At 55.6% G+C, this 121,896-nt stretch overlaps 4 protein-coding genes and 1 long non-coding RNA gene across 5 annotated transcripts in view; 3 read left to right on the top strand and 2 right to left on the bottom strand.

The window, feature by feature from the left end:
* TNFRSF18 (TNF receptor superfamily member 18) overlaps positions 1–7,003 on the top strand; it is an 11,008-nt gene extending 4,005 nt beyond the window's left edge. Inside the window, exons 6-7 of the mRNA XM_077788238.1 lie at positions 592–748; positions 6,986–7,003. Of these exons, the coding sequence (XP_077644364.1) occupies positions 592–731 (140 nt within the window). The 3' untranslated portion in view covers positions 732–748; positions 6,986–7,003. The remainder of the gene's footprint in view (positions 1–591; positions 749–6,985) is intronic.
* Positions 7,004–18,190: 11,187 nt separating this feature from the next.
* On the bottom strand, positions 18,191–29,786 carry C24H1orf159 (chromosome 24 C1orf159 homolog). The gene is made up of 9 exons (XM_077788092.1): positions 29,722–29,786; positions 28,214–28,298; positions 26,234–26,324; positions 25,175–25,244; positions 24,113–24,199; positions 23,013–23,147; positions 22,598–22,623; positions 22,204–22,234; positions 18,191–18,341 (listed from the first exon to the last, which is right to left on the bottom strand). Exons 3-9 carry the CDS (start codon positions 26,303–26,305, stop codon positions 18,268–18,270), a joined length of 495 nt encoding a protein of 164 aa, XP_077644218.1. The 5' UTR covers positions 26,306–26,324; positions 28,214–28,298; positions 29,722–29,786; the 3' UTR covers positions 18,191–18,267.
* Positions 29,787–36,969: 7,183 nt separating this feature from the next.
* Positions 36,970–38,032, top strand: RNF223 (ring finger protein 223). The gene is made up of 2 exons (XM_021537810.2): positions 36,970–37,010; positions 37,273–38,032. Exons 1-2 carry the CDS (start codon positions 36,970–36,972, stop codon positions 38,030–38,032), a joined length of 801 nt encoding a protein of 266 aa, XP_021393485.2.
* Positions 38,033–40,044: 2,012 nt separating this feature from the next.
* On the bottom strand, positions 40,045–111,990 carry AGRN (agrin; the record flags this gene model as incomplete). The annotated part of the gene is made up of 38 exons (XM_077788093.1): positions 40,045–42,436; positions 43,089–43,192; positions 43,628–43,852; positions 46,498–46,585; positions 46,954–47,143; positions 48,205–48,321; positions 49,087–49,098; positions 50,858–50,969; positions 52,048–52,212; positions 52,787–52,883; positions 53,119–53,253; positions 53,623–53,852; positions 54,254–54,469; positions 55,050–55,257; positions 56,411–56,941; positions 58,186–58,305; positions 58,949–59,063; positions 59,957–60,084; positions 61,091–61,225; positions 61,808–62,215; positions 62,789–62,894; positions 63,154–63,278; positions 64,485–64,628; positions 65,582–65,746; positions 67,517–67,630; positions 68,347–68,452; positions 69,045–69,190; positions 71,629–71,829; positions 73,679–73,873; positions 76,269–76,490; positions 81,942–82,148; positions 82,990–83,214; positions 84,067–84,288; positions 85,074–85,289; positions 88,758–88,805; positions 97,205–97,225; positions 109,065–109,326; positions 111,817–111,990. Coding segments are annotated over 38 exons (6,393 nt in total), but the record flags the coding sequence as incomplete, so codon positions are not given.
* A 1,892-nt stretch (positions 111,991–113,882) lies between these two features.
* Positions 113,883–117,090, top strand: LOC116184405 (uncharacterized). Its single transcript, XR_013341141.1, has 2 exons — positions 113,883–113,963; positions 116,806–117,090. It is a non-coding gene; the product is annotated as an uncharacterized LOC116184405 (long non-coding RNA).
* Positions 117,091–121,896: the final 4,806 nt, after the last annotated feature.

Consider the following 121,896-nt stretch of genomic DNA (forward strand, 5'->3'; position numbering starts at 1 on the left):
GGGCGGGAGAAACCTGGGCATGGCTGGCATAAAAAACCCGGGATTGGATGGGAGAAACACGGCAGCTGGGCGGGAGAAACCTGGGCATGGACGGGATACAATCCGGCAATGGCTGGGGAAAAATCCGAGATTGGTTGGGAAAAATCTCGGAGTGGGTGGGATAAAATCTGGGAGTGGATGGGATAAAATCTGGGAGTGGATGGGATAAAATCTGGGAATGATGGGATGAAGTCTGGGAATGATGGGATAAAATCTGAGTGGGATAAAGGAGGGGATCGGTGGGATCAATCCGGATTTCCTGCGGGATTTGGGGCAGGTTCCTGGGATCACATCCCGGCCCACATTCCTGGCCCAGGGCAGGGTGCAGTGGGATTTGGGATGGAATTCCTGGAATGGCTTTCCCAGAGTGGTTCTGGACCCCTGGAATTATCCTTGGAGCTCGCTGGAATGGTGGGAATTGGGATGGGGCAGAACGGGATCATCCCTAAATCCCACAGCCTGGGGTGGGGGGGGGAAGGGGGGTTTCCCCACCCTCTGACTGGAATTCCCGGAATTCCCGGCTGAGTTTTCCTGAGTTTTCCTCATTCCCAGACGCCGATCCCGACCCCACGTTCCTGCGGCCCCAGGGGGAGGAATCCTACAGCATCCAATTCCCGGAGGAGGAGCACGGTGACAAATCCCAGGAAAAGCTTTCCATCCTCTCCCTGAAAATCTATAGCGAGCTCCGATAGCGGCTCCGGGATCGCCGGTAATGCGGGGCTGGAATTCCCAAAAAACCACGGATGGGGCGGCGGCGTTCCTCCCGAGGAACGCCCCTGGATTTGGTTTTCTCTAAACAAAGCTGGGATTTCGGGATAAATCCTGCTGGTGTAGCTGCAGGAGGACGGGAGCAGGGATTTCCTGGGATATCCTGATTTCCAGGAGTGGGAGTGGTGAGCACAACTCCTGAATTCCCACATTTCCTGAATTTCCCACAGCTCCTGATTTCCCACATTTTCTTTTCCCAGAGCTCCTGAATTCCCAAATCTCCAGATTTCCCACATTCCTGCTTTTCCCACATTTGCTTTTCCTCAGCTCCTTTTCCCACATTCCTGCTTTCCCCACATCTCCTTTTCCCAGATTTCCTGTTTTTCCCACGTTTCCTTTTCCCACATTTGCTTTTCCCATGTTCCTGCTTTTCCCACATTCCTGCTTTTCCCTGGATTTTCCAGCAGCCCCACTTGGGTCATTCCCGACCCCATCCCAGCCTCTCCCAGCCCCATTCCTGCTCCCACCCCAAGATTCCCTTGGGAAGCTCCTGCTGTGCCAGCAGGGATTTTCCTTCCGAGGAAAATCGGGGGAAAAAGGGAGGGAAGCTCATCCAGGGAATGCTCAGAGCTCTGGGAAAATGAAGGGAATGGGCAAAAATCCTGGAGAAGGCTCTGAGGTGGGATTTGGGCATTTCTGATCCCTCTGGGGCCCTTCCTGCTTCAGATATTCCAAGATTTTTAATGGAATTCCAGCAGGTTTGGCAAGTTTTTTGGGCTGACCTCCTGTGGAGATGGCAGTGCCAACATCTTATTGATAATTATGGATAATTGTGGATAATCCAGGACGGCTGCTCCTGGAAATCTGTAGAAATTCCCGGAATTTCAGAGTAATTGCCCATGGATTTCAACCTCTCCTGGATGATCCCTGGATTTTGGGCTGGGAGTTCTGGGAATGTTCCCCTGGACAACGACTGGGAAAGGAAAAAAAGGGAATAATAAAATCCTGGTTTTGGGGAATTGAAATTCCTCCCTCCAGGAGCAGAGATCCGGATCTGGGAATGGGAAAAACACCCCAAAAAAAGCCACGGAATTCCACCAAAGCTCGGCTTTATTCCACCCAAAGCTGGGCTCAATTTCCACCCAAATCTCAGCTTTATTTCCATCTAAAGATCAGCTTTACTTCCAACCAAAAGATGGGCCCCAATTCCAGGGAATTATGGGGGGGATGGGCCCAATTCCAGGGATTTATGGCCTTGTTCCAGTCCAATTCCCAGAATTCCTCCCCCATTTCCTCCTGGGCCTCCTGGAGTAGTCACTCATTAACACCAAGCCTTAATTAATCACCGAGTTTTAATTAATCCCCACTCTGCTCCCTCCTTTTCCTGGGAATTTCATCCTCCCAGGCTCGCTCCAGGCAGATGTGGGGCAGCTCCTCCCGAGCTCTCCACATTGGGGGAATTCTTTTAGAATTATCATTTTAATTTGGGATATTTTTAAGGATGAGCCATTTTTAGTTTTAAGTACGGAGCAATTAATTCCATTTTCCCTTGATTATCCACTGGCTTTAGCAGGGAAAGGGGTTGAAGTTTTCCAGGGATGAGGGAAAAGAATTCCAGACTGGTTTGGGTTGGGAGGGATTTGGAAAATCCTTTAATTCCCAACATTTTTGGGGCGCTAGACCCAGCTTAATTTGGAATTTGGAGTGAGGGAAGGGAAAAGCTCATGGGGCTGGGATTTAATCCCAGATTTAATCCCAGAACAAATCCTTGGAATGCCACAGAAAGTTCTGGGCTCCAGAATGTGGGAACTGCCAGAAAGGAGCCAAAATCTGGGACTGGGGGGAATTTTGGCATGGCAAATGGGAATCAGGAGGAATTTGGGGATGGAAAATGGGAATCAGAAGGAATTTTGGGATGGAAATTCCCAGGGAATATTTTGATTCCAGTTCCAATTTTCCCTGGCTGGGCCCTCCTCATTGTCCCCAAATCCATCTGTACCCTGTGGAAAATCCCAGAAATTCTGGAAAAAGCCCTGGATTTGGGATGGGAAAAACCCTGAAATTGGGATGGGAAAATTCTGGATTTGGGACGTTAGACCCAGTCTAATACCCAGCATCGCCTCCACCAATTCCCAGGGAATATTTTGATTTTAATTCCGATTTTCCCTGGCTGGGCCCTCCCCGTTGTCCCCAGCTCCATCCTTACCCTGTGGAAAATGCCGGCAAATCCCAGAGAATCCCGGCCTGGCTGGAATTTCGGGCCGGAGCGGTTTGGATCACCCTTTAAACATCGTTACCAGACAGTGTTAGAGTAGAGGCAGCAAATCCAGCACTGTCTAGTAAGATGCCCACAGAGGACCAGCGAGTCCGGCAGCGGCGGGAATCGGCAATTCCGGGCTCTTCGCGGGGCCGGAATTCCAGGAAAAACCCAAATTCCCCGGGAATTTGCCACGGGTACACAAAAAAAACAGGCTCTGGGGAAGGAGGGATTGAAATCGTGGCGGGTTTGGGGGGAACAGAGCATAAAAAGGGATTTAGTTGAGGTTTAAAGTGGAAATAAGGGCTTGAGGCAGGACAAGAAGAGGAATGGGAGGTTAAAACTGGTTTAGGAGAGCTTGAAACAGAGAGGTCAAGCCTGGTTTAAGGCAGATTTAAAAAAGAAATAGGAGGTTAAATCTGACTTAATACGGGTCTACAAGAGAAAGTGAAAGTTAAGCCTGATTTAATACCGATTTAAAAAAGAAATCTGAGGTCAAGCCTGATTTAGCAAGGGGTTAAGACAGGTCTAAATGAGAACCAGGAGGTTCAACCTTACTTAAGAAAAATCAGAAAGAGACAGATGAGGTTAAACTTGGCTTAATAGAGCTCTAAAAGAGAAGGATGAAAGGAAGCCTGCTCTAATACACATCCAGAATGAAACCTGAAGTTAGGCTGGTTTAAGGCATGAAGAGAAACAGGAGGTTAAGCCTGATTTAAGACATGAAAGCCTGACTTAACACAAACGACCAAGGCAATCCCATTCCAATCAAATCTTCCCTGGGAATTCCCGGTGCGTAAAAGGCACAAAACCCCATTTTTGGGACAGAATTCCCGCATTTCCCTCGCTCCCAAAGCCTCTTCCCATGGGATATTATCGGATTTTTGGGACGATTTTTGCATTTTTTGCTGCACCCCACCCGCAGGCTTTTTCCTAAACCGGGCTTATCCCAGGCGGGGATTTCCTCCGTGAGAACTCGGATTTCCCAATGTTAAACCCGGCCTGGAGCTCAGAGCTCGGGCGTTGATCCGGGCTCACCTCGGCGGTGCAAGGCGGGGTTGCTTAGGCGGGTTTAGGCGGGTTTAGCCCGGGTTTAGTTTAGCCTGGGTTTAGGTGGGTTTAGGCCAGGTTTAGCCTGGGTTTAGGCGGGTTTAGCCCGGGTTTAGTTTAGCCCGGGTTTAGGTGGGTTTAGGCCGGGTTTAGCCTGGGTTTAGGCGGGTTTAGCCCGGGTTTAGCTGGGTTTAGCCCGGGTTTAGGCGGGTTTAGGCCGGGTTTAGGTGGGTTTAGCCCGGGTTTAGCCGGGTTTAGGCCGGGCTTGGGCGGGCGGGGAGGCTGCGGGCGCGGCGCTCGGGAAGAGCCTTCATCATCATTACCAGGCAGTATTAGAGCGGCGTGGATCATCCAATGCTGCCCAGTAAGATGCTGAGGACATCTCAGCACGGCCCAAATTCGGAATCTTTTCGACCAAAAAACAAAAAAATTTGGGGAAAAATCCAGCCCGGAATGGTTTTCTGTCGGGTTTTGGTGCGAAATGTGGAAAAATCAGCCCCGAATTCCGTGGTCTGCTTCCAAAAGGATTCCGGAAGGTTTAAACGCAGCTGCGTTAAGCGGGGCCCAGCTCTGGTGTCTGTGGGTTATGGCTGAAAATAATAGAATAAAAAAAAATAAAATAGATTAATGTGATAAAAATAGAAGAATAAATAAAAATAATAGAGTAGAACTAATGATATAAAACAAGAATAAATTTAGTAGTGATAGGAACAAATAATTGGCAATTAAAATATTAATAATGACAAGAAAAAATATAATGATACTGAATAATAATAATGAATAATAATAATAATGAAAATAATACTAACACTAATCTATTTCCAAAAATACATAGAATATTTAAATGTGATAAAAAAATAAAATAGAATAAAAAATGATAGAGTAAAAATAATGTGATAAAAAATAAAATAAGAATAAATGTAGTAGTAACAGTAACGTTACCAGGAAATTCCTCTAAAATTCAGGAGAAACCAGGAAATTTGTCCAAGATTCTGGAGAAACCAGGAAATTTCTCTAAAATTCAATAAATTTCTCCAAGATTCAGGAAAAGCCAGGAAATTTCTCCAAAATTCAGGAGAAACCAGGAAATTCCTCTAAAATTCAGGAGAAACCAGGAAATTCCTTGAAAATTCAGGAGAAACCAGGAAATGTGTCCAAAATTCGGGAGAAACCAGGAGATTTCTCCAAGGTTCAGGGAAAACCAGGAAATTTCTCTAAAATTCAGGAGAAACCAGGAGATTTCTCCAAGATTCAGGAAATTCCTCGAAAATTCAGGGAAAACCAGGAAATTCCTGTAAAATTCAGGAGAAACCAGGAAATTCCTCCAAGATTCTGGAGAAACCAGGAAATTCCTCCAAGATTCTGGAGAAACCAGGAAATTTCTCCAAGATTCTGGAGAAACCAGGAAATTTCTCTAAAATTCAATAAATTTCTCCAAGATTCAGGAAATGCCAGGAAATTTGTCCAAAATTCAGGAGAAACCAGGAGATTTCTCCAAGGTTCAGGGAAAACCAGGAAATTTCTCCAAAATTCAGGAGAAACCAGGAGATTTCTCCAAGATTCAGGAAATTCCTCGAAAATTCAGGGAAAACCAGGAAATTCCTGTAAAATTCAGGAGAAACCAGGAAATTCCTCCAAGATTCTGGAGAAACCAGGAAATTTCTCCAAGATTCTGGAGAAACCAGGAAATTTCTCTAAAATTCAATAAATTTCTCCAAGATTCAGGAAATGACAGGAAATTTCTCCAAAATTCAGGAGAAAGCAGGAAAATTCTCCAAAGTTCAGGAGAAACCAGGAAATTTCTCCAAGATTCAGGGAAAACCAGGAAATTCCTGTAAAATTCAGGAAAACTCAAAGCTGAGGAGAAGCCGATCCTGGTTGGCTCCAGCAGGGGATTCCAGCTGGGAATCTTTGGGTTTTCCAGGAGAAGGCAGGGAAGGCCGAGGTGCGGAAGGGCTGCGGAGCCCAACCCAAAATGGCTCCCGGCTCCTCCCGCCGCAGCCGGAATTCTCTGCGGCTCCGCTCGGATCCGAGCGCAATTCCCAACTTTTCCTCTGCTGCCCGAATCGCCAGTCCCATCCCCTCCGAGCCCAGGAGCTCGGCTGGGACGAGGGAGAACGAGCCCGGGGCTCCAGGAGGGGCAGACGAGCTCATTAAAGCGCTGCGTAATTAAAGAGCTCATTAAAACGTGGCACTCGTTACTCGAGCCGGGATTGGAATCCTCCCTCTGAGTCCAAAAATGGGAATTCCTGCCTGAAATCCAAATATTCCAAAATACTCCAAGCGTTGGAAGAGCGCCCTTCCATTTCATGCTCCTTTGATAGAAATTTTACTGGGATATGAATTGAATTTTAATGGGATTTTCCCAATATTCCTTTCTTTCAGGGGCAGCAGCAAACCCGAATCGTGACTTTAACTCCCAAAACTGGGGAATCCTCCCTAAAATCCAAATATTCCAAAATCCAAAGATATTGGAAGAACCCCCTTCAATTCTGTCCCTGTTTTATATAAATTTTGTTGGGATTGAAATGGGATTTTCCCAATATTCCTGTTTCTTCAGAGCCAGCAGCAAACTCGAATTGCGCCTTTAACTCCCAAAACTGGGAGATCCTGCCTTAAACCCAAAGATGCCGAAATCCAGGAATATTGGAAGAACTTCCTTCAATTCCACGCTGGTTTCCTATGGATTTTATTGGGATTTTAATGAGATTATCCCAATATTCTTTTTTTTTTTTCAGAGTCAGCAGCAAACCCAGATTTTGAATCCTCACTCTAAGTCGAAAACTGGGGAATCCTCCCTTAAACCCAAAGATTCCGAAATCCAGGAATATTGGAAGAACCTCCTTCAATTCCGCGCTGGTTTCCTGGATTGTATTGGGATTTTATTGGGATATTAATGGGATTTTCCCAATAGCTCTTTTTTTTTTTCAGAGCGAGCAGCAAACCCAGATTTTGAATCCTCACTCTTCATCGAAAACTGGGAAACCCTCCCTTACAGCCAAGGATTCCAAAATCCAGGAATATTGGAAGAGCCTTCTTCAGTCCCGCGCTGGTTCCCTATGGATTTTACTGGGATTTGAATGGGATTTCCCTTTGTCCCCACCTCTCCCTGACACCTGGCTGCCGGCAGCTTTTCCCCCTCGTCTCCCTCCTCCTCCTCCTCCTCCTCCTGGCCCTGGATCTGCTCGGAGCTGCCCTGACTGGTTGGACTGGTTGTAAAATGAACGTTTGGATTCATGCGCTGCCCTCCCCTCCCCCAGCGCACACAAAACCTGATCTGTCCAACAAAACCCTCTCCAATCCACCCAGGGGGAGAAGGAGGAAGAGAAAAAAGGGCGGAATCCCGGAGAAAGTGGAGCGGAGAGAGGGAATATCCATGGAAAAAGTGGGGAAAGCCCTCCAAGGAGTTGTTCTCGTGCGCCGTCAATCCCATTTTTTCTCCCTACCCGCTCTACCTGGATACTTTGGATCTTACCAGGACCAGCACGAAATCCAGGGAAAAACTTCAGTGCTGGGAGCTTCTCCCAAATCCAGCTCGGCCTCCAGGTGGGGAAGGAGTTTCGGGAGGATGAGGAGCCCAGGAGAGTTTTCCTCTTCCGCGTGCCGGAAAAGGCGACCTTGGGTTTCTCGAGGAACCGGGAGCCGGAGCCAACGGTGACAAAACCTCAGGCAGACCTGGAAAAACAACACGGCTACACCTCGTTAGGCAGCTGAAACGGAGCTTAAGAAACCAATAAACCCAGCTTTCAATGGGACACAAGCAGGCCCGGGAGGGCTGGGCAGCCGGGCGCTCGCGGGAGCTGCGTGTTGGAGCTGGAATCGAGGAGGGATGGTTGGGGAGCGAGGCCAAGGCTCGTCTTACGTGGAGCCTGGGCCCTCCCCGCGCAGGTGCACCGGCGCCAGCCAATCCCGCGCCCGCGGCCGACAGGTGTGTCCTGCCCGGGGAGCGGCGCCCGGCCTAACAAAGGGCGGCTGGTCCCCGCTGCGGGCGTGGAACGCACCTTGGGGACCCGGGGTCACCCCGGGGTGGGGACGGAGCTCCCGCCGGCCCGGGCTGCTCCCAGTGGCCTTGGGCACCTCCAGATCTGCAGCTGGAGACCTTGCCGCCCTCAATTTCCTCCTGATTTCTCATGTAATCCCACCCTCATTTTCTTCCCAATTTCCTCCCGATTTCTCATGTAATCCCACCCTCATTTTCTTCCCAATTTCCTCCCGATTTCTCATGTAATACCACCCTCATTTTCTTCCCAATTTCCTCCTGATTTCTCATGTAATCCCATCCTCATCCCACACCAAACCATTCCCTGGAAGGGACATTGGAGATCCAGGGACAGCCCAGGATGTGGGGAGGGACCTTCCACCACCTCAGGGTGCTCCAAACTGGCCTTGGGCACTTCCAGGAATGGGGCAGCCACGGATTCTCTGGCCACAGCCTCGCTGCCCTCAGTTAGCTCCCAATTTCCTCCCAGTTTCTCATGTAATCCCACCCTCATTTTCTTCCCAATTTCCTCCCAGTTTCTCATGTAATCCCAGCCTCATTCCACACCAAACCATTCCCTGGAAGGGACGTTGGGGACCCAGGGACAGCCTGGGCTGTGGGGGGCACCTTCCACCACCTCAGGGTGCACCAAACCGGCCATGGACACTTCCAGATTCTCAGGCTGAGGCCTCACTGGCCTCGCAAGGAACAATTTCATCCCAATTTCCCACCTAAACCTGCCCTCATTGCACACCAAACCATTCCCACTATTTTATTCCTAGTCCCCAGTGCCTCTCCTGGAGCCTCTTCAGGCTCTGAGCTCTCCCCCTCCTCCTGCACCCCTTAAACTTTCCCAAATCCTCTCCAAAGCCTCGCTGCCCTCACAAGGAACAATTTCCTCCCAATTTCCCCCCAGTTTCCTTCGAATATTCCATCTAAACCTGACCTTGTCCACACCAAACCTTTCCCACTGTGTTATTCCTTGTCCCAATCCTTCTCCTGAAGCTCTTTTAGGCCCTGGAAGGGCTCTGAGCTCTCCCTGTCCTCATACACCCCCTCAGCTTTGCCAAATCCACCCTCAAAAGGAACAATTTCCTCCCAGTTTCCCTCCTAATCCTGACTTTACCCAGCCCAAACCTGTTCCCTGTCTCCTGTCCCTCCATCCCGTGTCCCAAATCCCTCTGAGCTCTCCCCATTTCAAATAAAAACATTGAAGAGGGTGTAAAGGAAAAAAAAAATTAAAACGAAAGCATTTAAAAGAAAATAATTGCTAAAAGTGAGAAGTGTGGCTTCCTAAATATCCTTTCAAAACCGGGGATTGGCCCCTTTCAAAGCGGTGCTGGAGAACTCCCCTGGGTGCTGTGAGCATCAAACCAAAACACCTAATGTTTTCTCCTTGTTTTGCAGGAAGCAGGCTCGGGTTTCCCAGGGCAGCTGCACTGCCGACTCCAATTATCCCATTAATTATCCCCAAATTCCCAGCAGAGCCGAGCTGTGCTCACAAGCGGCCCCGAGATCCCCTGGGAAGCTCGGGCTGGGTTGGAGAGGTTGGAGCAGCAGCAGCGGAGCCGGAGCTGCTCCTGCTCCGCTCCCGGGATGAGCTGGATCCAGGGATTGTAGGGAACGAGCGCCCGGGGCCTGTGGGGCCTGTGGGGCCTGTGGGGCCTGTGGGGTCCTGTGGGGTCATCTCTGAGTGCCCCGATCCTGTGGGGCCTGTGGGGTCCTGTGGGGTCATCTGTGTGTGCCCCGATCCTGTGGGGTCATCTCTGAGTGCCCCGATCCTGTGGGGTCATCTGTGTGTGCCCCAATCCTGTGGGGTCATTCTGAGTGCCCCAGTCCTGTGGGGTCATCTCTGAGTGCCCCAGTCCTGTGGGGTCATCTGTGTGTGCCCCAGTCCTGTGGGGTCATTCTGAGTGCCCAGGGCCTGTGGGGGCCTGGGGTGGCTTGGGCAGGACATTCCCACAGAACGCTCCTCAAGAACATTCCCAGAGAATGTTCCCAGAGAACTCCTAGAGAATGTTCCTAGAGAACATTGCCATGGAACGTTCCCAGAGAACGTTCCTAGAAAACATTCCCACAGAATGTCCTCACAGAATATTCCCAGAGAACATTCCCACAGAACGTTCCAGAGAATGTTCCTAGGGAACACACCCAGAGAACGCTCCCAGTGAACGTTCTTAGAGGACATTCCCACAGAATGTTCCTAGAGAATGTTCTCAGAGAGCATTCCCAGAGAACATTCCCACAGAACATCCTCAGAGAGCATTCCCAGAGAACATTCCCACAGAACATCCTCACAGAACATTCCCAGAGAACATTCCCACAGAACGTCCTCACAGAACATTCCCAGAGAACATTCCCACAGAACATTCCCACACACTGTCCTCACAGAACATTCCCAGAGAACATTCCCACAGACTGTCCTCACAGAACATTCCCAGAGAACATTCCTGGAGAACATTCCCACAGAATGTCCTCACAGAACATTCCCACAGAACATTCCTGGAGAACATTCCCACAGAATGTCCTCAAAGAACATTCCCACAGAACGTCCTCACAGAACATTCCCACAGAACATTCCTGGAGAACATTCCCAAAGAATGTTCCCATTTGGTGATAATCCAAATATTCCTAACCCCATCAACCCCACAGAACATTCCCATTGGAGAATAATCCCAAATTTTCTCCATCCTCCAGGAAATCCCGGAATTCTGATCCAAGGTCCCAGATCTCTTTCCCAGCAGCTCCATAAAGGGATTTATTTCCTCCAGCTCATCCTCCTTTGGATCATCTCCTTTGGAGAAACCTCAAAATCTTTGGGAAAAACCTCAACATGTTTTGAAAAATCCTCAAAAGCTTTGGAAAAACTTCAAAATCTTCGGGAAAAACCTCAAAATCTTTGGGAAAAACCTAAATGTTTGGAAAAAAATTAAATATTTCATATTTGTTCTGGTTCTCTCTCCACAGAGGGCCTCAGCTGTGTTTGCCAGGGCACGAGGGACAGGGGAGATGATCCCAAACCTCGGGAAGCGCCGAGGAATCCCAGGATGGAATCGGGATCCCGTTAATCAGCCCCAGCAAGCACAGGAAATCAGAGCCCTTAAACTGAGCTTAATTCCTGGTTCTGATCAAAACCCAGATCAATCAAATGATTGCTTGGGGAAATAAATAAATCAAAGAATGATTGCTTGGGGAAATAAATAAATCAAAGAATGATTGCTCAGGGCCTTTAATTCAGCTTTTAAAACAGCCTGGGCGCAGCACAGCATTGTGAAAATCCAGCTTCAAAATTGACCTTAAAACCTCAGACTCGGTTTAAAAACCCTTCCTTAGACTCAGAATTTTGAGAAGCCAATTTAAAAACCAATCCTTGAGACCTTGGGCTCAGAATTTTGAGAACTCAAGTTAAAGCCTTGGGCTCAGCACAGGATTTTGAGAACCCAGTGTAAAAACTGGGATCAACAAGGCAGAATTTTGAGACTCCGGCTCAAACCCCTGGATTCAGCAGAGTTTAAAACCGATTTAAACCTTGATTTAAAGCTTGATTTAAAGCTTGATTTAAAGCTTGATTTAAACCATGATTTAAACCGTGATTTAAAGCTTGATTTAAACCTTGATTTAAACCATGATTTAAACCGTGATTTAAAGCTTGATTTAAAGCTTGATTTAAACCATGATTTAAACCTTGATTTAAAGCTTGATTTAAACCGTGATTTAAAGCTTGATTTAAAGCTTGATTTAAACCTTGGCCGCTGCTGGCTCCGCGTCCCCTCCCTGGCAGGAATTCAGGAATTCCGGCCGTTCCTGCCCTTTCCTCCTGCCACTCCTCCCGGCAGGACAAAGGGGACTGAAAAAGAAGAGGAAAAAAGGAGAACAAAATTAAATAAATAAAAAGAACAAAGGCTTTCATCTGCAGAGCAGGAAGAGCTCACAGCTAAAGCCCGGGGCTGCCAGGAGCCGGGCTGAGCTCAGGATTGTTCTCAGCCCATCCCGGGGCTTTTGGGCCAACCTTTCCCGGGTTTTCTTTGTCCTGGAGCACCTGGGTGCAGCAAAAATTCAAATTTAGTCCCAGATTTGTTTCCAGGCCATCCTTTCCCGGGTTTTCTTTGTCCTGGAGCACCTGGGTGCAGCAAAAATTCAAATTTAATCCCAGATTTGTTTCCAGGCCATCCTTTCCCGGGTTTTCTTTGTCCTGGAGCACCTGGGTGCAGCAAAAATTCAAATTTAATCCCAGATTGGATTCCAGGCCATCCTTTCCCTGCCTTTGTCCCCTCCTGGGGCAGTTGGAGAGGAACAAAACCCCAAATTTAATCTCAGATTGGTTTCCAGCCCATCCCAGGTTTTCCAGGTCATTTCCCTGCTTTTCTTTGTCCTGGGGCAGCTGAGTGGAGCAAAAATCCAAATTTAATCCCAGATTTGTTTCCAGGCCATCCTTTCCCTGCCTTTGTCTGCTCCTGGAGCAGCTGGAGAGGAACAAAAATCCAAATTTAGTCCCAGGCCTCCCATGGCTTCTCTGGGAATACCCAGGGAAGGATTTCTCCCACATTTGTGACCCAAACGGGCACAAGGATTGGAGCAGCCACGGATTCTCTGGGAATGCCATCCCAGGGCAGGATTGCTCCCGAATTTCTGAGCCCTGGCATTCAGGGATGAGGATTTCTCCCGGATTCCCAACTCCTGATACCCAGGGACATGGATTTTCTGGGAATGCCACCCCAGGGAATATCTCAGGGATGAGGATTTCTCCCGGATTCCCAACTCCTGATACCCAGGGATGTGGATTTTCTGGGAATGCCACCCCAGGGATTTCTCAGGGCAGGATTTCTCCCGGATTCCCAACTCCTGATACCCAGGGATGTGGATTTTCTGGGAATGCCATCCCAGGGCGGATCTGTCCCCAGTTCCCCGGCCCGGCCATCGCGTGCCAGCCCAGCCCGGCTTCCCCCGGGCGCGGCGCCCGCGGAGCCGGAAGCGCCTGGGCTCAGGTGTGCCAGGCGTGCCCAAGTGTGCTCAGGTGTGCCCAGGTGTGCCCAGGTGTGCCAGGCGTGCCCAAGTGTGCTCAGGTGTGCCCAGGTGTGCCCAGGTGTGCCGGGTGTGCCCAGGTGTGCCAGGTGTGCCCAGGTGTGCCAGGTGTGCCAGGTGTGCCCAGGTGTGCCCAGGTATGCTCAGGTGTGCCGGGTGTGCCCAGGTGTGCCAGGTGTGCCCAGGTGTGCCCAGGTGTGCCCAGGTGTGCCAGGTGTGCCAGGTGTGTCCAGGTGTGCCCAGGTGTGCTCAGGTGTGCCGGGTGTGCCAGGTGTGCCAGGTGTGCCAGGTGTGCCTAGGTGTGCCAGGCGTGCCAGGTGTGCCAGGCGTGCCAGCTCTGAGTCACCTCCCCATCCCACAGCCCGAAGGGGCCCCGGAGAAGCCCAGACCGGGCAGGAAATGGTTAAAGCGGAGCTTCCAGCGGAGCAATTCCCGGTGAAATCCAGCCCGGAACCAAACCCACGGCCCGGCCCTTTGGATCGCGAGGGTGAAAGCCCCGGAAAACATCCCAAATCCACCGCGGACCTCGGGAAACGCGCAGGGGAGGCCGGTAACGCCACCCGTTCAAGAATAACATCGGGATTCTAACCACAACGCTGCATTCTAGGCAGAAAACCGGGATTTCAGTCCTAAACCCATCCTTTCTAATCCTAAAATCCTCGTTTCAAACATGAAACCACAGGGTAGTTTTAATGCTAATGTCATCCTTTTAGTCCTAAAATCATCATTTTAATCACAAATCCATCATTTTAATCCTGAACCATGGGGTGGGTTTGATCCTAAACTCATCCTTTTAATCCTAAACTCATCCTTTTAATCCTGAAATCACGGGATGGTTTTGATCCTCAAGTAATAATTTTAATCCTAAAATCATGATTTTAATAATTAATCATAATTTTAATCAAAAATTCATTGCTTTAATCCTAAAATCATCGTTTTAATCCTAAAGCCACAACACATCCCAAAAATTCCCAAAAAATGGGGGAAAAGGGACTGATCCCTTTATTTTCCAGTGGGAATTCCCTTCCTGCACCCACGGCTGGGAATTCCCAGGAATTGGCAGAAAATCGGGAAAAATCTCTTTTAAACCACTTTAATCAACACCTCAAGACGTTCCCCTGTTAAAATCCACCTCGAAATCCGGGATTTTATTTTATCTTTTTTGCTCCTAAATGGCCTAAAATGAATCCCAACCTGAGAATCCCTCAGAAAAATAAATAAAAAAATTAAAAAATAATAAAAAAATAAATCCTTCCTTTGGAGAGGATAAAGTCCAACACTTACTTGTGGCGCCCGCTCCTCTTTGTCCTTTACACTCCAAGAAAAATTAGGATTTTTTTTATCCTTTTTGCTCCTAAACACCCTAAAAAAATAAATCCCAATCCAAGAATCCCTCAGGAAAACCCAAAACTAAAATTGAAGGGTTCCTCTGGGGAGGCTGGAGGCGCCGTTCCCTGCTCTCCGTCCTCCCCGCTCCGGAAAATCGGGATCCGAGGGCAGGAGAGGCCGAGGGCTGGTCCCGATGGAGGCAAAGGGGGATGGATTTGGGAATTTCTGCCCCTTTCCTGCGGCTGGAATCTCGGATTTGGGAATTTCTGCCCCTTTCCTGCGGCTGGAATCTCGGATTTGGGAATTTCTGCCCCTTTCCTGCGGCTGGAATCTCGGATTTGGGAATTTCTGCCCCTTACCTGCGGCTGGAATCTCGGATTTGGGAATTTCTGCCCCTTACCTGCGGCTGGAATCTCGGCCTGGCGCGGCCGGAGCTGCCAGGCAGGAATTCCGGAATTCCACTCGGAATAATTTTTAACTTGGGCTCCGCTGAGGAGAAGCTCCCGGCTCTGCTTGGTTGGGTTTGGCCTTTATTTCCTGGCACCGGGGTTCTTGATTTATTTTTATTTTATTCAGGGGGAAATTCTTCTTTTTTATCCCATAAATTGGGTTTGGTCTTTATTTCCTGGCACTGGGGGTTTATTTATTTTTATTTTATTCAGGGGGTAATGGGAGAAATTCTTATTTTTTATCCCATAAATTTGGTTTGGTATTTATTTCCTGGCACAGCAGTTTTTACTTATTTATTTTTATTTTATTCAGGGGGAAATGGGAGAAATTCTTATTTTTTATCCCATAAATTGGGTTTGGCCTTTATTTCCTGTCACTGGGGTTTTTATTTATTTATTTTTATTTTATTCAGGGGGGAAATGAGGGAAATTCTTATGTTTTATCCCATAAATTCCCAGTTTCCAGGGGATGAGGGGAAAGGATTGGAAGAATTTTCCTGGAAAATTGAGGAGATAACAGAGTGAAACTTCAGGAAGTTTCTGCTTGGTTTTAAAATACAAATTATTTTCCTGGCTTGTGGTTGAAGCAGCGCAATCCCCACAGAAGGGCTGAAAGAATTCCCAATTCTGACCAGTGAAATTGGGGAAAACACCATTTATTGTGATTTTTGCCTCTTAGAGGGTTGAAATTCAGACACATTCTCCTCACAAATTGGGAAAATTCACCTTAAAATAAAAAGGAAATATTCAAAAATGCAGGCAAAGGAAAAGGCCCAAATCCCCTCAGAGGCTGAAATAAAAATAATTCTGAGCACTGAAATTGGTAAAAACACAATTTATTGTGATTTTTATGTTTTTACATCTTTAGGAGTTGAAATTCAGGCACTTTCCCCTCACAAACTGGGAAAATTCACCTTAAAATAAAAAGGAAATATTTAAAAATGCAGGCCAAGGAAAAGGCCCAAATCCCCTTGGAGGTGCTGAAATAAAAATAATTCACAATTCTGAGCACTGAAATTGGTAAAAACACAATTTATTGTGATTTTTATGCTTTTTACATCTTTGGGGGCTGAAATTCAGGCACTTTCCCCTCACAAACTGGGAGAATTCACCTTAAATCAAAAGGAAATTTCAAAGAAATCCATGAAATAAAAAGGAAATTTTCCAAAGATATCCATGGAATTAAAAGGAAATCCAAGAAATTGAAAGAAATCCATGAAATTCCAAAGAAATCCATGAAATAAAAATGATATTCCAAGGAAATCGCAAAGAAATCCATGAAATTAAAAGGAAAACCATGAAATTTAAAAGAAATCGAAAGAAATCCATGGAATTAAAGGAAATCCACGGAATGAAAAAGAAACTCCAAGGAAATCCAGGAAATAAAGTGGAAATTCCAAAGAAATCCACGGACTGATGAAAAGGAAAAATTGGATTTCTAGGGGATATTTTCCTTCTGGGATGAGGAATCCTGAGCAAAACCCCCCCAGAAAATCCAAATATTCCTCCCGAAGTTGGAAGATTCTCTGCCCCATCCCCGGTTTTTAGGCTCAAGCTCCCCCCGGGTAAGAAATGGGTTTATTTTGATTTCTTTTGGTTTCTGTTGTTTATTCCCACCCCAAATCCCAGCAGACGAATTCCTGGATTTGCGTGTGGCGGAGCCAGCTGAGCCCCATACACATCCCCTGTTGTGCTGCTGGGAAAATCCAATTTCTCTTTTGTTTTTCCTCTCGGCACCTGGGAGCCGCCGAGCACCTGCGCAATTAAAGCTTCATTAAATCCCAAGTTTTTAATTGCCTCTGGGTCCTTGGAGCAGGAAAAGCGGCTGGAAAAAAGCCTTGGGTGGGGGGAGGACGCAGCGAAAATTCTGTGGGTTTAACTCACTTCTACTGGGTTTTATTCTTTTATAATTTTATTTATTGCTATTTTACATCCTTGCCGTGGTGAACGTGGGGATCGCCAAGCTGGGAGTGGCCGTCCTCAATAATGAACGGGAAATTGGGAATAAATACGGATATTGCAGAGAAAAAGGGAAAAATATTGAAAATTTAAAAAATCAGGACATTCCAGAGAAAAGGGGAATAATAATAATAAATAATCATCATCATCATCATCAGAGAAAAATGGAAGAATAATTAAAACAAAATAATATTAATCAGGGAATTAATATTAATCCTGGGAAAAGCACGGGAAAAGCTCCGTTCCCTGCACCAAAATCTGGGATTTCTGATCCAAAGGTAAAATCCCAGATTTCTGATCTGTGGAAAAAATCCGGGATTTGCTGATCCAGGGCCAAAATTCCTGAGATTTCTGATCCAAAGGCCAAATCCCAGGATTGCTTTTCCCAGGATCAGCAGCTCGGGAGAATTCCCGGGAAAAGCGCCGGAAAAGCTCCATGCCCTGGGCCAAAACCCGGGATTGCTGATCCAGGGCAAAAATCTGGAATTTCTGATCCAGGGCAAAAATCTGGGATTTCTGATCCAGGGGCAAAATCCTGGGATTTACTGATCCAGGGCAAAAATCCTGGGATTTACTGATCCAGGGCAAAAATCTGGGATTTCTGATCCAGGGGCAAAATCCTGGGATTTCTGATCCAGAGGCAATGAATGACCTGGTTTTTTCCAGGAATTCCGTGGGATGATCCACCTGTTCCCAGGAATTATTGGAATTCTGGCTCCCAGCTCCACTTCCCTGGAATCTCCTTGACTTTGACTCCCCCCAGTGGCTCCAGGGATTTCCCAGCTACAAGGAATTCCAGGGATGAAATGAAAAAAATCCATGGAAGGAACAAGAAATCTAGGAAATAAAAATTTTAAAAATAAATTAAATTGGGTGGAATTAAAGGAAATATGCGGAATTAAAAGGAAATCCGTGGAGATGAAAAGGAATGAAAAGGAAATCCATGGAATTAACAGGAAATCCATGAAATAAAAAAGAAATTAAAAAGAAATCCATGAAGTTCAAAGGAAATCCGGGGAATTCCAAGGAAATCCATCGAATCCAAAGGAAATCCATGGAATAAAAAAGAAATTCCAAGGAAATCCATGGAATTCCAAGGAAATCAGCCCAAAATCCTCCCTGGGAATTGCAGTGGGAATTTCCCCAAGGCCCAGCCCAGATCCCAGATCTGATCCCAGTGGGAAAAGGGAATTGAAGCCTGGCTGTAGCTGCTCGCTGTAAACACCTTCATTAATGCCAGCTAATTGCCTGCTCCTAATTAAAGCTCTCTGGAGCTCCGGGCTTTTCCACCAGGACATCTCCCTCAGGGGCAGCCCAGCTTTGGAACTGCAGCTTTCCCAACTTTTTTCCCGTTTTATTTCCTAAGCAAAGCCCAAAAAAAGCAGAAAAGGCAAAAAGGCAAAGTTTCGATCTCTTTATTTTGGCACTTTTTGCAAAGACACAAATCCAGGCAATGCTGGGGTTAAACTCGAGGTTTAAAACTGAGTTTTACTGAGCTGAGCCCAGAGCTCTGGGGAGGGAACCGGGTGGTGGGAAGGAAGGAGAAACCCTGAAAATTCCAAATTGAACCCATAAAAGCAAGGTCAACTCCGAGCCCAAACTAACCCACAGAACCCAACCCCGAACCCAAAACTAAACCCACAAAACCAAAACTAAACCCAAAACTAAACCCACAAAACCCAAAACTAAACCCACAAAACCCAAAATTAAACCCAAAACTAAACCCATAAAACCCAAAATTAAACCCAACCCAAAACCCAAAACTAAACCCACAAAACCCAAAACTAAACCCACAAAACCCAAAATTAAACCCAAAACTAAACCCATAAAACCCAAAATTAAACCCCAAACCCAAAATTAAACCCATAAAACCCAAAACTAAACCCCAAACCCAAAACTAAACCCACAGAACCCAAAACTAAACCCAAAACTAAACCCATAAAACCCAAAATTAAACCCAAAACTAAACCCATAAAACCCAAACCCCAACCCCAACCCCAAAACTAATCCACAAAACCAAAACTAAACCCAAAACTAAACCCACTAAACCCAAAACTAAACCCAAAACTAAACCCACAAAACCCAAAACTAAACCCACAAAACCAAAACTAAACCCAAAACTAAACCCATAAAACCCAAAACTAAACCCAACCCCAAACCCAAAACTAAACCCACAAAACCAAAACTAAACCCAAAACTAAACCCATAAAACCCAAAATTAAACCCACAAAACCCAAAATTAAACCCACAAAACCCAAAACTAAACCCATAAAACCCAAACCCCAACCCCAAACCCAAAACTAAACCCACAAAACCAAAACTAAACCCACAAAACCCAACCCCAAACCCAAAACTAAACCCATAAAACCAAAACTAAACCCCAAACCCAAAATTAAACCCACAAAACCCAAAATTAAACCCAAAACTAAACCCACAAAACCCAAAATTAAACCCATAAAACCAAAACCAAACCCACGAAATTCAACACAAAACCCCAAATTAAACCCAAACTTCTCTAAACCCCCAAACCTCAACCCCATAAATCCCAAAATTAAACCCACAAAACTTAAACCCAAAACCAAACCCATAAAACCCAACCTTAGCCCCAAACCCATTTTTAGATTTTTAATTCTACAAATCCCATTTTTCGACAATCACAACAAATCCCAGACGAGAAGAGCCGGAAAAAGGAGCTGATCCTTCAATAAATTAAATTTTCAGCAATTTGGCAGGACAGGAATTCCCAGCTCCAGAGCTAAAATTCCTTGGAATTATTTGCATAGTTCCTCCTTTTTTTGTTTTTTTTTCCCCTTTGGAATTCAGAAAATCTTCAGGAGATCGAAGCAAATCCGGCTGCCCCAAAATTCCCAGAAAAAATGGGATTATTCCATGGGATAAATGGATTTCTGCCCATCCTGGATTCTCCTCTCAGAGGGTTTGGAGCAGATCCAGGTTTGTGCTCATCTTTCCGTAAAAGATACTGGAAAAAGCTGGAATTCCAGGGGGAAAGAGGAATTCCAGGGATTTGGGATGGATTTGGGATCCAGGAGGAAAAGCTGGAATTCCAGGGGGTGCCAATGACTTTTCCATGGATTTGGGACCCTCCGGCTGCAGGAAAAGTGGCAGCAGGGAGACCCAGCCAGGAAAAAATTCCTTTTCCAACTGTTTGAAATTCCCAAAATCACTCCAGTAGGATCAAGCTCCAGGGGAGAAGTTGCCTGGAATTTGGGAATGCCTCTGGAGCTTGAATTCCAGGGATTTCCCAAAGCCAAAATCCCATTTTCCACTGGCAGGAGTTGTCCCGATCCCTGTGGCTCATCCCAAAAATCCCAAAAGCAGGAATTCCCAATTCCACCAGGAATGGATTATCCCCTGGAGAATCCCGAATCCAAGGACTGAGCTGGAAAAATTCCCAAGAAATCCCAAAAAAACCCCAAGCTTTGGGATCAGGCCTGGATTATCCCAAAACGCTCCCAGCGGGATCTGGGATTTGCTTCCAAAGGATGCTGCATCTTCATTGTTGAAATAATTCATTATTCATCGTTAATCAGCATGATTAGCATTATTAATTAGGATAATTGATTAGCTTGATTAATTAGCATAATTAATTGCTGTCCCAGCTTAAAGCAGTGGAGCCTGAGAGGATCCCTTTGCCAGCCCGGAATGGATCCACATCCCAAATCCCAGGATTTTGGAGTCACATCCCAAGGAAAGTCCCCAAATCCCTCAGGAATTCTCCCCAAACAGGAAAAATCCCCCAAATCCCTCAGGAATTATCTTCAAAGAGGGAAAATCCCCCAAATTCCTTAAGGATTCTCCCCACAAGTCCCAAAATCCCTCAGGAATTCTCCCCAAACAGGAAAAATCCCACAAATTCCTTAAGGATTCTCCCCACAAGTCCCAAAATCCCTCAGGAATTCTCCCCAACACCAAAAATCCCCCAAATCCCTCAGGAATTCTCCCCAAACAGGAAAAATCCCCCAAATCCATTAGGAATCCTCCGGATTTCCAGGGATTGGGATTTCCCAGGATTGGGATTTCCCAAGATCAGGATTTTCTGGGATCAGGATCTCCCAGGATCTCCCGGGGCTGGGATGTCCCAGGGTTGGGATTTCCAGGGTCGGGATTTTCGGGGTTTCCAGGGTCGGGATTTTCGGGATTTCCAGGGTTGGGATTTCCAGGGTCGGGATTTTCGGGGTTTCCAGGGTCGGGATTTTCGGGATTTCCAGGGTCGGGATTTTCGGGGTTTCCAGGGTCGGGATTTCCAGGGTCGGGATTTTCGGGGTTTCCAGGGTTGGGATTTTCGGGGTTTTTGGGGTTTCCAGGGTCGGGATTTTCGGGATCTCCGGGATCTCCGGCCGGGCTCAGACGTTGCTGACCCGGCTCTCGGCCGGGCCCTGCGAGCGCTCGCGGCGGACGTAGCGCGGCTTCCGCACTGCGGGAACACATCCCAAAAAATTCCAGGGATGGGATTGGAGAGGGAATTCCCGAAGGGAGGAGGAGGCGGGATGTGGGACTGGGGAGCAGCGGGGGCTGGGGTTGGGTTTGGTGGTTTTTCACCCCAAACCCAAAATGAACCCCACAAAACCAAAACCCAGCCACAAAACCGAGCCTAAATCCCCAAATCCCAACCCCAAAGTCAACCCACTAAACCCAAAGTCAACCCACTAAACCCAAAACTAAACCCACTAAACCCAAACTAAACCCACTAAACTAAACCCCAAAGCCACTAAACCCAAACTAAACCCACCTAACCCAAACTAAACCCACTAAACCCAAACTCAACCCACTAAACCCAAACTCAACCCACCTAACCCAAACTCAACCCACCTAACCCAAACTCAACCCACTAAACTAAACCCCAAAGCCACTAAACCCAAACTCAACCCACCTAACCCAAACTCAACCCACTAAACTAAACCCCAAAGCCACTAAACCCAAACTCAACCCACTAAACCCAAACTCAACCCACTAAACTAAACCCCAAAGCCACTAAACCCAAACTAAACCCACTAAACCCAAACTAAACCCACTAAACCCAAACTCAACCCACTAAACCCAAACTCAACCCACTAAACCCAAACTCAACCCACTAAACTAAACCCCAAAGCCACAAAACCCAAACTAAACCCACTAAACCCAAACTCAACCCACTAAACCCAAACTCAACCCACTAAACCCAAACTCAACCCACTAAACTAAACCCCAAAGCCACAAAACCCAAACTAAACCCACTAAACCCAAACTCAACCCACTAAACCCAAACTCAACCCACAAACCGAACCCCCAAACCCAAACGAAACCCACAAATCCCAAGCCCAACCCCACTAAACCCGAGCTCCTGCCCCTTTTCCCGGGAATTTTTGGGAATTCCGGTGATTTTTGGGACATTCCAGGGGAAATTTCCTCACCTGAAGAAGCAGGAGGAGGGATCATGGATGCCTGGGGGGCAGGAGAAGAGGAAGGTCAAAAAACCCCCATTTTTAACACATTTTCCTTTAAAAAATCAGGAATTTTTAAAATTCCAATAATATTCCTGTAAAAACACCCAATTTTTAACAGATTTTCCTTTAAAAAATCAGGAATTTTTAAAATTCCAATAATATTCCCGTAAAAAAAACCAACTATTTTAAACAGATTTTCCTTAGAAAATTCAGGAATTTTTTAGGATTCCTATAGTTTTTCATTGTGTACATATTTCTTCCTTGGAAAAATAACTAATTAAATGAAATTCTTGTTAATTAAATGAAATTTTTGTTAATTAAATTGGAGGTTCTCATTCATTTAAAAGCAGAATTCACTCACTGTTTCACTAGGCTGCAGAACAGATGCTAAAAGAGAAGAAAAAAGAATTAACATCATTTTAATAAATTTGAATTATTTCAATTATTATATTTTAATTTTATTTTAATAACTATATTTTAATTATTTTAATTAATTTGTCCATGGAGGGATTGATTTTCTTGGTAAAAAAGGAATTTTCTCCCAAAATCCAACCAAAATATTCAAAAATCCCATCTGGAGAATTTGTTGGGTGTGGGACTCTCAAAACTGGAGAATTTTGGGCAAAAAAATGGGAATTTGCTCCACAGAATGGGAATTTTTGAGCTCAAAATGGGAATTTTTGAGCCCAAAATTTGGGTTTTGCAGGAACAATCCCCATTTCAATCAATTAGCAGAGCGGAGTTAATTAAGGAAGGCGTCGTTAGCGGATTGTTACCTTTGTTGCCCCTGTAGAAAACCTTTGGGAGTTTGTTGGCTCGTTTGAGGTAGAAGAAAGAAGCCACTGAGAGGATCAGGACCAAACTGAGGAGAAACGTCCCCAAAATCAGCGAAGCCGCGACCTCGGGGCCCCCTGGAAAGCCAAAGGGGCAAAAAAGAGAAAAATCTCTTTTCACCAGGGGCTAAATTCATGTATTTCTATTTTTATGCATTTTTTAATATTTTATATATTTTTTATATTTTTATTTATTTTTAAAATATTTTTATTTATTTTTTATTTTTTATATTTTTATATTATTTTTATATTTATATATTGTTTATATATTCGATGCCAACAAATTGATAAAAAATATTACAATTAATTCAAATAAAAGTGTTCCAAAATCTCCATTTTTTGCTGCATTTTTGAGGCGTTTTCACAGTAATTGATACCAATTAATTTATACCAATTATTACAATTCATTCCATTTTTGAGGAGTTTTGCACTAATTTATACCATTGTATTGATACAAACGATTACAATTAATTCCATTTTAGAGGCAATTTTTTGCACTAATTAATGCCAATAAATTGACACAAATTATCACAATTAATTCCATTTTTGAGGCGATTTTCGCACTGGTTAATACCAATGAATTGATTGCACTTAATTCCATTTTTGAGGTGATTTTTGCACTAGTTAATACCAATAAATTGATTGCACTTAATTCCATTTTTGAGGCGATTTTTGGACTGATTGATGCCAATAAATTTACATAAATTATCACAATTAATTCCATTTTTGAGGCGATTTTTGCTGTATTTGATACCAATAAATTTATACAAATTATTACAATTAATTCAAACAAAAAGAATTCAAAAATCTCCATATTTTTGCTGCATTTTGGAAGAGTTTTTACAGGAATTAATACCAGTTAATCGATAAAAATTATCGCACTTAATTCCATTTTGGAGGCGATTTTCGCACTGGTTAATACCAATGAATCGATCGCACTTAATTCCATTTTGGAGGCGATTTTCGCGCTAATGAATCCCAGCCCCAGATCCCCCAATTAGTCGCCAGCAGTAATTAATGAGGGGAAGGGGCTGGGGCCCCACCGCAGGCGCCGAGGGGCCCCAGGCTCTGGTTCCGGCACCGGGCGCAGCCGGCGCCGCTCCCGTCCTCCATCCAGCGCCGCTCGCAGCCTGAAAAAACACGGAAAAGGCTCCCAGGGCTTCCCGACAATCCCGGGATTTCATAGGGAAGACCCACGGAATTCCCGATTTCCTGACAATCCCGGGATTTTATAGGGAAGACCCATGGAATTCCTGATTTCCACCCAGTTCCCAGAGTTCAGAGGGGAAAACCCATAGAATTCCCGAATTCCAGCCAATTCCCAGATTTTACATGGGAAAACCCATGGAATTCCTGATTTCCTGAGAATTCCAAGAGTTCAGAGGAGAAAACCCATGGAATTCCTGATTTCCTCACAATTCCTGGATTTTACATGGGAAAACCCATGGAATTCCTGATTTCCTCACAATTCCTGGATTTTATATGGGAAAACCCATGGAAATTCCTGATTTCCAGCCAATTCCCGGATTTTACATGGGAAAACCCACGGAATTCCTGATTTCCGGCTCATTCCCAGAGTTCAGAGGGGAAAGCCCATGGAATTCCCAATTTCCACCCAATTCCCAGAGTTCAGAGGGCAAAACCCATGGAATTCCCGAATTCCAGCCAATTCCCAGATTTTACACGGGAAAACCCATGGAATTCCTGATTTTCACCCAATTCCCGGAATTCAGAGGGGAAAACCCACAGAATTCCCGAATTCCAGCCAATTCCTGGATTTTACAGGGGAAAGAAAAGCAGGAATTCCCTTTCTGGGGCTACAAACAGCACCTGGGTGCTCTTTGCCCATGCTGAAGGGGTTTTATTCCAAATTTTATTCCAAATTTCATCCCAAATTTTTATTCCCAAATTCTTATTCCCAAAATCTCATTCCTAGTGTTCACTCCCAATGTTCATCCCCAAATTTCATCCCCAGATTTCATCTCCAGATTTCATCCCCAGATTTCATCCCCAGATTTCGCTCCCAGATTTCGCTCCCAGATTTCACCCCCAGCTAATTCCCGGGAGAAAGGGCGCTCGCATCCCGGGATTTCCCGCATTCCCACCTGGGCCGCAGTGCGGGCAGGAGCCGTTGGGGTCCGGCCTCCCCTCGCAGCATCCCGGGGCTCCCGGCACCTGCGGGACATTCCCGAATCCCCGAATTCCGACCGCGCCCGCACTGGGACAAATCCCAAGATCCAGAACTCGATCCCAGGGCTCCCAGATCCCCGGGAATCCCCGGGAATCCCCGGGAATCCCCCGGGAATCCCCCGGGAACCACCCGGGAATCCCCCGGGAATCCCGCTGCATCCTGCTCTGGCAGGGAGCAAATTCCCTGTGGTTGTGGGCTTGGTTCAGTTCAAAAATCCCGTTCACTCCTGGAAATCCTTTTAATCTCAGAAATCCTTTTTATCTTAGAAATCCTTTTTATCTTAGAAATCCTTTTTATCTTAGAAATCCGTTTCATTTCTATAAATCCATTTTACTCTTATAAATCCATTTTGTTTTTAGAAATCCAGTTGACTTTTAGAAATCCAGTTGACTTTTAGAAATCCATTTTTATCTGAGAAATCAATTTTACTTTTACTTTTAGAAATCCATTTTACTTTTAGAAATCCATTTTACTTTTACAAATCCATTTTACTTTTAGAAATCCAGCTCACTTCTAGAAATCCAGCTCACTTCTAGAAATCCATTTTATTTCTATAAATCTTTTACTTTTATAAATCCATTTTACTTCTATAAATCCATTTGACTTTTATTTTCTAAATAAAAATACAGAAAATGTCTGATTAAAAAAAAACTAGTGTAAAAAAATATAGTAATGATAAAAAAATTTAAAGAAAATAAAAAAATAAAAGAAAAAAAGAAAAAAAGAAAAAAAGAAAGAAAAAAAGAAAAAAGAAAAAAGAAAAAAAGAAAAAAAGAAAAAAAGAAAAGAAAAAAGAAAAAAAGAAAAAAAGAAAATTTTAAAAAATAAAGAATATTTTAAAAAATAAAATTAAAATTTTAAAATTTTAAAAATAAAATAAAAATAAAAGAAATAAAAATTTTAAAAATAAACATTAAAAATAAAAATAAAACCTGAAAATAAATTAAATAAAATTAAAATCCGGAGCACCCACTGAGTTTTCCGGGGATTTTCCAGCCACTTCAGCCACAAGCCGGCCCAGGAGCAGCACAAAGGACACCTCCATGCCCAGGGAAATCGGGGATCTGCAGAAAATTTGGGAATAAATTCCAGTTATTTATTGGTGACACCAGAATTGGCTGCCCTTTGGTAAAGAGGTTCAGGGGGAAAAGGAGAGGAGTCAGAAAACACAGATGAGGATTATTGACTATAAAATAGAATACAATTAAATTATTCAGATTTTTGTCAACACCTTATTCAAAGAGGAACAAAACACAGATGAGGATTATTGATGATAAAATAGAATAAAATTAAATTATTCAGATTTTTGTCAACACCTTATTCAAAGAGGAACAAAACACAGATGAGGATTATTGATGATGAAATTGAAAACTGAGAGAAGAATGGAAGGGCTTTAAAAGCTGAAATGATAAAACTGAGGAGAAAAGTTGAAATTCTAAAGCAGAGAGGAAAATAAAAGAGTTTTAAAAGCTGAAATGATAAAACTGAGATATGAAAGGGTTTTAAACATTGATAATTCAACATTTCCACACTCAACTGTGCCTGAATGAGAAGACAGAAAATCCCTGAGGATTTCCCTGCCAGCTCAGCCTGGCAAAGGCAGATTTGGGAATTCCAGCCAGGATTTCACCTTTGGAGCAAATCCCAAATTTCCACCAGCTGGGATCTCCAGGGAATGAAATCCCTGAGGAATTCTGAATTCCCTGAGGAATTTGCCTCTTTTGCTGCTCAAAAGCAACACCAACAGCTCCGGGCCTTCCTCCCCCTGCTGCAGGCAAAATATTTTCATTATTTCACTGTTTCCTTTTTTCCTGCTGCATTCTCAGCATTTTTCTCACTGAAAATGTTGCTGGAAATTGGGAATTCCTTCCGCAGCTGGAAAAGGAGGAAAGTGGAGAGAAATTGTCCCTGGAATTCAGGTGGTGCCACCATTCCCTGGGTTTGGAACCGCATCACACCCAAAAGCTGCTTCATAAAATAAGGGACAAGGCTGAGAGCAGAGAGGGTTGGGAAAGCAAAATGATAAAAATGAGGAGAAAAGTTGGAATGATAAATCTGAGAGAGGAATTAAAGGGTTTTAAAAGATGAAATTATAAAACCGAGAGTGGAATGAAAGGGTTTTACAAGCTGAAATAATGAAGCTGAGGGAAGAATGGAAGGGTTTTAAAAGCTGAAATGATAAAATTGAGGAGAAAATTTGAAATTATGAATATGAGAGAAGAATAAAAGGGTTTTAAAAGCTGAAATGATAAAGCTGAGAGGAATTAAAGGGTTTTAGACATTGAAATTATAAAACTGAGAGAAAAATAAAAGCGTTTCAAAAGCTGAAATGATAAAACAGAAGAATGAAAGGGTATTAGACATTGAAATGATAAAACTGAGAGCAGAATGAAAGGGTTTTAAAAGCTGAAATGATAAAACTGAGAGAAGAATGTACGGGTTTTAGCCATGGCAATGATAAAGCAGAGCAGAATGAACAGTGCAAGAGCTGCAGAGCAGAATGAACAGTGCAAGAGCTGCAGAGCAGAAGGAGCAGTTTAAAAGCTGCAGAGCAGAATGAACAATTTAAAAGCTGCAGAGCAGAAGGAGCAGTTTAAAGCTGCAGAGCAGAAGGAACAATTTAAAAGCTGCAGAGCAGAAGGAGCAGTTTAAAGCTGCAGAGCAGAATGAAGTTTAAAGCTGCAGAGCAGAAGGAACAGTTTAGAAGCTGCAGAGCAGAATGAAGTTTAGAAGCTGCAGAGCAGAAGGAACAGTTTAAAGCTGCAGAGCAGAAGGAGCAGTTTAGAAGCTGCAGAGCAGAATGAAGTTTAAAGCTGCAGAGCAGAAGGAGCAGTTTAGAAGCTGCAGAGCAGAATGAAGTTTAGAAGCTGCAGAGTTTAGAAGCTGCAGAGCAGAATGAAGTTTAAAGCTGCAGAGCAGAAGGAGCACTGCAAGAGCTGCAGGTGCCACTCACCTGCGGGCTGCCAGGAGCCCTGTGCACCTCGCCCAGCTCAGCCAACACCTGCGGCTCGTGCTCCGCTGCTCATGGCACCAGGAACCTGCCGTGGCACACACAGAGTTGCAGAAAACAAACTTGGAGCAGCCCCGGCTGGACTCGTTTTTCCAGCCCCAGCGCCGGGGTTGTGCACAGCTGGGTTTCACCACGGGCACCCTAAGCCCGGCTTTGCTGCAGGGGCTGCCCAGCCTGCCTTTGTATTTAGGGCTGGGACACCTCCTGCTCCCGCAGCCCTGCTGCAGCAGGAAAACCAGGAGAGGTGAAGATTCCACAGGGAAAAGCGGTTTGGGAATGGGAGATGAATATTCCATAGAGGAAAAATGGTTTGGGAATGGGAGATGAATATTCCAGAGGTGAAAAGCAGTTTGGGAATGGGAGATGAATATTCCACAGGGGAAAAGCAGTTTGGGAAGGGGAGATGAATATTCCAGAGGTGAAAAGCAGTTTGGGAATGGGAGATGAATATTCCAGAGGAAATAGCGGTTTGGGAATGGGAGATGAATATTCCAGAGGGAAAAGCGGTTTGGAAATGGGACAAAGGAACGGGCTGGGCCACCCAGCCCTGTCCAGCCTGGCTTTGGGCATCCCGGGGATGGGATATCCATGGGATAACCAGTGCCAGGATCCCTCCCAGGGAGGGATTTCATCCCAAAATCCATCCTAAAGCCGCTCCGTGTGGCTTGGAATGAATCCCCCTCGTCCTGTCACTCCATCCTTTGGAAATATTCCGGTTCCTGTAGCTCGGGAAGGTCACGGAGAGGTCGCCCCGAAGGTTCCCCTCTCCAAGCTCAACAATCCCAATGTTTCTATGGCCAATTTGGGGTTTTTTCACCCCTAAATCCGTATTACTTGGATGTGCATTTGGGGGGAAGCTTAGCCAGGAAAAACAAGCCAAAACAACATCACCAAATACCCGCGACCTCAATAACCTCAGCTTGGCGAAAAATTGTCTCCAACCGAGTTCAATTATTAGGAAATAAAAGTTTCACGGGGGGGGATAAGAAGGAGAGGATTCCTTTCCAAACGCAGCAAGAACCAGCTGGCCCCAAATTCGCTGGGCAAGGAGAAGGAACAAGGGGCGACTTTTAATCCCAAAACCAAACGCTGCGACCCGCCCGGTGTCGATTTCCCCGCGGAACGCGGTGACTCCATCGGGAACCGCTGCCCACCGCCAACAATGGAGCCCCACCCAGGGCTCGCCGCTCCCCCCGGGGCTCGCCGCCCCTTCCCCCTCCCGTTTCTTCCTCCTCCTCCTCCTCCTCCTCACCTGGGAGCTCACCTGAGCATCCCCCGGGCACCGCCGGGGTTCCCGTTCGTACCCCCCGCCCGCCACCGGCGCCCAGCCCGCTGCGCCCCGCGGCACCTTGGGAGCTGTAGTCCCGCGGCCGCCGCCCGCCTCGCCGCTTCGCCTAGCGTCCGCTCCTCCGCAAACTACAAATCCCATCAGCTCCCGCGGCGCGCCCCACCTGTTCCCCCCACTCCCCGCAGGTAAACGCGCTCTCTCAGCCTGTTCCGCGCGGCCCCGCGGCGCCTGCTGGGAAAGCGAGTCCCGCGCTGCCGGCGGGGCGCGGGGGCGTTGCGCTCTGCGCACTACAACTCCCGGCGCACCCCGCGCGCGCGCCGCCGCCATTTTGGGCGTTGCCTGGCAACGCTGACGCGGCGGGGCCGAGGCCTGGGCGCCCCAAAAATCCCGGGAATTGATTTTAATGTGGTTTATTCCCTTAAAATTCTCCTTTTAATGTGGTTTATTTCCTCTAAAAATCTTATTTTAATGTGGTTTATTCACTCTAAAAATCTCCTTTTAATGTGGTTTATTCACTCTAAAAATCTCCTTTTAATGAGGTTTATTTCCGCTAAAAATCTCCTTTTAATGTGGTTTATTGCCCTTAAAAATATCATTTTAACGTGGCTTATTTCCCCTTAAAATCTCCTTTTAATGTGGCTTATTTCCCCCTAAAAATCTTATTTGAATGTGCCTTATTTCACCTAAAAATCTTATTTTAATGTGGTTTATTCCTTCCAAAATCTCCTTTTAATGTGGCTTATTTCCCCTTAAAATCTCCTTTTAATGTGGTTTATTCCCTTTAAAAATCTCCTTTTAATTAATTTTTTTTTTTTTTAGAGCACTAATCCATTGAAATTCGACTTTTCCAAGCTCCCGATTTCCCTCAGGGAAATAAGCAGGAATGGGGAATCCATGGATGCTGGAAAAGCAGGAATGGGGAATCCATGGCTGTCAGGAAAAGCAGGAATGGGGATCAGCAGGAATGGCTGTCAGGATCCCATGGATCGGGAAAATCAGGAATTCTGCCGGCAGGGGCCGCAGGGTTCGCTCAGGTCGGGAAAAGCCGAGAGGAGGAGCGGGGGGCCCCGGAGAATCCCGGAGGGATTCCCGGTCCCGGTCCCGGAGGGATTCCCGAGGCATTCCCGGAGGGATTCCCGGTCCCGGTCCCGGAGGGATTCCCGGTCCCGGTCCCGGTCCCATTCCCGGGGTGGTTCCCGAGTCATTCCCGGCTCATTCCCGGCTCATTCCCGGGCGGTGAGCGCGGAGGGAAGTGAATCATTCCAGCGGGATTGCAGCGGGCCAGGCACGGGCCAGGCACGGGGCAGTGACAGAGCCCGGAGCTGGGAAGCGGGAGAGAGCGGGATAAAAATCCCGAGTACATCCCGTGGATTAATTATCACCTCATTAACGTCTCGGGCTGCTCCTGCCTCAGTGTTCCTCACTGCGCTCCCATTTATTTCCTGCTCATTCTTCGTTTCTCATTTCTTTCTTATTTGTGGCTTATTTATTTCGTATTCCTTTCTTATTTCTTTCTTAAGTATTTCCTATTTATTTCTTATTTTCCAGCAGGTCCTGCCTCCACGCTCGCTAGCTCCTGGAATCCAGGGAAAACCCACTGGAAATGTCCCGGGAAAACCCACTGAGCTCTCCACTCTTAGCAGCTTTTCCCGAGACAATTCCAGCTCTTTGTGCCGGGAATTCCCGGAATTCCCACTCCAGGCTGGAAACAGGGAATGGTTCCCAGCCTTGTGCTCCTCCTGGCTCCAGGAATTCCTGGGAATTCCCACCCCAGGCTGGGAATGGTTCCCAAACTTTTCTCCTCCCGGCTCCAGAGAAACAATTCCCAGCTCTGTCCCTGCAGCACTCCCGGAACTCCTGGAATTCCCAGGAATTCCATCAGGGAACAGGATGGAAAAGGAGAGGAAAATCTAAAAAAATTTAAAAGTCCCTTTTTAAAAATTTTAAAAAATTTTAAGTCCCTTTAAAAAATGGAATTTCCCAGGCTGGAAAAGAGGGATAAGTTATGGAAATGGATGGGAAAAGGCTGAAATTCATTAAAAAACCCTCAAAAATAGAATTTCCCAGGCTGGAAAAGAGGGCTCCGCGGCAGAAGGGCTGGAAAAGGAGCAGCAAATGGGAATTCCGGGGCCGGGCGGGTCCCGCAGCGCTCGGGCCGTGATTCAGCGGATGGGGCCGGGCGGGCGGAGCAGGAAAAGGCACCCGCGGCACGCAGGGATAAAATCCCGACCCACCGGAGAGGGCTGGGATAAAACTCACCGGAGCGGGCTGGGATAAAATCCCGACCCACCGGAGCCGGCTGGGATAAAACTCACCGGAGCGGGCTGGGATAAAATTCCAACCCACCGGAGCGGGCTGGGATAAAATCCCGACCCACCGGAGCGGGCTGGGATAAAACTCTCCTGAGCCGGCTGGGATAAAATCCCGACCCACCGGAGCCGGCTGGGATAAAACTCTCCTGAGCCGGCTGGGATAAAATCCCAACCCACCGGAGCGGGCTGGGATAAAATTCCAACCCACCGGAGCGGGCTGGGATAAAATTCCAACTCTCCTGAGCCGGCTGGGATAAAATCCCGACCCACCGGAGCCGGGCTGGGGTTGCCAGGTATTTCTGAAGGATTTCTGGTGGATTTTTAAGGGATTTTTGGAGGATTTCTGGTGGATTTCCCGATTTCTGGAAGATTTTTGGAGGATTTTTAGAGGATTTCTGGTGGATTTCCAGATTTCTGGAGGATTTTTGGAGGATTTCTGTGGATCTCCGGGTTTTTGGAGGATTTCTGGTGGGTTTCCAGATTTTTGGAGGATTTCTGTGGATTCCTGGAGTATTTCCGGGCACTGGGAGAGCAGGAGATGGTTTTGCACCGCTGACAGCACCTGGACAGGTATTTATGGGATGGGGGCTGGAATTCCACCGAGGGATCGCTGGGAACTGGGAATGGGGAATGGGGAATTGGGAACGGGGAATGGGGAACTGGGAATGGGGAACTGGGAATTGGGAATGGGGAACTGGGAACTGGGAATTGGGACTGGGGAACTGGGAATGGAGAACTGGGAATGGGGAATGGGGAACTGGGAATGGAGAACTGGGAATGGGGAACTGGGAATGGGGAATGGAGAACTGGGAATGGGGAACTGGGAATGGGGAACTGGGAACAGGGAATGGAGAACTGGGAATGGGGAACTGGGGAACTGGGAATGGAGAACTGGGAATGGGGAACTGGGAATTGGGACTGGGGAACTGGGAATAGGGAATGGGGAACTGGGAATTGGGACTGGGGAACTGGGAATGGAGAACTGGGAATGGGGAATGGGGAATTGGGAATGGGGAACTGGGGCTGGGATTGTTGGAACTGGGATTGTTGGAACTGGGATCACTGGGACTGTTGGAACTGGGATCACTGGGACTGGGACTGTTGGGACTGGTATTGTTGGAACAGGACAAGTCCAAATCCCAAATCCCAATTCACCAAATCCCAATTCACCAAATCCCAGTTCACCAAATCCCAAATCCCAGTTCACCAAATCCCAAATCCCAGCCCGGACGTGCCCCTCTCAGTTCTGCTTTCACGGTGCAGAAAGATCCCTGGAATTTACAAAAACCTGGAATTCCTCTCCTGGATGGCTTCATTGCTTCCCAAAGCTCCTGGAATATCCCAGTCAAATTCTGGGAAAAGGAGAGGCTCGGGATTGAAAAAAAATCAGAAAATCCAACAAAAAAGCCCCTAAAAACAAAATAATTCTGTTAAAAATGAGGAGGGGGAGGTGGAGGAATTTAAAATCATCTTCAGCTTGAGCCAAATCCCTGCGGATCCCCAAAGCCCAAAAATCAAAATATCAAACAAAAATTAAGCCAAATAAAGGATAAAATTAAGCAAAAATCTCAATTTAATCAACCCAAGGATGCCACGGTGGCATTTAGAAAATTGGAAAATTTGAATTTTTATTTAAAAGCGAATTTTGGGGTAAGTGTGGAGCTGAATTTGGGATTTTGCCGGGCCGGAGCTGACACAGGCCAGGCCAGGAAAGAGCTCCTAGGTTTTCATAATTAACAATTCATAATTCATCATTTCATCATTAATAATTTCGTAATTCATCATTAATTTCATAATTGTGCAATAAGAACCTGGGCAAGCCGAGGCTTCTCCCTTTCCCAGCTGCTCAGAATTCCTGAAAATCCCTGGAAGACTCCCAGGAAAAATGGCATTGAGGGGATGGGGAAAAAAGGGAATATTCAGGCAAAAAACCAAGATAAAAAAGGAAAAATTCCCTCAGGCTCTCCTCCCCTTTGTGCTGGTTCGGGCTTGGATTTGGGATTTATCTGTAAGCAGGAAAAAAATGTTAAAAATTGATTAAAATCCATTAAAACTCGTGGAAAATACACAAAATTTAACCCCAGCAGGTTAGAGCTGCACCCTAACAAAAAAATTCCATATTTAAATGAAGAGGAGCCCAAAAAAAGAGAAGTTCTGGAGGGGGATACAGAATAAATAAATATATCAAAATGGAAAAGAGATTTTATAGAAATATATTAACTATAACTATAAATAGAGTTCTAAATATAAATATAGAGCTAAATATAAATAGATATAAACATAAATATAGATATAAATAGATAGAGAGAAATGAATATAAATACAAATATAAATACAGATCTAGAAAAATAAATAAATATAAATATAGATCTAGAAAATATAAATATAAATATAAATATAAATATAAATATAAATATAAATATAAATATAAATATAAATATAAATATAAATATAAATATAAATATAAATATATTATAACAGAAAAGGAGATCATAAACTACATAAATAATAGAAATAATTACAAATAATGCCATTACTATAAATTATAAATGCTAATACTCATAAATAATTCCATATAAATAATGAAGTTTTTTTTCCCCTTGTGGAACGCGGGGAATAATTGACCTCCCTTAATTAAGCTCGGGTTTAATTGCGGGGCCAGCTGTAATTACCGGAAGCAGCTGATCTCGGTGACACATCCCGGAAAAATCCCCCGGAGCCGGCCCCGGGAATTTCCGGGAATTTCCGGGAATTTCCGGGAATTTCCGGCTGCTCGGGACAGGAATTGGGGCTGGGGACAGGTGGAGCCTGAAATAATCCGAATTTTGGGGCTCTGAGGGGGGTGAAGCTCAAAATTCGGGTCTGGATTTGGCTGGAGAGAAAAATAATCTGAATTTTGGGGATTTGAAGAAGAATTAAACTCCAAATTTGGCTCTCGATGCAGGTGATGCCTGAAATAATCCGAATTTTGGGGATTCCAAGGGGGACGAAGCTCAAAATTCGGGTCTGGATGCGGCTGGAGATAAAATAATCGGAATTTTGGGGGATGCTGGGGGGGCTTCAGGGACAGGAGCTGAAATTCTGGCTCTGGATGCAGACGCTGCCTAAAATAACCCAAATTTGGGGGTTTTGAGAAGGATGAAGCTCAACATTTGTCTCTGGGTGCAGGTGATGCCTGAAAAAATCCAAATTTTGGGGGTTCCAGGCCCAGCAGCTTTTCCCTCTCCCGACCCAGCCCAAGCTGCAGCTCCAGGTGGAGAATTCCTGACTTTACCCAGGAAAATCCTGAATTTCCTCCCGAGAATTCCTGACTTTCACCAGGAAAATCCTGAATTTCCTCCCGAGAATTCCTGACTTTCCCCAGGAAAATTCTGAATTTCCTCCCGAGAATTCCTGACTTTCCCCAGGAAAATTCTGAATTTCCTCCCGAGAATTCCTGACTTTCCCCAGGAAAATCCTGAATTTCCTCCCGAGAATTCCTGACTCTCCCCAGGAAAATTCTGAATTTCCTCCCGAGAATTCCTGACTTTCCCCAGGAAAATCCTGAATTTCCTCCCGAGAATTCCTGACTTTCAGCAGGAAAATCCTGAATTTCCTCCCGAGAATTCCTGACTTTCCCCAGGAAAATCCTGAATTTCCTCCCTCCCTTCCGTGGTTTTCCCGGAATTCTGGGCCCAAATCCCCAAAAAAGCTTTTTCCCCATTTTCTGTCTCTTAGGCCCGGCTCAAGCTCCCTAAAGTCGGGATTAGCGATTCCCATGGAATTCTCTGCTCGGGATTAGCCATTCCCATGGAATTCTCTGCTCTGCTCCCGCCTCCCCGTGCCCGGGGTACGTTGGATTTTTTGTGAATTTTCTGCCCAAAAAAGGAGGAATTTTGGGGGAATTTTGCTCCTGTCCCTGCAGCTCCAGCCGGGAAAGGTTTGGGGGATCCCTGAGGGTTTTTTGGGATCATTGATGGGATTTTTTGGGGTTGGCCAAAAGTTGAGGAATGAGGAGGATAAAATAAATAAATAAAATTAAATTAAAAGCAGGTGATTCTGAATAAATAAAAATAAAATAAGAAAAAGAATAAAATAACAAAATGATAAAGTAAAATAAAATAATAAAAGAAGATAATGAAAGTAAAATTGAATAAAATGAAATAAAATAGGATAAAATAAAAAATAGAACAGAATATAGAATAAAATAAAATAAATTAGAATATAATAGAATAAATGAAAATGGAATGGAATAGAATAGAATAGAATGGGATAGAATAGAATAGAATATGAGAGTAGAATAGAACAGAACGGAATAGGATAGGATAAAATAAAAGAAAATGAATGGAATGGAATGGAATGGAATGGAATGGAATGGAATAGAATAGAATAGAATAGAATAGAATAGAATAGAATAGAATAGAATAGAATAGAATAGAATAGAATAGAATGAATAGGATATAGGATATAGGATATAGGATATAGGATATAGGATAAAATAAAATCAAATGAATAGAATAGGATAGGATATAGGATATAGGATATAGGATATAGGATATAGGATATTGGATATAGGATATAGGATCTAGGATCTAGGATGTAGGATGTAGGATATAGGATGTAGGATATAGGATGTAGGATGTAGGATGTAGGATGTAGGATCTAGGATGTAGGATATAGGATGTAGGATGTAGGATGTAGGATCTAGGATATAGGATATAGGATGTAGGATGTAGGATATAGGATGTAGGATCTAGGATGTAGGATGTAGGATGTAGGATCTAGGATGTAGGATGTAGGATGTAGGATCTAGGATGTAGGATGTAGGATCTAGGATCTAGGATATAGGATGTAGGATATCGGATGTAGGATCTAGGATATAGGATGTAGGATGTAGGATATCGGATATCGGATATCGGATCTAGGATATAGGATATAGGATGTAGGATGTAGGATCTAGGATATAGGATATAGGATATCGGATCTAGGATGTAGGATGTAGGATGTAGGATGTAGGATGTAGGATGTAGGATCTAGGATGTAGGATGTAGGATGTAGGATCTAGGATATAGGATGTAGGATGTAGGATATAGGATATAGGATGTAGGATGTAGGATGCGATGAACAGAACCGGGCAGAGCAAGGCCGGGATCGCCGCGCAGTCACTCCGCGCTTTCTCTCGCAGACGCTCCCCGAGCCCGGGGCTCCATCGCCATGTCCTGCTTCCCGCAGCTGCGGCGCTCCCGCCCCGCGGAGCGCCCGGCCAGCCCCGCCGCCGCCTCCCCGCCGCCCGGGAGCCCCGCTTCGGGGTCCGGGAGCCCCGCTTCGGGGTCCGGGAGCCCCGCTTCGGGCTCCGGGAGCCCCGCTTCGGGGTCCGGGAGCCCCGCATCTCTGCCCGTGAGCCCCGCATCTCTGCCCGTGAGCCCCGCATCTCTGCCCGTGAGCCCCGCATCGCTGTCCCCGAGCCCCGCATCTCTGCCCCCGAGCCCCGCATCGCTGCCCCCGGGCAAGCGCGGCCGCTCGCCGCTGGGCTCGCCGCTGGGCTCGCCGCTGGGCTCGCCGCTGGGCTCGCCCAAGCCCGCCTCGCCGGTGGAGTGCTCCATCTGCTTCACGCCGTACGACAACTCCTTCAAGACGCCGAAGCTGCTGCAGTGCTCGCACGTGTTCTGCCTGGAGTGCGTGGCGCGGCTGGGCGCGGCGCTGGCCGCGGGCCACGAGGCGCTGCCGTGCCCGCTGTGCCGCCAGCCCACCCGGCTGCCCGGCCCGGGCGCGCCCGGGCTGCCCACCAGCCGCCCGCTGCTGGCCACGCTGCCGCCCGAGCTGCAGCGGGAGCGGCAGCTGTGGATGGACGGCACCCGCCTCTGCTGCCGCCGCGCCTCGGCCGACGCCGAGAACCCGGACTCGTGCGACTCCATCGACGTGGCCATGGCCAAGGCCGAGAGCGCCGAGGTGGCCCCGGCGGGGCTGGCGGGGCGCCTGGCGCGCTGCGACGTCTGCGAGGACTGGAAGCGCATCGTGCTGCTCTCGGCGCTGCTCATCATCCTCTTCTGCATCGTCCTGTGGCCCGTGCAGTGCGCGCTGAAAACCGGCAACCTGCGCTGCTTGGCGCGGGCCGGCGGCCGGCCCGAGCTGCCGCTGCCCGCGGCCACCGCGGCCCCGGCCACGCGGCCGCCCTTCCCCTAGCCACGGGGGACGGCGATGGGAGCTGCTGTCCGGCGGGACCTGCGAGAAAATCCCGTTCCGGCACTGCCACAGCCCCTGGATCTGCTCAGGGATAGGGAACAGGGATGGGAGCTGCTGTCCGGCGGGACCTGCGACAAAATCCCGTTCCGGCAGTGCCACAGCCCCTGGATCTGCTCAGGATGAAGAACAGGAGCTGCTGTCCGGCGGGACCTGCGAGAAAATCCCCATTTGTGGCAGTGCCACAGCCCCTGGATCTGCTCAGGGATAGGGAACAGGAGCTGCTGTCCGGCGGGACCTGCGAGAAAATCCCGTTCCGGCAGTGCCAGAGCCTCTGCATCTGCTCAGGGATAGGGAACAGGAGCTGCTGTCCGGCGGGACCTGCGACAAAATCCCCATTTGTGGCAGTGCCAGAGCCTCTGGATCTGCTCAGGATGAAGAACAGGAGCTGCTGTCCGGCGGGACCTGCAACAAAATCCCAGTCCGGCAGTGCCAGAGCCTCTGGATCTGCTCAGGATGAAGAACAGGAGCTGCTGTCCGGCGGGACCTGCGAGAAAATCCCGTTCCGGCAGTGCCACAGCCCCTGGATCTGCTCAGGGATAGGGAACAGCGATGGGAGCTGCTGTCCGGCGGGACCTGCGACAAAATCCCGTTCCGGCAGTGCCAGAGCCTCTGCATCTGCTCAGGGATAGGGAACAGGAGCTGCTGTCCGGCGGGACCTGCAACAAAATCCCCATTTGTGGCAGTGCCACAGCCTCTGGATCTGCTCAGGGATAGGGAACGGCGATGGGAGCTGCTGTCCTGACAGGACCTGGGACAAAATCCCCATTTGTGGCAGTGCCAGAGCCTCTGGATCTGCTCAGGGATAGGGAACAGGGATGGGAGCTGCTGTCCTGACAGGACCTGGGACAAAATCCCAGTCCGGCAGTGCCACAGCCCCTGGATCTGCTCAGGGATAGGGAACAGCGATGGGAGCTGCTGTCCTGACAGGACCTGGGACAAAATCCCGTTCCAGCAGGAGTTCCTGAGTCTGCTCTGGGATGGGGACAAGGGACAGGACAAAAACCTTCCCTGGATCTGCTCCATCCGCAGCGCGGCGGTGCCAAGCAGGAGCCGCTGCATTCCTGGGATTGTGGGCAGGTCGCACATCCCACACACCGCGCTCCCGCGCCTCTGGAATGTCCTTCCCGCGCCTCTGGAATCTTCCCGTGCCCCTGGAATGTCCTTCCCGTGCCTCTGGAATCTTCCCGTGCCTCTGGAATGTCCTTCCCGTGCCTCTGGAATCTTCCCGTGCCTCTGGAATGTCCCCGCGTCCCGCTGCCCGGCTCTCCATGGAATGCAGGGCTGGGAATGCGCCCGGAGCTTCCCAGGATCCCCCGTTCCTCCGGCTCCTGAGGGAATAAAGGGATTCCCACCCCCATCCCGGAGCAGCTCCGGGATTATTCCCGTGAGGAGCTGGGATGGAGAGGGCTGGATGAAGAGATGGGAAACACCAGAATTCCAGAGGCTGGGAAGGGGAAACCCAAATTCCAGAGGTTGGGAAGGGAAAACACCAGAATTCCAGAGGTTGGGAGGGTGAATCCCAAATTCCAGAGGTTGGGAAGGGGAAACACCAGAATTCCAGAGGCTGGGAGGGTGAATCCCAAATTCCAGAGGCTGGGAAGGGGAAACACCAGAATTCCAGAGGCTGGGAGGGTGAATCCCAAATTCCAGAGGCTGGGAAGGGGAAACACCAGAATTCCAGAGGCTGGGAGGGTGAATCCCAAATTCCAGAGGCTGGGAGGTTCCCCGGTGCTGAGGGGATAAGTGGAGACTCCCATGAGCTGAAACCACCGCGGAGGGGGAGGAAAGACACAAAAGTCCTGCAAAACCCTGGGACTGGGGCTGGAATTCCTGGAAAAACCGAATTTAGGAGACTTCACCCTCCTCTGCCCAGCAGACAGCATCAGGAAAAGCAGGATTTTCCTCTATCCTAAGGGAAAAAAAAAAAAAAAGAAAACAAAAAAAGCAGCAGGCCCCTTAAAAACCTCTTTAATAGTTTCCAAACTTTATTTGTGGGTGATTCGACGAAAGACACGAGTTAGTAATGGTTACATCATGCTGCTCCTCTCCTGCCCATCCCAACTCAGCCAGGAATTCACCCTCTCCATGGACAGCTCAGGGGTTTTAAATTAAAAAAAAAAAAACAAAAAAACAAACAAAAAAAAAAAAACAAACAAAAAAAAATCAAATCTAGAAAAAAACCCAACCTCAATGTTTCTCTTTTTTGTTTGTTTGTTTGGGTTTTTTTTTTTGCACATGCTGTGGTAGAAAGGTTGTTAAAAATAAAACCCAGCTGAAGCGTGCTGCTGGAAATTCCAAATGCTCCCCCATGAGGACACGAGTCCTGCTTTAAGGCATTTCCAAGCCCCAGCGAAAGCAGGAGGAGTTTTTAGATTTATTTTTTTCAGTTGTTGGTTTTTTTTGTTTTGTTTTGGTTTTTTTTCTGTTTCTTCAGCAGCTTCCCAGCCCCTCTGGAGCTGGAACATCCAGCCCAGCTGGGAATCCTGCTCCCAAAATATGGACTGGGGGACTCCCAGAGCCCTCCCAGCCCAGCCCAGCTTTTCCCACCAGGAATCCCAATTTGGACCCAGCAGCTCCCAAAAAATGGGAATTTTGGCACCCACAGAACCCCCCAGGCACAGCAGAGCCTTCATCCCACACAGGGCACAGCCCCCCGTGGAAGATTTAACGCCGGGTTTTCCACAGGAATGTCACAGCTTGGGAATATTTATTATTTTTTAAATCAAATAAACAAAATCAAAGCGGATCCGAGTGGTTTTTCCATAGGTTTCCCCTCTTGGTTCCACCTTTGTTCAGAGCTCACCCTGAGAGAAGAAATTTGACCTTTCCTGGCTCAAAAGTTGGTGCCAAAACCCCATTCCAAGGGGTGCCCTGCAAGGTGGGGTGGAAATTTAGGGGGAAAAAGCCAAATTCTGGCACCTGGGGCAGGAATTCCCACCCAGAACCCGGCGGGATCCCGCAGAAGAATTCCCAAAAGTTGTTTTTCCACAGAGAAATTCCAGCTGAGGCCACAAAGCACGAGGAAACCCTTCCACGGAGAAGGAATCCCAACGGGATTTCTCCCAGAGCTGGGATCCATCTCCTCTTCTCCACATTCCAGGAGATCCCAGCCTGCAGCCACACCCCAAAAACTTCAGAACTGGCCTCAAAATTTTGCTTTCCTGGAAGAAAATGCTCCAAATTCTCCCCAAATCCTCCCCAGCCCCACTGCTGCTCCTGCTGGAGCCCTTCCTGCTGCGCTGGCGGCATCCAGAGGAACCTGGAAGACCCAAGAACTGCAAGTCCGAGGTGAAAAATTCCAAATTTTCTTCGTGGGAGTGGCTCAGTGGCAGCTCTGCCTTGCCAGGCTGGGAGCCGGAGGCTGGAGAAGGCCGTGGGGTGTGGAAGGACACACCCAGGAGATCTCTGAGGAGGGAAAAGGGAATTTCCTGGTCCTTTCGGGAGAGGGACAGAATTCCCAGCTCCTGGAGAGGAGCTCCAAGCGATCCCCGGCGCAGGGAGGGGTCAGGACACGTCTGGGATGAAGACAGAACGTGGCAATGAGGTTTCACAGCTGCTCCTGCGCGTGTCCGAGAGGAAGAGGAGGAGGAGAACCGCTGGGAAAATCCATTTTTGCCTCCCCGGCACCTCTGAGTCCAGCAGAGTCCCAAGCGAGCGCGGAGCGGAGCTCGGGCCCGGCTCCGTCCCTGATTTGAGCAGAGCTCGGAGGAGAAAAGCACTTGAGATCCTTACACACATAAATTACAGTGAGAGGAACGGGGGCAGCAGGAATTCGGTGAACGCGGCGCCAGGAGAAGGTTTGGAAGAGCCAGAGCCCGGAGCAGGGCGGGAATTCCCACCCCGTCAATCCGTGAGCGCCTCGCCAGCACTGGCAGCGTTTCCCCCGCACGGGAAAACGGGGTTGTTTTTGGGGACGAACTCCCCAAAAACAGGCAAAAAAGGGGGAAAACGACCCCAGAACGAAGAAGCTTCAAGTATGAAGAAGATGGACGCCGCAGCGGGAGAGTTCTGGTGCCGCTCCTCGGAGCCTCGGCCGAGCTTCGCTGCGCCGCTCGCCGCCCCGAGAACCCGAAAGCAAAAAGGGGTTCCTGACCTCCCCGTCCCCCCCAAAATATAAAAAGCAATAAGTTTACAAAAATAGAAAATAATTACAGCAGTAGGCAGGGGGGAGGGAGGCGCCTGGGCTCTACTGGGCCCCGCAGTGCAGAATGCGCGGGCGGTTGAGCGCGTCCTCCTGCAGGTGCAGCTCCCGGCGGTCCACCAGCACGTCCCGCATGCAGCCCACGAAGGCCGTGCTGAACGCCTTGGGCAGGCGCTGCGGCACGCTCGGCTTGTCCAGCCCGCCTGCGGAGAGAGCGGGGTCAGCGGGGGACGGGACGGGACAGGGGAGGGGATGGGGACAGGGGAGGGGACAGGGACAGAGCAGGGACAGGGACAGGGACAGAGCAGGGACAGGGACAGGGACAGAGCAGGGACAGGGACAGAGCAGCGGACTGGGACAGGGACAGAGCAGGGACAGGGACAGGGCAGGGACAGGGACAGGGCAGGGGACAGGGACAGCTCCCCTGGAAATGACACGGGCTTAGCTGGGGACAGCTCACACAGACTGGGGACTGTCACACACAGCCTGGCCCCAGCACTGCCACGCTGGGACTTGTCCCTGTCCCTCCCTGGAATGGATTTCCCAGGGCAGCCGGCGCTGCCCCATCCCTGGGAGTGCCCCAGGCTGGGCTGGAGCACCTGGGGACACTGGGACGTGTCTGGAGGTGGCACTGGAGGGCACCAAGGTCCCTTCCAGCACCAGCTGGACTGGAATTCCCTCGGGGGACACGGTGCCATGGCAAAGACTGGCACTGCTCCCTCAGTGCCACCACCAGAGACGTTTGTAGGGATTTTCAGTGGTGCTGAAGGGAGGGAGGGACATCCCCAAAATCCACACCCCATTCCAGCTCCGAGCCCTGCTGAGGACACTGGGAATGTCCCTCCCTGCACTCACCCAGCCACAGCGCCCCGTCCGTGTCCAGCTGGGTGGCCCCGAGCGGAGAGGAGCCGGCGATGGGCGCTTCGTTGCCAACCTGCAGGGAGCCTTCCCTCTGCACCCTGCTCCCGGGGAGGGAGGAAGAGCAGGGATTCAGGAACAGCCCAGATGCAGATCCCAGTCCCGATCCCAATCCCAATCCAGCTCCTGCTCCAGCTCCTGCTCCCAATCCCAATCCCAGTCTCAATCTTGATCCAAATCCCAGTCCCAATCCCGATCCCAATCCCCCTGGCGCTGACCTGGAGGCGCGGATGCGCACCCACTGGTTGGTGTTGACGGGCACGCTGGAGCGCAGGGTGAATCCCAACCCAGACCCCGATCCCAATCCCAATGCCGATCCCAATCCCGATCCCGATCCCAATCCCGATCCCAATCCTGATCCCAATCCCAATCCCGATCCCAATCCCGATCCCGATCCCAATCCTGATCCCAATCCCGATCCCAATCCCGATCCCAATCCCAATCCCGATCCCGATCCCGATCCCGCTGGCGCTGACCTGGAGGCGCGGATGCGCACCCACTGGTTGGTGTTGACGGGCACGCTGGAGCGCAGGGTGACGCCCTTGGAGCCCAGGTCGTAGCTGAGCTGCACGCGCCCGTCCACGATGGCCAGGGCGATGTAGTCGGAGCGCTGCAGCCCCTTGCCGCTCCAGAGCAGCAGCCCCTGCGTCGCCTCCGTCCTGATGCTCAGCTCAAAGTGGTTGGACTGCAGCGCCTTCTCACTGCGGGCACAGCCGGGCAGCCCTGCAGCGCCTTCCTCCCCTCCTCCTCATCCTCCTCCCCTCCTCATCCTCCTCCTCATGCTCCCCTTCCTCCCCTCCTCCTCCTCCTCCTCCTCCTCCCCCCGAGCCAGCTGGGACAAACCCCCCGGCCTGTCCCCACCCGCTGGCCTGGAGGGTCTCCGGTTTTGGGATAACTCCATCCCACCGGGCAGCTCAGAGCTGGGATGGTCTCCATCCCATTCCTGGAATTGGGATTCACCCATACGGTCTGTGCCCTAAAGCTGCCAGATGTTGGATAATCTCCATCCCATTCCTGGAATTGGGATTCACCCATATGGTCTGTGCCCTAAAGCTGCCAGATGTTGGATCATCTCCATCCCGTTCTGGGATTCACCCATGGTGGCCTCGGCTGTCCCTGCAGGGTCACTCGGGCTGGTGGCCCTTGGCTGTCCCTGCAGGGTCACTCACCCCGGGGCTGGTGGCCCTTTGCCAATCCCTCAGGGATAAAAAGCCGGGACAGGGACACAGAGGACACAGACATGCCGAGGGACAGGGACACGGGGACACGGCGAGGCACGGGCAGAGCGGGGACAGGCACAGCCTGGACACTCACCTGGGCTCTGAGGGGGAATCCGGCACCTCGGGACTTGGATGGGGAGAAAAGGGGAGCGAGCCATAAGCCAGGGGCAGCCAGGAGACCCTGCCTTCCTCCTCCTCCTCCTCCTCCTCCTCTGCTTTCCTTTTTCCTCCTCCTCTGCTTTCCTTTTTGCTTTCCTTTTTCCTTTCCTTTTTCCTTTCCTTTTTCCTTTCCTTTCCTTTTTCCTTTCCTTTCCTTTCCTTTCCTTTCCTTTCCTTTCCTTTCCTTTCCTTTCCTTTCCTTTCCTTTCCTTTCCTTTCCTTTCCTTTCCTTTCCTTTCCTTTCCTTTCCTTTCCTTTCCTTTCCTTTCCTTTTTCCTTTTTCCTTTTTCCTTTTTCCTTTCCTCACCCTAGAGGAGGAAAAATCACTTTTATGGGCAGCCAAATGCAGCAGCGGGGTGTGGGAGAAGCTCCCTCGAAGGATGGGGCAGCACAGCCCAAACTGGCTGGGAAAAGGCTGGAAAAGGTCTGGGAAAAGGCTGAGAAAAAGCTGGAAAAGGGCTGGGAATGGTGACATTCCCTCTGCAGGGACAGGAGGCAGCAGGAATGTGGCTCAGGAAGGGGGCACAGGGACAACTGTGAGCTCACAATGCTGGAGCTTAGCAGAACGGCTCAGAATAATCCTAGAATTCCTAAAAACCCCTTTCCAGCCCCTCCAAGTCTCCCAAGATTCCCTACAATCCCTTTCCAGCCCCTCCAAGTCTCCCAAGATTCCTACAATCCCTTTCCAGCCCCTCCCGGCGGCGTGGACATGCAGGTGACGGCTCCGCAGCCCCCCATGCGCAGGCACGGCTCAGCCCCACGGCCCTGAGGGCACCCATGAGGTGGGATGGGATGGGGTGGCGTGGGATCCCTCCAAATCCCCCAGATCCCCCCTTCCCACAGCAGGGAATTTTGGGATCCCTTTTAGGGCTTCCCTTCCACGCAGGACAGACCCACGGCAAATCTGAGTTGTGCAGGGATTGGGATTTCTCCCCGTCCTCCTGCCCTGAGCCTTTTCCTGACCCCTCAAACACACGGGAGATGTTTGGAGGGGTTCCCAGTGCCACATCCACGCTGGAAAATCGGGATCAGCACCCCGAGTTTCCATCTCCAACAGCCTCGGGCTGCTGCTGGAGCTGGAAACCGCAGGGGTTTCCTTCCCGGTGCTCATCCTCGTTAAAAGCACGCTTGCAAACGCCCTGAAGCCATGCTGGGGTACAACAGCTGGCTGTGGCACAGGGGACGCAGCTCCTGCCCAGCGCCACGAGCTGCCCTGGGCAGCCGAGCCTTCCTGCCCCCGGAATGGGAAGAGTTTTCCAGGGCTCCATCCCGAGGGGCCCCGGGGCTCCCCCAGCCCTGCCCTGAGCTGCCCTGGGGTTTGGGGTGACAATGGGGACGTGGTGAGGGTGGCGGGGCCGTACTCACGCTGGGATCTCATTGCTCAGGTGGCTTGGAAACAGAGAAACAGCGACGTTGAGAGGGGACAGAGACAGGGGTGGACAGACACAGACACAGAGGACAGACAGACACAAACAGGGACAGACACAGAGGACAGACAGACACACAAACAGGGACAGACACCTGGGGACGGACAGACACACGAACAGGGACAGACACCTGGGGAGGGACAGACAGACACAAACAGGGACAGACACAGAGGACAGACAGACACACAAACAGGGACAGACACAGAGGACAGACAGACACAAACAGGGACAGACACCTGGGGAGGGACAGACAGACAACCAGGGAGGGACACACACCCACGGAATGACAGGCTTAGGGTTAGGATGATGGGAATCCATCCCTGAGATGATGGGAAGCCATCCCTGAGATGATGGGAAGCCATCCCTGAGGTGGAACCCATCCCTGAGGTGGAACCCATCCCTGAGATGATGGGAAGCCATCCCTGAGGTGGAACCCATCCCTGAGATGATGGGAACCCATCCCTGAGATGATGGGAAGCCATCCCTGAGGTGGATCCCATCCCTGCGGTGGATCCCATCCCTGCGGAGCCGGGCCGGTACCTCCTGGTGACGGCGTTGTGGAACTCCAGGAACGTGCGGCCGTCGAAGGCCACGGCCTCGGCGTCCCCCGCTGCCTTCTCGATGATGGCTGCAGGGACATGAGAGATGGACACGGGGGAAAGGGGAGGTGGGAAAAGAGGGGCTGGGAAAGGCCGGGAGCTCCTGGGAGATGGGACAAACCCCCCTGAGCACCACCCCCGACAGGACAGTGGCACGGCCACACCTCCAACCTCCCATGGCCACCTCCAACCTCCCATGGCCACCTCCACCTTTCCTGTGGCACCTCCAGGTTCCCATGGCCACCAGCACCCTCCTGGGCCACCTCCAACTTCCCCACAGCCACCTCCAAGCCCCCATGGCCCCCTCCAACCCCTTGTGTCACCTCCAATCCTCCATGGCCACCTCCAGCCCCTTGGACCACCCCCAGCTCCCCATGGCCACCCCGGTGGCACGCACCCTTCTCGCAGCGGGCGCCCGCGAAGCCGGCGTGGCAGGAGCACTGGTAGGTGGCCATGCTGGGCCGGCAGGCGCCGCCGGGCTGGCACGGGTTGGGCTCCTGGGTGCAGGGGTGCCCCCGGAACGGGACCACCTGCCGGGCCGCCCGCACGTGCTGCTCCCGCAGCACCGGCACGCCGTCCACCGAGACCTGCGGGGCGGCCGCGCCTCAGCCGGAGCCTCCCCCGGCACCGGGAATTCCAGCCGGGGCAGCGCCCCCGGCGCGGCCGGAGGGGTCCCGGGCACGGGGGGCCTGGGGGGGTCTCCAACCCAACCAGGATGGGGTCAACGGAGGGTCCTGCCTCACCCACCTCTGTCCCTGGGACACTGGGCAGTGTCCACGGGGACAGGAGAAGGTGGGATCCCATCCCTAGGATGGTGGGAATCCATCCCTAGGATGGGAATCCACCCCCGAGGTGGGAATATCCATCCCTGAGATGATGGGAACCCATCCCTGTGGTGGGAATCCACCCCTGAGGTGGGATCCCATCCCTAGGGTGGTGGGAATCCATCCCTAGGATGGGAATCCACCCCTGAGGTGGGAATATCCATCCCTGAGATGATGGGAACCCATCCCTGTGGAAGGAATCCCTGAGGTGGGATCCCATCCCTAAGATGATGGGAATCTATTCCGAGCGTCCCCGAACTCCCCTTCTGTCCCCCACTGGTGCCACTGTTCCACCAGCAGGACAGCTCCCAGGTCCATCCCAGGACAGGTGGGACATTGGGCTGGCCAGCAGGACACTGGCCAGGCCAGCAGGACACTGGAGTGACCAGCAGGACTCCGGAGTGACCAGCAGGACGCTGGAGTGACCAGCAGGACGCTGGCCAGGTCAGCAGGACGCTGGAGTGACCAGCAGGACGCTGGAGTGACCAGCAGGACACTGGCCAGGCCAGCAGGACTCCGGAGTGACCAGCAGGACGCTGGAGTGACCAGCAGGACACTGGCCAGGCCAGCAGGACGCTGGAGTGACCAGCAGGACTCTGGAGTGACCAGCAGGATGCTGGAGTGACCAGCAGGACACTGGAGTGACCAGCAGGACGCTGGAGTGACCAGCAGGACGCTGGAGTGACCAGCAGGACACTGGCCAGGCCAGCAGGACATTGGAGTGACCAGCAGGACACTGGCCAGGCCAGCAGGACGCTGGAGTGACCAGCAGGACGCTGGAGTGACCAGCAGGACACTGGCCAGGCCAGCAGGATCTCACCCACCTTCTGCAGAGCCCCCTCGAAGCCGCTGGAGACCGCGGCCGCCCGCGCCAGCCGGGAGAAGTCGGGGGCTCCCCCCAGGTAGAGCGGCTCCTTCAGGTTCAGCACCATGTGGGGCACCTGGGGACATCGAGGGACACGGGGGACACGGGGTCAGCTCCTCGTGCCCCTCCTCGTGGCGCTGCAGTTTGGGCTGCTCGAGGAGAATTGATTGGATTTGGTATTTTATTGATGGTTCTACGGATGGAGCCGCCAGGAAACCTCCTCATGCCGAGGGCGCCAGCTCCGCCTGGGAAAGGTTTTCCCTGGATTGAATTTTGGGGAGAGGCTCTTCCCACAGCCTCAGGCCTGAGGGGGGCTCTGCTTCGGGTGCCCCCCAGAATTGGGGTAAGGCCTGAGGGGGGCTCTGCTTCGGGTGCCCCCCAGAATTGGGGTACCCAGAGCCTGCTGCTCAGTCCCAGCTCGTTCCAGCCTGGCTGCCCAGCCTGGAGGAGCAGGTTCAGCTTTTCTCCTGCTCCCCAGGGCTTGAGGAGGTTCTCCTGCAGCCCACGTGGTGGTTTTGGAGGAGGAGATCCCCTCCTTGCTGTCAGAGCCCCAGGATTCCCGGGAATTCTCCACGCTGGAGCCAGGGCCACAGCAAGGACGGGGTGACATGGATGGCCAGCTAATGTTCCGTGGGATTAACACAAAATAAAATGAGCAGATTGACTGAAATGGCCCCAAAAGAAAAGGTGACAAGTGGCTGGGGATGAAGGACAGGAGAAGGGATGAGGGGCTGGAAACTACAGGGATCCTAAATCGGACGGGGAAGATGAAAAACCCCAAAAGAGGAAGGAGGTGCCGATGGCAGATGAGATGGAGGCGGGGGTCCATACTTATCTGTACCTTACGGGATTTCTGGGATCCAGAAAACAAAGGGAAATCAGAGGGAGAGGGAAAAAAGAGAGAGAAAAGGGACATCAGTGGGCTGGCACCGCGAGGGGCAGGGCTGGCACGGCCCCGCTGCCACCGCGGCGCTGGCAGGAGGGTCGCTGCCCCCGGGGCACTGCCCGGCCCTCAGAGGGGACAGCCAGGGCAGGAAAATCCCGGAAAATCCCGGATTTTGGTCCTGAGGGTTTAGGGACGAGCCTTTCCTGCCTTCTCCTGGGAAGGAGGAGGGAAGGGATCCCGGGAATGCCCAGAGATGCCCGGGAATGCTCAGGAATGTCCGGGGATGCCCAGGAATGCCCGGGAATGCCCGGGAATGCCCGGGAATGCCCGGGAATGTCCAGGGATGCCCAGGGATGCCCGGGAATGCCCAGGAATGCCCGGGAATGCCCGGGAATGCCCAGGGATGCCCGGGAATGTCCAGGAATGCCCGGGAATGCCCGGGAATGCCCAGGAATGCCCGGGAATGCCCGGGAATGCCCAGGAATGTCCGGGGATGCCCAGGAATGCCCAGGAATGCCCGGGAATGCCCAGGGATGCCCGGGAATGCCCGGGAATGCCCAGGGATGCCCGGGAATGTCCAGGGATGCCCGGGAATGCCCAGGGATGCCCGGGAATTCAGGGAGGGCTGCAGAATTCCCACCTGGGAGAGGAGCCGAGGAAGCCCTGAGGCAGCAGCAGGGCTGGGGCTGTCCTGCGCCCTGAGCTCCTCTGCCTGCTGGGGGCTCTTCAGGCTTAATTACAGGGGGGGAATTCCACAAATCCCGAATTCAAAGCCAGAAACCGAGAGATTCCACTGAAATCCAGAGTTTACAGCCCAGGAACTGAGAGATTCCACTCAAATCCAGAATTTAAAGGCAGGAACTGAGAAATTCTACTCAAATCCAGAGTTTAAAGGCAGGAACTGAGAAATTCCACTCAAATCCAGAGTTTAAAGGCAGGAACTGAGAAATTCCACTCAAATCCAGAATTTAAAGGCAGGAACTGAGAAATTCCACTCAAATCCAGAGTTTAAAGGCAGGAACTGAGAAATTCCACTCAAATCCAGAGTTTACAGCCCAGGAACTGAGAAATTCCACTCAAATCCAGAATTTAAAGGCCAGGAACTGAGAAATTCCACTCAAATCCAGAATTTAAAGGCCAGGAACTGAGAAATTCCACTTTTCCACCTTCATCCCGCTTTCCCAGCTGTGAAGCCCAGGAGCCCGAGAGCTCCACTCCTCCCCGCTCCAGCCCAGGATTCCCATCGCAGGCCCAGGAATTCCCCTCGGAGCCGTTTCAATGCCGAGGCCCCGGTTCCCCGCGGGCGCTCGGGGTCCCGCTCAGCGGGGACTCACCGGGGACTCACCGGGACTCACCGGGGACTCACCGGGACTCACCCGGGACTCACCGGGGACTCACCCGGGACTCACCGGGGTCTCACCGGGGACTCACCGGGGACTCACCGGGGTCCCGCCGCTCACCGGGGACTCACTGGGGACTCACCCGGGACTCACCGGGGACTCACCGGGGACTCACCGGGGACTCACCGGGGTCCCGCCGCTCACCGGGGACTCACCGGGGTCTCACCGGAGACTCACCGGGGACTCACCGGGGTCCCGCTCCCAGGGACTCACCGGGGACTCACCGGGGACTCACCGGGGTCTCACCGGGGTCCCGCCGCTCACCGGGGACTCACCGGGGACTCACCGGGGACTCACCGGGGTCCCGCCGCTCACCGGGGACTCACCGGGGACTCGCCGCTCACGGCGGGGCCGCCGCCGACCCTCAGGACGCCCTTGCGGCCGCTGCGCTCCAGCCGGACGCTGACCCACGTGTCCAGCGGCACCGGCTCCCTGCTCCTGGGGAGGGAAAGGGTTAAATCCCCCGGCCCGTCGAAAGCCCGCTCATAAACCTCAAAAGTCATAAAAACCTTAAATCCATTTAAACTCCATCAAAAATCCTTAAAATCTGTAAAAACCTTTAAATCCATTGAAAAATTCATTAAAAATCCTTAAAATCCATAAAAACCTTGAAATCCATTTAAAAAAAACCATTAAAAATCCTCAAAAGCCATAAAAACCTTTAAATCCATTAAAACTCCATTAAAAATCCTTAAAATCCATTTTAAAAAATCCATTAAAAATCCTTAAAATCCATAAAAATCTTAAAATCCATTAAAAAATCCATTAAAAATCAATTTAAAAATCAATTTAAAAATCCATTAAAAACCTCAAAAATAGTAAAAAAAGTCCATTAAAAATCCATTTTAAAAAAAAATCTTAAAATCTGAAAAAAATCCATAAAAACCCCTTAAAATCCATTTAAAATCCATAAAAACTGCAGCCTCGCTCAGCTGAGTGACACGGGACGGTCCCAGTGCCACCAGCACCCTCACCTGGGCACGGCCTGAGTGCCACCGGTGCCACCAGCACCCTCACCTGGGCACAGCCAGAGTGCCACCGGTGCCACCTGAGTGCCACCGGTGCCACCAGTGCCACCAGCACCCTCACCTGGGCACAGCCAGAGTGCCACCGGTGCCACCTGAGTGCCACCGATGCCACCAGCACCCTCACCTGGGCACGGCCAGAGTGCCGGCAGTGCCACCTGAGTGCCAGCTGTGCCCTCACCTGAGCAGTGCTGGCAGTGCCAGCGGTGCCGGGGTCTCACCTGAGCAGGGCGGGCCCCTTGCCCAGGTCGAAGCGGAACTCCAGGTGCCCATGGCTCAGTGCCAGCTGTGCCAGCTGTGCCCTCACCTGAGCAGTGCCGGCAGTGCCAGCTGTGCCAGCGGTGCCAGCGGTGCCGGGGTCTCACCTGAGCAGGGCGGGCCCCTTGCCCAGGTCGAAGTGGAACTCCAGGTGCCCACGGCTCAGTGCCAGCTGTGCCAGCTGTGCCCTCACCTGAGCAGTGCTGGCAGTGCCAGCGGTGCCGGGGTCTCACCTGAGCAGGGCGGGCCCCTTGCCCAGGTCGAAGCGGAACTCCAGGTGCCCGCCGTGCAGTGCCAGGCTGACGAAGTCGCCGCCGCCGTCGCTCCTCTGCCCGTTGTACAGGATCAGCCCCTGCGGGCGCCGCGCCAGCAGCACCAGCTCCAGCGACATCCGATCGCTGCGAGGGGATCGATTATTGGCTATCGATCGGGGGCACTGGCTATTGCTTAGTGATTATTGCTCCTTCATTAGTGATTAGGGGTTATTGCTTATTGGTTAGGGGTTATTGGTTACTGGTTAGAGATTAGGGGTTATTGATTAGTGATTATTGGTTACTGGTTAGTGATTATTGGCTATTAGTTAGTGATTATTGGCTATTGATTAGTGATTAGGGGTTATTAAGTATTGGTTTTTGATTAGTGATTACTGGTCTCTCTGTCCCTTGTCCTTCCATCCCTCCACCCCTGTCCCTCTGTCCCTGTGTCCCTCTGTCCCTTCATCCCTTGTCCCTCTGCCCCTCCACCCCTGTCCCCGTGTCCCTTGTCCCTCTGTCCCTCCGTCCTGTCCCCCTGTCCCCGTGTCCCTCTGTCCCTCCGTCGTGTCCCCGTGTCCCTTGTCCCTCTGTCCCTCCGTCCTGTCCCCCTGTCCCTTGTCCCTCTGTCCCCCCACCCCTGTCCCCGTGTCCCTGTGTCTCTCTGCCCCTCCGTCCCTTGTCCCTCCGTCGTGTCCCCGTGTCCCCGTCCCTGACTCACGGCAGGCCGGGCACGAAGCTCTGCAGCCCCGGGAGCTCCAGGTAGGAGGAGCCGCTGAACTGGGGCAGGAAGGGCACGGCCGGGTCCTGCTCCGACGCTGGGCACACAGCGGGACACGGGCACCCTCAGGGACACCGTGTCCCCAGGCACGGGGGGACAGCGGGGAGGGGACAGGGGGTGGGGATGGCAGGGAGGGGACAGCCAGGTGGGGACAGCCAGGTGGGGACACAATGGGGTCATCCAGGAGGGGACAGCAGGGAGGGGGCAGACAGGTGGGGACAGCCAGGTGGGGACAGCGGGGAGGGGACATCGGGGAGGGGACGGCGTCGCACCTTGCTGGCACAGGTCCCCGTGGCGGCCCAGGGGACAGGCGCACAGGAACCGCCCCCCGGGCAGCACCTGGCAGGTGGCAGAGCCGTGGCACGGCGAGGGCTCGCACGGGTTCCGCTCCAGGGCGCACGTGGGGCCTGCGGGCACAGGCAGCTGGCACCAACCCCCGCGGCCACGCTGGCCCCGCGGGCACCAACAGCGACCCCAGAAACTCCCTCAGAACCCCCCAGAGGGGTGAAAACCCCACCGTGCCCATCACTGTACCCCAAAAACCCCACCGTGCCCATTCCAAACCCCAAAAACCCCACAGTACCCACCCAGTACCCCAAAAACCCCACAATGCCCACCCCAAACCACAAAACCCCTCAGTGCCAACCCCATACCCCAAAAACCCCAGAGTGCCCATTCCAAACCACAAAACCCCACAGTGCCAAACCCCAAACACCCCGTAGTGCCCACCCCAAACCCCTGTGCCACCCCAAACGCCCGCGGTGCCCGCCCCGTACCCGCGTACGCCTCGGGGCACTGGCACTGGAAGGCGTCGGCGTCCCGGGGCCGGCAGGTGCCCCCGTGGTGGCAGGGGTTGGGCTGGCACGGCTCGGTGCCGCACTCGCCCACGGCGCTGCTGTAGAGGACGTCGGCGGCGCCGGGGCGCAGCTCGTGCCCGCGGTTGTTGATGCTCAGCGCCCGCACGCAGCCCCGCAGCCCGCCCGCGACGCCCGTGCGCTCCAGCGCCCTGGGGACAGCGCCACAGGCTGGCACCGTGACGGGCTGCCAGGCTGCCACGGTGCCAGGCTGCCACGGTGCCACAGTGCCATGGTGCCAGGCTGCCATGGTGCCAGTCATGGGGCAGTGCCACCCTTACAGTGCCACGTGCACAGGGGCAGGGCATGCTCAAGGGCAGTGTCACCCTCATGGGGATAGTGCCACACTTACAGTGTCCCCCTCATAGGGACAGTGCGCCCCTCATGGGGACAGTGCCACCCTCATGGGGACAGGGCCACCCTTACAGTGCCCCTCTCATGGGGACAGTGCCACCCTTACAGTGCCACTTTTGCGGGGACAGTGCCACCCCTTCCCAGTCCCCGTGCCCCCTCCCGGTCCCCGTGCCCCCGGCGCTCCCCGTGCCGCACTCACAGCGCCCTGTGCTCCTCGGGCACTCCGCCGATGAAGAGCTCGGTGTCCAGGTTGAGCCCGTCGGTGCCCGGGGGGCTGTGCCCGCTCACGGGGGGCTCCCCGTCCACGGCCAGCGTGCCCGTGCGCCGGTTGCGCGTCACCAGCAGCCGGTGCCAGCGGCCCGGCTCCACCGGCACGCGGCTGGTGACGGTGCCCGTGCCGGAGCCCGTGTCGAACCTGCGGGGAGCTGCCTCAGTCAGTGACCCCGGGGTGCCAGCCGGGCCGTGCCAGGCGGGACCGCGAGCGGCTGGGGAGCCCTCCCTCCTTGTCTCCCTCGCTCCTTCCTCCTCTTCCCCGCTCCTTCCTCCTCCTCTCCTTCTCCCCCTCCTCCTCTTCCTCTCTCCTTCTCCCCCTCCTCCTCTCCCTCCTGGGATGCCAGTTCCCGTCCTGGGCCCCACCGGAGCTCAGTACTGCACCCACACCCCCAAAGAAATAATAAATCCCAACTTTTGTCCCCTTTGAGGCTTTCTGGGATGCCAGTTCCCATCCTGGGCCCCGCCGGAGCTCAGTACCGCACCCACCCCCCCAAAACAAGAATAAATCCCGACTTTTGTCCCCTTTGATGCCTCCTGGGATGCCAGTTCCCGTCCTGGGGCTCACCTGAGCTCAGTATCACACCCACCCCCCGAAAAGCAGAATAAATCCCGACTTTTGTCCCCTTTGATGCCTCCTGGGATGCCAGTTCCCGTCCTGGGCCCCGCCGGAGCTCAGTTCCGCACCCCCCGGGCAGTGCGGCCGTGCCGCCGGCCGCGCTCACCGCAGCTGCACGAGCCCGCCGCGCAGCGCCAGCGCGATGAAGTCCTTGCCGTGGCGCTGCGCGTTGTAGAGCAGCAGCCCCGCGGGCTCCAGTGCGCGGAACTGCAGCGCCACGCGCAGCGTGTGGTACGCCCGCAGCGTCCGCAGCGCCAGCACCGAGCCGCCCCCGAAGCGCGGCACGAAGGGCGCGGGCACGGCCGGCAGCGCGGCTGCGGAGAGACGGGCAGGACGGGGATGGGGGAGGATGGGGATGGGGGAGGATGGGGGAAAACGGGGGAGAATGGGAATGGGGGAGGATGGGAATGGGGGAGAAATGGGAATGGGGCAGAATGGGAATGGGGGGAAAGGGGGAATGGGGGAGAAATGGGAATGGGGGAGAATGGGGAATGGGGGGAAAGGGGGAAAATGGGGAATGGGGGAGAAATGGGAATGGGGAATGGGGGAAAACGGGGGAGAATGGGAATGGGGAATGGGGGAAAACGGGGGAGAATGGGAATGGGGGAAAATGGGAATGGGGGAGAAATGGGAATGGGGGAGAATGGGGGAAAATGGGGAATGGGGGAGAAATGGAGAATGGGGGAGAATGGGAATGGGGAATGGGGGAAAACAGGGGAGAATGGGAATGGGGGAAAATGGGGAATGGGGGAAAATGGGGAATGGGGGAGAAATGGGGAATGGGGGGAAAGGGGGAATGGGGGAGAATGGGGAATGGGGGAGAATGGGGGAAAATGGGGAATGGGGGAATAGGGGAAAATGGGGAATGGGGGAAAATGGGGGAATGGGGGAAAATGGGGGAATGGGTGAAAATGGGGGAATGGGGGAGAAAGGGAATGGGGGAAAATGGGGGAAAATGGGGAATGGGGGAGAATGGGGGGGAAAGAATGGGGAGAGAACGGGGGAAGAGATGGGGAAGAAAGGGGAAAGAGATGGGGGGAAACAGGAGAGAAACAGGAGAGAAACAGGGGGGAAGTGGGGGAGAAACAGGGGAGAAATTGGAAGAAATGGGGGAAAAATGGGGGGGAGTATGGGGGAAAGAATGGGGGGATGGGGGAGAAAGGGGGGCATTACTGATTAATTTTTTTAGCAGTTTACTGGGTTTTTTTAGCAGTTTACTGATTTTTTTTTTTACCAGTTTGGCGATTTTTTTTTAGCAGTTCTGTGGGGTTTTTTTAGCCATTTACTGCTCTTTTTTGTCCCTTTACTGATTTTTTTTAGCAGTTTAGCCCTTTTTCAGCTCTTTGCCATCTCTGGCAGTGCCCCGGCCCCACCTGGCACTGGGGTGGCGGTGCCCCCCTACCCACACCATAGGGTGACACCCGTTTTTAGGCTCCCAGCCCGGGGGTTTTTGGCAGCAGCGCTTACATTTCTCGCAGGTGGTGCCTGCCGTGCCCGCGGGGCAGCTGCAGGTGAAGCCGTGCCCGTCGTCCCGGCAGGTGCCGCCGTGCCGGCACGGCTGCGACGCGCAGGGCGGCGAGGCGGGCGCCGTGCCCGGCGGCTGCGCGGTGGGCAGCGCGGCACGGCTGCTGCTGGTGGTGCCCGCGGGGCTCCTGGCGGTGCCGGCGGTGCCCGCGGGGCTCCTGGTGGTGCCCGCGGGGCTCCTGGCGGTGCCGGCGGTGCCCGCGGGGCTCCTGGTGGTGCCCACAGGGCTCCTGGCGGTGCTGGCGGTGCCCGCGGGGCTCCTGGCGGTGCTGGCGGGCTCACCGGGGCTGCCTACAGTGCTCGTGGGCCGGCCAGGGTGGCCGGCGGTGCCCACAGTGCCCACGGGCTCGCCGGGGCTGCCCACGGGCTGGCCCAGCGCCGCGGTGGCCGCGGGCACCCTGCGGGCACTGCCCGGTGCCGCGGTGGTGCCCGTGGTGGTGGTGACAGTGGTGGTGACGAGCCGGGGGAGCCAGTCTGGAACACAGCGGGGGTTTGGGTCAGCTGGGGTTGGGGTTTGGGTCAGCTGGGGTTGGGATTTGGGTCAGCTGGGATTGGGGTTTGGGTCAGCTGGGGTTGGGGTTTGGGTCAGCTGGGGTTGGGGTTTGGGTCAGCTGGGGTTGGGGTTTGGGTCAGGTGGGATTGGGGTTTGGGTCAGCTGGGGTTGGGGTTTGGGTCAGCTGGGATTGGGGTTTGGGTCAGCTGGGATTGGGGTTTGGGTCAACTGGGATTGGGGTCAGGTGTGGGTTAGCTTTAGGGTCAGGTATGGATTAGGTTTAGGGTCAGGTGTGGGTTAGGTGTGGGTTAGGTTTAGGGTCAGGTGTGGGTTAGGTGTGGGTTAGGTTTAGGGTCAGGTGTGGGTTAAGTGTGGGTTAGGTTTAGGGTTAGGTGTGAGTTAGGTGTGGGTCACGTTTAGGGTTAGGTGTGGGTTAGTTTTAGGGTTAGCTTTAGGGTTAGGTGTGGGTTAGCTTTAGGGTCAGGTATGAGCTAGGTTTAGGGTCAGGTGTGGGTCAGGTTTAGGGTTAGGTGTGGGTTAGCTTTAGGGTTAGCTATGGGCTGGTTTTAGGGTTTGGGTTGGGGTCAGGTGTGGGTGATGAGAGGAGCAGCCGGGGTGGTCACGGAGGAGGGATTTGCAGTCTAAGAGGCCTCAAAGCAGACCCAGTCTGGGATTTTTGGGATATGGCAGCGGGGCCATGCAAAGCAGACACAGTCTGGGTTTTTTGGGATATGGCAGCGGGGCCATGCAAAGCAGACACACTTTGGGGTTTTTTGGGATATGGCAGCGGGGCCATGCAAAGCAGACCCAATTTGGGGATTTTTGGGATATGGCAGCGGGGCCATGCAAAGCAGACCCAGTCTGGGTTTTTTGGGATATGGCAGCAGGGCCATGCAAAGCAGACACACTTGCGGGTTTTTTGGGATATGGCAGCGGGGCTGTGCCTGTGCCAGGCCTCAAAGCAAGCACAAGTTGGGGTTTCCTGCTTTGCCCAGGGCATGGGGAGCCCCTGGAATGGATTTCCCAGACCCCTGGAAGTGCCCAAGCCCCCTCTGGAATTCCCTGCCCACCTCCAGATCCCTTCCAGGTCCCTCCCAACCCCAAATTCCCAAATTCCACCGTTGCTCCTGACCCACCCGGGAAGTTCTGAAGGGTTGGGCAGGAGCAGCAGAGCCCTGCTGGCATTCTGCCCCCCCAGCCCAAAAATCCACGGTTTGGGGCTCACCGAAATCCATGAACTTGATGTGCTCCTGCTGGGGCTTCTTCACCAGGATGGTTTTTCTCCTGGACGCTCGGAGCTGCTTCAGCAGAGCCCCCTGGATGTCAGCGGCCGTGTGGGACGTGGCTGGGGCAGGAGGGAAGCAGCAGTGAGGATCCCAACAGGAATTCCCTTCCCAATTCCCTCCTTTCCCAGGGAAATAATCCTCCTTCCCCAAGGAAAAGAATCCTCCTTTCCCAAGGAAGTAATCCTTTCCAAGAAAAATAATCGTCCTTTACAAGAAAAAGAATCTTCCTTTCCAAGAAAAATAGTTCTCCTTTCCAAGGAAAAGAATCTTCCTTTTCCAAGGAAAATAATTCTCATTTCCCAAGGAAATAACTCTCCTTTCCCAAGGAAAATAATCCCTCAATTCCAAAGGAAAATAAACTTCCATTCCCAAGGAAAAGAACCCTTCCTTCCCAGAGAAATTATCTGCCTTTCCAAGGAAAATAATCTTTCCTTTCCCAAGGAAAATAAACTTCCATTCCCAAGGAAAATAAACTTCCATTCCCAAGGAAAATAATCCCCCTTTCCCAAGGAAAATAACTCTCATTTCCCAAGGAAAATAAACTTCCTTTCCCATGAAAATCCCTCCCAGCTGCGCTCACATGGAAATTCTGCAGGATCAAAGTCCCAACCCCTCTGAATTTTGGGATGGCTCTTCCCTCCTCCTCCCCAGGGATTCCCGGCCAGAATTCCCGCTGGGAATGCCCGGGGAACCCGGCCCTACCCGGGTCGAAGTGGGCCTCCACGATGACCCTGACGGCGCTGCTCTGGCCCAGGTCCCGCACGCGGACGCTCCGGAAATCCCTCCTGACCTCGGAGCCTCGGAACAGCTCGTCCAGCTGGGGGCAGGAAAGGGTTAACAGGAGATCCGGGCACGGGATCCCGCCAGGAGAGATCCGGGATGGGAATTGCCAGGGAGGGATCCAGGCTGGGATTTGCCAGGAAAGGATTCAGGCTGGGAATTGCCAGGGAGGGATCCAGGCTGGGAATTGCCAGGGAAGGATCCAGGCTGGGAATTGCCAGGGAAGGATCCAGGCTGGGAATTGCCAGGGAAGGATCCAGGCTGGGAATTGCCAGGGAGGGATCCAGGCTGGGAATTGCCAGGAGAGATCCAGGCTGGGAATTGCCAGGGAAGGATCCAGGCTGGGAATTGCCAGGGAGGGATCCAGGCTGGGAATTGCCAGGGAGGGATCCAGGCTGGAATTTGCTGCCCAGCCTTGGCACGGTGACAGGGAGGGGACAGGGATGGGCTGGGACAATTCCAGCTGCTCTTTAGGAGAAGAACAGGATCCATAAATGAAGTGGGACAGGGATGGGCTGGGACAATTCCAGCTGCTCTTTAGGAGAAGAACAGGATCCATAAATGAAGTGGGACAGGGATGGGCTGGGACAATTCCAGCTGTTCTTTGGGGGAAGAACAGGATCCATAAATGAAGTGGGACAGGGATGGGCTGGGACAATTCCAGCTGTTCTTTAGGGGAAGAACAGGATCCATAAATGAAGTGGGACAGGGATGGGCTGGGACAATTCCAGCTGTTCTTTAGGAGAAGAACAGGATCCATACACGACCGGGCCAGGGAGCCATGGTCCATTTGTGACCACTCTGGCCATGCCCACGGTGGATCCGTGGAGGGGATCCCATTGCTGAAGCCCAGCTTTGTCCTGTCCCCCGCGGGGCAGCTCTCGGGGCACGGGCAGGGTCCCTCGTGCCAGGGTCCCTCACAGGGCTCACCGCGCTCTCGATGCTCCGCGCCGTCTCCCCGAAGAGCTCGGATTTGGGGTCGGCCATCTCCGGGGTGTAGAACAGCTCCTGGCCCTCCACCTCCTCCAGGATCAGCACTCCTTGGAACACCTTGGTGGCTGCGGGGGGAGGAACACAGGACAAGGCCATGAGCGGGGCAGGGGCGGCGAGGGAGCGCCGGAGCCCCTGGGCAGGGGGGATGGCGGCGTGGGGGTAGTGCCAGTGCCGGGTTAGTCGGGATGGGACGGGCGCAGCCATGGAGGATTAGTGCTGGAGCGGATGGCAAGGACCAGGCTGGAGATGGCAGCTTTTACCAGACGGGTTCCTGCGAGCTCCGGCGCGGAGAGCAGCGCCCCTGCACCGCTGGGTGACAAGAGAGACACGTTAGAGAGGGCACGGGGCACCCGCGGGCACGGGGGGCCGGGGGACGCCTGGCACCGGGCCACCGCGGCCCTGCCAAACCCGCCGGGAGCTGCACCGGGAGTACCAGGGCTGGAGCCTGCCCTGTGATGCCGAGGGTGGAGAATCCTGCTGTGGGAGCCTCTCAGGAGGCTCTTTTGCCTTTGCCTTTTCCATTTCCTTCTCCCTTTTCCCTTTTCCTTTCCATTTTCTGCCCCCTTCTCCTTTTTCCCTTTTCCTTTCCCTTTTGCCTTTTCCTTCTCCCTTTTCCTTTCCCTTCTCCCTTTCTCTCTCCCATTCTGGTTTCTTTTTCCCTCTCCTTTTCCCTTTCCCCTTTCCCTCTCTCTTTTCCCTTTCCCCTTTTCCCTTTCCCCTTTCCCTCTCTTTTTCTCTTTTCCCTTTCCCCTTTCCCTTCCCCTTTCTCTCTCCCGTTCCATTTTCATTTTCCTGTGTCCTCCCACCCGGAGAGATCCCAAATTCCTGACTCCAAAGGGACCCCAAAGCTTCCCAAACCAGCCCCAAACCCACCTGGGGTGTTCTGTGTCATCCTCCCTGAGGGATCCCAAACGCCCAGCCCCATACCCACCGGGGCAGTGCCCCACGCCCAGCCCCACGCCCAGCCCCATACCCACCGGGGCAGTGCCCCACGCCCAGCCCCACGCCCAGCCCCATGCCCAGCCCCACACCCAGCCCCATGCCCAGCCCCACGCCCAGCCCCACACCCACCGGGGCAGTTGCTGCCGTCGCTGTCGGCCGCCGCGGTTCTGCCGTCGGAGCAGCACCCCAGGGCGCTGTTGTAGCACGTGGCCCTCTCGATGGCAGCCGTGGGTGGCACCTGGGCCTCGTCCGGCTCCTCCTCACCTGGGGACAGCCGGGACAGCCAGCGGTGACACCTCTGTGTGTCACCCACTCCAGGGGACAGCCAGCGGTGACACCGCTGTGTGTCACCCACTCCAGGGGACAGCCAGCGGTGACACCGCTGTGTGTCACCCACTCCAGGGAACAGCCAGCGGTGACACCTCTGTGTGTCACCCACTCCAGGGAACAGCCAGTGGTGACACTGCTCCAGGGGACAGCTGGGGACAGCCAGCAGTGACACTGCTGTGTGTCACCCACTCCAGGGGACAGCCAGCAGTGACACTGCTGTGTCACTGGGGACAGCCGGGGACAGCCAGCGGTGGCACCGCTGCATGCCACCCACTCTGCTTGTGGTGACACTCAGGGTGGGGGGGCTGAAACCACCAGGGGACACGCGGTGCCCAGGGGACACTCAGGTGGCACTGCCCAGGGGACACTCGGTGCCCTGGGGACACTCAGTGGCACTGCCCAGGGGACAGTCTGTGCCCAGGGGACACTCTGTGCCCTGGGGACACTCTGTGCCCAGGGGACACGCGGTGCCCAGGGGACACTCAGGTGGCACGCAGAGCCCGGGGTGGCACTCACCGGCTGATCCCGCCCCGCTGGCCTCCTGGTCACCGCTGGTGCCCATGTCCAGGTCCCCGCTGCCCTCGGCGCTGCCAGACTCGCCGGAGCCGGGCTGGCCGGAGCCGGGCCGGCCGGTGGCCGCAGTGGCCGGCAGGTGGGCAGTGGCCGCGGTGGCCGCGGTGGCCGGCGGGCGGGCGGTGGCTCTGTGCGCCCCGTGGGTGACCCAGGGCGCGGTGGCCGGCCGGGCCGTCGTGGTCGCGCGCCGCGTGGAGGGGTGGCCGCGCTCCGGGGGCTCGGCCGGCGGCGAGCCGGTGGCCACCGGGGCCCGCGGGGTGGCCCGAGGGGGCGCGGGCAGCAGCAGCCGGTCCGGGGCCAGCGTGGGCAGCGGCGTGGGGGGCACCGGGGGGCTCGAGGGGCTGACGGGCTCTGGGGAGCAGCACAGGGCACAGGTGAGGAGGGTGGCACCGGGAGGGTGACAAAGACAGGGGAGAGGGACAGGGACCAGGGAGGGGGGACAGGGACCAGGGAGGGGGACAGGGACCAGGGAGGGGGACAGGGACCAGGGAGAGGGGACAGGGAGAGGGGACAGGGACCAGGGAGAGGGGACAGGGACCAGGGAGGGGGACAGGGACCAGGGAGAGGGGACAGGGACCAGGGAGAGGGGACAGGAACCAGGGAGGGGGAACAGGGACCAGGGAGGGGGGACAGGGACCAGGGAGAGGGGACAGGGACCAGCGAGAGGGGACAGAGCCCAGGAAGGGGGACAGAGCCCAGGGAGAGGGACAGGGACCAGGGAGAGGGGACAGGGGATGTCCCAGGGGTGGCAGGGCCAGCCTCGGGATACGGGGCTGGCACTGCCATGGGGACACTCAGTGGCACTGCCAGGGGTGGCACTCACCGTGGCACTGCCCTGGGGACACTGAGTGTCCTTCCCAGGGGTGGCCCTCACCCTGGCACTCCCAGGGGACACTGAGTGTCCTTCCCAGGGGTGGCACTCACCCTGGCACTGCCCCACGTGCTTGACCGTGATGTGCTGGCCCTGCCTGCAGGCGATGGTCCGCAGCTGGCACTGGTCCCCGTAGGTGACACCGTCAGAGCCACACACCTGGGGACACAGGGACAGCAGAGCTGTGCCTCGGGGCCTCCCTGGGTGACACTGGTGCCACACTCCCAACGCTGGCAGCGTTTCTGGGGGGCTCCTCTGGGGCACTGAGGCACCCAGGGGCCATCTGTGACCCGCGTGTCCCCCCTCCCCGGGCTCTGTCCCCCCTCCCTGTGCTCTGTCCCCCCTCCCTGGGCTCTGTCACCATTCCCCAGTCCTTGTCCCCCCTCCCCGGTCCCTGTCCCCCCGGGGGTCCCCAAACCTTGGTGGCATTGCCCTCGGGGCACAGCGGGGACGGGCACTCGCAGTGGGCGCGGCCGTTCAGCTCCACGCACGAGGCGCCGAAATCGCAGCTCAGCTCCTGGCAGGAGCGGGGGGCCGAGGGGTCTGGGGGAGAGGGGGAGGCAGGGAAATGCCAGTCAGAAATCCCAGCCAGGGCAATCCCAGCCAGGGAAATCCCAGTTAGACAGGGAAATCCAAATCCCAGTCAGGGAAATCCCAGTTAGACAGGGAAATCAAAATCCCAGTCAGGGAAATCCCAGTTAGGGAAATCCCAGTCAGGGAGAAAATCCCAAACAGACAGGAGCCAAAATCCCAGAGACAGGAGGCAAAATGCCAAATACAGAGGAGCCAAAATCCCAAATACATGGGAGCCAAAATCCGTTAGGTAAGACCCAAAACCCAGTTATTCAGAAATCAAACCCCCAGTAAACAAGACCCAAAACCCCAAATAAACAAGCCCCAGACCCAAAACAAGCAGGACCCAAAACCCCAAATATGTTGGACCCAAAACCCCAAATAAGCAGGACCCAAAACCTAAATAAACAAGCCCAAACCACAAATAAAAACAAGCCCCCAAACCACAAACAAGTAGAACCTGAAACCCCAAATAAACACAACCCAAACCCCAAACAAACAAGCCCCAAGCCCCAAAGCCCCAAAGCCCCAAATAAACAGGACCCAAACCCTCAAAAACCAGGACCCAAACCCCCAAAAAACCAGCCCCCAACCCCAGACAAACCAGCCCCCAACCCCAGACAAACCAGCCCCAAACCCCAAACAAACCCCAAACCCCAAACAAACCAGCCCCAAACCCCAAAGCCCCAAACCCCAAAAAACCAGCCCCAAACCCGAAACAAACCAGCCCCAAACCCCAAACAAACCCCAAACCCCAAAAAAACAGCCCCAAACCCCAGACAAACCAGACCCAAACCCCAAACAAACCCCAAACCCCAAACAAACCAGCCCCAAACCCCAAAAAACCAGCCCCAAACCCCAAACAAACCAGACCCAAACCCCAAAGCCCCAAACCCCAAAAAACCAGCCCCAAACCCCAAACAAACCAGCCCCAAACTCCAAAGCCCCCAACCCCAAACAAACCAGCCCCAAACCCCAAAAAACCAGCCCCAAACCCCAAACAAACCAGCCCCAAACCCCAAACAAACCCCAAACCCCAAACAAACCAGCCCCAAACCCCAAACAAACCAGCCCCAAACCCCAAACAAACAAACCCCAAACCCCAAAAAACAAACCCCAAACCCCAAAGCCCCCAGCCCCAGCCCAGGCAGCCCCCGCCCACCGCGCAGCGCTCACCGGGCTGGCAGCCGGCGCTGCCCGGGCTGCTGCCCGCGGGGCACCGCGAGCACTTCATGCCCGAGATGCCCGGGCGGCACGAGCACAGCCCCGACATCTGCTCGCAGTCGTCCCGCACCGAGCCCGCGGGGTCGCAGCCGCACGCTGCGGCGGGAGGCGCAGTCGTGGGGAATGGGGAAAATGGGGAGAACAGAGTTATGGGGGAAAATGGGGGAAACAGAGTTATGGGGAATGGGGAAAATGGGGAAAACAGAGTTATGGGGAATGGGGAAAATGGGGAGAACAGAGTTATGGGGGGGAAAATGGGGAAAACAGAGTTATGGGGGAAAATGGGGAAAACAGAGTTATGGGGAATGGGGAAAATGGGGAGAACAGAGTTATGGGGAATGGGGAAAATGGGGAAAACAGAGTTATGGGGGGGGGAAATGGGGGAAAATACAGTTATGGGGTGGGAAAATGGGAAAACCCCGTTATAGGGTGGGAAAGGGGAAGGGGGGTGGTGATGTGCCACCCCTGTCACTCAGGGAAGTGTCCCACCCCTGCCCCACCCTCGGTAGTGTCCCCTCACTGTCCCTGTCCCTCAGGGGTGTCTCCTCACTGTCCTTGTTGCTGTCCCTCAGGGGTGTCCCCTTGCTGTCCCTGTCCCTCATGGGGTGTGTCCCTGTGTCCCCTTGCTGTCCCTGTCACTCAGATGTGTCTCCTCACTGTCCTTGTTGCTGTCACTCAGGGGGTGTGTCCCTTTGTCCCCTCACTGTCCCTCTCACTCAGGGGTGTCCCCTTGCTGTCCTTGTTGCTGTCCCTCAGGGGTGTCCCTAGTTGTCCCTGTCCCTGTCACCCAGGGGACGCATCCCTGGCTGTCCCTGTCCCCAGGGGATGTGTCCCATCACTGTCCCTGGCTGTCCCTGTCCCCGGGGGACGTGTCCGTGTCCCTGTCCCTGGGGGATGTGTCCCATCACTGTCCCTGGCTGTCCCTGTCCCCAGGGGATGTGTCCCATCGCTGTCCCTGGCTGTCCCTGTCCCCGGGGGACGTGTCCCTGTCCCTGTCCCTGGCTGTCCCTGTCCCCGGGGGACGTGTCGTGTCCCCGGGCGCCACTCACGCGTGCAGCCGCTGCGGCCGTCGGTGACGATGCCGCGGAAGTTCCAGAAGCCGGGCTCGCAGCGGTCGCAGCGCAGGCCGCCCACGCCGGGCTTGCAGGAGCACTGCCCCGAGCCCGGCTCGCACGAGCGCCCGTACGAGCCGTGGGGGTTGCACTGGCACGAGCCTGCGGGGACACCCGTGTCACCCCGGTGCCACCCAGTGCCACCCGCTGCCCCCTCCACCAGCCCCAGGGCTTGCAGGACCCCTGCCCCGAGCCCGTACGAGCCGTGGGGGTTGCACTGGCACGAGCCTGCGGGCAGCCATGGGACACTGGTGGCACTGGGTGGCACCCAGGTGACACCCAGGTGACACCCAGTGCCACCCGCTGCCCCCTCCACCAGCCCCAGGGCTTGCAGAGCGCTGGCCCGTGCCCATGGGGGTTGCACTGGCACGAGCCTGGGGGGACACCCCTGTCACCCCGGTGCCACCCAGCTGCTCCCCAGGCTGTCACCAACAGCTCCTCTCCCATTAACATCAAACGGGGAGGAAGCAATTAGAGGGTGATTATTAATTCATTAACGAGCAGCCGAAGATTGGCAGCCAGGCGCTGTCCTTGTCCCAGCGGGAAGGGACACGGAGGGACACGGAGGGACACAGGGGGACATGAAAGGACAGAGACACACAAGGGGACACAGAGGGACTCGAGGGGACACCCATGTCACACTGTCACCCGTGTGTCACCAGCTGCTCCTCTCCATTAACATCAAAGGGGCAGGAAGCAATTAGAGGGAGATTATTAATTCATTAACGAGCAGCTTGATGGAGGGAAGACAGACAGCCAGGCGTCCTTGTCCCAGCAAAGGGGAACAGGGGGACACGGAGGGACACAAAGAGACATGGAGGGACACAGGGGGACACGGGGGGACATTATTCAACTGTTTCCCCCATTATCCGTCTAGTTTTTCCCCCATTATCCAGCTGCTTTCCCCCCATTATCCAGCTGTTTTTTTCCCCCCTTAACCAGCTGTTTTCCCCCCCATTATCCAGCTGTTTTATCCAGCTGTTTTCCCCCCTATTATCCAGCTCTCCCTGCCCAGCAGCCAGGCATTATCCCACCCTGGAGCTGTCTCTCCACCGGCTGATGTTTCCCCCATCAAGCAGCCACAGCCTCAGCTGTTGAGAGCCCTTATAAAAGCTCCTGCTGGCTCGAGTAATTAGTGAATAAATATTAATGAGCCCCTGGCCAGCTCAGCTTCCTGCCCAGGGGTCACCCAGCTGCCACTGGGGCTCTGGAGGGTGACAGGTTTTCCTCCACGGAATATTCCTGTCACCCAGGCAGGTGGAAATCCCTGAGCCCAGCAAGGGGTTGAAGGCACTGAGGATGTGGAGGCGCCTCTGGGGACAGCCAGAAGACCCAAAGTGTCCCCTCCACCCCCCTGGCCTCCTGCATTCCCAAGGAATCGAGGCCTGGGAGCTGCCTCAGGGATTTTGGAAGGACGGGAGGATCACCAGCGGTGGCAGACTGTGGGGCAGGTGGGGTCAGTCCCTTCTCCCGGGGACAGGGGACAGGAGCAGAGGAAAAGCTGCACCAGGGGAGCTTCAGGTTGGACATTTGGGAAGATTTGGTCACAATAAGAGTGGTCAGGTTTGGAATGGGCTGCCCAGGGAAGCAATAGAATCACCATCCCTGGGAAAGCTCATTTGGGGACAGGATTGTGTGGTGACCAACTCGGGAGGGCATTTCCAGCCTGAACACCCCACAGCAATGGAATCACCATCCCTGGGAAAGCTCAAACCCTGGGCATGTGGCATTTGGGGACAGGATTGTGTGGTGACCACCTCGGGAGGGCGTTTCCAGCCTGACCATCGCCCTGTCCCACAGCTGAGGAGCTCCAGCTCCATCTCCCGGGGACAGACCCCACCCAGCCCGCGGTGTCCCCGGGGTGGCACTCACTGGGACAGCCGGCGGCTCCCACGCCCAGCGCCGCGGTGACGTTGTCGGGGCAGCAGCCGTAGACGCTCTGGCTGCAGTGCAGGGCCGGCAGGGCCGGCGGGGTGGTGGCCAGGGCTGCGGGGAGGGCACAGGGACACCAAGGTCACCGTGGCACCCGGGGTCCCGCAGCGCTCCCAGAAATCCCGCTGGAGATGCTGGGAACTGGAGGTGAGGCCCTGGCCAGGGGACAGCAGGGCATGGGACAGCAGGACACGGGGACAGCAGGACACGGGGACAGGGACAGCAGGACACGGGGACAGCAGGGCACGGGACAGCAGGACACGGGGACAGGGACAGCAGGACACGGGGACAGCAGGACATGGGGAAAGGGACAGCAGGGCACGGGGACAGGGACAGCAGGACACGGGGACAAGGACAGCAGGACATGGGGACAGCAGGACACGGGGACAGGGACAGCAGGACATGGGGACAGGGACAGCAGGGCAGGGGACAGGGACAGCAGGACATGGGGACAGCAGGACATGGGGAAAGGGACAGCAGGACACGGGGACAGGGACAGCAGGGCACGGGGACAGGGACAGCAGGACATGGGGACAGCAGGACATGGGGAAAGGGACAGCAGGACACGGGGACAGGGACAGCAGGACACGGGGACAGGAACAGCAGGGCATGGGGACAGCAGGGCACGGGGACAGGGGTGTGGCCCCTGAGAACAATTCCTGCTTATTCCCAGGGAAAGGACACCAGGGACACACCGGGGACACACCGGGGACACACCGGGGACACACCGGGGACACACCGGGGGTGGCCGTGGCCCCCAGGGGACTCACCCCGACAGGCTCCCTGGCCGGTGACAAAGAGCTCCTGGCGTTTCTCACACCGCGTCTTCTTCAGCTGGCACTCGCTGGCGTAGGTGACACCGTCAGAGCCGCAGACCTGCCCGGGGACGGGGGGACAGAGGGGACAGCTCAGGGGACAGCGAGGGGACAGGGGGGACAGCGAGGGGACAGGGGGGACAGCGAGGGGACAGGGGGGACAGCTCAGGGGACAGCGAGGGGACAGTGGGGACAGCTCCAGGACAGCTCAGGGGACAGCGAGGGGACAGTGGGGACAGCAAGGGGACAGGTCAGGGGACAGCGAGGGGACAGGTCAGGCCCTGCTGCCCCAGGAGGGGACACAGGAGGACAGAGCTCGGGACACCTCAGGACAGCTCAGGAGGGGACACGACGGCAGCACAGGCTCAGGGACAGCTCAGGGACAGCTCAGGGACACCTCAGGACAGCTCAGGACAGCTCAAGACAGCTCAGGAGGTGACACGATGGCAGCACGGGCTCAGGGACACCTCAGGACACCTCAGGGACACCTCAGGACAGCTCAGGACACCTCAGGACAGCTCAGGCCAGCTCAGGAGGGGACACGACGGCAGCACGGGCTCAGGGACAGCTCAGGAGAGCTCAGGACAGCTCAGGGACACCTCAGGACAGCTCAGGCCAGCTCAGGAGGGGACACCACGGCAGCACGGGCTCACCGGGGCGCGGGGCGCGGCCGCGCAGCTGAAGTCGCAGACGCAGGGCTCGTCCTCGGCGTCCTCGTCCCACCAGCCCCCGAAGCGCCGGCACCGCTCCTGCTCGCAGTCGCCGCCATCCCCCGAGCCCGAGCCCCCCGAGCCGCACTCTGGGGACAGGGAAACGCGCCGGGCATGTTCGTTCAGCCACAGGGAGAGGGAAAGATTCCTGCCAGGCTGGGCCCGGGAAAGGTCCGGGAGGCGCGGAAACCATCGCCTGTCTCGCCTTCCTGCCACACGGACATCCTGCTCCCTCTCGGGATTTTTCACGGAGGAGCACAGAGAGGAGAAAACAATTCCTATTCCTGCTCCTTGTTTTCCCATGTGCAATGTGTGTGGAGAATTGTTTCCCTGGGGTGATGCTGGGTTGGGTTCTGGTGAGGATTGATTGAGCCTGGTGGCCAATCCAACCCAATCCAATCCAATCCAATCCAACCCAACCCAATCCAATCCAATCCAACCCAATCCAACCCAACCCAATCCAACCCAATCCAATCCAATCCAACCCAATCCAATCCAATCCAATCCAATCCAATGCAATCCAATGCAATCCAATCCAATCCAACCCAATCCAACCCAATCCAATCCAATGCAATCCAATGCAATCCAATCCAATCCAACCCAATCCAATCCAATGCAATCCAATGCAATCCAATCCAATCCAACCCAATCCAATCCAATCCAATCCAATCCAATCCAATGCAATCCAATCCAATCCAATCCAACCCAATCCAATCCAATCCAATCCAACCCAATCCAACCCAACTCAATCCAACCCAACCCAACCCAATCCAATCCAATCTGGGGCTGGGATCTGGATCTGGGGCTGGAATCTGGGGCTGGGATCTGGATCTGGGATCTGGGATCTGGGGCTGGGATCTGGGATCTGGGGCTGGGATCTGGGGCTGGGATCTGGGGCTGGGATCTGGGGCTGGGATCTGGGGCTGGAGCTGGGATCTGGGGCTGGGAGAGCACTGAACGCCCTGGAGCGGGGCAGGATGAGCTGCAGCAGCAGCAGCAGAGCCATGGCTGATTTCAAAGGCTGCTGGAAGGGGACAAGGGCTGGGGGAAGGGGACCTGGCCCTTTTCATGGAGATCAAAGGCTGGGCTCTGGCATCACACACAGAATTATTCAGGAGGAGGGACAGCAACCTGAAACCCCCGAGCAGGGCTGGGATCAAACACCCTGCTCTGCTTTTCCCTCTCTGACATCCTCCCCCCGTGTGCCAGGCAAGCTCAGCTCCCTCCCTGCGCCAGCAGAACCCTCAGCTCCCTCCCTGAGGGGGAAAACTCGGCGGCTTCTTTATTTTTAGGCTCACCAAAAAAGGTAGAACCGACCCCAAAACCTTCCCTGGAGCTCTGCTGAGGCAACAGAGCCGTGGGATGGGCTGGGTTGGAAGGGAACCTAAAAATCCTCCAGTCCCAAATCCCTGCCAGGGGCAGGAGTGGCACTGGGGAGGGAAAATTTACACTGGATGAAGAGACGGGACATGGGGGGTGGGCTTCAGACTGCAATTCAATGAATTTAGGGGGGAAATAGGGAAAAAAGGGAACATTCACACTGGATGCAGAGATGGGACATGGGGGACTGGCTTCAGACTGCAAATCAATGAATTTAGGTGGGAAATAGGGAAAATTTACCACAGGATGCAGACACAGAACAAGGGGGATTGGCTTCAAACTGAAAACCGAGAAATTTAGGTGAGATATGGGGAAAAAAGGGAAAATTTATATTGGATGCAGACACAAGACAAGGGAGAATGGCTTCAAACTAAGAAACTGGGAAGTTAGATGGGATATGGGGAAAAAATTCCTCCCTGTGAAGGTGGGGGGGTCCTGGCACAGGGTGCCCAGATCTCTGGAGGTGCCCAAAGTAGTTTGGCTAGAACTGGAAAAAACTGGGATAGAGGAATGGGGGTTGGAGTTAAAGGGGGCTGGCACAGGACTGGGGGTGCTTTGGGGCATGGAGGGGCAGTGAGGGAAGCGTGGCTGGCACAGGACCTGCTGCTCTGGGGGTTTTGGGGTCTCACAGGGCACAGGAGAGGTGTGGCTGGCACAGGACCCGCTGCTCTGGGGATTTTGGGGTCTCACAGGGCACAGAGGGGCAGCAGAGAAGCATGGCTGGCACAGGTCCTGATGGTCTGCTGGATTTCTGGGGTCTCACAGGGCACAGAGAATTGTGGCTGGCACAGCACCCACTGTTCTATGGGGATTTTGGGGTCTCACAGGGCACAGGGGAGGCGTGGCTGGCACAGCACCCGCTGCTCTGGGGGATTTTGGGGTCTCACAGGGCACAGAGAAGCGTGGCTGGCACAGGTCCTGATGGTCTGTTGGGTTTCTGGGGTCTCACAGGGCACAGAGAATTGTGGCTGGCACAGCACCCACTGTTCTATGGGGATTTTGGGGTCTCACAGGGCACAGAGAAGCGTGGCTGGCACAGCACCCACTGCTCTGTTGGGTTTCTGGGGTCTCACAGGGCACAGCAAGGGAAGCTGCCCTGGCTGCCCGCTCCCTTTGCCCACGCCCTGCAGAAGCAGGACCAACCTACCGTCCTCGCAGGGCCCCGTCCTGGCCACCTGGATGCTCTTCTGCAGCTGGCAGGAGGCCGCGCGCAGCTGGCAGGGGCTGGGGTAGGTGAGGCCGTCGGAGCCGCAGACCGGGGCTGGGGGCTGGCGCTCGCAGCGCGGGCACAGGCACCGCCCGCCCTCGCAGCGCCCGCCGAAGGAGCACGGCGAGCTGCCGCACGAGCCTGGGGCACGGGGACACGGGGGGACATGGGGGACACGGGGGGACACAGGGGGACACGGGGGACACGGGGGACACGGGGGGAGAGGGGGGACACGGGGGACACGGGGGGACATGTCAGCCGCGCCGAGGGGCGCCCGCGCCGCCGGGCTCTGTCACAGAGCCGGGGGCGTTGGCGTTGTCAATGAATTTGTTATCCCTGTGCTATTCCTCATTTAATCCGTGCAACCTGGGTGCCCACCCTGAGCGCTTTGGATTCCCAGCGGCTCCTTCCAGAGGGAGAAAAATCCCATTTCATTGTTTCCTCCGGGAGCAGCCGCCACCTCCAGCTCACCCGTCCTCCCCCCAGCTCTGGGGGAATCTCAGCCCCAGCTGGACAGGTTTGGAGGGGCTCAATCAGCACTGCAGCTCTTGTCCTAAGCAGGGCTTTGGATTCATTGAGGAATGAGCCCAGGCGGGCTGGGGAGTGGGGAGGAAAGCAGGAACAAAGAGGAATGGAGCCCAGGGGACGGAGGGGAGGGAGAGGATCAGACACAGCCCTGCTCTCGCTTCTGCTGCTGCCTGTTAACGCGTTTTTAGCCTAATTCCTGCCTTGGCCCCGTGGACATTAATCCAATTTCTCTGCTTGGCTCAGACAAATAACACAAGGGGGCTCTTCCAGCGAGGGGGAAACCAAACCCGAGCGGCTGGAGAGGCTGGAGAGACCCAATTCCCCGGGGTAAAAGGGAAAACTGCTCGGGCAGGGTGTGCGAGTGATGGAACACAGAGCCACCAAACCCCAGGAGCAGCAGCAGGAGTGGGAGTGGGAGCGGGTGGCACGGCCCGGGGCACACGGGGGACAATGACACAGGGGGGACAATGGCACACGGGGGACAGTGGCACACGGGGGACAATGGCACATGGGGGACAATGGCACACGGGACAGCGGCACATGGGGGACAGTGGCACAGTGGCACACGAGGGACAGTGGCACACGGGGGACAATGGCACAGTGGCACACGAGGGACAATGGCACACGGGGGACAGTGGCACACGGGACAGTGGCACACGGGACAGTGGCACACAGGAAACAATGGCACATGGGGGACAGCGGCACACGGGACAGTGGCACAGGGGACAGTGGCACACGGGGGACAGCGGCACATGGGACAGTGGCACACGGGACAGTGGCACACGGGACAGTGGCACATGGGAGACAATGGCACATGGGAGACAATGGCACACGGGACAGTGGCACACGGGGGACAGTGGCACACGGGGGACAGTGGCACAGGGGACAGCGGCACAGGGGACAGCGGCACAGGGGACAGTGGCACACGGGGGACAGTGGCACACGGGGGACAGTGGCACACGGGGGACAGTGGCACAGGGGACAGCGGCACAGGGGACAGTGGCACACGGGGGACAGTGGCACACGGGGGACAGTGGCACACGGGGGACAGCGGCACAGGGGACAGTGGCACGGGGGACAGTGGCACGGGGGACAGTGGCACACGGGGGACAGTGGCACACGGGGGACAGTGGCACAGGGGACAGTGGCACACAGGACAGTGGCACACGGGGGACAGTGGCACACGGGACAGTGGCACAGGGGACAGCGGCACAGGGGACAGTGGCACAGGGGGGACAGTGGCACACACGGGACAGTGGCACAGGGGACAGTGGCACACGGGGGACAGTGGCACACGGGACAGTGGCACAGGGGACAGCGGCACAGGGGACAGTGGCACAGGGGGGACAATGGCACAGTGGCACAGGGGACAGTGGCACAGGGGACAGTGGCACACGGGGGACAGTGGCACAGGGGACAGTGGCACACGGGACAGTGGCACAGGGGACAGTGGCACACTCACCGCAGGGGCCCTGCGCTGCCACCTGGATGTTTTGCTGCCGGGTGCAGGCCCGCACGTGCAGCTCGCACTCGCTGCCGTAGGTGTTGCCGTCGCTGCCGCAGACGGGCCGCGCCGAGGGCACGCACTCGGTGGGGCACACGCAGCGCCCGCTCTCCGCCTCGCAGATGGCACCGAACCGGCACGTCCCGCAGCGCTCTGCGCAGCAACCCGGAACCGGGTCAGAACGGGTCCGGCACCGCTGCCCAACGGGTCTGGCACCGCTGCCCCACGGGTCCGGCACCGCTGCCCAACGGGTCTGGCACCGCTGCCCAACGGGTCTGGTACCGCTGCCCAACGGGTCCAGCACCGCTGCCCGCCCCGGGGCTGCCCACTCCTCAAACACAGGCTGGTTCTGCCCACTCCCCAAACCCTGGCTCATTCTGCCCTCTCGTTCTGCCCGCTCGTTCTGCCCATTCATTCTGCCCACTCCTCACAGGCTCCTTCTGCCCTCCTCAAACACAAGCTCACTCTGCCCGCTTGTTCTGCCCTCCCCAAACACGGGCTGGTTCTGCCCTCTCGTTCTGCCCTCTCGTTCTGCTCTCCCCAAACACGGGCTGGTTCTGCCCTCTCGTTCTGCCCGCTCATTCTGCCCTCCCCAAACACGGGCTCGTTCTTGGGGCAGCTTCTGCCTCGGCCCCGGCTCCTCTGGCAGCCTCCCCACCTGTCCGTTACTGGATATCGATTATTAGGGAATGTTTAAATAGAGGCTGGGCAAGGTGGAGGCCTTGTGGAGCCCCTGAAGGGGGGAAATGGTGCCTCAGGTTTTGGCTTTTCTGTTTATCAGATTCTGTACTGACACCTCAGGTTTTAGCTTTTCAATTTTACAGATTCTCTACTGATGCCTCAGGTTTTGGCTTTTCAATTTTACAGATTCTCTACTGATACCTCAGGTTTTGGCTTTTCTATTTATCAGATTCTCTACTGATGCCTCAGGTTTTGGCTTTTCCATTTATCAGATTCTATACTGATAGCTCAGGTTTTAGCTTTCCAGTTTTGCAGATTCTGCACTGATAGCTCAGGTTTTAGTTTTTCTATTTATTAGATTCTCTACTGACACCTCAGGTTTTGGTTTTTCTATTTATCAGATTCTCTACTGACGCCTCAGGTTTTCGCTTTTCTATTTTTCAGATTCTCTACTGATACCTCAGGTTTTTTTCTTTTCTATTTACCATACTCTGTACTGATGCCTCACATTTTAGCTTCTCAATTTTTCAGATTCCGTGCTGCCTTCTTGTGTGGGTCTGAGCTCCACATCAAGGTTCACATCAGGTTTTTCTTCTGGGGGCACATAAAATCCTTGATTTTGTACCAAAATCCCCCTCCAGCAGCTCCTGGCTCCTGGGATTCTCTGCTCCATCTCTGCTCCCCACACCTCCCTTCCCTCCTGCCATCACTGCAGCAGGAATTTGGCTCCGAGGTGCTTTTCCTGCTTTTCTCCTGCTCACGGCAGCTGCTGCCTTGGCATGGGGGAGGAGGAGGCACCAACCCCCTGCTCCGCTCCTGCTGCTGGCCTGGAGGTTTTTATCCTGGTTTTTATCCTGGCCTTTATCCTGGCCTGGAGGTTTTTGTTCTGGTTTTTATCCTGATCTGGTGGTTTTTATCCTGGTCTGGTGGTTTTTATCCTGGCCTGGAGGTTTTCATCCCAGCCTGGTGGTTTTCATCCTGGCCTGGTAGTTTTTATCCTGGTTTTCATCCTGGCCTGGAGGTTTTTATCCAGGTTTTTATCCTGGCCTGGATGTGTTTATGGTGGCCTGGAGGTTTTTATTTTAACAACAAAGGAATCCCCCTGCCCAAATCTCACCACAGGCTCCTTTGTCCTTCACCCTGGTGTTCTTTTTTTTGAGGACAAAGGCCAACAACAACAACAACAACAACACAACAAAAAACAACCTCCAGCCCAATCTCATATCAGGGCCCCTTGTTTTCCATCCTGACGTCCCTTTGAGGACACAGCAACCCCCAAAACCACCACCAGCCCAAATTTCACCATAGAACCCCTTGTCCTTCACCCTGACGTCCCTTTGAGGACACAGCGACCCCCAAAACCACCACCAGCCCAAATTTCACCATAGAACCCCTTGTCCTTCACCCTGATGTCCCTTTTGTGGACACAACCAACATCACCACCACCACCACCACAATCCCATCCTGAATCTCACCGCAGGGCCCCTTGTCCTTCACCCCGATGTCCATTTGAGGACACCCCCAGCCCCACGCCACCCCGAATCTCACCGCAGGGCCCCCTGTCCTTCACCCCAATGTCCCTTTGAGGACACCCCCAGCCCCCCCAGCACAATCCCATCCCAAATCTCACCGCAGGGCCCCCTGTCCTTCACCCCGATGTCCCTTTGAGGACACCCCCAGCCCCACCCCATCCCGAATCTCACTGCAGGGCCCCCTGTCCTTCACCCCAGTGTCCCTTTGAGGACACCCCAAACACCCCCAGCACAATCCCATCCCGAATCTCACCGCAGGGCCCCCTGTGCCGGACGCCGATGTCCCTTTGAGGACACCCCAAACACCCCCAGCCCCACGCCACCCCGAGTCTCACCGCAGGGCCCCCTGTGCCGGACGCCGATGTCCCTCTGCAGCAGGCAGGCCATGGCGTGCAGCTCGCAGGGGCTGCCGTAGGTGCGCTGGTCGGTGCCGCAGACGGGGTCGTAGCGGCCCTGGCACTGCTGCTGGCACTCGCACGCCGCCGCCCCGTTCTTCACCACGCACGTGGCGCCGAAGGAGCACTCCACGCTCAGGCAGGGGCTGGGCGCGCCCAGGTCTGCAGAGGGCACAGGAGAGGCGCGGGTGGCGGGCGCCCCGAGCCCCGGCCCCGCCGTGCACGGGCCAGGGATGGGCACGGGAACAGGAGCGGGATTATTGGGATTGGGGTTGGGATTGCCACCTCATCCCCTGGCCAGAAACGGCAGCAGAGCCTCGCACCGAGCTCCCACGGGATGGGAGGGCTCCTTTCCCTGTAGCCACACCCAGGGGTCACGCTGCTCCCCAAAACCTCGTGGGGATCCCCAGGAATCACAGAATCACGAGGTTGGAAGAGGCCTCCAAGATCGTCAAGCCCAACCCATGCCCTAACAACCTCAACCAGAGCACCAAGTCTTCAGCCATCTCCAGTCTTTTTTAAGCACATCCAGAGATGGTGATTCCACCACCTCCCTGGGAAGACAATTCCAGTGCTTTGGTTTTCTTTTGGTGAAATTTTTTTCCTAATGTCCAACCTGCACCTTCCCTGAGGTGGAGAGGAGCTGGCCGGGGAGGTCACACTTGGTTCCAGCACTGCTGAGGCCCCATGCCACCCCCTCCCCAGGGAGCTGCTGTGGGGCAGGATGGGGACATCCCTGTCCTCCCCTCAGCCCAGCCCCCGGGAAGGGACTCCAGGGCTGGGAATTCCCTGGCTGGAAGCAGCACTCCCTCTGGATCCACGAGCCCAGCAGTGACAAAGTGCAGAGAGCAGAGGCCGTGTCCCCCTCCCTGCTGGCAGGGACATCCCGGGGCTCACCCCAGCTCCCAACCAAGAACTCCCCCAGCACCCAGGAGGGAGCGGCCGTGCTGGGGGACAGAGCCAGGAGTGCCCAGTGACCCCGTGGGACAGAGCCAGGAGTGCCCAGTGACCCCGTGGGACAGAGCCAGCACTGCCCAGTGACCCCGTGGGACAAGGGAAGGACAGCAGGGCTGGACAGTGACACGGACACAGGACAAGGACACAGGTGGGGACAGACAGGCAGCCCGGAGGAGACGGAGCGACAGCAGAACAGCACAGCCCTGGCAGCAGGGCAGGGAGCTGGGCAAGGTCCCTGGGGAGCGCCCTGGGCACCGTCCCTGCCCGCAGCACAGTGTGGCCCTGGCACCGTCCCTGCCCACAGCACGGCGCTGGCACCGCTGTGGCACCCCTGTGCCAGGCAGCCTGGGACGGCTGGGTCAGGATCTGCCTGCCCAGGCCCAGCCTAGAGCCAGGGGTCTGCAAAGGACAGGGAGAGGGGACAGCTCGGGCATGGGGACACAGCTCTGTGCCAGCTCGGGCACAGGGACACAGCTCCAGCTCTGTCCCCAGCTCGGGCACAAGGACACAGCTCTGTGCCAGCTCGGGCACGAGGACACAGCTCCAGCTCTGTGCCAAACCAGCTCGGGCACAAGGACACAGCTCTGTGCCAAACCAGCTCGGGCACGAGGACACAGCTCCAGCTCTGTCCCCAGCTCGGGCACAAGGACACAGCTCTGTGCCAAACCAGCTCGGGCACAAGGACACAGCTCCAGCTCTGTGCCAAACCAGCTCGGGCACAAGGACACAGCTCCAGCTCTGTCCCCAGCTCGGGCACGAGGACACAGCTCTGTGCCAAACCAGCTCGGGCACAAGGACACAGCTCCAGCTCTGTCCCCAGCTCGGGCACGAGGACACAGTTCCAGCTCTGTCCCCAGCTTCCCTGCAGCTCTGAGCTCTTCCCAAGGACCAGGAGTTGCTCCCTGGGGTGCTGTCCCCATGTTTGTTTCCCGTTTTTGTCCCCTAGCCACATCCCCCAGCACGGAGGCACCGATTCCAGGGGGAAATTCCCTCTGGACACTTTTCCTGGGCATGAAGCAAAGACAATCCCTGGTTTGAGATCCAGGCTCGGCCTCCTGCCCTGTGGGAGCACAGAGAGAGGCCAGCCTGGAGGAGAACCCGGCCCTGACACTCCCTGTCCATCTCCACTGGAGATGCAGCACCTGCAATTCCCAAATCCCAGCCTGGAATATCCCACACGCAGCCCTGGGCACCTCCAGACATCCAGGGGGGGTTGGCACCCATTTGGCTGTGGCTGGGGGCAATGAGGACCTGCTGAGCTGGGCTTTAACCCAGACCTGCTCTGGGTCCTGCAGGGAGGGAAACTGAGGCACGGGGAGAGCCAAACTCTCTTTGTGCACCTGGGTGATTCCAGGGCGTGATGTGAGCTGGGTCAGGGCTGGGGAAGAGGCACTGAGCCCACCAATCCATGCCTGGGACCCCCAGCACGGCTCCGCAGGGAAACGCTCCCAGGGAAGAGCCTGGGAGAGGAGCTGGGAGCCCTGAGGGGCTCCGGGGCCTGGGCTGGCACAGGGGACGAACAGGACACACAGCACAGCTGGGGCACAGCTGGGGCACAGCTGGGGCGGCACAGCTGGGGCACAGGGGCAGTACAGCTGGGGCACAGCTGGGGCAGCACAGCTGGGGCACAGCTGGGGCAGCACAGCTGGGGCGGCACAGCTGGGGCACAGGGGCAGTACAGCTGGGGCACAGCTGGGGCAGCACAGCTGGGGCACAGCTGGGGCGGCACAGCTGGGGCGGCACAGCTGGGGCGGCACAGCTGGGGCACAGGGGCAGTACAGCTGGGGCACAGCTGGGGTGGCACAGCTGGGGTGGCACAGCTGGGGCGGCACAGCTGGGGCGGCACAGCTGGGGCGGCACAGCGGCAGTACAGCTGGGGCACAGGGGCAGTACAGCTGGGGCACAGCTGGGGTGGCACAGCTGGGGTGGCACAGCTGGGGCAGCCCCGGGCAGGAGCTGGGGAAGCCAGAGGGGCGAGCTGGGAGCAGGAGGAGAGGGGAGATCAGCCCAGAGCGCTGCAGCAGCCCGGGGGCCGGCTGAGGAGCGGGGGGCTCCCAGCACCCACCTCTGCGCCCACTCTCCTTTGCCCGGGGGGCACAGCGAGCATCGGGCAAGGGCAATTTCCACTCCAGCAGGGTTTGGGGCCGGGGGTGGGACAAACCCCAGGGCAAGCTCGCCGTCCCGGGGGCTCCCAGGCCAAACTAGAGAGGTGGGAGCAGTGAGAGCAGCCAGGAGAGCCCTGGCCACCGAGGAGGGGCAGAGGCGAGCTCCCAGCAGAGTCCGGGCAGGGAGCAGGAGGGTGGTGCCAGGACAGAATTCCTTCCTCCACACAGGCAACACTGTAAAACACAAGACACAGACGAAACAGGAAAGAGAGAGAGAAAGAGAGAGGACAGCAGAGAGAAGAGAAGACACATGCAACTACAGACACCTTCCTTCCTTCCCTCCTGGCCACGTCAGCCTCATCCCATCCCTTCTTTCTCAGCTGCAGCACCCAGAAGGATTCAAAAGAAGAAATTTGATGGCGAATGCTTATGAAGAATTATTATTTTACCAATTGAAGTTGCAAAACTTGTTTTTGAATGAAGACCTGAGCTGAGAACAAACAAGCGAGCTGTTAACAGCTAGCTACAAAATCGAAATTCCTGTGTGAGGTGTTTTTCAAATGTTCTTTCAATCACCTTCTTCTCCCTTAATGGCTCGGATGGTTTTGTTTGGCTTTGGCTCCCCGGCTGGCTGCTGGAAAAGGCAGGAGAGCTCGGGGTTTGCCAGGCAGCTGCTTGTGAGGGTTCGGACGCTGCCAAGCCCTTCCAGCTCTGCGCTCCCAGCGCTCCCAGGCACGGAGCAGCTCCCAGCTCCAGCTTCTCCTTGTCCGTGCCGGAGCTGCCGGGGCTAAGGCAATCTGCTCACAGCTCCTGGGGATGGGCTGCGGGCTGCCTGGAGCTGCCGCAGGCACTCCGCCACCCCAGCTTTGGCAAAGCCGGTTCTGCTTCACCCCCGGTTTTCCTGTCCCACCAGGACGCAGCTCCTGGAAGCAGAAGTGTGCCGGGAGGGGATGGAATCGGGGCGAGGGAGGTGGAGACAGGAATGGCAGGTGCACCAGGACACATCCCGCTGTGCCCAGCGGAACACGGTGGGAATGAGGCGTGGCTGACGCTCAGAGCAGCGTGAATTCCCTGCTCATCCCAGAAATTTGGGGATTTTCAGCCTCTCAGGGAGGCACAGGGGAGGGTTTGAAGAGAGCCAGGGCTGCAAAAAATCCCCCCCACCGTGGGATCACAGCCCTTCCCACAGGGAAAACCTGGGGAACTGACTCCCAGCCATCCCCCCACCAGGAGCACGGAGAAACGGGCGCTTAAAAATAACAGCTGTGATTATTCTGAGTGGGATTTTGGGAGCCTGACAGATTCTTTTCCAGCAGCCGGGTCTGGCAGCCTCGAAAGCCTCCAGCAGGAGCACAAAGCCAACAAAACACATCCCCAAGGTGGGATTCTGATTGCCAAGCATTTCAGGAGGCTCAGCCCAGCTGATACCTGATCAAACCTCAGCTCAAAAGAGCAGGACGCAGCTCCAGAGGTGGGAAAACCCAAAGTGAGCCAAAATGAACAATTTGTAACCCAGATCAGCGCAGGGGCTGCTTTAACCCCTCCAGCACCTTACAGCTGGGCACTGCCAGCATCCCAAGGATCCAAAGCCCCATCCCAGCCCATCCTCCTGAGAAAGGTCCACTGGGGAGCTTCTCCTAGAGACGAGACAAAGACACAGTGAGAGCTGCAGACAGGGCACAGAGGGAAGAGATCCCGGCGGAGAGAAGCAGGCAGGCATGGAAAGGAGAGCGGGCAGGGGTGTGGAGACTGGCACTACCCTGGCAGAGCAATGGATGGCGTGGATGGGAGGGAGCGTGGTGGGGAGGAGAGTGACAGACACTTGGCTCCAGCACGGACGGGTGTCCCCGTGTCACACAGCAGACACAGACAGGGCAGGACAGCGACACGGGAGCACAGCAGGGCTGCTGGAGGGACAGAACACGGGGCCGGGAGGCTCCGGGCTGCTGCACGCCGGGCTCAGCCCCGCCTGCCTCCGTGGGCATCCACTCGTGGCCTGGCAGCGTGCCACCCTGCCCGGAGCGCCTGGCAAGGGCCAAGGGGGGTGCGGGATCAGCGTTCCCACAGGACAGGGGACCAGAATCCCTGTGGGATGAGGAGACCAAAATCCCTGTGGGGTGAGGGGACCAAAATCCCTGTGGGGTGAGGAGACCAAAATCCCTGTGGGATGAGGGGACCAGAATCCCTGTGGGATAAGGGGACCAAAATCCCTGTAGGACAGCATCCCCATGGGACAACTTGGGGACCACCATCACTACAAGACAACATCCCTGTGGGACAACTTGGGGACTTCCACTCCTGCAGGACAGGAGGGACCACCATCCATGCAGGACAACTTGGGGACCACCATCCCTACAGGAGAACCTGGGAAACACCACCACTCCCACAGGACAACTTGGGGACCACCATCCCTACAGGAGAACCTGGGGACCACCATCCCTACATGACAACATCCCTGCAGGACAACTTTGGGACCACCCCCCAGGAGAACCTGGGGACCGCCACCCCCCGGCCAGCAGCCCTGGGGCCGCCCACAGTGCGCGGTGCTCACCGCAGGGCCCGCGGTGGCGCACGGCGATGCCGGCCTGCCGCAGGCACTCGGCGCGGCGCCGCTGGCAGTCGCTGCCGTAGGTGCGGCCGTCGCCGCCGCACAGGGGCCGGAAGGCGCCGTCGCAGGAAATGCGCTCGCAGGAGCAGCGCGCGGCCCCGCGCCGGTTCAGGCACACCGCGTTGAACCTGCACTCCTCCCTGCAGCGGTCTGCGGGGGACGGCGGGCACGTTAGATAACGCATTCAATAGTAATAGTAATGATAATAATGATCATTATCATGATAATAATGATAATGATAATGATAATGATAATAATAATAATAATAAGAAGAAGAATAATAAGAATAATAAGAATAAGAATAAGAATAAGTCAATACTCATACATTCAATAATCATAAAAATAACAATATTCTTCAATAATAATTATATATAATGTAATATATAAAAATATAATATATAAAATACTATATATAACATATAATATATATAAAAGATAATATATAATATTAGAAATAAACTATATTATATAGTATATAGTATATAGTATATAATGTATATTATATAATGTATATTATATAATGTATATTATAATATATAATATATATTATCTATTATATATTACATATATTGCACATTCATATATTGATATATTAAAGAATATATTAAAAAGAACACATTGATATAATGCTATTTTTAAAACTACTGCTCTGTTCTGGGCAGCCCCTTTAGGTACTGAGGAGGAGGAGGAGTAGATGATGGAGATGGAGGAGGAGGAGATGATGGAGGAGGAGGAGATGGTGGAGGAGATGGAGAAGATGATGGAGGAGATGGTGGAGGAGGAGGAGGAGATGATGGAGGAGGAGGAGATGGTGGAAGAGGAGCAGGAGGAGATGGAGGAGATGATGGAGATGGTGGAGGAGGAGGAGATGACGGAGGAGATGGAGGAGATGATGGAGGAGATGGAGGAGATGATGGAGATGGTGGAGGAGATGGAGGAGATGATGGAGATGGTGGAGGAGGAGGAGCTGGTGGAGGGGCCCGGCACTCACCCTGCTGCTGGCACTGCCCCGAGCGCACCTTCTGGATGTCGATGCCGCGGATGGCGCCGGCGCGGCCCATGGCGCACTCGCTCTCGTAGGTGACGCCGTCGTCGCCGCAGACGGGGCCGCTGCCCGGGGGACAATCCTCGGGCCGGGGCAGCAGCTCCGCGCGCCGCGTCCGGGGGTCCACCCGGCACACGCGGCCCGGCTCGCTCGGCACGCCCTGGCACGGGTCTGGGCACAGGGGTGGCACGAGTCACCCCTGCCCTCCGGAACCGTCACCCCTGCCCACATCGGGGCGTGCCACACTCTGCTTCCTCCCTGCCTGGCCCCAGGAGCCCCCGAACCTTCCCTTGTCCAAAACCTTCCCTTGTCCCCCGAACCTTCCCTTGCCCCAAAACCTTCCCTTGCCCCCAAACTTTCCCTTGTCCCGCGAACCTTCCCTTGTCCCCCGAACCTTCCCTTGTCCCCCGAACCTTCCCTTGTGCCCCAAACCTTCCCTTGTCCAAAACCTTCCCTTGTCCAAAACCTTCCCTTGCCCCCAAACCTTCCCTTGTCCCCCAAACCTTCCCTTGTCCCCGCAAACCTTCCCTTGTCCCCCAAACCTTCCCTTGCCTCCAAACCTTCCCTTGTCCCCCGAACCTTCCCTTGTCCCCCGAACCTTCCCTTGTCCCCCGAACCTTCCCTTGTCCCCCGAACCTTCCCTTGTGCCCCAAAACCTTCCCTTGCCCCCAAACTTTCCCTTGTCCCCCGAACCTTCCCTTGTCCCCCGAACCTTCCCTTGCCCCCCAAACCTTCCCTTGCCTCCAAACCTTCCCTTGTCCCGCGAACCTTCCCTTGCCTCCAAACCTTCCCTTGTGCCCTGGAAGTCACTCCCTGCCCAAATCAGAATTTCCCAGTCTCTGCTCCTTCCCCTGTGCCCCCAAACCCTCCCCTGCACCCCAGACCCTCCCCTGCGCCCCCAGTCCCTCCCCTGTGCCCCCAGTCCCTCTCATGCACCCCAGTCCCTCCCCTGTTCCCCCAGACCCTCCCCTGCGCCCCCAGTCCCTCCCCTGCGCCCCTCCTGCCCCGGTGACGCCCCCTCACCGCAGGGGCCGTCGAACTGCTTGGCCAGGTCCTGCTGCGTGTCGCAGGCGTGCTTCTGCAGGTGGCACTGGCTGCGGTAGTCGCGGCCGTCGCTGCCGCACACGGGGCTCTCGGCGCCGCTGCACGACGAGGGACACACGCACTTGGCCGCCTGCCCGTCAGGGGAGGGCACGCAGCTGCTGCCAAAGCTGCACGACACCTCTGCACAGGGGTCCTTGGAGCCTGGGCACGGGAGGGACAGGGCACGGGTGAGAGCCTGGCACGGGACGTGTTCCCGTTCCTGTACTGGGAATAACCCCAAACAATCCCCAAATCCATCCCTCCAAATGCCCAATCTGAGGGGACACGGCACAGGTGAGAGCCTGGCACGGGAGGTGTTCCCGTTCCTGTACTGGGAATAACCCAAATATATCCCAGTATCCCCCAAATCCATCCCTCCAAATGCCCAATCTGAGGGGACATGGCACAGGTGAGAGCCTGGCACAGGACGTGTTCCTGTTCCTGTATTGGGAATAACCCAAATATATCCCAGTATCCCCCAAATCCATCCCTCCAAATGCCCCAGTCTGAGGGGACATGGCACAGGTGAGAGCCTGGCACGGGAGGTGTTCCTGTTCCTGTACTGGGAATAACCCCAAACAATCCCCCAAATCCATCCCTCCAAATGCCCAATCTGAGGGGACACGGCACAGGTGAGAGCCTGGCACAGGACGTGTTCCTGTTCCTGTACTGGGAATAACCCAAATATATCCCAGTATCCCCCAAATCCATCCCTCCAAATGCCCAACCCAGCAGCAAAGGATAAGTTTCCATCATTTCCCCAAAATTTCCCCACCATTTCCCCACCATTTCCCCATCATTTCCCCACCATTTCCCCACCATTTCCCCTCCTCATCCCCTCTGCTGGCCCCCAAGGCAGCGCTGCTGGTCCCCGCGGTGCCCCCAGCCCCGTGCCCGCCCCGAGGTGTCCCTGCCCGCCGCGGGGACTCGCCACGTCCCCCACTCACCGCAGGGCCCCTTGCTGACCACCTTGATCCTCCTCTGCTGGTTGCACTGGGCCCTGTCCAGCTCGCACTCGTTGCTGTAGGTGGAGTGGTCGGAGCCGCAGACCGGGGCCACCACCGGGGCACAGGGACCCTTGCGGCACACGCACGAGGCCTGGCCCGGCTCCGCGGGGCTGCGCTCGCACACGGCCCCGAAACCGCAGAGCATGCCCCGGCACCCTGGGGACACGGGGACACACAGGGGACATGGGGACATGGGGACACACAGGGGACACGGGGACACACGGCCCCGAAACCGCAGAGCATGCCCCGGCACCCTGGGGACACGGGGACACACAGGGGACATGGGGACATGGGGACACACAGGGGACATGGGGACACACGGCCCCGAAACCACAGAGCATGCCCCGGCACCCTGGGGACACGGGGACAGCGTGGACATGGGGACACAGAGCCCCAAAGCTGCAGAGCATGCCCCGGCACCCTGGGGACACGGGGACAGCCGTGGGCATGGGGACACGGGGACACACAGGGGACACGGGGACACACGGCCCCGAAACCGCAGAGCATGCCCCGGCACCCTGGGGACATGGGGACAGCCGTGGGCATGGGGACACGGGGACACACAGGGGGCACAGGGACACACATGGCATTCCCCAGCACCCTGGGGACATGGGGACATCCCGTGGGCGTGGGCACACGCAGCCCCAAAGCTTCCCCTAAAATCCAATTCCCCCTCCCCGGGACAGCTCCATCCAGTCCCTGAGGTGTCCCCAGTGCCCCCAGTGCCCCCTCCCAGTGCCCCCAGTGCCCCCTCCCAGTGCCCCCCACAAGTCAGAACCCTCACAACCAGAGCCTGACCTACAACAAAGGGAGAAGAGGAACCCTGAGATCAAACCCCTCATCTACACTTCAGCTCCAGGGTTTGCCTCTGGCTGCCTGGAGACTCAGGAGATAAATCCCATCAATCCCGGGAAATCAAAAGGAAAAGGATTCTCCTCCTCTCCTGCCTGAGCACGGGATAAATCCCAAAAATCCCGGGAAATCAAAAGGAAAAGGATTCTCTGCTCTCACCCCAGCACGAGATAAATCCCATAAATCCCAGGAAATCAAAAGGAAAAGGATTCCCCTCCTCTCCTGCCCGGGATCTAAAGGGATTCACCATTTTTCTGAGGAGCTGGGATGAAGCCTGAACTGTTCCTTCCCTGTCTTTGGGTTTTTTAAAATGTAGATGAGGTGTAAAAATTCCGGGGGAATGGGAATTTCGGGATTCAGCCCGAGGGAAGGGGCTGGGAGTGCGAATGGAGCTGCCTTAGAGGGGAAGCAAAAAGGGAGGAAAAAAGGAGGGAGAAGGGGTGGGAATAAAAGGAGAGGGAAAGGCCGGGGTGAAAAGGGTGCAGGGGAAAAAAGGCAGGGAAAAAGCAGGAAAAAAGCAGGAAAAAAGCAGGAAAAAAGCAGGAAAAAAGCAGGAAAAAAGCAGGAAAAAAGCAGGAAAAAAGCAAGGGGAATAAAGGTGGAGAAAAGAAGAGGGAAGTTGGGAAGAAAGGGTGGGGGAAAAGGCAAGGGGAAAAAAGGTGGAAAGGTGGGGAAAAGGGTAGAAAGGTAGGGAAAAAACCCTTGTGCCCAAAAGGATCAGCAAGAAGGGCAGGGCTGGGCATTAATTAATTCTGGGTGGGTATTAATTAACTCGGGCTGAGCGAGGTGCCCGTTGCCATGGAGAGCAGCTGGGCTGGCGCTGGAGCCCAGCCCTGCTCATCAATATTCAAATTTTCAGCCCTGCCTCATCAATATTCAAATTTTCAGCCCTGCCTCATCAATATTCAATCCTGCCCAACAATATTTGACTATTCAGCCCTGCTCATCAATATTCGAATATGCAGCCCTGCGGCCAAGGGCACCCAGAGCCCCGTTAAACCCAGCCCAAAGCCTGTCCTAAACCTGCCAAACGAAATGCGGATGAAAAATTAAACTCTACAATTTTAATAAAGATTTTTAGGGATGGGCACGTTTATTTATAGCGCTGTGGACGCATGTGGGGACTTACTGCCCTTTAATGGACATGTGCATTTTTGAGAACTTTTGGTTATTTTTTTATTATTTTTACTAATTTCTATATGCATAGAATTTTATAATAGGTTAATGCATATTTATTCTGCTGATTTTACCTTATTCTTAGAGCTAGTTCTACTTGCACTTAGCTTTTGTCAGAAAGTACAGAAAGAACTCTTGGGTTACTCTGCCCCATCCATTTCAAGGTCTAAGGAGCTTTTCTTATCTCTTATTTTTAGTGTGGAAATTTGTATTCTTTTCTTTAGCTGGGCTAAACTAAACAGCACATTCATCAAGCTCAAAGGAGCACCTTTTCCTTAAATTTAAATAAATGTTTATCTTATTAAATTCTCACTCTGTCTCACAAGGGCGCCCAGAACCGCGTCAAACCCAGCCCAGGCACAAAACCAGCCAAACCCACCCCAGCAGCAGCAGGGACCCTCCCTGCGTCCCCTGCCCCCCAAAACCCTCCTGAACCCCCGGGAGGAATTTCCCCCCCAGGAGCCTCGGCAGCCTCCCAGAATTTTGTGCTTTTCCAGGGATTTTTGGAATTCTGGCATCTGGCTGGGCTGGGCTGTTCATATTTTGGAGCCCTGAGCAAGGAGTTCCGCCCACGTGGGGGTTTATTTTTCGCTCGGGATGCCAATTTTAGATTAATCACATTTTATCTCGCACACCCTTCTCTCCCCCACCCCCAGCAGGGGAGGCAAAAATGAAGTTTTTAAAAAAGCAACGAGCAGGTTATTAATTGGCTGCCGGGCTCTTATCTGTGCACGTGGAGCCTACCAGCAAAGGCAGGGGTTTAAAGCTGGCTTTGAAAAGGAACAAAGCTCCTGTGATGGTTTTATCTCAGCCTGGGCTTCCCAGCAGCTCCTGGAGCTGATAAAAACCTCCAGAAAAAAAGAAAAAAACAAAAAAAAACCCCCAAAAAACCCCAAAATTCTCTGTGAAACCAGAGGAAAGGTGGGAGAGTGGGAGAGGCAAGAATGAAAACACAAAAATTCACCTTTTGCAGCCCTGCCCTGCTTCCAGCCAGGAAAATCCCCGGAGAAAAGGAGCCCTGAGGGCACCTGCCCCCCCTGCTCACCCCAACCCTGCACCCCAGGGAGGGACCCCAAATCCCCCAAATCCCCCAAATCCCCCCGGATCAGCGGGGTCAGGAGAGGCTTCCCTGGGGGAAGGGCCAGCCCGGGGGACACTCCTGCTGTCCCTGGGTTTGGGACACTGGGCACTCGCTGTCCCTGGGTTTGGGGACACTCCTGCTGTCCCCAAAGGTGTGGGGACACTGGGCACTCGCTGTCCCCGGGTTTGGGACACTGGGCACTCGCTGTCCCCTGGTTTGGGGACACTGGGCACTCGCTGTCCCCGGGTTTGGGGACACTCCTGCTGTCCCCGGGTTTGGGACACTGGGCACTCGCTGTCCCCGGGTTTGGGGACACTGGGCACTCGCTGTCCCCGGGTTTGGGGACACTCCTGCTGTCCCAGGGTTTGGGGACACTGGGCACTCGCTGTCCCCAGGGTTTGGGACACTGGGCGCTCACTGTCCCCGGGTTTGGGACACTGGGCACTCGCTGTCCCCAGGGTTTGGGGACACTGGGCACTCGCTGTCCCCAGGGTTTGGGGACACTGGGCACTCACCATCCCTCGGCGGCGGCGGCGTCTGCGTGAAGTAACTGTTGGGTTTGTCTGCAAGGAAACAAAAACCGTGGAGCTGTCAGAGGTTCCTCGGGCACAGCCCTGCCCCAGCCCTTTTTTGGGATGGTGTTCATCCCTCCTCGAGCAGGTTTGGCTCCCAGGAGCTCTTGGAGGCAGGAAGGGGAACCAGGATCACCAAAACCTGGTCTGGGATAACCCCAGGAATCAGCAGAGCTGTCACAGGTTCCTCAGGCACAACCCAGCCCTTTTTTGGGATGGTGTCCCTCCCTCTCCTCGGGCACAGCCCTGCCCCAGCCCTTTTTCGGGATGGTGTTCATCCCTCCTCGAGCAGGTTTGGCTCCCAGGAGCTCCTGGAAGAGCCAGGATCACCAAAACCTGGTTTGGGACAGCCCCAGGTAGCGCTGGAGCGTCTCTGGCGCGGGATGTGGGAGCAGCCCCCAGGCCCAGCTCCTGCCCGGCTCCTCGGGACACCCGTGGGACACAGGCTGGACACTCCCGTGCGTGGGACACTCCCTGGACACTCCCGTGTGTCCCCCCTGGACACTCCCGTGTGTTCCCAGGGTTTATTCCCAAGGCCGGGCTGCAGGAGCCGCTGCCCTCCCCACAGGCTCGGGGAGCCCAAGGGCAGGCCGGAGTTTGGGGTGCTCCTCGGGAAGGGGAGCAGCTGTGCCGGTGGCAGGAACAACCTGGATCCACCACCAGGGGTGGGATCCACCGCCAGGGGTGGGATCCACAGCCAGGGCTGGGATCCACAGCCAGGGCTGGGATCCACCGCCAGGGCTGGGATCCACAGCCAGGGCTGGGATCCACAGCCAGGGCTGGGATCCAGTCGCTGCACCCGGGATCAGAGCCAGACCTCGGGGAAATCCTCGTATCCCCCTGATCATCACCTGCACCAGCCCTTCCCAAATCCTCACATCCCTCAGATCACCTCCAGCCCTTCCCAAATCCTCACATCCCCTGGATCACCTCCTGCATCAGCCCTTCCCAAATCCTCACATCCCCTGGATCACCTCCAGCTCTTCCCAAATCCTCACATCCCCTGGATCATCTCCAGTCCTTCCCAAATCATCACATCCCCTCAAACATCACCTCCATCATCCTCACATCCCCCAGATCACCTCCAGCCCTTCCCAAACCCTCCCGTTCCCGGATCCCCGCCCGGATTTGGGACGGGGCGCGCCGGCAGCAGCAGTGCAGCACCAGCAGTGCAGCAGCAGCAGCAGCAGTGCAGCAGCAGGTGGGCGCTGCCCGGCCCACGCAGAGCCGCCCTCGCCGCGCTGCTGCCGCTTCCCTGCCAGGGCACAGCGGGGCAGGGATGTGCCAGGGCCGGGATTGTCCCCGGAGCCCCGGAGCGCGGCCCTGCCCCGCTCGGGGACACCTACAGTTGTTGAGGAAGAGCAGCACGGCGAAGCCCAGCGTGGAGGTGGCCAGCAGGATGAGGCAGATGTTGCAGGGGATCATGAAGTAGCGCACCACCAGGGACACCTTGTGCTGGTACAGCCGGTCCCGCTCCAGGGCTGCCGCGGGGTGCTGGCACGCCGTCATGCTGGGCTCTGGCACCCCGTGGGCCGCCGGCCGCCCGCCTTGGCGGCCGCAGGGCTCACATGGATCCCCGGCCCCGCGGCTCTGGCAGCCTAGCTTGTCCCGCAGGTTCCCATCTCGGCGGGCAGCAGGATGGGGGCACCTTCAGCACCCCGTGCCCGGCGGGGCCATGGCAGAGGCGCGGCCTCGGGGACAGCTCGGGGACACTCAGCCAGCCCCCGAGGTGTCCATGCACGGCTGCCCGTGGAAAGGAAACCAAAATCCCCAGAAGGGAAACCGAAATCCGCAGAAGGGAAACCGAAATCCGCAGAAAGCAATCCAAAATCCACAGAAAGCAATCCAAAATCCCCAGAAGGGAAACCGAAATCCCCAGAAAGCAATCCAAAAACCACAGAAAGCAATCCAAACTCCCAGCAGCACTGAGGGCTCCAAATCTGTGCCTGAGCCCACCCAAGACAAGGACACGCTGGGGTGGGAATGTCACAGCAGGACAGGGACAGCACCAGCACGGAGCACTCCCAGGCTTGGGAATATCGCTGTCCTCTGGGATATCTGCTGAGATCCTCCGGGAAAACCCCTGGGATCCTCTGGGAAAACTGCTGAGATCCTCCAGGAAAACTGCTGAGATCCTCCAGGAAAACTGCTGAGATCCTCTGGGATAACCACTCAGATCCTCTGGGATAACTGCTCAGATCCTCTGGGATAACCGCTCAGATCCTCTGGGATAACCACTCAGAATCCTCCGGGATATCTTCTTGGATCCTCCGGGATATCCTCTCGGATCCACGCCGGCCTCGCTCCGGGCACTCGCAGCTCCCTCCGCTGTCCAGCGGCTGCTCCAGGACACGTCCAGCAGCCTCTGACCCTCCGCAGGTCCTCACAGCCGGAGCAGCCAAAAATTCCGGGAGCAGCCCAAGGATTCCAGGAGAAACCCAAAATTCTGGGAGCAGCCAAGATTCGGGAGCAGCCCAAGGATTCTCAGAGAAGCCCAAAATTCTGAGATCAGCCCTGGGATTGCAGGATCAGTCCAAGGATTCCAGGATCAGCCTCAGGACTCCAGGATCAGCCTCAGGACTCCAGGACCAGCCCCGGGATTGCAGGATCAGCCCCAGGATCAGCCCCGGGATGCCGGGATGCAGCTCAGCCCGAGGCAGATGCTCTCAGCTCCGCTCCAGCACATCCCCGCTCCCGTTGCAGGCTCACCCGGCTCCGCAGCGCCGTGCCGAGCCCCGGGCCGGCGGGAAGGGGCCCGGCTCGGCCCCGGCGGGGCCGGCTGCCCGTGCCCCCCTCACGCCGCTCGGACATGCCGGACCCCGCCGGAGGCTCCGCGGCTCCGCGCCGAGCCCCGCATGGAGCGGCCGGAGGGACGCAGGGAGGGAAGGAGGGAGGGAAGGAGGCTGGGAGGGATGGAGGGAGCGAGGCAGGGATGGAGGGATCGAGGCAGGGATGGAGGGATCGAGGGAGGGAGGCTGGGAGGGATCGAGGCAAGGATGCACAGAAGGATGGAGGGAGGCTGAGAGCGATGAAAGGAGGTTGGGAGGGATGCAGGGACGCTGGGAGGGATGGAGGGAGGCTGGGAGGGATCGGGGCAGGGATGCACGGAGGGATGCAGGGAGGCTGGGAGGGATGAAAGGAGGTTGGGAGGGATGAAAGGAGGCTGGGAGGGATGGAGGGAGGCTGGGAGGGATGAAAGGAGGTTGGGAGGGATGAAAGGAGGCTGGGAGGGATGCAGGAACGCTGGGAGGGATGGAGGGAGGCTGGGAGGGATCGGGGCAGGGATGCACGGAGGGATGCAGGGAGGCTGGGAGGGATGAAAGGAGGTTGGGAGGGATGAAAGGAGGCTGGGAGGGATGCAGGAACGCTGGGAGGGATGGAGGGAGGCTGGGAGGGATCGGGGCAGGGACGGAGGGAGGTGGGTCCCCAGTCCCGGCGCTCTCCGAGAAGCGGCCGCGCAGCAGCAGACAAGGCAGCGGCGGCGCGGATGGAGCCCGGCGCCCGCCCCGGAGCCTCCCCGACCCTCCGCCCGCCCCTCGGCCCGGCCCGGCGGGGAGGGGGCGCGGCGAGACCCTCGGCACAAAGGGGAGCGGGGGCGCAGGGGCGCGGCGCAGACAAAGAGCGCGGCGGGCGGGGGTCGCGCAGGAGCCGCGGCCCCACCCCGAACAGGGCGTGGGGACCCCCAGGACCCCCGGGATGGGCAGGGAGGGCTGGGGGCGGTGGGAGCTCAGCCCCTCCAGCCTCTGCCCCGCTCCTCCGCCGGCATCGCCCACCCGGAGACGCCCGGAGCCACGGGAACCGCAGGGAAAATCCCGGCTGTTATTTTTTTCGGATGTTATCGGCACGGATTTGGCACAGCTTCCCCAAAAGCAGCCGGGAAAAGGAGCAGGGATGGGAGCGCTCCATCGCTGCGGGCTCCCGGCTTTTCCCGCACGGGAAAGGGGCCGCCGGCTCCGGGCACGGATGGCCGAGGGAAACCCGGAGCTCGCCCGGCGCTCCCTCGGGTGAGGCTCTGCCAGGATGGAATTCCGGCACCACACACAGCACGGTCCCTGCTGCCGCTGGAAGGGGCCCCGGGACGCGCTGGCTCCTTCCTCAGCCACCGCAGCCCCGTCTTCCTCGGCACGGAGGGAGGCTGCGAGAAAACCCCGCAGGAGGAAGCTGAGGGGACGACGGAGACCCTGGGCTGAGGTGATCACACAAAAACCTGGGTTATCGCCCAAAAACCTGGGTTATCGCCCAAAAACCTGGGTTATCATCCAACAAACCTGGGTTATCTCCCAAAAACCTGGGTTATCATCCAACAAACCTGGGTTATCACCCCAAAAAACCTGGGTTATCATCCAACAAACTGGGTTATCACCCCAAAAAACTGGGTTATCATCCAACAATCTGGGTTATCACCCCAAAAAAACCCTGGGTTATCACTCCCACGGGGGGACGCTGGGTGGTCCGGGACGGGCACAAGCGGCCCCCCACCCATCCCACAGAGCCCCCCTGCTCCCCTCCGAGGGCTGGGAGCACCCCGAGGTGCGAGTCCCAGAGGAGAAACAGAGAAAGAGGGGGGAAAACCCAAATCAGCCCAGGAGATTGCTGGTCTGGAATCCCGCCTCGCTCCCTGCACCCTTCAGTGTCTCCTGCACCCTTCAGTGCCTTCTGCTGCACCCTTCCCATCCCACCTCCTGCACCCTTCAGTGCCTCCTGCACCCTTCAGTGCCTTCTGCTGCACCCTTCCCATCCCAGCTCCTGCACCCTTCCCATCCCACCTCCTGCACCCTTCAGTGTCTCCTGCACCCTTCAGTGCCTTCTGCTGCACCCTTCCCATCCCATCTTCTGCACCCTTCAGTGCCTCCTGCACCCTTCCCATCACATCTCCTGCACCCTTCCCATCTCCTGCACCCTTCCCATCCCACCTCCTGCACCCTTCAGTGCCTCCTGCACCCTTCCCATCACATCTCCTGCACCCTTCCCATCTCCTGCACCCTTCCCATCCCATCTTCTGCACCCTTCAGTGCCTCCTGCACCCTTCCCATCCCATCTTCTGCACCCTTCAGTGCCTCCTGCACCCTTCAGTGCCTTCTGCTGCACCCTTCCCATCCCAGCCCCTGCACCCTTCCCATCCCATTCTCCTGCACCCTTCCCATCCCATCTCCTGCACCCTTCCCATCCCACCTCCTGCACCCTTCCCATCCCAGCCCCTGCACCCTTCCCATCCCATCTCCTGCACCCTTCAGTGCCTTCTCCTGCATCCTTCACCTCCAGCACCTCCCAGCTAAACCACACGGTAAAAATCCCAAAATTCCATCGACTTCCAGCATAACCACATGGTAAAAATTCTAAAAATCCATCACCTCCCAGCTAAGCCCCATGGTAAAAATCCTAAAATTCCCAGACAAATCACACGGTAAAAATCCTAAAAATCCATCAATTCCCAGATAAATCACATGGTAAAAATCCTAAAAATCCATGAGCTCCCAGCTAAATTACACGGTAAAAATCCTAAAAATCCATCAATTCCCAGATAAATCACACAGTAAAAATCCTAAAAATCCATCAGCTCCCAGCTAAATTACACGGTAAAAATCCATCAATTCCCAGATAAATCACATGGTAAAAATTCTAAAAATCCATCAGCTCCCAGCTAAATCACACAGTAAAAATCCTAAAAATCCATCAATTCCCAGCTAAATCACACGGTAAAAATGCTAAAAATCCACCAGCTCCCAGCTAAACTACATGGTAAAAATCCTAAAAATCCATGATTTCCAGCTGAGCCCCATCCCCTGCCGCGGGAGCAGCAGGACACGGCTCCACCCTTGGGAAGCGACAGCAGCAGCTTCGATTCCTTCCCAGCCCCAAAAACCCCCGAAAAGCCGAGCTGCTGCTCGGGGATGATTGACAGCTGTGGGATGATTGACAGCTGTGGGATGATTGACAGCTGTCAGTCACCCCTGCCTCCCCGCTAATCCTGTTTGGCAGGGAGATAATTGGGATTTGTTGTTTGGGAGCTAACTGGGGGAGGAGGAGGAGGAAGAAAGGAGAAAAAAAGGAGAAGGAGGAGCGAGGAGGAGGAGGAGGAAAAAAGGAGGAGGAAAAAAAGGAGGAGAAGGAGGAAGAGGGAGGAGGAGGAGGAGGAGGAGCCTGCAGGACAGCGACGGTGACAACCCCCGAGGGTGTCCCTGCCCCTCGCCACGAGGGGAGGAGCAGCCGAGGTGGCCGCGCTGCTCCGCGGGCTCGCACCGCCACCTGCCGCCCTTCCCCTCCCCTCCTGCCCTTCCCCTCCCCTTCCCCTCCCCTCCTGCCCTTCCTCACCTCTCCTGCCCTTCCCCTCCCCTCCTGTGCCAGGAATTCCAGAGGGAGCGGAGCCCGGAGCAGCTCCAGAGACCCGCACGGGAGGAGGGGACAAATGGGGACAAACGGGGGGACAAACGGGGGCACAAACGGGGGCACCTTTCCAACCCTTCACCTCCGCAGCCCGCGGGGCTCCAGGGCTGCGCTGGCACAGCGAGGACATTCCCGGGAATCCTGACCCTTTGCCAGCCCTGGGAGAGCCAGGAGCAGCCAGCCCCAGCTCCTGTCCTGGTGCCACCGCGGCGGCATCACCGGGCACCGCTGCCACCACTGGTCCCGTGTCCCGTGTCCCATGTCCCTTGTCCCGTGCCACTTGTCTTGTGCCACTTGTCCCGTGTCCCTTGTCCCGTGCCACTTGTCCCGTGTCCCTTGTCCCGGGCATGTCCAGGCTGCCCTCAGGGGTGTGGTGGCGTGCCAGGGGACACCAGGGAGTGCCAGGGGACACCAGGGAGTGCCAGGGGCGGTGGCAGCAGCTCCTGTGCCAGGCACGGCGGTGACGAGCTCTGGGAGCACGGCCCTGGTGTGGCACCGGGCACGGGGTGGCAGCTGCTGGCACGGTGCCACTGTCCCCAAGGTGCCAGCCAGAGCTGCCAGGGCAGGGCTCTGCCCCCGGGAAGCAGCCGGCATTCCCTGCCTGGCATTCTCTGCCTGGCATTCCCTGATGGGCATTCCCTGATGGGCATTCCCTGCCTGGCATTCCCTGCCGGGCATTCCCTGCCGGGCATTCCCTGCCTGGCATTCCCTGCCGGGCATTCCCTGCCGGGGTGGGAGGCTCAGGGAGCAGCAGCCAGCAGAGGATGCTGTGGGCTTGGAAAAACTTCCCTGTGCTCCTCCCGCAGCCCCAGCTCCCTGTCCCCAGCTCCGTGTCCCCTCGGTGTCCCCAGCTCCGTGTCCCCGGCCAGCTCCGTGTCCCCAGCTCCATGTCCCCTCCCTGTCCCCAGCTCCGTGTCCCCAGCCCGGGGATGAGCACAGCCAGGAAATCCAGATTTATCCGCTCCCTCCACAGCTGGAGCTGCTTCAACGCCCTCAGCTCCCCTGGCAGCGAGGAGCAGCTGAGCTGGCACAGCTCCGTCCTCCCCACACCGCCCAAAAACTGCTCTGGGGTCGGCAGAGATCCTAAAATCCTGGGCTGAGCAGCCAAGGGGGAAGGGGAGCAGTCCCAGCCCCAAACTGGGGCACTCCAGGTTCAATCCCTCCTCCTCAGCTCCTTTGGCAGCCAAGCCCCGTCCAGCCGCGCCCTGGCCACCTCCCGGGATGGGGCAGCTCCCTGGGCACCCCGTGCCAGCGTTTTGCCACCCTCACTGTAAAAATTCCTTTATTCTATCAAACCTAAACCCTCCTCCAGCTTGAACCCACCCCTGCTTCTCCTCGCTTTTCCCCAGAATTTCCCCAGGAATTGCTCCCACCGGGAGCTTCCCAGCCCAGCCAGGAATTCCCTGGATGTGAGCGATGCCCCAGCCCCCGGAGCAGCCCAGTGCTCCCAGTTTGCCCCGGTGCCAGCTCAGGGAGCCCTGCCCGCTGGTGAAGGTGAGAGGCTGAGGATGGAGAGGAAGATGAGCCAAGCACTGTGAGGAGCCCTGAGAGCACAGCTCCACGCACCAGGGTGGGGACAGGACAAGGGGGACAGGGGACAGCTCCAGGGTGGGGACAGCCCCAGGGTGGGGACAGGACAAGGGGACAGCCCCAGGGTGGGGACAGCCCCAGGGTGGGGACAGCCCCAGGGTGGGGACAGCCCCAGGGGCACAGGGGACAGCCCCAGGGGCACAGGGGACAGCCCCCAGGGGGACAGGGGCCAGCCCCAGGGTGGGGACAGCCCCCAGGGGCACAGGGGCCAGCCCCAGGGTGGGGACAGCCCCGAGGTTGGGGACAGCCAGGAGCCCCCAGGCCATGCCCTGCCAGCCGCGGTGGCGGCTCCTCGGGCGCCTCCCACGGCCCCAGCACATCCCCAGGGATGAGGATGGCACTGGCTAAGCCAGGCTGACAGGGATGGAGAAAATGGGAATTTTGGGTTTTTTTGATCGGACAGCCCCACCACTTACCAGCGAGAAGCTTCCTATGTTCTTTAGAAAGCAGGGGAGGAGAAAAAGGAGAGAAGAAATCAGGTTAGAAGCAGGAAACAGGAGCAGCCCCCCCAAGCTTTCCTCCTCCCCAGGGCCCCTCTGCCACGGGGGCACCTCCAGCCCCACCTCCGGCCGGGCTCCCAGCCCAGGGAATTCTGTATCCGAGCCAGGGGAATTCTGTATCCCTGCTCCCAGCCCAGGGAATTCTGTATCCCTGCTCCCAGCCACGGGAATTCTGTATCCCTGCTCCCAGCCACGGGAATTCTGTATCCCAGCCCAGGGAATTCTGTATCCCAGCCCAGGGAATTCTGTATCCCAGCCCAGGGAATTCTGTATCCCTGCTCCCAGCTCAGGGAATTCTGTATCCCTGCTCGCAGCTCAGGGAATTCTGTATCCCTGCTCCCAGCCATGGGAATTCTGTATCCCTGCTCCCAGCCATGGGAATTCTGTATCCCAGCCCAGGGAATTCTGTATCCCTGCTCCCAGCCATGGGAATTCTGTATCCCAGCCATGGGAATTCTGTATCCCTGCTCCCAGCCACAGGAATTCTGTATCCCAGCCATGGGAATTCTGTATCCCTGCCCAGGGAATTCTGTATCCCTGCTCCCAGCCATGGGAATTCTGTATCCCAGCCATGGGAATTCTGTATCCCTGCTCCCAGCCACAGGAATTCTGTATCCCAGCCCAGGGAATTCTGTATCCCTGCTCCCAGCCCAGGGAATTCTGTATCCCTGCTCCCAGCCACGGGAATTCTGTATCCCAGCCCAGGGAATTCTGTATCCCTGCTCCCAGCCATCCAAAGCTCCGGGGTCCCAGGGAGCAGAGCTGGGCGCTTTTCCCACCTGCAGCAGCTCCAGCAAGGGAACCCAAGGCCAAGGATTGGTCACAGATTCTCCTCAGCTCCCCTGGCACGCGAGGGCAGAGCTGGCACAGCTTTGCCCACCTCAAGTCACCCCAAAAATCTGCTCTGGGGTCGGCAGTGAACCTCAGACTCCTGGGTGAGCACAGAACTCGAGGGAGGGAAGCGCCCAGAGCTCCAGAGCCCGCTGGGAAGGAGCCGGGACAGAGGGACAGGGGGACAGAGGGACACTGGCACTGCCACCCGCGCTCCCACGCCAGGCTCGGGCTGAGTGGCCCCAAAAACCTCAGCGAGCCCCCGGGGAGCCCCTGCAGGGCTCATTGCCGTGCCCACCTCGGAGCACGAGGACCGAGCCATGCCCGAGAGGCACCAGGAGCTGCCAGGGCCACGGGCAGCCGGGTCCCGCTGCTCCCGCGGGCAGCAGCAGCAAACCCGGCCCCGAAAATCCGGGGGGAGCACCCCAGGACACCGAAACTGAGCCCAGCATGGCACAGAGCCCCCGGAGCACCCCCAGAGCACCCCCAGAGCACCCCAGGACACCGAAACTGAGCCCAGCACAGCACAGAGCCCCCAGAGCACCCCAGGACACCGAAACTGAGCCCAGCATGGCACAGAGCCCCCAGAGCACCCCAGGACACCGAAACTGAGCCCAGCATGGCACAGAGCCCCCAGAGCACCCCCAGAGCACCCCAGGACACCGAAACTGAGCCCAGCATGGCACAGAGCCCCCAGAGCACCCCCAGAGCACCCCCAGAGCACCCCAGGACACCGAAACTGAGCCCAGCACAGCACAGAGCCCCCAGAGCACCCCAGGACACCGAAACTGAGCCCAGCATGGCACAGAGCCCCCAGAGCACCCCAGGACACCGAAACTGAGCCCAGCACAGCACAGAGCCCCAGGAGCACCCCAGGAGCTGAACCATGAGGAGCTGATCCCCAGGAGCTGATCCACGAGGAGCTGGCACTCGGGGAAATCCTGGGGAATGTCCCAGGCACAGCCAAAAGCTCAGAACTCCCATGAATTCCCTTAAATCCCACGGATTTTCTGCTCCAAGGGACACGGCTCTGGATGGACTTCCCAGCCCTTCCCACACAATCCCATTTATCCCACAGCTCTGGATGGACACTCCAGCCCTTCCCACACAATTCCATTTATCCCACGGCTCTGGATGGACACTCCAGCCCTTCCCACACAATTCCATTTATCCCACAGCTCTGGATGGACACTCCAGCCCTTCCCACACAATTCCATTTATCCCACGGCTCTGGATGGACATCCCAGCCCTTCCCACACAATTCCATTTATCCCACGGCTCTGGATGGACACTCCAGCCCTTCCCACACAATCCCCTCCTTTCAGGCCCTGCAGAAATTCCCCCAGCTTTGCTTTTCCCCTTCACGGAGCTGTGGGGCAGCTGTGAGCACCAGGAGAGGGAGCAGAAGTTTGTTTTAGCACAGATTAAACACAACAAAACCCGAAAGGAGAGCGGGAGGCTCCGATCCAAGGTCGGTGGAACGTTTCCCCGGGCAGGAGGAGCAGGAATCTTCCTGGGAAGGGTGGGAGGATGGAGCTGGGCTGCAACAAAGATTCCTGTCCTGGTTTGAAGCTGCAATTGTGTTTCCTGGGGGTGGGAGACTCCTCAGTCCCTTGATGAACAAAGAACTGATTATCTCAAAAGCAGCAACTTCATCAAGAATTTAAAATTGTCTCACTTGTTTTAGTAGAAATTTAGGGATTCTGGGATTGGGAGCTCGAGATTTTGGGATTGGAGCTGAGATTTTGGGATCAGGACCTTGAGATTTTGGGATTGGAGCTTGTGGTTTTGGGATGGGAGCTGAGATTTGGGATTGGAGCTGAGATTTTGGGATTGGAGCTCAAGGTTTTGGGATTGGAGCTGAGATTTTGGGATTGGAGCTGAGATGATTTTGGGATTGGAGCTGAGATGATTTTGGGATCGGAGCTGAGATGATTTTGGGATTGGAGCTCGGGAGCATCCCCAGAGCCACTGAGGGAGAGGAAGAGGCCGGGGCTGCGCTCCCTCCTCCCTGCCCCAGGATTGGAAGCAGATGTGGAGGAAGTGTCTCATTAGCGGTAATTGCTTCGCCAGGATTTGAGGTTTCCCCTCTGTCACCACCAAAAACACTCCGAGGAGCCGGGACAAGGGGAAAACCCCTCAGGGCAGAGTTTGTGCTGCACAAACGTTTGGGATCGAGGCAGGGAAAGTTTATTCAGCCCGGGCTGGCAGCGGGCTGAGGGATCTGGAAGCATCCCGGAGGATTAAGCTGGAAAAACTCGGCCTAAATCCCACTTTCCTGCCTGGCCGCGGCCAAATGAGGCGTGAAATGGGCTCGGAGGGCAGTCCCTGGCACCGTCCCGGTGAAAAGTCCCGGTGCAAACGGGGAGAACAGGCACGGGACATGCCAGGAGCTCCTTCCCCAAAACTGGGACACGCCAGGAGCTCCTTTCCTACAGCTGGGACACGCCAGGAGCTCTTTCCCCAAAACTGGGACACACCAGGAGCTCCTTTCCCACATCTGGGACACGCCAGGAGCTCCTTTCCTACAGCTGGGACACTCCAGGAGCTCCTTCCCCAAAACTGGGACACACCAGGAGCTCCTTCCCCAAAACTGGGACACACCAGGAGCTCCTTTCCTACAGCTGGGACACGCCAGGAGCTCCTTCCCCACATCTGGGACACACCAGGAGCTCCTTCCCCACATCTGGGACACGCCAGGAACTTCTCCCTCACATCTGGGACACTCCAGGAGCTCCTTCCCCACATCTGGGACACTCCAGGAACTTCTCCCTCACATCTGGGACACTCCAGGAGCTCTTTTCCCACAGCTGGGACACTCCAAGAACTTCTCCCTCACATCTGGGACACGCCAGGAGCTCCTTCCTCACAGCTGGGACACTCCAGGAACTTCTGCCTCACAGCTGGGACACTCCAGGAACTTCTGCCTCACAGCTGGGACACTCCAGGAACTTCTGCCTCACAGCTGGGACACTCCAGGAGCTCCTTCCCCATTTTGGGGCTGCTCCAGGGGCTCCAGGTGTCCCCTGGCCCCAGCACGGGCTGTGTCCCTGTCCCTGTCCCCTGTCCCCATCCGTGTCCCTGTTCCCTCGCTGGCTCTCACAAAGCCGTCTCTGTTTGCCATCTCTGTTTGCCGTCTCTCTCTGTGTTTGCCCTCTCTCTGTCTCTCTCTCCCTGTTTGCCGTGTCTCTCTCTCTCTCTCCCTGTTTGCCGTGTCTCTCTGTCTCTCTCTCTGTCTCTCTCTCCCTGTTTGCCGTGTCTCTCTCTCTCTGTCTCTCTCTCCCTGTTTGCCGTGTCTCTCTCTCTCTGCTCCGGGCCCTCTGCCAGGGCCGGGCTCCTCAGAGCCGCGATTGTGCCGCGGCCGGGCAGCGCTGGGGCACCCGCGGGGGAGAGATCCCGGCCCGGCGTTCCGGCACGGACCCCCGGATCCATCCGGGATCGGCTCCCCGGGGCACTCTGGGCCCACGGCATCAGAGCCATGGGCTTCAGGGCTCCAAAAACCCTTCCCATGCAGGAACTGGGAATGGATTCCCGGCCCGGCGTTCCGGCACGGACCCCCGGATCCATCCGGGATCAGCTCCCCGGGGACTTCTGAGCCCACAGGGTCAGAGCCGTGGGCTTCAGAGCCCCAAAAACCCCGACCCAGCATTCCGGCACGGACCCCCCAGTCCATCCGGGATCGGCTCCCCAGGGAATTCTGTGAGCCCACAGGGTGAGAGCCATGGGCTTCAGGGCCCCAAAATCCCTTCCCAGGGCAGGAACTGGGAATGGATTCCCGGCCCGGCGTTCCGGCACGGACCCCCAGATCCATCCAGGATCAGCTCCCCAGGGAATTCTGAGCCCACAAGGTCAGAGCCATGGGCTTCAGGGCCCCAAAAACCCTTCCCAGGGCAGGAACTGGGAATGGATCCCTGACCAGAATGGATCTCTGTTCCAGCACGGACCCCCCGATCCATCCGGGATCGGCTCCCCAGGGAATTCTGAGCCCACAGGGTCAGAGCCGTGGGCTTCAGGACCCCAAAAACCCTTCCCGGGCAGGAACTGGGAATGGATCCCCGCCCCGGCGTTCCGGCACGGACACCCCCAGATCCCTCCTGCTGCTGGCACAGTTCTGGTGTCGCTAAAACCGAGCGGGATCAGCTCCCACCCGGAATTCTGAGCCCGCATTCCCAGCACGGAGCCTGCCCCGCCCCAGGCAGCGCATCCCGGCTCCCCAAAATCCCTCCTGCCCAGCAGCAGAGCCTTTCCAATTCCCCCCCTTCCCACATGCAAATTCCCTCCGGGAATCCCAGCGGCCTCTCCTTTTCCTGCGCTCTTTACGCCGCTTTAAAGTCGCTTTGCCGCCGTCCTGAATAATTGACGGGAACATGAAAATTTTAAAAGTCTTCCAAGATTCCATTAAAATTCATTCCCTTTCCCTTTGGAGAATTGCCACTGCCAGAGTCCCATGGAGGGCAGCTGCCTCCCTTCCCAGGATTTAACTCCAGAGCGAATTCCCAGGACAGTGGGGTCCTGCAATAACCTAAGGAATAATTATAATAACCAAACAATAATCTAAGGAATAACTGGGGAATAACCTGAGGATTATCCTAAGGAATAGCTGAGGAATAACCTATGGAATAACCTCAGGAATAATCTAAGGAATAACTGAGGAATAAACTCAGGAATAATTGAGAAATAACCCCAGGAATAACTGAGGAATCTCTGCTTCCCAGCCATTCCCAGCCTTTTCCAGCCATTCCCAGCCATTCCCAGCCATTCCCAGCCATTCCCAGGCTCGGGTTTCCCAGGCAGCCTGGAGTTAATTAGTGTCACAGCCCTGGGCAAAGCTCTCCCAATTCACCCCACTTGACCAAGTGACCCTGAGGATTTGGAGCAGGCCCCATAAATCCATAAATCCCAAAGGCACGTGGGCTTTGTTTTCCAGGAGGGAATGACCAGGTTCCCTCTTCCCCTTCCGGCAGCAAGGGGACTCCAGCCTCAGCACCCCGGAGGTGGGAATTTTATACCCAGCAAGGAGGAGAGAGGGGTTTTACCCTGTCCCCTCTGTGTGGAACAGGCAGATCCGAGGAATCCTGCCCCCACCAAGCTCAGGAATCACACGATCCATCCTTGTGCTCCCTGCCCCAATCTCCGTCCCAAAGAGGAGAGGAATGATGTTCTTACCTAAGGAATAATCCACAATCCATCGGTGGGACACAGGGGCAGCACATGGAAAAAAACACAGGGAAAACAGCTGGATCAGACCGGGGGAAAAATCCTGCTCAAAAATCCTGCTGGGGAGAATCCTGCTGGGGAGAATCCTCCTGGGGAAAGAATTCTGCTCAAAAAATCCTGCTGGGGAAAATCCTGCTGGGGAAAAAATCCTGCTCAAAAAATCCTGCTGGGGAAAATCCTCCTGGGGAAAGAATTCTGCTCAGAAAATCCTGCTGGGGAAAATCCTCCTGGGGAAAAAATTCTGCTCAGAAAATCCTGCTGGGGAAAATCCTGCTGGGGAAAAGGCCCCAGCCCTGCCCCAACAGCCCAGCGTGGCTCTGGTGGGTGTGGGCAGGACCCTCACCCCAAAAATGCTGCAGCCCCCTCCCTCTGGAGTAGAGATTCCCCCAAAAAAATTCTCCAGCCCAGCCCCTAGATATTCACCCCAAAAATCACACATTTTCCCCCAGAAATTCACCCCAAAATTCAGCCCCAGAGCAGGGGCTCACCCCAAAATCTGCGGCCCCAGGGGCAGAGGGGCAGCAGGGCTGGGGAAGGGCTCCTGTCCCAAACCACGGAGACTGGGGGGGACTGGGGGGCACTGGGGGCACTGGGGGCACTGGGGGGCACCAGCAGCAGCTGCCCGGGCTCGTGCCAGGGTTGCCAAGGCTGCCGGGCTCTGTTATCCACCAACAGCCTTTGAAGTCAGGGCCCAGGAATGTGCCCGCCGGGGAAGGGGGGAGCAGGTCCCCAAAGCCACCAGAGCCACCCCAGAGTCACCAGAGCCACCCCAGAGTCACCAGGGCCACCCCAGAGCCACCAGAGCCACCAGAGCCACCCCAGAGTCACCAGAGTCACCCCAGGGCCACCCCAGAGCCACCAGAGCCACCCCAGAGTCACCAGAGCCACCCCAGGGCCACCCCAGAGTCACCAGAGCCACCCCAAAGCCACCCCAGAGTCACCAGGGCCACCCCAGAGTCACCAGAGTCACCCCAGAGTCACCAGAGCCACCCCAGAGTCACCCCAGAGTCACCCCAGAGTCACCAGAGCCACCCCAGAGTCACCCCAGAGCCACCCCAGAGTCACCCCAGAGCCACCAGAGTCACCCCAGAGCCACCAGAGCCACCCCAGAGTCACCAGAGCCACCCAGGGCCACCCCAGGGCCACCCCAGAGCCACCCCAGGGCCACCAGAGCCACCCCAGAGTCACCAGAGACACCCGAGCCACCAGAGTCACCCCAGGGCCACCAGAGCCACCCCATGGCCACCAGAGTCACCAGGCTCGGCTCGGAGGGATTGAAATCCCAGCCAGCTCCACCTGCCACTGGCCCAGATTGCTCCAGCCTGGCCTGCTCAGTCTCTGCCCACTTTTTACTCATGTTTTTATCCATTTTAACCCATTTTTTATCCATTTTTTACCCATTTTTTACCCACTTTTTATCCATTTTTTACCCATTTTTAATCTATTTTTACCCATTTTTTATCTATTTTTTACCCATTTTTTACCCACTTTTTATTAATTTTTTACCCATTTTTTATCTATTTTTTACCCATTTTTATCTATTTTTACCCATTTTTTATCTATTTTTACCCATTTTTTGTCTGTTCTCCACCCATTCCAGCCCTCAGATATGATTCTTTCACCCCGGGATGCATTCCAGAGCTTCTCCAAAGGGTTCCCACGCCTGGAATGTCCCAAAATCCTCCCTGGGGATGGTCCCAGCCTGCTGTGCTGCAGCTGAGCGCTGGAATGGGTGGAGAATGGGTAAAAATGGGTAAAAAAATGGGTAAAAATGGGTAAAAAATGGGTAAAAAAGGCTGCAGCTAATCCACTGCTGCTGCAGTGGATTATGCAGGGAATTTGGGCACTTTCCAGGGCTGTGAGGGGAAAATCAGGATTATCCCTGGTGCCCCAATTCCCAGGAATTTGGGGAATTTCCAGGGCTGTGAGGGGAAAATCAGGAATGTCCCACCACCCTCCTAAAGCTCCTCCTCCCTTTCGGGTTCCTCCCTTGCCCAGGCTGGAAAAGCTCCGTGGAAAAGGAGGAGAAAAGTTCCATGGAAAAGGAGGAGCTGGGCAGGAGGGAACCCCAAACCCAAAAACAATTCCAGCAAAAACAATTCCAGCAAAAACAATTCCAGCAAAAACAATTCCAGCAAAAACAATTCCAGCAAAAACAATTCCAGCTGGGATTTCTGCCTGGGAGCGGGGGCTGCCACAGCAGCGCCGAGGGGATCAGCTGGAGGCAGCGGGAGCTTTGGGATGCAGAGTTTAAAGGGAATTTGGCAGGAATGCTCGATCTGGAGCAGGGCAAACCCCTCCCAAACCTCCCGGCAGCTTTTATCCATCACTCCCAAGTGGAAGGATCCTGTTGTGACAGGACATGAAACCCTGAGAGAGTCCCAAAAAATGCTGCACCCCACTCCAGCAGCAGGGAAATTCCAGCTCCTTTTCCCTTCCCTGAGCAAGCCCCGGGGAAGCAGAGCAGGAACCTGGGTCCGTCTGTCCAGGGAAGGAAAAAGAAGGCAGCAGGTCTGGGATGTGTCCTGGATCAAAGTAGCTCTGGGCTAAAACACAGCCCTGCACCAAAAAAGCATCTCTGCACCCAAAAACCAGCCCTGGACCCCAAAAGAGCTCTGGACCTAAAAACCAGCTGTGGACTCAAAAACAGCCCAGGACACAAAAACCAGACCTGGGCACAAAATCAGCTCTGGACCCCAAAACCAGCTCTGGACACGAAAACCAGCTCTGGACCCCAATAAACAGATCTGGACCCAAAATCCAGCTCTGTACCCCAAAACCAGCTCTGAACCCAAAAACAGGACCCAAAACCAGCTCTGGACCCCAATAAACAGATCTGGACCCCAATAAACAGATCTGGACCCAAATCCAGCTCTGGACCCCAATAAACAGATCTGGACCCCAATAAACAGATCTGGACCCCAATAAACAGATCTGGACCCAGCCCAGCCCTGGACCCAGCCCAGCCCTGGACCCAAAACCAGCTCTGGACCCAAATAAACAGATCTGGACCCAGCCCAGCCCTGGACCCAGCCCAGCCCTGGACCCAAAACCAGCTCTGGACCCAAATAAACAGATCTGGACCCAAAACCAGCTCTGGACCCAAATCCAGCTCTGGACCCCAATAAACAGACCTGGACCCAGCCCAGCTCTGGACCCAAAACCAGCTCTGGACCCAAAACTAGCCCTGGACCCAAAACCAGCCCTGGACCCAAAACCAGCTCTGCACCCAAAATCAGCCCTGGACCCGGCCCAGCCCCTGCGCTTCCTGCGGAAGGGGCTGGGAAAATCCAGCCTTTGATGCTCCGAGCGGCTCCAGAGCGGAGCTGGGCCTCGGGAGATAAAAACACCAAAGGAGCCTCGCCACGGGACACATCCGGCCCACGGCCGGGAGAGAATTCCATCGCCATGGAGCCACGGAAAACCCAGGCACGGCCGCTTCCCGCGCCCAGCACGGCCACGAGGCTGGGAAAATCCTCCCGGAAAAGCTGCTCCGGGCAGGGCAGGAGCCTGCCAGCATCCCCCGCACCCCTGGGTGAGCTCTGGCATTCCCTGGAACCGAGGCACCAGTGATAATCCCGATTTTCCCCTCACAGCCCTGGGAACTGCCCGAATTCCCTGGAATTGAGGCACCAATGATAATCCTGATTTTTCCCCTCACAGCCCTGGGAATTCCCCACATTCCCTGGAATTGAGGCACCAATGATAATCCTGATTTTCCTTTCATAGCCCTGGAAAGTGCCCAAATCCCCTGGAGCTCTGGCATTGCCCAAATTCCCGGGAAGAGGTCGGGGCAGGGTGCCAGGGGGAGGCTGCTGTGGATCCCAGGGATGCAGAGCTGGAATTCCAGGCTGGCAGGATTCTGGATCCCATGGATCCAGAGCTGGAATTCCAGGCTGACAGGGCAGGATCCCAGGGATGCAGAGCTGGAATTCCAGGCTGGCAGGGCAGGATCCCAGGGATGCAGAGCTGGAATTCCAGGCTGGCAGGGCAGGATCCCAGGGATGCAGAGCTGGAATTCCAGGCTGGCAGGGCCACAGGAGCCCTCCCAGCCTCCCACTCCCGATGAAAATTCCACAGGAATTTGCTCAGCACGCCCGGGATGTTTGGCATTTCTGCCACAGGGAGGGAGGGAGGCAGGGAAGGGACCCTGGGTTGGGGGACAGGGATGGGGACAGGGACACAGGGCAGGGCGGCCTCTGCAGCACTTCCAAGAGCGTTTTCCATGGAATCCCTGGGAGGATTCCTTCCTTGCCATGGGTGAGGCAGCAGGAAGGGGCCCCGGGGCTGTCCAGTGCTGGATTTTCCCTCTCCCCTCCTTCCTTCCCCTCTGCCACACTCCCCAGCTGCTGGGAGCGAGGTGCTGACGCTGCTCTCGCTATCTCTGATGGAAAACAGAGCAGGAGGAAGGAAGGGAAAGGGGAAAAAAATCACTTTATTGAGGGAAAACCCACACACAAGTGCTGGAGCTGAGCTCCCAGCCCGGAGCTCGGGAATGGCTCCCGGGGGGCAGGGCAGCTCCTCAGGCCGGGATTTGTTGGTTTTTCCAGGAGCCAGCGGGGCTGGAAGAGACCGCAGAGAGCTCGGGGATGTCTGGGACTGCTTGGAAAAACTCGGAGTGCAGAGTGAGCCACCCAAACACACAGGGTGATCCTAAATCCCCTGGCCAGGAGCTGAGAGATCCTAAATCACCTCTCCAGGAGCTGAGAGATCCTAAATCACCTCTCCAGGAGCTGAGAGATCCTAAATCACCTGGCCAGGAGCTGGCAGATCCTAAATCCCCTGGCCAGGAGCTGAGAGATCCTAAATCCCCTGGCCAGGAGCTGGCAGATCCTAAATCCCCTGGCCAGGAGCTGAGAGATCCTAAATCCCCTGGCCAGGAGCTGAGAGATCTTAAATCCCCTGGCCAGGAGCTGAGAGATCCTAAATCACCTCTCCAGGAGCTGAGAGATCCTAAATCACCTCTCCAGGAGCTGGCAGATCCTAAATCACCTCTCCAGGAGCTGAGAGATCCTAAATCACCTGGCCAGGAGCTGAGAGATCTTAAATCACCTGGCCAGGAGCTGGCAGATCCTAAATCACCTGGCCAGGAGCTGCCAGCTCCACCCCAAACACACAGAGCAGGGCAGGGTGATCCTAAATCACCTGTGCACGCACCACTGACCCCGAGGGGCTGTGATGGGAGCTCACAGAGCAACGAGACCAACGCCACAAGATCCTAAATCATCACCTGCCCATCGCCCACCGACCCCAAACGCCACCAGCACCCCGAACACACGGACCAGCAACGACACCCCTCAAACACACAGCCCTGCCCATCCAGGGGCTGGGAACCCACAAAAACCACACGAAACCTCACAAAACCCAGAACACCGACAGAAATCCCTCAAAAGCCCCCGATCACCCTCACCTTCCACGCAGTGCTCCACCTCCTCCAGGCTGCGCATCAGCCTGGAGCTGCACTGCCCATCCAGGGGCTGGAAACCCCACAAAACCCCACAAAAACCCCATAAAAACCTCACAAAACCAAAAAAAAAATCATAAAACCCTCAGAACAGCCTCACCTTCCACGCAGTGCTCCACCTCCTTCAGGCTGCGCATCAGCCTGGAGCTGCACTGCCCATCCAGGGGCTGGAAACCCCACAAAACCCCACAAAATCCCACAAAAACCCCATAAAAACCTCACAAAACCACAAAAAAACCCATAAAACCCTCAGAGCAGCCTCACCTTCCACGCAGTGCTCCACCTCCTCCAGGTTGCGCAGCGTGATGCGCATCAGGCTGGAGTTGAGCATCAGCTCGTTGCGGTGCGCCGGCCAGAGCGCCTGCGGCGCGGGGTTGACGAAGAAGATGCGCGTGTCGCCCGTGGCCACCTGGTTGTCGCAGATCAGCGGGTCCCCGAAGCCCCCGATCACCACCTTGTTGCCCCCGTCCAGCAGGATCTCGTGGGTGACGATGTCCTTGCCCTTCAGGTAGCGCCACACCCGCACCTGGCACGGCGAGGGAGAGGTCACCGGGTGGCTGTGCCCGGGGATCCTGGATGTCCTCCCTGGGATCCCATCTTCCCTCCCGGGGTCCCATTTCCCCTCCCTGAGTCCCATTTTCCCTCTCCGGGCTCCTCTTTTCCCTCCCTGGGCTCCCAAGGTTTGGTGGCCCTGGCAATGATTGGTGGCCCTGGCATTCACAGCTTGGTGCCCTGGCAGATAAGGACTGATGGCTTTGACAAAGTTTGGTGGCTCTGACAAAGTTTGGTGGCCCTGGCAGTGATTGGTGGCCCTGGCATTCACGGTTTGGTGGCCCTGGCAAGGTTTGGCGGCCCTGGCAGGCAGATTGGATCCCCCTGGAGATCAAGGAGCCATTCCCAGTTTCCTGCGGGTGCCCCCGGCTGCCCCTGGACCCGAGGGCTGCTCAGACACAGAGATTCCCCCGGAGATTGGAGATTTCCCCCGGAGATTGGAGATTCCCCCCAGAGATTGGAGATTCCCCCCAGAGATTGGAGATTCCCCCCGGAGATTGGAGATTTCCCCCCGGAGATTTCCCCCCAGAGATTGGAGATTCCCCCCGGAGATTGGAGATTTCCCCCCGGAGATTGGAGATTCCCCCCGGAGATTGGAGATTCCCCCCGGAGATTGGAGATTTCCCCCCGGAGATTGGAGATTCCCCCCGGAGATTGGAGATTCCCCCCGGAGATTGGAGATTTCCCCCCGGAGATTGGAGATTTCCCCCCGGAGATTGGAGATTTCCCCCCGGAGATTGGAGATTTCCACCCGGAGATTTCCCCCCAGAGATTGGAGATTCCCCCCGGAGATTGGAGATTTCCCCCCGGAGATTGGAGATTCCCCCCGGAGATTGGAGATTTCCCCCCGGAGATTGGAGATTTCCACCCGGAGATTGGAGATTTCCACCCGGAGATTGGAGATTTCCACCCGGAGATTTCCCCCCAGAGATTGGAGATTCCCCCCGGAGATTCCCCCCGGAGATTGGAGATTTCCCCCCGGAGATTGGAGATTCCCCCCCGGAGATTGGAGATTTCCACCCGGAGATTTCCCCCGTGCCAAACTCCTCCCTCGGCACCTCCGGCCACGATCCGAGGGCACAGAGTCCAACCCGGGCTGAAACCTGGCTGGGAACGCAAATCCCAGATCCGGGAGCAATCTCGGGGATTTATTTTGGGTTTTTTCGCTGCCCGAGCTGCAGAATTCCAGCCCCGATCGAGGAGAATTCAAAGTTCAGGCTGAGCCTGAGCCAAACTCCTCCAGAGTGTCCCTGGCAGGGCAGGACGGGGCCGGGGCCAGTTCCCGGTGGGCACCGGAGCCACAGGGCAGAGCCAGGCAGGAAAAGGGAATCAATTCCAGCAGGAAAACAGGAAAAGGGAATCAATTCAGCCAGGAAAAGGGAATCAATTCAGCCAGGAAAAGGGAATCAATTCCAGCAGGAAAAGGGAATCAATTCCAGCAGGAAAAGGGAATTGGAAAACTAGAATTGTAAGACTAGAATTTTGTGAAACTAGAATCGCGAAAATACATTCTTACAAAAACAGAATTTTATAAAAATAGAGTTTTATAAAAATAGAATTTTATCCCAGGTGGGATTTCCACAGAGGTAGGAGTCTCTGCCGACCCCAAAACCACTCCAGGACTCCCTGGAGCAGCCGGGCAGAGCCTCCCTGCCCCCAGAGAACCGCGGCACCCCCGGGCACAGGAACCGCCCGGGCCAGCCCCGGTGAGCCCGGGGAAGGTGTGCAGGAGTGCGGGGCACAGCCCCGCTCTGCGCAGCCCGGCAGCCCCGGAGCGGCTCCCGGAGCCCCGGAGCGACTCCCGGAGCCCCGGAGCGGCTCCCGCAGCCCCGGAGCGGCTCCCGCAGCCCCGGAGCGGCTCCCGCAGCCCCGGAGCGGCTCCCGCAGCCTCGGGAGCGGCTCCCGCAGCCCCGGGAGCGGCTCCCGCAGCCCCGGAGCGGCTCCCGCAACCCCCGGAGCGGCTCCCGCAGCCCCGGAGCGGCTCCCGCAGCCCCGGAGCGGCTCCCGCAACCTCGGAGCGGCTCCCGGAGCCTCGGGAGCGGCTCCCGCAACCCCCGGAGCGGCTCCCGCAGCCTCGGAGCGGCTCCCGCAACATCGGAGCGGCTCCCGCAGCCTCCGGAGCGGCTCTCTCCCATTCCCGGCCGCTCTCCTCTCCCCTCCCGGCCGCTCTCTCCCTTCCCCGGCCGCTCTCTCCCTTGCCCGGCCGCTCTCACCCCCTCCCGGCCCCTCTCCTCTCCCATCCCCGGCCGCTCTCCTCTCCTCTCCCCTCCCGGCCGCTCTCCTCTCCCCTCCCGGCCGCTCTCCTCTCCCATCCCGGCCGCTCTCTCCCCTCCCGGCCGCTCTCTCCCTTCCCCGGCCGCTCTCCTCTCCCATCCCCGGCCGCTCTCTCCCTTCCCCGGCCGCTCTCTCCCCTCCCGGCCGCTCCATCCCCGCAGTCAAGCCCAGGCACCTTCCCCGGCCCCACCTCCTCCAGCCCCAGGGCAGGTGAGCCGCCGCGCAGGGCGAGAACCCAGCCAGACAAAGGAGGAAGAATGCGGGGGGTGGGGATAAAAACCACCTTTTCCAGCAGCAGAAAGCGCAGCCCGGGGCTGGCTCCTCGTGCGGGGCATTTGCACAGCTCGGGGTTTGGGTTTTTTGGGTTTTTTTAAGGTGGGAAAACTGAATTCTGTGAACTCTGCTCTGCAGCAGATGGGGATTGGCGTTAATTGGCGTGAATTGGCGTGGCTGCCAGGAACATCAGAGTCCAGCGGGCTCCTCCCACCCTGATGAATGGATGGATGCGCAGGGCGCCCGAGCCCCGGCAATTACCTGCGGGGCAGCCCATTCATCAGCGCGGCGCAATTAAGACTTTGTCACGGCTGACTCACCGGCGGCAGAAAAGGAAGGGAGACGGAGAAAAAAATCTGGGCTGGGACCTGTTGGGAGGAGGACCCTGCCCTGGAGCGCTCTGTTTTTCCAAGCAGAGCAGAAAACGCTGGGTTTCAGAGGGGTTTGAAAGCTCCGCGGACGCACAGGAGGAGCGGCCACAACTTTATCCAGGCGCGGGTGTGTTTTATAGGCAGAGGAAAAACTAAAAACCCCAGAAATAAAAGGATTTCCCGACGTGCCAGGGAGATGCGTGCCCTAATAGGGAAAGGGACCACCTGTAAAGGAACATTCCTGCCAGGAGTTAGCGCCACGTTTGGTTTTGTAAAGCCAGCGGAGAAGTTGGAGCCAAGTCCCCTCTGGAGGAACTGTCACTCGGGATGGGAAGCGCTGAAAGGGGTCACCAGGAAATTTTGGGAGATAAAAGCCAGGATCAGCTCTGCTTCCAACCCTATCCTCTCCCCCTTTCTCTCTCTCTCTCTCTCTCTCTGTGCCTTTTCCTTGCCCCTTCCCCAGTACTCGGCAATTCCTAAAAAAAGCCCCAAAATCTGTGCTCCATTGTCCGGACCAGGATGCACAGCCTTTCCCACACCCGCAGAACCTGGATTTCTCCTACAAACAGCAGCTGCCTTCCCAAACACCGGGACGGCCCAGAAAAAGGCACTTCAGGGGGCCAGAGCAGGAAGGGACAATGCCAGCAGCAGCAGCAGCTTTGTGCAGAAGTCAGAAGAAGCACTCGGGAATGTCAAACCCCTTGGAAAAAGGGCTCAGCAGCCACTTTTCGGGAATTCCGTCAGCCTGCTCCTCCTTCCCCCAGCTCGCCCGGCAGCACAGGCACGGCTGGCAGCTATTTCGGGGTGTTTATCTAACATTAACTTCACATTTCTCCCGCTGCTTATCTGCCTCTATCGAAGGGTTCGGAGCCGAGCTGGGAAGAACAATGCCCCGGAGCACGGAATTCTCGGATCCGCACGTGCCCGCTGCTCCCGGACCACCCAGCTCCAGCAAAACTCGGGATTTTGGGTGTGGGAGCTCCCCACATCGCCTCTCCTCTGCAGATAAGGCAGAGCCTGGCAGGAGATAACGGCGGGGTCTGGGGAGCAGCAGGGCAGGAACAGAAGGATTTGGGGCAGGAATTTCCTCAGCACAAGATCCTGGATTTCTTCCCAGCTCCCCCAGGGGCCGTGCGAGGCCAGCAGGAGCCGGGGGTCAGGTTTAATCCCGAACTGCTGCTGGAATTTAGGTTAAAAACAGAACACAACAAAACAAAATAAACTGCAGGCATGGCAAATGCACACGATTCCCATTCCAAGACTTTGGGAGAGCTGAGGAGGGCAATGAGCCAAGAGCTGCTGCAGAGCCGCATATCCCCAAGTCACTGCAGTGACGGGAGATTTATCTGCTCCCAGGTCCTTGGGACATCCCAAATCCCATCCCAAAGCCGTTTTTCCCGGCAGACACCACAAATGACGCAGGACGGGCTGATGGGCAGGGAAAGGGACAGGGAGCCGCTGTCCTGTGAAAATTCCTGAATGTCACAGCGCTGCCATACCGCCATGGGATGGGATGGGATGAAAGCTCTCCTGCTTTCACTTTCACACGACTCCAAAACTGGAATGATCTCTCAGGCCTTTCTGTGCCCTTTCAGGAACAGGCAGGAGCAAAATCCCAAACTCCAGAGCAAGCAGCACAAACCTCTCCTGGGCACTGCTCAGGGAAAGGCCGGGAAGCGATTCCCTTCCCAGGGTAAGGAATTCAGATTGTGCTTCACGGAAAGCCACCCCGGGCAGCCCCATCCCACTGCTGGCTGCTCCAGCTGGGGCTGGACTGCACCTTGCAAAGGCAGAGCTGCTTTTCCTATCCCAGCTGTTCTCCCATCCCAGCTTTTCCCCCATCCCAGCTTTTCCCCCACCCCAGCTTTTCCCTGCCCAGAGTCCTGCCCTGCTGCTGCAGGATGATTTTCTGCCAGGCAGACACCTCGCTGGGAGTCCGCAGTGGGAGAAAAGCGATTTATTTCTCACCCTGCCACCTCTGCCTGGCCACCAGCGCCACTGGGCCACCTCCCGTGGCCACCTCGCGCCGGCCTCAGGTGGCCACATCCATCCGTGCCCCACAGGCTCATTAATGCTCGGCGGAGCACCCAGGATGTGCCAGACACTGCGAACAGACGGGCCCGGGGGGGCTGCGAGCTGCAGATGGGTCGGGGGGCGCTGGGAGCGGGCAGGGGCCGGGGGGATGCGCCAGAAACTTCACCAAAACCAGCGTCGCCCCCGGCGCTGCTCGGCACCAAGCAGGATTTTTAGCAGGAAAAGGGGGAGGCGGAGAGGAGGAAAAGGCGAGGGAAGAGCGTGTCCTTGCAAGCGGGATTCCTGCCCCGGCAAGGGTTAAGGCATCCGGCGCGTTTTCTGTCAAGCGGGCGGATGGGATTTCAGGTTGCTCGGGACTTCAGCGTCTCTCCCGCTTCGGGGGGAGATAAAAAAACCCCCCAGAGCCCGAGGCCAGGTCGGTGGTTAAACAATAGCCCGGGCCGCAGGAACTCGAGATGCTGCTCAAGTCAACAGCGGAGGCTCCCAGCACCTTCCCGGCAGCGAAGTTGGGAGGCAGCTCCGCATCACGCCAAAGCCCGGGAGGGAAATGCCCATAAAAAGCAACCTCTGGAGATTCCTCCCCCCGCTCTGCCGGCCACACCGCAGCTGGAGCCTCCCCGCACCCCCAAAAAGCCCCGATCCCCCCGGGGAGGGGGCGGCGGGTGCCAGCTTTACCTTGCACGAGTAGGTGTGGTGCACCGGGTCCACGTTCATGATCTCCTCCACCGTGCCCGTGAGCACCACGTTGGCCTCCTCCTCCCGCCGCTCCAGCTCCCGCTCGGGGCAGCTGGCGCAGGCCGGCGGCAGTGCCAGTGCCAGTGCCAGCGCCAGTGCCAGCGCCAGCAGCAGCCGTGCCCGGCCGGCGCCCGCCCGCCGTGCGCCCATGCCGGTGCCGCCGGTGCCGGTGCCGGTGCCGGTGCCGGTGCCCGCTCGGCGCCGCTCACCCCGGCAGACAAAGCGGCCCCGCTCCTACGGCAGCGCTGGCGCAGCCGAAAGAGCCACTTTTGTTCCAGGAGGTGAAAAGGAGGAAAGAAAGAGAGCAGGGAGGGAGGGAGGGAGGGAGCGAGGGGAGGGGAGAAGGGAGGAAAATCCCAGGAGGAGGAGGAGGAGATCGGGAGGGCGGCGAGCAGCGCTCGGCGCTCGCTGCCCGGGAAGAAAGAGCGCAGATTTGCATGCAATCTGAATTTCTGATAAGGAGGGAGCGGGGTGAAGGGGGAGAGCAGGGAGGGAGGCAGGCAGGCAGGCAGGGAGGCCGCCCGCCCTGCTGGCAGCGCTCGGTGCGAACGCCGCCCCGGGAAAGGAGCCGCGGTTAATGGATAATCAGCGCCGCGACGTGAGGAGACTTTTAAAGGTGTAGGGACCCAGCCGGGCCCGCCACCCCCTCGCCGGCAGTGGCAGCTGTCCCCAGCCCTGTCCCGGGGTGTCCCCCGCTCCATCCTGAACCCCCGAGATGCCCAAAGGAGGGTTTGTCCCTCCCTGTCACCCCCACTCTGAGTGGCAGCTGTCCCCAGCCCTGTCCCCTCCATCCTGAGCCCCCGAGGTGCCCAAAGGAGGGTTTGTCCCTCCCTGTCACCCCCACTCTGAGTGGCAGCTGTCCCCAGCCCTGTCCCGGGGTGTCCCCCGCTCCATCCTGAGCCCCCGAGATGCCCAAAGGAGGGTTTGTCCCTCCCTGTCACCCCCTGAGTGGCAGCTGTCCCCAGCCCTGTCCCCTCCATCCTGAACCCCCGAAGTGCCCAAAGGAGGGTTTGTCCCTCCCTGTCACCCCCTGAGTGGCAGCTGTCCCCAGCCCTGTCCCGGGGTGTCCCCTGCCCCATCCTGAGCCCCCGAGGTGCCCAAAGGAGGGTTTGTCCCTCCCTGTCACCCCCACTCTGAGTGGCAGCTGTCCCCAGCCCTGTCTCGGGGTGTCCCCTGCCCCATCCTGAATCCCCGAGGTGCCCAAAGGAGGGTTTGTCCCTCCCTGTCACCCCCCATTCTGAATGGCAGCTGTCCCCAGCCCTGTCCCCTCCATCCCGCAGCCCCGAGGTGCTCAAAGGGGGCTGACACCCCGGCATTTCCCTCCCTGTCACCTCCAGTTCCACCCCAAGGATGCTCCCAGGTTTTCCCCACGGGGAAACTGAGGCAGGGCTGGTTCTGCCCCGCAGGGACCCCCCGGATCCATCCCTGGGCACAGGGGTGACCCGCACTGGGGACATCGCTGTGACCCGTGACAGAGCCACCCGTGGAACCATGGAATGATTAGAAAAGAACTTTAAAATCATCTCATCCCACCCTTTCCCCGTGGCCCGGCTCCCCTGGGGGGCTGCAGGGCGATTTCCCCACTTGTCCCGAGCAATTAGGGCACAGAGAAAATGAAAAGTTAAGTGGCACCGGGGGAGGGATGTTGTTTCTGCCCTCCATAAATCAGCCCCCAGAGGCGCTTTACGAGGCTTGATGGCCCTAAAAAAAATCCCCTCTGTTTCACTTGATGGCCCTAAAAATATCCCCTCTGTTTCACTTGATAGCCCTAAAAAAATCTCCTGGTGTGACCCAGCTCCTGATCCCAGGGTGAAGGTGAAGCACCTGCCAGCCCAGGATGTGACACACGAGGTGTCCCCACGTCCTCCGGTGAAGAACAAGGGCAGCATCCTGCCCTGTGTGCTCCTGTCCTTCCCTAAATTCTCGAATCATTCGTTCCCTAAATCCCGAGCGCTCCGTGCTGCTTGCCCCTGTGGGTGTCACACTCCTTTTCCACCCCATCTCTCGTTTATTTAATATGTGGAAATAAATGAGTCTTGCTGAGTGTTGCATAGTTTGTCCCTGAAGAGGATGGAGCGCCAGAGATCCCGTAAATCTGCCTGGAAATATCCCAGATCCTGTGGGGCTTGCAGGGAAAGCACCTTGGACATTTTCTGTCTTAACCCAGCCATTCCCACAGTGCAGCCCCGTGGCTTCTCCCAGTTCTGTTTCCACCCAAAACTTCCATTTCTCCCTTGGAAATCTGAATTTCCCAGCTCAGCACCGAGGGAAGGTGCTGATCCAAAGCAGGCAGGGTTTTATCACCTCAGGGAGAAAATCTTTATCAAAAAAGGCTTCATTTCCCCCAAAAAAGTGGCCCAGAGCCTACTCAGGCCTGCAGGAAACCTCTTAAGGAATAAATTCCAAACCTGCCAGATTTTCCTGCACTGTAAAACCCCCCAAAAATTGCAGGATGAAGTGACCCAAAGAAAATTCTCATTTTCTCACCAAAAACATCCCCAAAACCATGGACTTTTGGCTGAGGGGCACTGGGAGGCCTCCATCCCTCAAAGCCAAGGCCAGGCCCCACAGGCCTCACATCCCAGAGCTCTTTCCACTCAAAAATTCCCCCAAAAAGTTCCAGGATGAAGTGACCTGGAGAAAATCCACGTCATCCCACTTTCTTACCAAAAAACCTGCCTAAAAAACCCCTGGATTTTTGGCTGAGGGGCACTGGGAAGCCTCAATCCCTCAAATCCAGGCCCAGGCCCCACAGCTCCTCAGAGTGGAGCTCCATGACTCCATCCCTGTGTTTATAATCTCCAGCAATCAGCTAAAAATATTTCAGCGTCCTGGCAGCTGATTTTTTTTTGAATCCTGCTGTTTTAATAATTAATTTTTATTGTATTCCTCGAGCACTGCTGGAGTGGAAACACCAGGAAGAAGCTGAGCTCGAAGGAACCAGCTGGGACTCCCTGCTCCAGAAACTCGGAGAGCAGGAGAGGAGAGGAATTATTTCTGCTGGATTTGGACAATTTTCTGGGTTTGAGTTGTTTCTCCTTTTAGCCCCACCCCTCCATCTGCTTTGAGAGCTGGCATGTGAGGAGAAAAATGGATTTCACAGCTTTTGTTTTTTGATGTTTTTGCCCCCAATCTGGTGTGGTTTGACTGGAATTTTTTGGCCTTGAGGGTTTTTTTTTGGTGAGGAGCTCGATCTGCTTGTGGGGTTTTCATGGGATTCAGAAGGACAAGGAATTTCCAAAAGGCAGGAGAAGAAGAAAATCACCTTTTTCAGGGCCAGTGTGCAGGTAGCAGCACATTCCCACAGGGAATTGCTGAGCCTCAAGCTGATAAAAGGAGAAACAGGCAAAAAAACCCTGGGATGTTTCTGTGGGAAAACCAAGGCAAATTCCTTAGCAAATCAGCGCCCAAAACAAATAAACAGCAGCTCCCAAAAATACACAAAACACCGGGGTTTGTCCTGGCTCTTCCCTGTGAACCTGGGGCTCGGGAAAACTTCTGGGAATGCCTTTGGTTGTGGCTCAGTCTGCTGCTGGGAAATCAAAATATCGGGGAAAACTGCGAGGAATTAGGCAGGGTTTGCTTCCCCACACTTCTGCGTGATTTTGGGTGGGAATTCCAAGGGGTTTTTTGGAGGGGGGGGGCTAAATGGGGGAGGGAAGGGAGGGCCTGGCACTGCCCACATGTCAGGGCAGGAACCCTTCAGGGTTTGGAGCCAAATATTTGCCTGGAAAGCAAATAAAGGCCCTGGTGAGGAAAACCCAGCCCCAGAGGTGACAGCAGCATCCCCATCCTGGATTTCCAGCATCCCCATCCCAGATTTCCAGCATCCCCATCCCGGATTTCCAGCATCCCCATCCCGGATTTCCAGCATCCCCATCCCAGATTTCCAGCATCCCCATCCCGGATTTCCAGCATCCCCATCCCTCATTTCCAGCGTCCCCATCCCTCATTTCCAGCATCCCCATCCCGGATTTCCAGCATCCCCATCCCAGATTTCCAGCATCCCCATCCCGGATTTCCAGCATCCCCATCCCTCATTTCCAGCGTCCCCATCCCTGCTCCATCCCTACAAGCTCCAAAATGGTTTAATGTGATTTTTTTCCCCGCTGTATTTCTCTTTCAAGTTTAATCCCTCCCGGTGCTCCCTGCCACTGTCCAATTCCTTTTGTGTGCTGTTGGAAATGTCACTCAGGAGCAGCTGGAACAAGCTGCCCCTGGGATGCTCTGGGATAATGAGCCCCAAATTAGTAATTCTGTTAATTAGAATGGGGATAAGGTTTGAGAGCAGCCCCACATTTGGGGGTTTCACCCCACAGCAGCTTCACCTCGGCCACTGCAGCACCCAAGGGGGGTCACTGTCCCTCTGCTGTGCTGGGGGGACAGGAAAACTTTGGCTTTTCCAAAAAAAAAAAAAAGAAATCTAGGAACTCACAGGGAGCTGTCACATCCTGGAGAGAAAAGAAAAAAATTGAGATTTTGATGTTTTCCTGCCCAAATTCCAGAGGAATTCCTGTGTTCAGTGCAAAGGGCACTGGAATTTTGTCCAGGTGGAATTGGATGTCCTCTCATCCCAGCACACAATTCCCTGGCTTGTCCCAGGATTTGATGTGGGAGCCATGGATGCAGAGATGAGGAATATCTGGAGTAGGACACCAAAAACCTTTCCTGCTTTAAATTCACATCCTGGAGAAAAAAAAAAAAAAAAAGAATTCAGCATTTTCCTCCCCGGCTTGGGCCGACAGCCTTGAACTGGGTTAAACCTGGGTTACAATGGGTTAAAAATCCCCACTGATCTCCTGCAGCGCCTGGGATCCAGGCAGGAAAAGCTGGGAATTGTGCTGAATGGGCCCAAATCCCCTGGGCTGCAGAGAAAACCCCAAAACAGCTCTAGTGACAGCCTGGGAGGAATTCCGCCTGGAATGGGATCGAGGGCTGCGGTCACACCCGGATTTTGGGAATTTTTAGCCCCAGATCCCGGGGCTCGGAGCCCCCCACACCCCTCAGGTGTTTCTGGGCCGGGTTTAGCTGCCCTGAGCCTCTGGCAGGGTTTGACCTGACCCGGCCCAGGGCAAAAGGAGAGAAGCAGAAGGAAAACCCAGAGTGAACCTGAGGGCAAACCCCAGGATCAAAGCCCATCCTCAAAAACACCTGGGGGGCTGCTGGAATTCCTCCTGCTGGAATTCCTCCTGCTGGAATTCCTCCTGCTGGAATTCCTCCTGCTGGAATTCCTCCTGCTGGAATTCTGTGCGGCCTCCCTAATGTGGATTGATGGCCTCAATCCGCTCTCCCTGCAGGAAAAAGAGAGCCCTGGCCCCTGGTATCCATTTTTCCTTGCAGAAATCCCAATCTGAGGAGATTTTCCTGGTATCCATTTTTCCTTGCAGAAATCCCAATCTGAGGAGATTTTCCTGGTATCCATTTTTCCTTGCAGAAATCCCAGTCTGAGGAGATTTTCCTGGTATCCATTTTTCCTTGCAGAAATCCCAGTCTGAGGGGATTTCCCTGTGCCACATCCAGGAGAAAACGTCTCCATCCATCCCCCCGCGCGAGGCAGCCGCAGAGGGAAGCGTTCCCACCCGATTCCTCCCGGCCCTGGATTGATTACAGCCGAGCCAGGATTAATTGGGCAAAGTAAAAAATGCTTCTCTGGGCGATCAATCTTCCCCCGGTCCCTCACCTTGTCATCCGCTAATAACCGGGAAATCAAAATTCCCCTCCCGGCTGCCTCGTGCCTGCAAATGGATTTCTCTGCTGCATTGCTGGGAATCCTTAAAAGGCATTTTGGGAGCAGCCAGGAGACAAATGGGATTAGCTGGGCAGGGAAAGTGCAGCCGCAGCGTTTCTGCATTCCCAGCAAGGGGAAACGCGGCTCTGCCGGCTCGGGGATGGGGAGAGCCTCGGGAAACGGAGCGGGATTTGGGCTGGGAATCACGGATGCACCAGTGCGGCTGAGGAATATTTGGAATGAAACACTGGTTTAAATGCCGGAGGGATTCCTGCGCTCAGTGTAAGGGGCACAGGGAATTTTGTCCAGGAATTTGGACATCACTTCTCCCATCCCACAGAATTCCCAGGATTCAGTGTGGGAGCCATGGGTGCAGAGATGAGGAATATTTGGAGTCAAACACCAAAAACCTTTCCTGCTTTAAATTCCAGAGAATTTCTGAGCCCATTTTCCGTGTGAGGGACATTGGGAATTTTTTCCAGATGGACCTGGACATCCCCAGTCGCTGCTCTCATCCCAGCACAGAATTCCCAGGATTCAGTGTGGGAGCCGTGGGTGCAGAGATGAGGAATATCTGGGGTAAAACACCAAAACCCTTTCCTGCTTTAAATTCCAGAATCCCCTGGTCTGTGCCAGTGTGTTCCCAGCTGTTTGGGTTTGGATTTCCCAGCTGGCCACGCCATGCCAAGGACATTTGGGGGCTGTCACCATCTCTGGAACGTCAAATTTGGCTCAAATTTATCACAAGGAGCCGAGAACCCGGCCCTGTCCGAGAGAAATGGGGAGTCCTGGAATGGTTCGGGTGGGAAGGGACCCAAAAGCTGATCCCATCCCTCCCCCTCCATTCCAGGGACACCTTCCACTATCCCAGGTTGCTCCTTGGATGATTCCAGGGGTCAATCCACAGCTCCTCCTGGCAAATCCCACTGATTTCCTTCTGCCATGACCTTTAAAGCCACGGGAATCAGGGAAATCCCGCAGCCGGGGCAGTGCCAGCTCCCAGCAGTGACGCTCCGGGGGGATCCCGGGGGTCCCGGGGTGCCCAGGGCCGGCACTGCCCAATCCCACAAAGCTTCCAGGAGCTCCCTGATGGAAAACACGGATTGTGCTGGGGAGCAGAATGGCCTGA

This window comes from Lonchura striata, chromosome 24 (genome assembly GCF_046129695.1).
Source record: "Lonchura striata isolate bLonStr1 chromosome 24, bLonStr1.mat, whole genome shotgun sequence".
NCBI lineage: Eukaryota > Metazoa > Chordata > Aves > Passeriformes > Estrildidae > Lonchura > Lonchura striata.

Excerpts from the sequence above, each read along its gene's own strand:
- C24H1orf159 (XM_077788092.1), bottom strand. The coding sequence starts at position 26,305 with ATGGAGGTGTCCTTTGTGCTGCTCCTGGGCCGGCTTGTGGCTGAAGTG. Across the intron at positions 23,148-24,112 it reads GGGGCCCCTCGGCGCCTGCG|GGGGCCCCGAGGTCGCGGCT; the intron begins GTGGGGCCCCAG and ends TTGGCTTTCCAG. Across the intron at positions 22,624-23,012 it reads TTTCTACAGGGGCAACAAAG|CATCTGTTCTGCAGCCTAGT; the intron begins GTAACAATCCGC and ends CTTCTCTTTTAG.
- RNF223 (XM_021537810.2), top strand. The coding sequence starts at position 36,970 with ATGAACAGAACCGGGCAGAGCAAGGCCGGGATCGCCGCGCA. Across the intron at positions 37,011-37,272 it reads AAGGCCGGGATCGCCGCGCA|CCCCGCATCTCTGCCCGTGA; the intron begins GTCACTCCGCGC and ends TCTGCCCGTGAG.